The following is a 144,179-nucleotide window of genomic DNA, read 5'->3' on the forward strand; positions in this document are numbered from 1 at the left end:
ACGTCTCACTTTAGCTTGTCGACATAGCACAACTTTTTGGCCGGTAGGGCATGTTGTAAGGAAACACTGGGTAGTGCAAGCTACCGTAATGGGGTCACTAACTTCAGAAGGGCCCTCCATAGGTTCTACAATTTGATGGACCTATGGGGGAGCCCTTTAAGAGCCAATTCACACATAGCTTGGGTTCGCAACTGGTTGCCAACAAGTTGTGAACTTTTGAGATTCCGGTGAAGGGTTACCACTAAAAAGCTCACAACTAGTTGGTAGCCTTGCTCGAAGGGGAGGGTGTGGTCGGGTATGAAACTGCACAAAGACGAGGGCATTTTGCACTTTCCAAGCTTGCCAAGGGAAGACAAAGAGCACGATGTGCGCTATTCCAAGCTCATGCCTATTTTATTAGTGCGAACAATATAAAAATACAGATTTTTGGGGTCTTCACGCGAATGCAAAAGCTGTTGTTGCTTGTTGAGAAAAAGTTTGCAACCTCCTCACCATGTGAACTGACTCTAACATTTCGTTTGCAAATTGCGTTGTCCCTTGCAGCTCCTTTTGGGACTTGGAGGACACTTGGCAAAGAAAGCCACGCGGAAGCTACTCTCTCTCTCTCTCTCTCTCTCTCTCTCTCTCTCGCGCGCGCGCGCGCACACACACACATACATTACCGTGAGCTTGCCGGGCAAGCGATGGTGGCTTCCCAAGAAGCCAAAGTTTCAAGCGGCTTGGACAAGCATATCAACAACGGGTGAGTACATTTGCTACAGAGGTTTTCTATGTTCACGTTTCTATTCATTCAACAACGGGTGAGTACGCCTGCACATGCACCTAATTTTTCTTGCATGCAACGGCATCATCTTCCTGCATGAGTTCTTTAGTATGAGCATACATAGGACATTATGTTTTGAACCAGTTTGGGTCTCTTTTTCTATATTGAATGCTGTCTCTACTGGCTTGTGAATCTAAAGTCTACTTCGGCCACTTTCTTGAAGCCAATGTGGACTGCATCGTAAGGATATTACATAAGTTGTATTATCATTTGCACAAGCTGGGTCAGTGTTTGCTTTCCAAGAAATAGAGAAGTCTAGGAGTGAGCTAAGAATACAGCTAATGAAGAAATAGATGATGCTTACATGAAGATGTCAACCAAAGACTCCCAACTGTTTATCTTGTAGAAACATCCACAGCCTGAGAGGGTGAGAATAACATCAATGCTCTATGCCTTTTGGGCAGTGGGAAAGAGAACGAAAAAGGGCTATAAAGAGAGAACCTAATAACCAAGGTTTAAGGAGCATATATGATGTCCGACAACAAAGCACTATGTACAGGATAATCTCTTTTTCGAATGAACGAGCTTAAGACAACATGAGCATGAGCTTGCTTTCATGGCCATGGACAAGCGCATATCTTTAAGTTGAACCACCACATTTTCGTGGATTAAAGTCATTATTTTTTGGATAAGCTTACCATACCATTGGATTTTGATGAGACATAATTGAAGAGTTAAGATGGGTGAATGGTTCATTTGGCTGAAAAGAAAGCTTCTAGTTGCTCTACTTAGAGAGTTTGCATTCATGCATGAAGAGAAACCTTGTGATTGCATATCTGACACAAATAGAATTTCATAGCACCTCTTATATATGCATGAAAGAAGCATCTTTGCTGATAGCACAGGATATGTCACATGAGAAAGGTTATATCAATGGAGATGCAGCGTCAACAACAAGTTGATGCTTGTGCAAAGTAGATGCTCCAGTTTTCGAAGGATCCCGAGTAGGTGAAATTTTTGACCCAGCACTTGATTGATGAGATGCATTCCCGATGGCATACAACCATCGACTCACCATTAAAGTCAACCCTGAAGAAACCTCCTTATCCACGGATGTTCACCGAAGATGAACTCGGTGACGTTGTCGAAAGACGAGTCAACCAGCTTCTAGGGCCACAAAGCATTCGAGAAGAGGCAGCAAGGGAGAAAACTACCCTGGTTACTTGGGTCGTCAATCTTCTTTTGCGAATGCATGAAAACAAAAGAAGCATGTATGCTTCGAGGGTTTGTCCAGTTCGTCCTCATCTTCTTCTAACAGTTTTGACAACCCTTCCTCTTCTAATTCGAGGGTTGAGGACAGAAAGGGCAAGAAACGAGGAAAGAACCAGAGACATGGAAAGAACAAGAAGAAGGTTAAGAAAAGCAGATCCCGACAACAAAGCTTCGATGTTTTTCATAACAATTGAAATATCAAAACCGTCCCAATCGGCTCGCGCTACTACTGCACGCTCCCCCCCCCCCCCCCCCCTCTGCTGCGCCGTCGCTGTCCCCCCCCCCCCCTCGCCCTCGCGCTTCCTCCAGCCCCCGCACTGCCCCCCCCTCCCCTTTGCGTTGCCTCCTGCCACCCCGCGCTGCCCCCCCGGCCCTCACGCTGCCTCCCTCACCCTCGCGCTGCCTAGCCCAACCCGCCCCCCCCTTGTGCGCTGCTGCCAGCCGCCCTTGCCCCGTGCCGCCCCCCCCCCCCCCCCCCCCCCGGCCGGCCGCTGCCTTCCCTCCAGCCCGTCCGCTGCCCTCCCCCCCTCCCTGGCCGCTTCTCCCCCACCCTGCCTGCAGCCTCTTGTCTCTCGCTCGCCGCTCTCTCCATCCCCCCCCCGTCGTCCTCACTGTTCCCGAAGGTCTTCTACACCTGGCTCTGCAGCATTTCTTCTTCGGACGAGTGCTCGGCGTACTCGGTTGCAGACTTCCTTCATCGTCCGCTTCTTCGACTCAGCAGTAGACACAGATGGAGGCTCCAGCTCCGCCACAGAGGGACTCGCCTGAAGCCCCCTCGCCCAACCCCGCTGAGCCCACCATTCGACTTGCTCTTTCGCTTACAGAGCAAGCGAGCCTTGCCGCAGAGGTAGAGCGCTTGCAGGCGACTTCTGTCATTTGCAAGGTTCTCGGCACCCGTCCTAGCAGAGGAGAGCTGCGAGACCTTCTCGAGGCCCGCCTTCTCGCAGAGGTGGGCAAGATCTTGGATGTCCAGATTCTCGGACGGGGGTACTACCAGATCGAGTTTGAGACTTCAGAGATGGCCTCCAAGGTCATAGCTATGAGTCCACTGGCCATCCGAGCATCACGCGCCCACTTTCGACAGTGGCGACATGGTTTTGACCCGACTTCGGATGTGCTCGTAGAGGAGGCAGACATCCCCATCTCAGTTTGCTTTCCGGGTTTACGGAGGGAGTACCTTCCACTTCTCTCCAGGATTGGCTCCGCCATTGGGACTGTCCTAGAGACACCTCGTACGGCAGCATCAGTAGCTGCCAAGGCGGCTGGCATCCCTTCAGTTCGAGTTTTGGTCAGAGATACCCACACGCTCCCGAAGGTCATCCTTCTGCCTCGGGTGAGTGGGGGTTGGTTTAGACAGAGTGTGGAGTACTCGGGTCCCCCGAACCAATGCTTCATTTGCAGACAGATGGGCCACCTAGCGAAGGCCTGTCCATGGAGGAGGCCACGACCTGCACCTCAGCCTCAGCCCCAGCCTACCAAGGCTGGGCCGCAGCCACAGCCAGTGGCACAGCGCACAAATTTAGAGCCATCCTCCGAGCCTGGGGCTCCAGCGGAGGAGGGGTAGCAGCAGGCCCGTGGCCGTCGACACCAGGGGCCACAGTGACAGCCTGGCACTCAGAGTGGCCCTCAGGTGCCTACTCAGCAGCAGTGGGTTCCCACGGGGAACCGCTTTGGTCCTCTTGAGCAGGAGGAGCCCCCTACGCCAGCCTCCACCTCAACTTCACCCTCGCCAACCGCCCCACCTTCAGATTTCCCCTCCTCCTCCACATCCCCTCCCCTGCCCTCTGCTCCCGCCTACTCCCCTCCTCGCCCTCCTGTCTCTGTCGCCCCACCCCGCTTCTCCCCCCCCCCCCCCCCCCCCCCCCCCCCCCCCCCCCCCCCCCCCCCCCAGCTCCTTCTCCCCCTCCTCCTGCTCCAGTACCACAGTCGACTTAGGAGACTGGTCCCTCGCCGGCGGCTAGGAGATCTCTTGGCAGCGCCTTTGCCACGAGTCGCCTAGCGAGAGAGGGTCAGCCCTTCTTGCGGCCCCCTCTGCATATTCATACATCTTCCCTTGCAGCTATCCCTCGTGGTCTGACGAGCATTGACCTCCGACCCCGCTGGGATTTCTTCGACTACGGGTTCACTCACTTCCTCGGCGATTCCGCAGCAGACCACGAGGCAGCCTACTTCAGGGTCCATGCTTTGTTCCTCGCCGCTAGGGGAACAGAGGCCTTGGACTCAGCAGTTGGTTTCTCCTTCCCCCTCTGTGGGAGGACCGAGACAGAGTGGTCCTTAGACTCAGTGGTGGAATGGTTGCATACACAGGTTCTCGAGTTCTCTCACCACATGGGAGAACTTGGAGTTACAGATTTGCTGCAGACTTTGTGGCCACTGGCCAAGTTTGCGGTGACACCCCCAGACTCAGCAGGATGTAGGCACATTGTGGTGTACTTTTTTGCTGATACGCAGTGTTTGCCTTGCTATGTATACATTCATGAGGACTCCTGGACAGAGGAGGTTGCTTTACGCACGGCTCGCTCTGCTTGGGCTTGGGCCAGGCACTGACTGCAGTCTCGCCTATCTAGAGGACGCTCGGATGCGGATTACTCCCCATCCAAGCCAGCCTCGAAGATAGCCCGTCTTGCTACTGCGGCAGCATCTGTTCTCTCTCGCTCACCATGAGGATCGTCTCGTGGAACGTGTAGGGACTAGGTGGGCCCCAGTTTCAGCGACAGCGGGGCCGATTGCGTCAGGAGCTTCAGCGTTGCCTTGTGGGAGAAGAGATTGATCTCCTTATGCTTCAGGAGCACCATTTGTCTGAGAGCCGCATTCGGTGATGTGGTCAGATTTTGCGTGGACGGTATGATACCTTTTGGTCAGCTGCTTTTGGACCTGGAGGCATCCAGGGTGGGGTATGTATGACTATTGCGGACTCATTGCAGCAGGCCATTGTGGGCAGAGGGATTATTGTCCCAGGCAGGGCTCAGTGGATTACTATGCAGCTTCAGGGTGGCCTTGTGGGCTTCCTGAACATCTATGCGCCCAATGTGGCGAGTGCTCGTGCAGAGTTTTGGTCACAGATTGTCGAGTCTTTGCCACAGGTTGACCATTGGTCTGTAGGAGGGGACTTCAACATGTTGGAGGACCCTTCTGACAGGATCGGAGGTAGCCATGCTACTGTGCATGGAGTCGAGCTAGCAGCTTGGGAGAGGTTGTGTATGACTTTGAGGGTCTCGGATACATGGCAGCATTCTGGCTTTGTGAGGCCTCTAGAGAGTCTTGCCTTCTCTAGATCGGACCGCAGAGTGGGAGGAGTGAATCTATCGCAGATAGATCGCTTCTACACTAGTGACCACTTCAGTGACTTGGGGGGCTCAGTGGGCATCCTGGCAGGGACATCCTTCTCGAACCATGCACCAGTGATCCTCACAGTGGCAGACAGGCAGAGGAGTGGGAGCACGATGCTTCGCATCCCAGAGCGGGTCTTGTTGGACTCAGCACTCAGAGAGAGGGTAGAGGCTCTCTGGACAGAGGGCATGGACAGCCAGGCTCTACCTGCAGACAGAGTGGCCTTAGGCCTAGCTCAGCTTAGCCACTTTTTTCTACAGGAGTCTCTGGCTCGATGGGCTGCAGCGAGAGAGGAGCAACAACGTCTCAGACGAGGCATTGCTTCACTACAGAGGATGCAGGAGCAGCATCCAGACAGTCCATGGTTGGAGGAGCAGTTACAGCAGGCTCGACAGGAGCTTGCTTGCACAGAGGAGAGGCGCCATGAGTTTTCCTTTCACCGACAGGCATCTCAGTGGACTCAGGTGGGTGACAGAGTGAGAGGTGCTTTTTTTGAGATAGTGGGACCTCGGCACTCGCATGCCAAGGTCAATCAGTTGAGGAGACCAGATGGGTCAGTTGTTTGTGAGCCCGAGGATATGCGTGCAGTTGCTACTGACTTTTACCGTGATTTACTGTCGGCTGAGCCCCAGTCAGAGAGACAGGATGCATGCAGGGAGTAGGTTTGGGCACAGATGCCTTGTCTTGTGACAGAGGAGATGCGCCAGAGGCTAGAGATACCTCTTCAGCTTGAGGAGCTGCACACGGCTCCTAGGGCCCTCCCTCGTGGTAGCTGTCCAGGTGAGGATGGGCTGACTCCCAGTTTCTTCTTGGAGTACTGGGACCTACTTGGCCCAGATCTATGTAGTGCCTTTCAGTACATTCTGCTCACAGGAGTGATGCCGGATAGCATGAGTGAGGGCCTGATTTACCTCATTCCAAAGGAGGGTGGCTCCTTGGATGAGATTCGACAGTGGCGCCCCATCACCATCCTAAACTCAGCCTACAAAATTCTTGCCAAGGCTCTGAGTTTGAGGATTCAGCCACTTTTGGAGAGCCTTATACATGGGACTGAGACAGGTTTTGTCAAGGAACGCAGTATCCTTGACAACATCTTCACCTTCTGGGAGGCTTCTGCCCTGGCACGACTCCGTGGGGAGGACCTTGTGATTCTTCTTCTCGATTTTGAGAAGGCATACGACAGAGTTGACTAGGACTTTCTAGAGGGCACGCTACGCAGGATGGGCTTCTCAGATGCTTGGATCAAAGGGGTGTCAACTTTGTACAGACAGGCTCACAGTCAGGTGCTTTTGGCAGGCGGTAGAGGTGAGCGCTTCATGCTCACACGATCGGTCAGACAGGGTTGTCCTCTTGTCCCCTTTCTCTTTCTGTTCTATGCGGAGGCGATGAGCAGATTTTTGGTGTCACAGCAGGTTGGTCTGAGGGGCTTAGCACTCCCTATACGGGGAGATGAGCTTTTAGACGCTGAGTTTGCCGACGACTCGGCCTTGTACTTAGAGGGCCAGGAGGCCAATTTACACAGATGTGAGCAGGCTTTGGAGACCTTCTGCTGTGCATCGGACGCACTGATCAACTGGAGAAAGACAGTGGCTTTCTCGGTTGGCAGTGCTCCTGTGTCAGATTGGATGCCAGGAGAGGGTTTCAAGTGGATTCCTCCAGGGATTGCAGTTCGGTACTTGGGTTGTCAGGTTGGTTTGGACTTGTCCCCCGAGCAGCAGATTGCTCCTCTTCTCCTGTCCATCAGGAGAAAGCTGTTACATTGGGGCTCAGCACGACTTTCGCTGGCTGGTAGAGTAGTAGTTGCCTACCAGGTGTTGTTGGCGACTATGTGGTACATCACTTCTTGCTGGATCTTCTCGAGTTCTTGTATCAGCCAGGTAGAGAGGCTGATCAGGAACTTCCTTTGGTCAGGTCGCGACACTCAGATTGCCCGAGCCAAGGTGGCTTGGTCGGTCATCACACTTCCTTGTTCTCAGGGAGGGCTTGGGATCATTGATCCAGCACAGCACAGCAGAGCCCTTCTTGGGAAGTTCGTCGTCAGAGGACTTCTTCCAGGCGAGGAGCCCTGGAAGGAGTTCTTGCTGCAGAGGCTTCGTGCCAGGGTGCCTCAGTCAGGAGGCCCTTGGCAACCTTCAACCAGATGGATCTTTACAGAGCTACGCCGAGTTGGTTTGAGCAGGAGACTGGCGGACCGATTTGCTGTGAGTTTGCTTCGATCTTGGGAGCTCTTACGGCGTGGCCTAGAGCAGAGACCGCCGACGTGCACGGAGGAGCACCTACGGCAACCCCTCGTCTGGAACCCCATGGTTAGCACTCAGAGAGGCCACTTGGTTGGGAGTCGGCCTCATGTTTCTTGGGGTCCCATGGCAGCTGGTTCAGCGCGCTCTTTAGGTGACTGGCTAGAGTTCACAGGTTTGTCGGAGGAGGTGCAGGCTGTCCAGCTACAGGGCATGAGAGGGGTGCAGAGCATGTGTCAGGACATCTTAGAGTAAGTTCCAGCTGAGTGGCTCACGCCTCTCGAGCCTGTAGCACCCCGGTGGATGGGAGCCTTCACGCGACTGGAGGTTCTCATTTCAGTCAGGGCTTGCTTAGAGACTGTCCCAGCCCTGTTCTTCGAGCTTCAAGGTGGGGGACGCTTACAGCGAGTTGCAGTAGAGGCCCCGCAGGTAGCAGAGTGTTGTTTCCAGAGGATCCGAGTTGTGGGCATCTGTGGGAGGACTTGCGTCTTAGACCCTGACCCAGCAGCTCTTGAGACAGGACACTGGAGGCTATGGGCTTGGGAGTGCTGTCCACTGGCACGAGTACAGTGGGATCCTAGTGAGTGGCTATGGAGGGACCCCTTCTCTTCTGCAGACCGCCCAGGAGTCCCCTTCTTTCAGTACACTGTTCGGCTTGGACGTCATGTACTTGCAGCACAAAGAGAGGCCCGCCCCGCTGCAGCACGTCATTGGCAGGAGGAGGGCCTCACAGTCGAGTTCTTGGCAGCTTTTTGGCAGAGGCTGTGGGACTCCAGACAGCCGAGGCGAGTCACCTTGTTTCAGTGGCTGGTCGCACATAGAGCCACAGCAGTAGGGAGCTGGCTTGTGCATAGTGGTCTCTCGGCCACATGTGTAGCTTGTGACCATTTGGTGGAGAGTCAGCGTCACTGTCTTTGGGACTGTCCCTCGGCCCAGCAGGTGTGGCTACGAGTTCTTCGGCTGATGCCTGCTCTCTCCACGGCTCGACAGTACACTTGGGGGGCAGCGGCTTGGTCCACCCTCACGGGCCCGGCACTTCAGTTTGAGCTATCTTCCACCAGCAAGATGATAGTGATTAAGGGGGGGCGACCTACACTTCAGCCTGCTACAGAGCTTACTCCACTGGAGTGGTGCAGTGAGAGAGAGGAGTGTTGGGAGCTCATCAGTGGCCTGACACTTTGGTTCATTTGGCGGGCCCGTTGTTTCCGCATCTTTGAGGCTCGCCTTGTGCCACCAGCAGAGACTGTTCGTGACTTTTGGCTAGAGCTGATCCATACTCTCAGAGGACAGCTTGAGGGATTACAGGGTAGCTCCAACCGCATGCGGGAGCGCCGCGAGGCTTTCCTTCGACTCTGGCGCCCTGGGCCTTTCTACACCATAGTCCAGGGGGTGCTCAGATGGCACTACTGTCCACCTGTGTGGCTTTTCCCTCCTCCCATCTCTTGATTTAGCCCCATTGTATATATGCTGTTTTTTCATTGGGAGAGTCTCCCCATCATGCTTGTTGTAGCCCTCTCTTGCAGAGGTGGTTGTAGCCCTATGGGCAGTTTTCATTAACTAGTAGAAGGATCTTTTTCTCGGAAAAAAAAAAAAAAAAAAGCAGATCCCTTTGTGACAATGCGCTCATCATTTCTTTGAATGAAAACACTAGAAATATCTGTACTCCGATGTCTCAAACGAGAAAACCCTCTCACTCATAATTCCAGGAGTTCATTTAGAATTACATTTCCTTCAAATACAGCTTAATGTTTGGAAAGAAGCTACAGGAAGGTAAACATTCCAGAACTTCTGATCATAATCTTTAAGGGCATCTTCCTCTTCAAATAGCATTTAGTTCCATGCCGAGAGAGCATATGCTTCAAAGGATGGTGTTAACCACATAGATGCAAAATGTTTCTTGAGTCCACCTTCATGTTTTGGGAACTTGGCCTTGCAACATGTTTGTTGACCATCACTGTTGAGCATTCCTCTTCAAGGAAAAGGAAGCCTTCCTAGTCAAGAGAGGCTTCATGTCCGTCTTTATTATTGTGTTCAACCTTGACATCCGCTCACTTTTCCTCCTGCTTATTGATGTTAATGTCCCTTGAATTCTCCATTACTGCTGAAAATTAGCGTAAATTCTGGAAACCCTGCCACGTCAGCATGCGTTTCACGGAAATCTACAGCCACCGAGAGTGCAATGTATTTAGCTAAATCGCATCTAGATCCACTGGGGACCTCATAGATGCCCGATTGACTAATCCTTATTGCAACCATGTCTATCGAGACCGTTTAGACCGAAATGTTTTAGTCATTTCGTCTATCAGTTCCTGCACTTAAACAAGTCAAGAACAAATCTGTCACGTGACACATCCAACCCTATGTGTCCATGGACAAGCTACAGCATGATGAGGATTTAGTTTAGTCAAGTCAGTATATAATAGGAAGTGATCTGGCACTTTTGTGAGTCTGTTCGCAGACTGTGCATGCCCAAGCACTTAGTGTAGATGCATATCCTCCGGTTGCACACAGCATGGTCATAAGCATTCCCATCAGAATCCTTCAGAGGAATTTTCTAGTGCATTTAGCCTATTTTTCTTATTTTTGACATTTTTCACTTATTATTTTTAAGTGACTTTTGTTGGAAAGGAGGTAGGTCAAATTGAGTAAGTTTGTATATAAGCAAACCTAGACTAGCACTAATTGGCAGAAGAGGCAGTAGGAGCACCATTGCTCAACAGGCAACTTCTCAGCAGAACCCCAAGCCCTAGCGTTTTTGCTCCACAGCAACCACCTAGTGTTTTTGGACCAGATCAGCCAGCGTTTTTGCTCTTGCAGATCCCTGACGGCAGAAGACTCAACAAGAGACCTAGCGTTTTGCAGTTGCAGGCCATCCGGCAACAGCAGAACCATTTTCAGCCCTAGCGTTTTTTATTTGCAGATCAACCCCAGCGTTTTGCAGATTCACTGCGACGGAACATCAAGAACCATCAGCATTTTCAGTTTTCAGGCTTTAGACACCGCAGATCAAGTCCCGAACCTCGCAGATCTCACCTTCCCGCAGCAGTTCCTCGCCGCACAGTCAGTTTCCGCAAGGTTTATAGTTTCAGCTCGGAAAACGCATATTTCAGCATCTGCGTTTTCAGCTCGTCGTCATCATCGACATCGTCACTGACATAGAGTCAAGAATTCAGCAGATAAAGATTTGCAGATTTCAGCCCTTTTTTCAGATTTCAGCCCGTCTCGTCGTCGTCCTCATCGTCGTCAAGTCCAAGCATTGTAGAGATTTGTGCAATCATAAGTAGACTGCTCTCGCCATAGAGAGTGGGGCCTTCGGAGGAGGGTTTTACGTCGTCTCTGGTGTCGTATTCTCTTCTCTCTCTATCTCTCAGTCTCATGTACTTTCACGCACGGTGTCCATCCACTTTGTTTGTGATCATTGCACTCTCTCATTAAGAACGGAAGGCTCTACCTTCCATAAGAACAAAAGGAACCTTGAGCACAGTTCGGAGCACTCATCTTGAGCAAAGTTCAAACATTCATTCCGCTGCACCTTATATTGGTATCAGAGCTTTGGCAGTGTTCTATATAACTCAAGAAAAGAACCACTGATTTTTTTTGCTTGTTGAGGTCGCACGAACCCAAGTTCACTTGGGCGTGTCGATTCCTAATCTTGTTTTTGAAGAGTGACAGGAATCCCAAGAAAGAAGGGCTTGTCCAGCCTCCCCTTGTGCCTCTTTTCTCTCATTGATAGCGGACCGTGCACTTCGCGACCGGCCAATCAACATGAGGTGGAAAAAAGCAACCTTGGTGTGAGCGCAAGGCCGCCAAGGGGTACGCCTGCGGAAAAGAGCAGAACTTGGGTGAAGAGAAGATCCTTCTCTAACACACAGTGCAAGCGAAAGAAGAACCTCAAGAACTCAAGAACCTCAAGACCCGCAAGAACCTTAAGATCTCAAGAACCCCAAGAACCAAGACCCCCAAGAACCCAAGTTCCTCGTGAACTTAAGAACCCAAGACCACAAGAACCCACGACTTCAATGGATAGTCATCACTCGAAGCGGAATGGCTACTTCGCTTGAAGGTGATGAGCATGAGAGAGGCGAAGAAGAATTTTCCTCACCATGAGGTTTTTCCGACCCTCCTTCTTTCCCATCTACGTCAAGGATTGCACTAACTCCTATGGAGGCTTTCATGGACATGAAGTTAGACCGCGAAGCACGAAAAGCACAAAGAGAAGTAGACAGAAAGGCCTACAAAGAAGAAATGGCAGCCATAGAGCGTCAGTACGACTTGGAAGAAAAAGAAAGTCAAGCCAAATTGGATCGCAAGAATAAAGAAAGTCAAGCCAAATTTGATTGCGAGAACAAAGCCATAAAAGAAAAGAGCGGCCAACACATGAAAGAGTTCTTGCAACTCTTTTCTCAAGTGCAGGCACAGATGCAAGAGTTTCGGAAAAAGGAGACTCTCTAAGTCTCTTCTTCTCCAAAGCATGACACACATGATTTGCATGATTATGATAAGCATGATGATTTGAATGACAATGATTTGCATGATGATTTGGACAATAAGGACAAGCATGATGATTAAGATGTGATTTCTCACAAGCATGATGATTTGCATGATCAAGATGTGATTTCTCACAAGCATGATGAGTTGCATGAAGATGACGTGATTGTTCACAAGGATGATGTGTTAGTTGATACTTTCTCTAGTGAAGCTAACCTCATTGCAGAGACGATCAATCACGAAGACCCGATCGTGGCTCTCAAGCCTAGGTCCAAAGAACCCCCTCAGGAAGAACCCTCACATGAAGTATTATGTATTCGCATGATTCATACGCACGCATTGTATGAGTGTTTCATTCGTGATCGTTTCTTGTATTTGCATCGGCGTCTTTATGTGATCCCTTTTTCTAGACATGACATATTATACGTTGAGCACGTTTCACTCATGAATGAGCACGGATGTATGCGGATTGTTCATGAAAAGCTGAAAAGTATGCATTCAAGGAAGTCACATTCATGTCTCTTCCTTGGCATGACACAGTTGTAGAAAGAGCACATGAAAGTATGAGCACCAAGCATGGGCATTTCCGTTGTGAATTGCCACAGTTGATTGCTCTAGATCATAAGAGAAAGATTTGATCTCATTGTTTGCGTGTGTGTGGTGAACCGTGTGGCACTCCGTCTCTTTGTCCATCTACATTGTATGCACAGTCTATTAGGACGGCATGATTTTTTCCAATCACTTCACATGGAATAGGTATGTTCATGGTTTTGTGCTGGAAATGGTTTCGGCAATTTTCAGCCTCGGAGATTCCTGAAGAAGGTGGACCTACGTCCATAGAAGAAGTAGAAGCATTGAAGGAGACTCAGAAGACTTTGTGTCGCTTTTGGCGCGGCCCAAAGAAGCAAGCGTTGCAGACCTTTATGAAGTTCAAGTATCGCACGATCCACGCATCAGAGTGGGCCGACGAGGAGTCCTTTCGAGGATTCCGGATGCTATTGGCGATCTCCCTCGACGCCATACAGTTCGGTACCAGTACCTCACTTTGAAAAGGAGGGGATGTCACGTGACACATCCAACCCTTTGTGTCCGTGGACAAGCTACAGTATGATCAGGGTTCAGTTCAGTCAAGTCAGTCTAGAATAGGAAGTGATCTGGCACTTTTGTGAGTCTGTTCGCAGACCGTGCATGCCCAGGCACTTAGTGTGGATGCATATCCTCCGGTTGCACACAGCATGATCATAAGCATTCCCATGAGAATCCTTCAGAGGAATTTTCTAGTGCATTTAGGCTATTTTCCCTATTTTTGACATTTTTCACTCATTATTTTTAAGTGACTTTTGTTGGAAAGTAGGTAGGGCAAATTGAGTAAGTTTGTATATAAGCAAACCTAGACTAGCACTAATTGGCAAAAGAGGCAGCAGGAGCACCATCGCTCAACAGGCAACTTCTTAGCAGAACCCCAAGCCCTAGCGTTTTTGCTCCACAGCAACCACCTAGCATTTTTGGACCAGATTAGCTAGCGTTTTTGCTCTTGCAGATCCTTGGCGACAGAAGACTCAACAAGAGACCTAGCGTTTTGCAGTTGCAGGCCATCCAGCGACAACAAAACTATTTTCAGCCCTAGCGTTTTTTATTTGCAGATCAGCCCTAGCGTTTTGCAGATTCACCGCGATGGAACATCAAGAACCATCAGCATTTTCAGTTTTCAGCCTTTAGACACCGCAGATCAAGTCCCGAACCTCGCAGATCTCACCTTCCCGCAGCAGTTCCTCGCCGCACGGTCAGTTTCCGCAAGGTTTACAGTTTCAGCCCGAAAAACGCAGATTTCAGCATCTGCGTTTTCAGCGCGTCGTCGTCGTCGTCGTCATTGACATCGTCACCGACATAGAGTCAAGAATTCAGCAGATAAAGATTTGCATATTTCAGCCCGTCTCGTCGTCGTCGACAATGTCGGCAAGTCCAAGCATTGTAGAGATTTGTGCAATCATAAGTAGACCGCTCTCACCATAGAGAGTGGGGCCTTCGGAGGAGGGTTTTACGTCTCTGGTGTCGTATTCTCTTCTCTCTCTATCTCTCAGTCTCATGTACTTTCCCGCACAGTGTCCATTCACTTTGTTTGTGATCATTGCACTCTCTCATTAAGAACGGAAGGCTCTATCTTCCATAAGAGCAAAAGGAACCTTGAGCACAGTTTGGAGCACTCATCTTGAGCAAAGTTCAAACATTCATTCCGTTGCACCTTACAAAATCACTATCATATTATCGGGAATTCCAGTTCATAAAGTCATACAACAGAATACTGTCAGCTCACGGAATCCCTGAAACTCAAAAGAGACATTAGTGACTTTAGTATCAAAAATCGGGGCAATCTGTTGACAAAGCAGTGGAGCGACTCCACTCTAGGTAAACATGACAGTAAAGTAATGTGAGGTAAGGCTGCGAGTCAAGAAGAATTGGTTGCTATTCTTAGCATCCAAAAGAATGACGAGCAGGTAAAGTTTCAAGTAAAGCATTCAAAGTACATGCATACAGATGTCATCCTTGGACATCAATGGTTAGACGAGCACAAGGCCTACAAAGAAGATACAGTGCTATTGCTCTACTTTCCAAAGGGTAGCAAGCAACAATTCTAGGTATCGTTAATGTTGGACAAGAATTAAAGAAAAATCTCGAAAAAAAAGGTATAGCTAAAGTGGACCTTCAACCAACTAGCACAAAAGAAGTGACAACATATGCCTCTACATCAAAGGACCATCATGGATCAGCTTCTTCAAGCAAGTCCAGTTTTCAAAACTTCAAGTCAATTGATGACCCAAACAAAATCTCTAGGGAGACACCAAGAAAAGCAAGGGTATTTCAACCCAAGTACTCAAGAAAACAAAAGAAACTCAAACAAGTATTTGCTCATAGCAGTTTAGTAAAAGTCAGTGATCTAGTGTGGATTGAAGACATTAGATCAACATAGACTCGACAAACACATGGGATGGATAGCATCACAATTGAGCTTTAAAAACAGGAGTACTATAGAGGTACTGGGCACCAATTTCCACCCAGCTGAGCTCGGGGTTCAATTTTGGAATAGACTATGCTAAACCAAATGCTTCAAGGTAAAGGTTCACAATCTGAGGAGTATCTACCAGGTCCTCTTGCTCCATCCACTTCGCATCCAATGCAGGATAGTTCTTGAATTTAACCAAGAACCGCCTTATCATTTTACCTTTTACCTTTCTTTCTTTATGTGCCAAAATCTGTTCTGGAACGAGTATCTCCTCGTTTTCCTCCACTTCGGGTTGCTCATCAAGCTCCCCATCATCGGGTACATCGCCTTTAAAAGGCTTCAAGAGACTCACATGAAAAGCATTGTGAATCCTCCAAGTATTGGGCAGCTTTAGTGGAAAGGAGACATCATTTATCTTTTTGGAAATGTGGAAAGGTCCATAGTATCTCATGCTAAGCTTTGGAAAAAGCCGCTCCTTTTCCTTTTTCTTTCTTCGGCGTGCCTTCTCAAAACGTGAGAGCACCCTATTAGTCTCCCATAATTTCAAATCGTGACGATGTCGATCTGCTACTTTTTTGTGTCTTTCTTGAGATTTCTGCAAAGCCTCCGGGACCTTGGCAAAAGCCGTGTTCAAGTCCCGTGTGTACTCGTTGGCTTCAAAAATCTTATCTTTCGTGCTTAGGAAGAGTGGAACCTTCGTAGCACCTTCAATAATCTCAAATGGTGCCTTCCACGTCGAAGAGTGTATCGTGTTACCATAGGCAAATTCCACCAAAGGTAAATACTTTTCCGTTACATGAAAAGCTTTCAAACTCAAAAGCTTCTAGTCCAAAAAGCAGTTTACATGAAAAACTTTCAAACTCAAAAGCTTCTGGTCCAAAAAGCAATGCCAAAAAGCTGCCAGCGAAAATCACGGAAATCCATACAGCCTACCACGTCATCATGCCAAGTGCAATTTTCGAAAATCAGCCACGCTGTTGCAGTTTTAGGGTTAGGGTTTTCAGAATTAGGGTTTGTAGGTTTTAGGGTTAGAGTTTTCAAAATTAGGGTTTGCAGGTTTTAGGGTTAGGGTTTTCAGAATAAGGGTTTCAACAGTTAGGGTTTTTGGCAGAAATTAGGGTTAGGGTTTTCTGCTCTCGGGCAACCACGTCATCACTTTGTGACACTTCTTCTATTACTTGTTCTTCTTAGGGTTTAGGTTCCCCGGCCACATCTATAAGTTGGCTCCATTCTTTAGGCTTTGGCACGTCAGCAGTTTGTTACATCTCCCTTCTTGAAAGAGAGTAATCGTCCTCGATTATAGCATATCTGCAAAACAACTCAAGTTAGCTCAAAAATTTCCGAGGGTCATTCCGAGGGACAATCAGTTTGCTCTTTTCATTAAGGAGTTAGCTTCTCCTTTTTGCTGTTTTGATCAAGGAGTTAGCTTCTCCTTTCAGCTGTTTTGATCAAGGAGTTAGCTTCTCCTTTCATCCAAATCGGACTCTTGATATTCCGACATAGTAAAATTAGCCATCACACCCAGACCACACTGATCTTCCACGGGTGTCTTGATGCACTAAAATTACATACCCAGGTAATTCCATCCAATTAGGAATATTCAGTAGTTGGCACATCACAATGCAACACAAATGCTCACATATGCATGTTACAAGACATAGAAACATAAAGCTACCGATGAACACTCCTCCCGCATAACCTAACAAGGTCCGGGCCGGGAGATATTCAACGACTCCCTCATCACTCCTCCTGCATAACCTAAAAAGGTTCGGGCCGGGAGATATAGAGGCCTTTTACAACCAAACGCCCCCCAGACCACAGCCTACGTCGTTTGGAGGTGCTGAGAGTAACCACTGCTCAGACTTCTTAATACTCCTCCCGCATAACCATCTAGGTCCGGGCCGGGAGTCACAACAACAATTATTTTACAAGCATACAACCAAACGCTCCCCAGGCATCGGTCTGCGTCGTTCTGAGGTTCAAACAATACCAAAATAGTATTTCTCACTTCTCCACCCGGGAGTAAAATCACCAATCATTGAAACCAGTATCAAACCGGAGTTAAACAATTCAAATCGGCACCAAAACAGGTGCAAAACAGATACCATCCATTTCAAACAAATTCCAAACAGGATCACCAAACAAGATCAAACAGAACTCAAACTTAAAAAGAAATCTCGACATCAGCCAAGCTCGAAAAGTCGACTGACTTTCCATCTTGAAACCTGCACCAAAAATTAGGGTTAGGTTTCTTCCATAAGGTCGTAGCCGATGACAGCATGGTCTATCAGCTCTTGGACAAACAGTGTTTCTTTGGCGGCGATGGTAGTCCCAAGATAGCAATCGCACTGAACCTCCAAGGTTATCTGATCGTGAGGTGTAAGGTGCAGCGGAATGAATGTTGTTTTTTCTCAAGATTAGTGATCTTTATCGCTCAAGGTTCCTTTTAGTTCTTTAGGGAAAGAGAGAGCTTTCCGTCTTGTAGAGTGTTGTGGTCGCGAACAAAGTGAGTGGATATTGTGCGTGCAAGTGAATGAGACTGAGAGGAGAGAGAGATACGACACCCGAGAGGTTGTAAAACCCTCCTCCAAAGGCCCCACTCTCGTCGGCGAGAGTGGTCTATTCTTTGATTGCACAAAAGTGTACAATGCGTATGCAATGGACTGATGCAATGGGACTATGCTGATGACGACGACGACTTGATGGTTGAAATCTGAGATCTTCTAATCGTTGAAGTCGGGGCTGTTTCAGTGGCTGAAATTCTCTGTTTTGGCTGCATTTTTATGGCTGAAAATGGGGGAACGTCTGCAACCATCTTGGGGCTGATCTGCTACTGCGTCATAGGCTGAAAACTGCGAGAATCCAACTGCTGAATTTTGCGTTTTTGCTACTGCTGAGCTGGCGTTTTTGACAAGGCTGAAAAAACGCTGAATCTGCAATGATGTTGGCGTTTTTGTCAAGGGCTGAAAAATGCTGGCTGGGATGTATCTGCTGAGGTTGGAACGTGAGGCAAGAGGACTTGTCGGCGATGGCTTGCTGGGAGGAAACGCCAAAGGGAAGGAGTGGATGGCGAGGGTCTACTGTTGAGGGGGGGTACTGCTGAGAAGTTGCCTGTTGAGCGGGAAGCTCCTGCTGCCTCTTCTGCCAGAAAGTGCTAACTTGGGTTTGCTTATATATTAACTTAGCAAAATTGCCCTACCTACTTTTGTTGGAAAGTCACTTAAAAATAATAAGTGAAAATCCCAATAAATAAGAAAATAGGCTATATGCACTAGAAAATTCCCCTAACTGATGCTAATGGATTCTGATGGGAATTCCAATGATCATGTTGTGTGCAACCGGAGGATATGCATCTATGCTAAGTGACTGGGCATGCACGGTCTACGAATAGACTCACAAAAGTGCCAGATCACTGCTAATCTAAACTTGACTGAACTGACTGGACCCTGCTGTGGTGTAGCTTGTCCACGGACACATAGGGTTGGGATGTGTCACGTGACATCCCCTCCTTTTCAAAGTGAGGTACTGGTACCGAACTGTATAGCGTCGAGGGAGATCGTCAATAGCATCCGGAATCCTGGAAGGGACTCTTCGCCAGCCGACTCTGATGTGTGGGTCGTGCGGTACTTGAACTTCATAAAGGTCTGCAATGCTTGCTTCTTTGGGCCGCGCCGAAAGCGACGCAAAGTCTTTTGAATCTCCTTCCGTGCTTCAACTTCGTTTAGAGATCTGCTTCTTTCGTCTTCAAGAATCTCCATGGCTGAAAATTCCTGAAACAATCTCCAACACAAAACCATGAACATACCCAATCCATGTAAAGTGAAGGAAAACAATCTTGTCTTCTCTAAAGACTGTGTATGCAATGTAGATGAACTAATAGACGGAGTGACAACCCGTTCATCAAACACATGCAAACAATGCGATCGAATCTTTTCTGTTTGATCGAAATCAATCAACTGTGGCAAATCACAATGTAAATGCCCATGCTTGGTGCTCATACTATCATGTGCTCGTTCGGAAACTGTGTCATGCCAAGGAAGAGACATGGAATGCGATTTCCTTACATACAAACTTTTCATGAACAATCCGCATACATTCGTGCTCATCCATGAGAGAAACGTGCTCAACATACAATATGTCATGCCTAGTGAAAGGGATCACATAACGGTGCTGACTAAAATACAGAAAACCTTCACGAATGAAACACTCGAACAATGCATGCGAACACACAATACTTCTTGTGAGGGTTCTTTGGACTAAGGCTCTAGAGCCAAGATCGGTTCGTCCTGAATGATAGAATCGTCCTGTGGGGGTTCTTTGGACCTCGACTCGAAAGCCAAGATCGGATCTTCGTGATTGATCGAATCTGCAACGAGGTTAGCTGTGCTAGAAAAAGCATTCACTAATACCTCATCCTTGTGAACAATCACATCATCTTCATGCAATTCATCATGCTTGTGAGAAATCACGTCTTGATCATGCAAATCATCATGCTTGTCATTGTCATCCAAATCATTATGCAAATCATTGGCATCCAAATCATCATGCTTATCATTGTCATTCAAATCATCATGAAAATCATTATCATTCAATTCATTATGCTTCTCCTCATGCAATTCCTGTGTGTCATGCTGTGGAGAAGAAGAGACTGAGAAAGTCTCCTTTTTCCGATTCTGTTGCATCTGTGCCTGAGCTTGAGAAAAGAGTCGCAATAACTCTTGCATTTGAGCTTTGTTCTCGCGATAAAATTATGCTTCTATGGCTGCCCTTCTTTCTTGGTACTTACGCTCAATGGCTGCCATATCTTCTTTGTAGGCTTTTCTTTCTGCTTCTCTTTCTTGGTCCAACTCCTCCATAGGAGTTAGTGCAATCTTTGTCGTAGATGGAAAAGGGGGAGGGTCGGAAAAACCTCCTGGTGGGGAAAATTCTTCTTCACCTCTCTCATGCTCATCACCTCCAAGCGAAGTATCCATTCTGCTTCGAGTGATGACCATTCTGCAATCATGGGTTCTTGTGGGTTCTTGTGTTCTGAAGTCCACGAGGGACTTGGGTTCTTAAGTTCACGAGAATCTTGGGTTCTTGAGGGTCTTGGTTTCGTAAGTTCACGAGGAACTTGGGTTCTTGAGGATCTTGAGGTTCTTGATTCTTGAGGGTCTTGGGTTCTTGAGATTCTTGAGGTTTTCTTTCGCTTGCAAATCGCGTTGGAGAAGGATCTTCTCTTCACCCGAGTACTACCCTTTTCTGTGGGCGCACCCCTTGGCGGCCTTGCGCTCACACCAAGGTTGCTTTTTCCCACCTCATGTCAATTGGCCGGCCGCTAAGTGCACGGTCCGCTCTCAATGAGTGAAAAGAGACACAACGGGAGGTTGGACAAGCCCTTCTTTCTTGGGATTCCTGTCACTCTTCAACAAAACACGATTAGGAATCGCCACGCCCAAGTAAACTTGGGTTCGTGCGATCGCAACAAGCAAAAAAGTTCTTGTGGTTCTTTCCTTGAGTAATGCAGAACACTTCCAAAGCTCTGATACCAATGTTAGGTGCAGTGGAATGAATGTTGTTTTTTCTCAAGATTAGTGATCTTTATTGCTCAAGGTTCCTTTTAGTTCTTTAGGGAAAGAGAGAGCTTTCCGTCTTGTAGAGTGTTGTGGTCGCGAACAAAGTGAGTGGATATTGTGCGTGCAAGTGAATGAGACTGAGAGAAGGAGAGAGAAGAGATACGACACCCGAGAGGTTGTAAAACCCTCGTCGGCGAGAGTGGTCTATTCTTTGATTGCACAAAAGTGTACAATGCGTATGCAATGGACTGATGCAATGGGACTATGCCGATGAAGACGACGGTGATGACGACGACGACTTGATGGCTGAAATCTGAGATCTTCTGATCGCTGAAGTCGGGGGCTGTTTCGGTGGCTGAAATTCTCTGTTTTGGCTGCGTTTTTATGGCTGAAAAAGGGGGAATATCTACAACCGTCTTGGGGCTGATCTGCTACTGCGTCATAGGCTGAAAACTGCGAGAATCCAACTGCTGAATTCTGCGTTTTTGCTACTGCTGAGCTGGCGTTTTTGACAGGGCTGAAAAACGGTGAATCTGCAATGATGCTGGCATTTTTGTCAAGGGCTGAAAAACGCTGGCTGGGATGTATCTGCTGAGGTTGGAACGTTAGGCAAGAGGACTTGTCGGCGATGGCTTGCTGGGAGGAAACGCCAAAGGGAAGGAGTGGATGGCCAGGGTCTACTACTGAGGGGGGGTACTGCTGAGAAGTTGCCTGTTGAGTGGGAAGCTCCTGCTACCTCTTCTGCCAGAAAGTGCTAACTTGGGTTTGCTTATATATTAACTTAGCAAAATTGCCCTACCTACTTTTGTTGGAAAGTCACTTAAAAATAATAAGTGAAAATCCCAATAAATAGGAAAATAGGCTATATGCACTGGAAAATTCCCCTAACTGATGCTAATGGATTCTTATGGGAATTCTGATGATCATGCTGTGTGCAACCGGAGGATATGCATTTATGCTAAGTGATTGGGCATGCACGGTCTACGAATAGACTCACAAAAGTGTCAGATCACTGCTAATCTAAACTTGACTGAACTGACTGGACCCTGCTGTGGTGTAGCTTGTCTACGGACACATAGGGTTGGGATGTGTCACGTGACATGAGGAGACATCTACTGAGGGATGTCGAGGAATTTCAAGATATAATCTGCTAGGGTTTCCATGGTAAGCATTTCAGGATACCCCACTCTGCCAGAAGTTGAAACCATATAACTCCGGGTAATTTTTATTTTTTTTTCTTAAAAGCTTGCCAAGTACTTGGAGTATGCTGCTTGGTAGTTGTAGACATCAACATCTGCATGGCACTGCCTCTGAGAAAAAGAATGACTCGAAACAAATCCTCGATCCTTCTTTTGCAAGTGATCTTAAAGGCTTATGCCTTGTAAGACACTACGGTGAAGACGGGAGCGCGCCCGATGCGCTATGAAGTAAGGGTGGGCGTCGCTAATAAGTCCGGGTTGGCGGGCGAGATACCTCGAATAAAATCTGTCTGCTCTTTTGTAGGACCGGTATGCTTTCAGAAAAGCACACGCCTGATGCTCTGATACCACTGTCACAAGGCGGACACCAGATGCCAATAGAAAAGAACAGACTGAACAGACTTTTAGCTCTTCAATAACAACTGAACTGAAAGAGAGAGACGACACGCGACATGGAGTGGCGGAATTCCACCCTATAGAGTATTGGCCCCAAACCTTGGCGCCCCTTTCGGTATTTCTTTATATGGCATCATCAAAGTACAAGCCAGTACTCAAGACTCTGCACCTTCTCCAGGAAGCATGCCAGAGAATGAGCCCTAGCCTCATATTTAAAGGCCCTTGGCCTAAAAAGCAGTTTACATTCAAAGCTTTCAAACTCAAAAGCTTCTGGTCCAAAAAGTAGTTTACATGAAAAACTTTCAAACTCAAAAGCTTCTGGTCCAAAAAGCAATGCCAAAAGCTGCCAGCGTAAATCACGGAAATCCGTACAGCTTGCCACGTCATCATGTCAGCGCAATTTTCGGAAATCGGCCACGTTGTTGCAGTTTTAGGGTTAGGGTTTCCAAAATTAGGGTCTGCAGGTTTTAGGGTTAGAGTTTTCAAAATTAGGGTTTGCAGGTTTTAGGGTTAGGGTTTTCAAAATAAGGGTTTCAACAGTTAGGGTTTTTGGCAGAAATTAGGGTTAGGGTTTTCTGCTCTAGGGCAACCACGTCATCACTTTGTGACACTTCTTCTATTACTTGTTCTTCTTAGGGTTTAGGCTCCCCGGCCACATCTGTAAGTTGGCTCCATTCTTTAGGCTTTGACATGTCAGCAGTTTGTTACAAGCTATGCCGTGGTGACCCGTAAAAGGTGGACAGTGGCGTTCGGTTAAAACCTTTTCCCTTAACGGGTGTGTAACGCACATCATTTTCTTCATCAAGTAGCCATCCCGAATGGAATATCCCGCTATTACCTTCCCATTCCGTATCCGAGTGAAAATATCTGCAAAATCTTTATCTGTGGCACACTGATCGACCATATCCTCAAAGCTCTTATGATGAATCGCGGAAATAGCCAAAACCAACGGCTTCCGAGACAAAGCATCTACCACCAAGTTCTTCTGTCCTTGTACATGGACAATCTGGAAGTGAAACTGTGACAAGATGTTCGTCCACTGTCACAAGATGGGCACCGCGTGCCAATAGAACAGAACAGACTGAACAGACTTTTAGCACTTCAATAACAACTGAATTGAAAGAGAAAGATGACACGTGACACGGAGTGGCGGAATTCCACCCATTCGCCCCAAACCTTGGCGCCCCTTTCGGTATTTATTTATATTGCATCAACATAGTACAAGCCGGTACTCCAGACTCTGCACCTTCTCCAGGAAGCATGCTAGAGAATGAGCCCTAACCTCATATTTAAAGGCCCTTTGCCTGAAAAGTAGTTACAGTGAAAAGCCTTCAAAACTCAAAAGCTTCTGGTCCAAAAAGCAATGCCAAAAGCTGTCAGCGTAATGTATGGAAATCCGTACAACTACCACGTCATCAGCCAACGCAAAACGCGAAAATCCATACAGCCTGCCACGGCCCCTCGGCCGGCATCTGTAAGTCGGCTCCCTTCTTCAGGGCTTTGACACGTTAACAATTTGTGACATCTCCCCTTCTCGAAACAGAGTAATCGTCCGCGATTACAGCATATCTACAAAACAGCTCAAGTTAGTTCAAAGATTTTCGAGGGTCATTCCGAGGGACGATCAGTTTGCTCTTTTTGTTAAGGAGTTAGCTTCTTCTTTTGTTCAGGGCAGCTCCGACCGCATACGGCAGCGCCGCGAGGCTTTCCTTCGACTCTGCCGCCCCCCCTGCATCACTATCATCCTACTGATGGAAGATAGCTCAAACTGAAGTGCCGGGCCCGTGAGGGTGGACCAAGCCGCTGCCCCCCAAGTGTACTGTCGAGCCGTGGAGAGAGCAGGCATCAGCCGAAGAACTCGTAGCCACACCTGCTGGGCCGAGGGACAGTCCCAAAGACAGTGACGCTGACTCTCCACCAAATGGTCACAAGCTGCACATGTGGCCGAGAGACCACTATGCACTAGCCAGCTCCCTATTGCTGTGGCTCTATGTGCGACCAGCCACTAAAACAAGGTGACTCGCCTCGGCTGTCTGGAGTCCCACAACCTCTCCCAAAAGACTGCCAAGAACTCGACTGTGAGACCCTCCTCCTGCCAATGACGTGCTGCAACGGGGAGGGCCTCTCTCTGTGCTGCTAGTATATGACGTCCCAGTCGAACAGTGTATTGAAAGAACGGGACTCCTGGGTGGTTTGCAGAAGAGAAGGGGTCCCTCCATAGCCACTCACCAGGATCCCACTGTACTCGTGCCAGCGGACAACACTCCCAAGCCCATAGCCTCCAGTGTCCTGTCTCAAGAACTGCTGGGTCAGGGCCTATGACGCAGGTCCTCCCACAGATGCCCACTACTCGGATCCTCTGAAAACAACACTCTGCTACCTGCGGGGCCTCTACTGCAACTCGCTGTAGTCGTCCCCCACCCTGAAGCTCGAAGAACAGGGCTGAGACAGACTCTGAGCAGGCCCTGACTGAAATGAGAACCTCCAGTCGTGTGAAGGCTCCCATCCACCAGGGTGCTATTGGCTCGAGAGGCGTGAGCCACTCAGCTAGAACTGACTCTATGATGTCCTGACACATGCTCTCCACCCCTCTCATGCCCTGTAGCTGGAAACCTGCACCTCCTCTGACAAACCTGTGAACTCTAGCCAGTCACCTAGAGAGCGCGCTAGACCTGCTGCCATGGGACCCCAAGAAACATGAGGCCGATTACCAACCAAGTGGCCTCTCTGAGTGCTAACCATGGGGTTCCAGACAAGGGGCTGCCGTAGGCGCTCCTCCGTGCACGTCGACTGTCTTTGCTCCAAGCCACGCCGTAAGAGCTCCGCTCCCAAGATCGAAGCAAACTCACAGCGAAGCGGTCCTCCAGTCTCCTGCTCAAACCAACTCGGCGCAACTCTGTAAAGATCCATCTGGTCGAAGGTTGCCAAGCCTCAAGGGCCTCCTGACTAAGGCACCCTGGCACGAAGCCTCTGTAGCAAGAACTCCTTCCAGGGCTCCTCTCATGGAAGAAGTCCTCTAACTACGAACTTCCCAAGAAGGGCTCTGCTCTGCTGTGCTGGATCAATGATCCCAAGCCCTCCTTGAGAACAAGGAAGTGTGATGACCGACCAAGCCACCTTGGCTCGGGCAATCTGAGTGTCACGACCTGACCAAAGGAAGTTCCTGATCATCCTCTCTACCTGGCTGATACAAGAACTCGAGAAGATCCAGCAAGAAGTGATGTACCACATAGTCGCCAACAACACCTGGTTGGCAACTACTACTCTACCAGCCAGCGAAATTCGTGCTGAGCTCCAATATAACATCTTTCTCCTGATGGACAGGAGAAGAGGAGCAACCTGTTGCTCGGGGGACAAGTCCAAACCAACCTGACAACCCAAGTACCGAACTGCAGTCCCTGGGGGAATCCACCTAAAACCCTCTCCTGGCATCCAATCTGGCACAGGGGCACTGCCAACCGAGAAAGCCACTGTCTTTCTCAGTTGATCGGTGCGCCCGATGCACAACAGAAGGTCTCCAAATCCTTCTCACATCTGTGCAGATTGGCCTCCTAGCCCTCTAAGTACAAGGCTGAGTCATCGGCAAACTCGGCGTCCAGTAGCTCATCTCCCCGAATAGGGAGTGCTAAGCCCCGCATACCAACCTACTGTGACACCAAATATCTGCTCATCGCCTCCGCATAGAACAGAAAGAGAAAGGGGGCAAGAGGACAACCCTGTCTGACCAAGCGTGTGAGCATGAAGCGCTCACCTCTACCTCCTGCCAAAAGCACCTGACTGTGAACCTGTCTGTACAAAGCTGACACCCCTCTGGTCCAAGCATCTGAGAAGCCCATCCTGCGTAGAGTGCCCTCTAGAAAGTCCCAATCAACTGTGTCGTATGCCTTCTCAAAGTCGAGAAGAAGAATCAAAAGGTCCTCCCCACGGAGCCGTGCCAGGGCAGAAGCCTCCCAGAAAGTAAAGATGTTGTCAAGGATACTGCGTTCCTTGACAAAACTTGTCTGAGTCCCATGTATAAGGCTCTCCAAAAGTGGCTGAATCCTCAAACTCAGAGCCTTGGCAAGAATTTTGTAGGCTGAGTTGAGGATGGTGATGGGGCGCCACTGTTGAATCTCATCCAAGGAGCCACCCTCCTTTGGAATGAGGTAAATCAGGCCCTCACTCATGCTATCAGGCATCACTGCTGTGTGCAAAATGTACTGAAAGGCACTACAAAGATCTGAGCCAAGCAGGTCCCAATACTCCAAGAAAAAGCTGGGAGTCAACCCATCCTCACCTGGACAGCTACCACGAGGGAGGTCCCTAAGAGCCGTGTGCGGCTCCTTAAGCTGAAGTGGCATCTCTAGCCTCTCGCGCATCTCCTCTGTCACAAGACAAGGCATCTGTGCCCAAACCTGCACCCTGCATGCATCCTGCCGCTCTGATTGGGGCTCAGCCGACAGTAACTCACGGTAAAAGTCAGTAGCAACTGCACGCATATCCTCGGGCTCACAAGCAACTGACCCATCGGGTCTCCTCAACTGATTGACCTTGGCATGCGAGTGTCGAGGTCCCACAGTCTCAAGAAAAACACGTCACTCTGCCACCCACCTGAGTCCACTGAGATGCCTGTCGGTGAAAGGCAAACTCATGACGCCTCTCCTCTGTGCTAGCAAGCTCCTGTCGAGCCTGCTGTAACTGCTCCTCCAACCATGGACTGTCTGGATGCTGCTCCTACATCCTCTGTAGTGGAGCAATGCCTCGTCTGAGACGTTGCTCCTCCTCTCTCTCTGCAACCCGGCGAGCCAGAGACTCCTGGAGAAAAAAGTGGCTAAGCTAAGCTAGGCCTAAGGCCACTCTGTCTGCAGGTGGAACCTGGCTGTCCATGCCCTCTGTCCAGAGAGCCTCTACCCTCTCTCTGAGTGCTGAGTCCAACAAGACCCGCTCTGGGATGCGAAGCATCGTGCTCCCACTCCTCTGCCTGTCTGCCACTGTGAGGATCACTGGTGCATGGTCCGAGAAGGATGTCCCTGCCAGGATGCCCACTGATCCCCCCAAGTCACTGAAGTGGTCACTGGTGTAGAAGCGATCTATCCGCGATAGATTCACTCCTCCCACTCTGCGGTCCGATCTAGAAAAGGCAAGTCTGGCTGGAGGCCTCACAAAGCCAGAGTGCTGCCATGTATCGGAGACCCTCAAAGTCATACACAACCTCTCCCAAGCTGCTAACTCGACTCCATGAACAATAGCATGGCTGCCTCCAATCCTGTCAGAAGGGTCCTCCAACATGTTGAAGTCCCCTCCTACACACCAATGGTCGGCCTGCGGCAAAGACTCAACAATCTGTGACCAAAACTCTGCATGAGCACTCGCCACATTGGGCGCATAGATGTTCAAGAAGCCCACAAGGACACCCTGAACCTGCATAGTAATCCACTGAGCCCTGCCTGGCACAATAATCCCTCTGCCCACAATGGCCTGCTGCAATGAATCCGCAATAGTCATACATACCCCACCCTGGATGCCTCCAGGTCCAAAAGCAACTGACCAAAAGGTATCATATCGTCCACGCAAAATCTGACCACATCGCGAATGCGGCTCTCACACAGATGGTGCTCCTGAAGCATTAGGAGACCTATCTCTCCTCCCACAAGGCAACGCTGAAGCTCCTGACGCAATCGGCCCCGCTGTCGCTGAAACTGGGGCCCACCTAGTCCCTGCACGTTCCATGAGACGACCTCATGGGGAGCGAGAGAGAACAGATGCTGCCGCAGCAGCAAGACGGGCTATCTGCGAGGCTGGCTTGGATGGGGAGTAATCCGCATCCGAGCGTCCTCTAGATAGGCGAGACTGCAATGAGTGCCTAGCCCAAGCCCAAGCAGAGCGAGCCGTGCGTAAAGCAACCTCCTCTATCCAGGAGTCCTCATGAATGTATACATAGCAAGGCAAACACTGCGTATCAGCAAAGAAGTACACCACAATGTGCCTACATCCTGCTGAGTCTGGGGGTGTCACTGCAAACTTGGCCAATGGCCACAAAGTCTGGAGCAAATCTGTAACTCCAATTTCTCCCATGTGATGAGAGAACTCGAGAACCTGTGTATGCAACCATCCCAACACTGAGTCGAGGGACCACTCTGTCTCGGCCCTACCACAGAGGGGGAAGGAGAAACCAATTGTTGAGTCCAAGGCCTCTGTCCCCCTAGCGGCGAGGAACAAAGCATGGACCCTGAAGCAAGCTGCCTCGTGGTCTGCTACGGAATCGCCGAGAAAGCGAGTGAACCCGTAATCGAAGAAGTCCCAGCGGCGTCGGAGGTCAATGCTCGTCAGACCACGAGGGATAGCCGCAAGGGAAGATGTCTGAATCTGCAGAGGGGGCCGCAAGGAGGGCTGTCCCTCTCTCGCTAGGCGACTCGTGGCAAAGGCACTGCCCAGAGATCTCCTAGCCGCTGGAGAGGGACTGGTTTCCTGAGTCGACTGTGGAACTGGAGCAGGAGGGGGGGAAGGAGGAGCTGGGGGGAGCGGAGGAGAAGAGGAGCGGGGTGGGGCGACAGAGGTAGAGGGGCGAGGTGGAGAGGCGACGGGAGCAGAGGGCGGGGGGGGGGGGGGATGAAGAGGAGGAGGGGAACTCTGAAGGGGGAGCGGCTGTCGAGGGTGAAGCGGAGGTGGAGGCTGGCGTAGGGGACTCCTCCTACTCAAGAGGACCAAAGCGGTTCCCCGTGGGAACCCATTGCTGCTATGTAGGCACCTGAGGGCTACTCTGAGTGCCAGGCTAACGATGTGGCCCCTGGCGTCGATGGCCACGGGCCTGCTGCCACCCCTCCTCCGCTGGAGCCCCAAGCTCCGAGGGTGGCTCTGCATCTGTGCGCTGTGCCGCTGACTGTGGCTGCAGCCCAGCCTTGGCAGGCTGGGGCTAAGGCTGAGGTGCAGGTCGTGGTCTCCTCCGTGGACAGGCCTTCGCAAGGTGGCCCATCTGTCGGCAAATGAAGCAGTGGTTCGGGAGGCCCGAGTACTCCACACTCTGTCTAAACCAACCCCCACTCACCCGAGGCAGAAGGATGACCTTCGGGAGCGTGTGGGTATCTCTGACCAAAACTCGAACTGAGGGGATGCCAGCCGCCTTGGCAGCTACTGATGCTGCCGTACGAGGTGTCTCCAGGACAGTCCCGATGGCGGAGCCAATCCTGGAAAGAAGTGGTAGGTACTCCCTCCGGAAAGCAGAACTGAGATGGGGATGTCTGCCTCCTCTACTAGAACATCCGAAGCCGGGTTAAAACCATGTCGCCACTGTCGAAAGTGGGCGCGTGATGCTCGGATGGCCAGTGGACTCATAGCTATGACCTTGGACGCCATCTCTGAGGTCTCGAACTCGATCTGATAGTACCCCTGTCCGAGAATCTGGACATCCAAGATCTTGCCCACCTCTGCGAGAAGGCGGGCCTGGAGAAGGTCTCGCAGCTCTCCTCTGCTAGGTCGGGTGCCGAGAATCTTGCAGATGACCGAAGTCGCCTGCAATCGCTCTACTTCTGCGGCAAGGCTCGCTTGCTCTGTCGGCGAGAGAGCAAGTCGAATGGTGGGCTCAGCGGGGTCAGGCGAGAGGGCTTCTGGTGAGTCCCTCTGTGGCGAAACTGAAGCCTCCATCTGTGTCTACTGCTGTGTCGAAGAAGAGGGCGACGAGTGGACGCTGCAATCAGGCGCTAGAGACACTGTCCCAAAAAAAATGAAGCAGTGCCGAGGAGGCCGCATTGCAGGGGTTGACGGGGAGAAACCGAGGCGAGCGGGAGGGCGGGGCGGGGGAGGGGGGGGGCAGCAGGTTGGGGAGGGTGGAGGTGCTGGCTGCAGCAAGAGGAGGGGGTGACGGGGGCGGCAGCGGGCAGGCTGGCAGGGGGGCGGCTCAGGCAGCAGGCAGTGCGAGGGTGGGCAGGGGGGGGGAGGCAGCGGGCTGAGGTGAGGGAGGGGGGGGGGGGGGGGGGAAAGCGATGGCGTGCGCAGGTGAAGCAGCAGCAGAGAGCGGCAGTTTGAAAGGATTGGTTTTTACCCAACCATCACTTTTCAATCATTTAATACTCCCCCCGCAAATAACCACAAGGGTCCGGGCCATGTGTAACAAACTTGGACACTCCAAGTCAAGAATCAACCGCGACAGCACCAAATAACCACTTCAAAACAATTCACAGATCACAATAGATTTGCACTGGCCCGACGGAGTTCCGTGCCTAGAGATATTGGCCCCAAAGACTGGCGCCCCTTTCGGTATTTCTTTTTGTATTAATCAATCATCAAAGTACAAGAGAGCGGTTAGGGTTTCACTCTCAGACTCTGCGTCCAGATGCTTTGAGAAGTGAGGCCCTCACCACTAATTTAAAGGTTACAAGGGATGCCCAAAAGCAGAGCCCCAAAAGCTTTTAAAATCAAAAGCATCAGTTGTCTCTCTCTCTTAGAGACTCTTTTCTTTTTTTTTTTTTTTTAAAAAGCAAAAGCAAAATTTGCGTCGCTCATCATTTTCCAATATATATATATATATATATATATATATATATATTTTTTTTTTTTTTTTTTATTATTTTTTTTTGAATAATCCGCCTCCGCGATTTCCGGAATTTAGGGTTTTTGGCAAAAATTAGGGTTTGCAGGAATTTTAGGGTTTTTGGCAGAAATTAGGGTTTCTGCTGTCTGCCACGTCATCACTTTGTGACACCATGAGTATGAACAAGCATTCTAAAACATAATTTCTCACTACTCCACCCGGGAGTAAAATCATTAATCATTGAAACCAGTATTAAAAACAAAGTCAAGCAATTCAAATCAGCATCAAGACAGGTTCAAAACAGATACCATCTATTTCAAAAGCAGGATCACCAAACAAGTTTTCAAACAGATTTCAAACTTAAAAAGCAATCTCGACATCAATCGAGCTTGAAAAGTCAGCTAACTTTCCATCCGCCTCCGCGATTTCCGGAATTTAGGGTTTTTGGCAAAAATTAGGGTTTGTAGGAATTTTAGGGTTTTTGGCAGAAATTAGGGTTTCTGCTGTCCGCCACGTCATCACTTTGTGACATACCCCCCTCTTGAAAGCATTGTAATCGACCGCGATTACGCCTGCAAAACCGACAAAAGCCATAAACCGTCTTAGCAGACACTGACTCTTAGTACCTACGTACTAGGAACACACATCTAGCACGTGTACAAAATCGACAGTCACATCACACGACATCACAGGACATCACCAGACATCACAGGACATCACATGACTTTCAACATTCATTCGGATCTTAGACCATGATTTATCGGCAATGTAGCTAGCAATCACATCTAGGTCCAATCGGGACCTCATCGATGTCCGATTGACTAACCCCTATTGCAACCATGTCTATTCGAGATCAATCAGACCAAAATGCTGCAGTCATTTCGGCTATCAGTTCCTGCACTCACAAGAAGTCAAGAACAAATCAGTATCATAATCAGGAATTCCATTTCATAAAGTCATCCAGCAGAATACTGTCAGCTCTCAGTATCCCTGAAGCTCAAAGAGACATCAGTGACTTTAGTATCAAAATCGAGGCATCTGTTGACAAAGGAGTGGAGTGACTCCCCTCTTGTGCATCCCACTGCACCAGATCTCCGGCCAAGCTGAATTCTAGGTTCCGTTTGGAGTAGACTATGCTAAACCAAAACATCGAGGTAAAGTTTCACAATCCGAGGAGTATCTGCTAGGTCCTCCTCCTCCATCCACTTCGCATCAAATGCAGGAAAGTTCTTGAACTTAACCAAGAACCGCCTTCGGACTTTACCCTTATTCTTCGTATCATTATGTGCCAAAATCTGTTCAGGAACAAGGATCTCCTCGTTTTCTTCCACTTTGGGTTGCTCATCAGGCTCCCCATCATCAGGCACATCACCCTTAACAGGGTTCAAGAGACTCACATGCAATGCATTGTGAATCCTCCAAGTATCTGGCAGTTTCAGTCGGAAGGAGACTTCATTTATCTTTTCAGTAATCTGGAAAGGGCCGTAGTATCGCATACTAAGCTTTGGAAAAAGCCTCTCCTTTCCCTTGTTCTTTCGTAGGCGTGCCTTCTCAAAACGTAAGAGCACCCAATCATCCTCCTTCAATTTCATGTCGCGACGATGGCGATCCTCTGCTTTTTTTCTGTCGTTCTTGAGACTTCTGCAAAGTCTCGCGAACCTTGGCAAAAGCCGTATCCAAATCTCGCGAATATTCATCCGCTTCAAATTTCTAATCTTTCGTGCTCAGGAAGGATGGAACCTTCGCAACAGTTTCAACAATCTCACATGGCGTCTTCCCCGTCGAAGAGTGTATCGTGTTATTGTAGGCAAATTCCACCAAAGGTAAGTTCTTTTCCCATTGAGTCTTCTGATGGGAGATACAAGACTTCAATAAATCTAAAATCACTGAATTGGCAATCTCAGATTGCCCGTCAGTCTGCAAGTAGAACGATGACGAGAAGTGCAACCGCGTGCCAATGTTCTCCCAAATTGCCTTCCAAAACAAACTCATAAATCTAGGGTCTCTGTCGGAGACAATCGTCTCAGGCGTGCCATGTAATCGGAAAATCATCGTGATCATTCTGTATTCTCGGGAGATCAAAAAAATGAAATCCATTTCAATATTTTCCCAGGGGCGGGTGGGTATGGGTAAAGGCTGTAACAATCCCTGTGCTTTATGCTTGTCAAACTTGACCTTCTGGCATACCAAGCAACTGCGCACAAACTCTTCCACATCCTTCTTCAGTCTCCACCAAAAGAAATCTCTCTCTACCCCTTTCATGGTGGTAGCAATGCCGCGGTGACCCGTAAAAGGTGGACAGTGGCAATCAGTCATAACCTTTTCCCTCAACGGTTGTGTAACGCACAACATAGTCTTTTTCATCAAGTAGCCTTCCCGAAGGGTGTATCCAGCTACTGTCTCCCCATCCCGTATCCGTGTGAAAATATCTGCAAAATCTGTATCTGTGGCACACTGATCGACCATATCCTCGAAGCTCCTATGATGTATCCCGGAAATAGCCAGAACCAACGGTTTCCGAGACAAAGCATTTGCCACCACATTCTTCTGTCCCTGCACATGGACAATCTGGAAGTGGAACTGTGACAAGATGTTCACCCACCGCATCTGCTTTTCCGAAAGCTGCTTCTGTGACAAGAAGTAGCGCAAACTCTGATGGTTTGTAAAGACAGTAAAATCCGCTCCGAGTAGGTAATGCCGCCACTGAGTAAGAGCATGGATAACCGCCAAAAGCTCTTTCCCATAGATCTGTGTTGTCATCTCCGGCCTAGAGAACAAACGACTCTCGTAAGCTATGACATGGCCTTCTTGCATCAAGACCGCACCTAGACTATGACCACAAGCATCACAAAATACTTCAAATGACTTCTGCAAGTCCGGCAAAGTCAAATCTGGTCCTGTAGTGAATTTCTCTTTCAATGTCCGAAAGGCAGTCACCTCTATGGGTCCCCACGAAAAAAGGTACTCCTTTCTGTGTCAAGGTATGCAAAGGGGAAGAAACCTCTGCAAACTTTCGTATGAACCGCCTGTAGTACGAACACAGTCCCAAGAAGCTTCTAACTTCATGGACATTCCTCAAATCGGGCCAATCACGGATAGTCTCTATCTTGGCCGGGTCCATTCGCACTCCTGCTGCTGACACAATGTGTCCCAAAAAGTGTTATCTCTAGTAGGAAAAATTCACTTTTCTTAGCATTAATCACTAACGTGTGATCTCGTAATTGCCTGAAAGACTTGAAGCAGATGATCTCTGTGTTCTGCCTCATTCTTGGAGAAAACAATGATGTCGTCAAAGAAAGTGCCAACAAATAGTCTGTACTCTCGAAAAATCCTGTCCATCATCCGGTTAAATGTCGCAGGAGCATTGGTTAAGCCAAAAGGCATCACCAAAAACTCAAATAACTCAAAAGTCATCCGAAAAGCTGTCTTGTAGACATCTCCTGGTGCTATCCTGATCTGATGATATCCTGTCTTCAAGTCAATCCTGCTAAAGCACGAGGATCCCTGTAACCTGTCGAGTATATCATCGATCCTAGGAATCGGAAATCTGTTCTTGATGGTGATTTCGTTGAGAGTGCTATAATCGATACACATTCTCCAAGATCCGTCTTTCTTCAAAACCAACAACACTGGAGAGCAATACGGTGAAGTACTAGGCTGGACAAGACCTTTTTCCAAGAGGTCTTTCAATGAGTTCATAATCTTTTGATTCTGTACTCGGCTCACACGATAAGGTGGCCGATTCGGTGGCGTGCTTCCAGATATCAGATCAATGATATGATCTTCAGGCCCTCTCAAAAGCAATCGGCATGAGCGTGGAGAAAAAAATCTTGGCGTTCTTTTCTTCAGGTCAAAACATATTCAACTTTTATCCATCGTTCAGTTCTCCCAAAAGAATGAGTAAGAAAACTGAAGTTCATCAACTACAATCTCTAAGCCCTTCATTTATCAAAGTCGCTTTCTCGGCCCGGTAGTCAACCACGGCGTAGTTCTTGTGGTACCAAGGGATCCCGAGTAGAACGTCACTCACGTGCTCTGAACACCCCTGTCATTGCAAACGAAGTTTGCCAATGCTCGGTGTAATGGCAACATCCCATCCGGGTGTCAGTCGAACTACCTCCGCCTGTGGCGTCAGTCTGTCGGGCGTAGTTCCAAATCGAGCCGCCAATTCCAAGTGAAAAGAAGTTGGCCTTGGCTCCTTCAAAAGAGCTTCCTGATCCTTCGCTTTGCCCCCAAAGCGGCAAAGTTTGTACTTTCATTAGATTCGGTGCAGGTCCCACGCCATGTGGTACCAGTTCTGCTTTTCTATCTGCCTTTTCTGCCACATTCCTCAGCTGCTCTCGAACTCTCAGACCTGTCGTCGTTTTTATCATGTTGTTCTTTCTGTGCCGTATCAGGGCACTTCGTGGAAATATGTCCAGTTTCCCCGCATCCAAAGCACTTCCCCTCCCTGATGTAGCGAGTCCTCTCCTCAGGCGTAAGCTTGGGTCGTGCATCCTTTTTTTTTCTCTGGGTTGCTCTTTTTCATTCTACTTTCATTCCCAGGAGTCTGTTCGGCTCGTTGTGTCATGGTCTCATCTGTGGGGTAGGTCAGACTGCCAGAGTGAATGGCAAAGCTCCGCTTCGCATGACTCATCAACTCCTGAATAGAAGCTGACTTCTGTTCCAAGCAGTGATCTCGGATCTCTATAGGTAGACCCAAGGTAAACCGCTCAATCTGTTCTCTGAATGAGATCTTCTTGAATGAAGAGGCGGGTAGAAAAGAGCTCCAGAATCTTTCACAATAAGAATTCACTGTATCGCTCTTGGTCATCCGGAGATGGTTCCAAGCAGCTCGTATATCTCGCTCAAACTCTTGAGTCAACCAAGAAGAAATAAAAAGCCTCTTGAATTTCAGCCATGTAACTGGCACAGTCTTGCTTAATAGAAGCGTGGACCACCAAGTATGAGCATTCCCCTTAAAGTAAGAGGCAGCTCTCCGAATCTTGGAGTGCTCTGAATAGCGTCCTCCCGCGAAAGCGATGTCAAAGACACAGCCTTCGAAGCATCTGAGTCTCCTGAAAAGTATCAAACTTGATCGAGTGGCCACCTTCCTTAAACTCTCGGACTTTCTTGCTTTTATCTTCGAGAAAGTCATACTGGTTGGCTTTGTAAAAATTCTTCTTGTTCGCATAAAACTTTCCGTCATCGGAATCTGAGTTGTCTGTAGACGAGTCCTCAGTAGAACTGTCAGTCTCTGGGCGAGATGTAGCCTTCTTTACCTTTTTCTTGCCCTTTCCGAAGCTTTGTGTCTTGCTTCGCTTTTTGCTTTTTCTGTCTTCTTCGCTCTAATCCGAGGAGCTAGAAGAACTGTCAGAAGAAGAAGAAGAAGAACTGGGTACTCCTTCAAATCGAACACGCTTCTTCCGTTTCTTTGCCTTGTCAAATGTCAACCGACGACCTAAATATCCCGGGAAGTCAGTGCCTTTCTTCTGCTTTTTGCCGTGCTTTTTGGCTTTCTTTTGCGTGTCAAAAAGCTGAGCAATCCGTGCATCAACCACGTTCTCCAGTTCCTTCTCCGTATATTTCTTGGAGACAGAAGGTTTCTTGAGAGCGGGTTTCGGGAGTGGTGTTGTGGTTCTCTGCCACTCCATTTGTACCTCTTTCAAAGAGGTCTGGTTCATATATTTTGCCATCTTCGGGTCCTTGGCAAAATTGAGCATCATCTTTGTTGCATCGCCGATCAACTGGCGACGCTCTATCTCTCGCCGCTCCGCCTAAGTAGGCCAAGGCGGGCCATATTCTCTGCCTGAATCTTCGTTGTGATCCCAGCCCGCATCTCTAGATGCAGAGGGAGTCGACTGATCATTGCCTGAAGCCATAGGTGCCGCGGAAAAAAAAATTCGGGGATCAGATTTCCCGTAGAAGAGAAATCGGCCGGGCTCTGATACCACTGTAACAAACTTGGACACTCCAAGTCAAGAATCAACCACGACAGCACCAAATAACCACTTCAAAACAATTCACAGATCACAATAGATTTGCACTGGCCCGGCGGAGTTCCGTGGCTAGAGATATTGGCCCCAAAGACTGGCGCCCCTTTCGGTATTTCTTTTTGTATTAATCAATCATCAAAGTACAAGAGAGCGGTTAGGGTTTCACTCTCAGACTCTGCGTCCAGATGCTTTGAGAAGTGAGGCCCTCACCACTAATTTAAAGGTTACAAGGGATGCCCAAAAGCAGAGCCCCAAAAGCTTTTAAAATCAAAAGCATCAGTTCTCTCTCTCTCTTAGAGACTCTTTTCTTTTTTTTTATTAAAAAAAAAGCAAAAGCAAAATTCGCGTCGCTCATCATTTTCCAAAAAAAAATATCTATATATATATATTTTTTTATTTTTATTTTGAATAATCCGCCTCCGCGATTTCCGGAATTTAGGGTTTTTGGCAAAAATTAGGGTTTGTAGGAATTTTAGGGTTTCTGTTGTCCGCCACGTCATCACTTTGTGACACCATGAGTATGAACAAGCATTCTAAAACATAATTTCTCACTACTCCACCCGGGAGTAAAATCATTAATCATTGAAACCAGTATTAAAAACAAAGTCAAGCAATTCAAATCAGCATCAAGACAGGTTCAAAACAGATACCATCTATTTCAAAAGCAGGATCACCAAACAAGTTTTCAAACAGATTTCAAACTTAAAAAGCAATCTCGACATCAATCGAGCTTGAAAAGTCAGCTGACTTTCCATCCTAAAACATGCACCAAAAAATTAGGGTTAGGTTTATTCCATGAGGTTGTAGCCGAGCACAGCATGGTCCATCAGCTTTTGGATAGAGAGTGTTTTCATTGGCGGCGATGGTAGTCCCCAGATAGCAATCGCACTGGATCTCCAAGGTCACCAGCTCGTGAAGAGACATCTACTGAGAGATGTCGAGAAATTCCAAATTATAATCTGCTAGGGTTTCCATGGCAAGCATTTCAAGATACCCCACTCTACCAGAAGTTGCACTCCGAAGGAAGATGTCAAAAACCATATAACTTCGGGCAAAATAATTTTCTTGAAAGCTTGCCAAAAGTCTTTAGAAGTAGGCGGCTTGGTAGCTATAGACATCAACATCTGCATGGCACTGCTTTTGAGAAAAAGAGTGACTTGAAACCAATCTTGGATCCTTCTCTTGCAAGTGATCTTAATGGCTTATGCCCTGTAAAACATGAGCGGTGAAGACGGGAGCGCGCCCGATGCGCGATGAAGTAAGGGTGGGAGTGGCTGCTAGGTCCGGGTTGCAGGGCGAAACTACCTCGAATAAATTCCAGAAGTCTCTATGCCAGCGCAATTTTCGAAAATATGCCACGTCATCAATTTTTCCTGTGTGTGTAAGTCCTGCTTTATTTTAATCCTTTGTTACTTGGGACCCCATCGGACGGGGTCTCGTAAGTTGGTAGGACTTCTTCTTCTGTTACTTGTTCTTCTTAGGGTTTAGGCCCCTCGGCCGGCATCTGCAAGTCGGCTCCCTTCTTCAGGGCTTTGACACGTCAGCAATTTGTGTCATCCACCGCATGTGCTTTTCCGATAGCTGCTTCTATGACAAGTAGTGTAAACTCCATGGTTTGTGAAGAAAAGAAAATTCGCTCCGAGTAGGTAATGTCGCCACTGAGTAAGAGCATGGATAACAGCCAAAAGCTCTTTCTCATAAATCTGTGGTGTCAATTCCGGCCTTGAGAACAATCGGCTCTCGTAGGCAATGACATGGCCTTCTTGCATTAAGACCGCACCCAGACACAAGCATCACAATATACTTCGAATGACTTCTACAAATCCGGCAAAGTCAAAACTGGTCACGTAGTGAAATCCTCTTTCAATGTCCGAAAGGCAGTCACCTCTATGGGTCCCCACGAGAAAGGGACTCCTTTCTGTGTCAAGATATGCAAAGGAGAAGCAGCCTTTGCAAATCGGGCCAATCACGGATAGTCTCTATCTTGGCCGGGTCCATCTGCACTCCTACTGCTGAGACAATGTGTCCCAAAGTGTATCTCGGGTAGGAAAAATTCACTTTTCTTTGCATTAATCACCAACTTGTGATCTCCTAATGCCTAAAAGACCTATAGCAAATGTTCTCTATGTTCTGTCCATCCTTGGAGAAAACAATGATGTCGTCAAAGAAAGTGCCAACAAATAGTCTGTACTCTCGAAAAATCTTGTCCATCATTCGGCTAAATGTCGTTGGAGCATTGGTTAGGCCAAAAGACATCACCAAAAACTCAAATAAACCAAAAGTTGTTCGAAAAGTTGTCTTGTAGACATCTCCCAGCGCGATTCGGATTAGATGATATCTGCTCTTTAAATCGATCCTGCTGAAACAAGAGGATCCCTGTAGTCTGTCTAGAATATCATCGATCATAGGAATCGGAAATCTGTTCTTGATGGTGATTTTGTTGAGAGCTCTATAGTCAATGCACATTCTCCAAGATCCGTCTCTCTTCAAAACTAACAACACCGGAGAGCAGTAAGGTGAAGTACTCGGTTGGATAAGACCCTTTTCCAAGAGTTCTTTCACTTGGTTCATAATTTCTTCATTCTGAGCTCGGCTCACACGGTAAGGTGGCAGGTTCGATGGTGTGCTTCCAGGTATTAGATCAATGGTATGATCCTCAAGACGAGCTGGTGGCAACTCGCCTGGCAGGCCCTCAGAAAAACAATCGGCATGAGTGTGGAGAAAATCTTGGCATTCTTTTTCTAGATCGGACATGTTTGTCCAATGATCATCATTCAACTCTTTCAAAAAGATTGAGTAAACAAACAGACTAGATTTCATTAATTTTGAAACGGCCGAAGCCAATACACTAGGGAAAAACTCGCCCTTAAGTTTCACATCAAGTACAATGATTCAGCCCTTTTCTGTAATTAAAGTCGCTTTTCTCACCCAATAGTCGACCACGATATTGTTCTTATGGTACTAGGGAATTCCCAGGAGGACAACACAACCTTCCAAGGGCATTATGTAGAAGTCCTCGTGCCCCAAATACCCCTAACAATGCAACCGAAGTTTGCAAATGACGAGTGTAATGGCTACGTCCCTACTGGGTGCTGCTAGAACTGCCTCTGCTAGTGGTCCCATCCGATCGAGTGTAATCTCGAGCCGCGTTGCCAATTCAGGTGAAATGAAGTTGGCCTTGGCTCTTCCATCAAAGAAAATCAGGGCTTCTTGATCTTTGACTTTGCCCCAAGCTCGACAAAGTTCTGTACTCTCATCAATCATGCTTGGGTCAATACCCATGCAATCTGGAACCAATCCTGCTTTCATCTTGCCTTTCCGTCCACGTTCCTCAACTGCTTTTGAACTCTCTGGCCTTTCTTCATCTTGATCTTTTTGTGCCTTTTTTATGGCACTTCGCAGAGATGTGTCCGTGTTTCCCGCATCCAAAACACTTACCCTCTTTGATGTAGTTGGCTCTCTCCCGCAGAGTGAGCTGGGGTCGTGCATCCTTATCTTTCTGATCTTGGGGCCTCTTCTTCTTTCTGCTTTCATTTTTAGAAGTCTGTTCTGTTTTTTGTGTCATGATCTCATCTGTGGGGTAAGTCAAACTTCCTGAGTGTATCAAACCCCCGTTTCGCATGACTCATCAATTCTTGAATAGAATTTGACTTTTTCTCTAAGCAGTGATCTTGGATCTTCGTAGGAAGTCCCAAGGTAAACCGCTCAATCTATTCTTTGAACGAGATCTTCTTAAATGAAGAAGCGAGTAGAAAAGAGCTCCAAAATCTCTTGCAACATGCGTCCAAGGTATCTTTCTTGGTCATCCAAAGATGGTTCCAAGCAGTAATGAGATGTAGAGGCCTTTTACAACCACCAAACACCTCCCCAAACCGCAGCCTGCGTTGTTTGGAGGTGCTGAGAATAACCATTGCTCAGACTTCTTAATACTCCCCCCGTAAATAACCACAAGGGTCCGGGCCATGAGTAAAAACGGGACTGTTCAAACATTTCAATACTCCCCCCGCAAATAACCACAAGGGTCCGGGCCATGAGTATGAACAAGCATTCTCAAACATCGTTTCTCAATACTCCACCCGGGAGTAAAATCACCAATCAATGAAACGAGTATTAAAACGAGAGTCAAACAGTTCAAAGTGGCACCAAGACAGGTTTAAAACAGACACCATCCATTTCAAACAAATTCCAAACAGGATCATTAAACAAGTTCTCAAATGGAACTCAAACTTAAAAAGCAACCTCGACATCAGTTGAGCTCGAAAAGTTGACTGACTTTTCATCCTAAAACCTGCACCAAGAATTAGGGTTAGGTTCCTTCCATAAGGTCGTAGCCGACCACACCATGGTCCATCAGCTCTTGGACAGACGATGCTCCTGTGGCGGCGATGGTAGTCCGAAGACATAGCAATCACACCGGACCTCCAAGGTTATCAACAAGAGACGCCTCCTGAGAGATGTCTAAAGGTTGCAAATTGTAATCTGCTAAGGTTTCCATGGCAAGTATTTCTGGATACCCCACTCTGCTAGAAGTTGCACTCCGAAGGAAGATGTCAGAAACCATATAACGTCGGGCAAAAAATTTCTTGAAAGCTTGCCAAGTCCTTGAAGTGTGCGGCTTGGTAGCTATAGGCATCAACATCTGCATGCCATTGCTTTGAGAAAAACAGTGACTCGAAACAAATCTTGGATCCTTCTCTTGTGATTGATCTTTATGGCTTATGCCCTGTAAGACATGAGCGGTGAAGACGGGTGCGCGATGAAGTAAGGGTGGGAGTGACTAATAAGCCCAGGGTCGGCCCGTGGAATTCTTCAAATAAAATTCCAGTAGCCTCCGCTTTGCTTTGTCTCCTCTTTTGTAGGACTAGTATGCTTTCAAAAAAGCACAGGCCTGATGCTCTGATACCACTGTCACAAAACGGGCACCATGTGCCAATAGAAAAGAACATTCTGAAAAGACTTTTAGCGCTTCAATAACAATTGAACTGTGAGAGAGAGAGAGAGAGAGAGCACACGCGACACGGAGTGGCGGAATCCCCCCCCCCCCCAGAGAGTATTGGCCCCAAACCTTGGCGTCCCTTTCGGTATTTCTTTATATTACTTGAACTCAGTACAATGCCGGTATCACCTTCTTACTGAAGCGCACCCGAGAATGAGCCCATGGCCTCATCTTTAAAGGCCCTAGGCCCCAAAGGCAACTAGTTTACATGAAAATCCTTCAAAAGCATCTGGTCCAAAAGCAATGCCCAAAAGCTGCCAGCGTGATTTATGGAATTCCGTACAATTGCCATTGGGAAACCCTAACCCTAATTGTAGGAAACCCTAATTGTAGGAAACCCTAACTGTAGGAAACCCTAACCCTAATTGTAGGAAATCGTAACCCTAATTGCTGACGTGGCAGGGCTGACACGTGGTAGCTGTACGGACCCATCGTGATTTGCGACGGATTTTTTGGAAAGCAGCTTTTGCGGCAGTTTTTGGGCATAGCTTTTTGGCATTGCTTTTCTCCACCGAATTGAGAGAGAGAGAAAGCTCTTTGTTGCTTTTTCTACGCAATTGAGAAAGAGAAAGAGCTTTAATAATAAAAGATGCTTTTTATGGCAAGCCTATGATTAGGGCAGTTTCATGGGAAGCTTTTGAGGCTTTTGATTTCACCTTTTGGGCTCTGCTTTTAGCACCCCTTGTAATCTATAAATAACTGGGTAGGCTACTCACAACTTAGAGCATCTGGACGCAGAGTCCGAGTGTGAGCGCCTGCCCGCACTCTTGTACTTTAAACTGAGATTAATACAAAAAGAAATACCGAAAGGGGCGCCAAGTCTTTTGGGCCAATATCTCTAGGCACGGAACTCCGCCCGGGCCAGTGTCGAATAAAATTGTGAACTATGAACTGTTTTGAAGTGGTTATTTGGTGTCGCGGTAGATTCTTGACTTGGAGTGTCCAAGTTTGTTACAGTGGTATCAGAGCACAGCCGATTTCTCCTCTACGGGAAATCTGATCCCTAAATTTTTTTATGGCTTCAGGCAAGGATCAATCAACTCTCTCTGCATCCGGAGATGCGGGAAGGGATCACAACGAAGATTTCGGCAAGGAGTATGGCCCGCCTCGGCCTACTCAGGCGGAGCATCGAGAGATGGAGCGTCAACGATTGATCGGCGACGCAACAAAGGTGATGCTTAATTTTGCCAAGGACCCGAAAATGGCAAAATATATGAGCAAGACCTCTTTGAACGAGGTGCACGTGCAGTGGCAAAAAACCACACCACCACCCCCAAAACCCACTCTCAAGAAACCCCCTGCTCCCAAGAAGTATACAGAGAAGGAATTGGAAGAGGTGGTTGATGCACGAATTGCTCAGCTTTTTGACACGCAAAACAAAGCGGAAAAGCATGGAAAAAAGCAGAAGAAAGGCACTGACTTCCCGGGCTATTTGGGTCGTCAGTTGATATTTAAAAAAGCAAAGAAACAGAAGAAGCGTGTTCGATTTGAAGGAGTACCCAATTCTTCTTCTTCTGATAGTTCTTCTAGCTCGTCTGACTCGAGCAAAGAAGACTGAAAAGGCAAAAAGCGAAGCAAAAAGCAACGCTTCGGAAAGGGCAAGAAAAAGGCAAAGAAGTCTAAATCTCGCCTTGTGAGAGACAGTTCTACTGAGGACTCATCTACAGACAGTTCGGACTCTGAATGACAGCAATTTTTATGCAAAGAAGAAGAATTTTTACAAAGCCAACCAGTATGACTTTCAGGAAGACAAAAGCAAGAAAGTCCGAGAGTTTTAAGGAAGGTGGACAGTCAATTAAATTTGACACGTTTTCGGGATATAGAGATGCTTCGAAGGCTTTGTCTTTTGTACAGCAGTTTGACATCGCTTTCGCGGGAGGACGTTACTCAGAGCACTCTAAGATTCGGAGAGCTGCCTCTTACTTTAAGGGGAATGCTCGAACTTGGTGGTCCACGCTTCTTTTAAACAAGATTGCGCCAGTTAAATGGCTAAAATTCAAGAGGCTTTTTGTTTCTTCTTGGTTGACTCGAGAGTATGAACGTGAATATGAACTGCTTGGAACCATCTTCAAATGACCAAGAAGGATACAGTGGACGCTTATTGCGAGAGAGTATGGGGCTCTTTTCTACCCGCCTCTTCATTCAAGAAGATCTCGTTCAAGGAACAAACTGAGCGGTTTACCTTGGGTCTACCTACAGAGATCCGAGATCACTGCTTGGAACAAAAGTCAGCTTCTATTCAGGAGTTGATGAGTCATGCGAAAGGGGGTTTTGCCATTCACTCTGGCAATCTGACCTACCCCACCAATGAGATCATGACACAAAGAGCCGAACAGACTTCGACAAATGAAAGTAGAAAGAGGAAGAGAAACCTAGAAAAGCAGGATGCACGACCCAAGCTTACTCCTCAAGAGCGGGCTCGCTTCATCAAGGAAGGGAAGTGCTTTGGATGCGGGGAAACTGGACATATATCTTTGCAAAGTGCCCTAAAAATGCACAGAAAGAACAGAACGACAAGGACGACGAAAGGCCTGAGAGTTCGAGAGCAGCTGAGGAACGTGGAAGAAAAGCAAGATGAAAACATGACTGGTTCTAGATTGCGTGGGTACCGATCCCAGCACGTTGGACGAGAGTACAGAACTTTGCCAAGCTTGGGGCAAAGTGAGAGACCAAGAAGCCCTGATCTTCTTTGATGGAGGAGCCAAGGTCAACTTCATTTCACCGGAATTGGCGGCGCGGCTCGAGATTACTCCCGATCGGATGGGACCACTTGCAAAGGCAGTTCTAGCGGCACTCGGCAGGGACGTAGCTATTACACCTGTCATTAGCAAACTTCGTTTGCATTGTCAGGGGTATTTGGGCATGAGGACTTTTACATAATACCTTTGGAAGGTTGTGATGTTCTCTTGGGAATTCCCTGGTACCACAAGAACAACGCCGTGGTCGACTATCGGGTGAGGAAAGCGACATTGACTACAGAGAAGGGCAGAACCATTGTACTAGACATTAAACTTAAGGGCGAGTATGTCCCTATTGTATCGGCTTCGGACATTTCAAAGTTAATGAAATCAAGTCTGTTTGTTTACTCGATCTTTATGAAAGAGTTAAGTGATGAGGAAAGGACAAATGTGTTTGAACTTGATAAAGAACGCCAAGATTTTCTCCACTCTCATGCCGGTTGCTTCTCAGAGGGCCTGGCAGGTGAGTTACCACCTCCTCATCTTGAGGATCATACCATTGATCTAATACCTGGAAGCACACCACCGAACCGGCCACCTTACCGTTTGAGCCGAGGATAGAACGAAGAGATTATGAACCACGTGAAAGACCTCTTGGAAAAGGGTCTTGTCCAGCCTAGTACTTCACCGTATTGCTCTCCAGTATTGCTGGTTTTGAAGAAAGACGGATCTTGGAGAATGTGCATCAATTATAGAGCTCTCAACAAAATCACCCTCAAGAACAGATTTCCGATTCCTAGGATCAGTGATATACTCGACAGATTACAGGGATCCTCGTGTTTTAGCAGGATTAATCTGAAGAGTGGATATCATCAGATTCGAATCGCGCCGGGAGACATCTACAAGACAGTCCTTGGGACGACTTTTGGATTATTTGAGTTTTTGGTGATGCCTTTTGGCTTAACCAATGCTCCTGCTACATTTAACCTTATGATGGATAGGGATTTTTGAGAGTACGGGCTATTTGTTGGCACTTTCTTTGACGATATCATTGTTTTCTCCAAGAATGAGGCAGAACATAGAGATCATCTGCTTCAGGTCTTTCAAACATTACGAGATCACAAGTTAGTGATTAATGCAAAGAAAAGTGAATTTTTCCTACCAAAGATACACTTTTTGGGACACATTGTGTCAGCAGAAGTAGGAGTGCAGATGGATCTGGCCAAGATAGAGACTATCCGTGATTGGCCCGATTTGAAGAATGTCCATGAAGTTAGAAGCTTCTTGGGATTGTGTTCGTACTACAGGTGGTTCATTTGAAAGTTTGCAGAGGCTGCTTCCCCTTTGCATATCTTGACACAGAAAGGAGTCCCTTTCTCGTGGGGACCCACAGAGGTGACTGCCTTTCAGACATTGAAAGAGAAATTGACTACGGGAACAGGTTTGACTTTGCGGGACTTGTAGAAGTCATTTGAAGTATATTGTGATGCTTGTGGTCGTAGTCTGGGTGCGGTCTTAATGCAAGAAGGCCATGTCATTGCTTACAAGAGCCGATTGTTCTCACGGCCGGAATTGACAGCACAGATTTATGAGAAAGAGCTTTTGGCGGTTATCCATGCTCTTACTCAGTGTCGGCACTACCTACTCGGAGCGGATTTTACTGTCTTTACAGACCATCAAAGTTTACGCTACTACTTGTCACAGAAGCAGCTATCGAAAAAACAGATCCGGTGGGCGAACATCTTGTCACGGTTTCACTTCCAGATTGTCCATGTTTAGGGACAGAAGAATTTGGTGGCAGATGCTTTGTCTCGGAAGCTGTTGGTTCTAGCTATTTCCGCTATACATCATAGGAGCTTCGAGGATATGGTCGATCAGTATGCCACGGATACATATTTTGCAGACATTTTCACACGGATACGGGATGGGGAGACAATAGCGGGATATTCCATTTGGGATGGCTACTTGATGAGGAAAACCATGGTGTGCGTTACACAGCCGTTGAGGGAAAAGGTTATGACTGAATGCCACTATCCGCCTTTTACGGGTCGCCGCGGCTTTGCTACCACCATGAAAGGGGTAGAGAGATACTTCTTTTGGCCGAGACTCATGAAGGATGTGACGAGTTTGTGCGCAGGTGCTTGGTATGTCAGAAGGTCAAGTTTGACGGGCATAAAGCACAGGGATTGTTACAGCCTTTGCCCATACCCACCCGCCCCTGGGAAAGTATTGCACAGGATTTCATTTTTTATCTCCTGAGAACACAAGAGTGGTCGTGATGGTATCTGGACTGTTATTGACAGATTTAGCAAGCAGGCTCATTTCATTCCAGTAAAGAAAACAGTCAAGACGGATCACTTGGCGCAACTGTTTGTGGCCCAGATTTTCAAATTACATGGCATGCCGGAGACGATTGTCTCCGACAAGGGCAATTTGGGAGAACATTGGCATGCGGTTGCAGTTCTCGTCATCTTTCCACCCGCAGACTGACGGGCAATCTGAGATTGCCAATTCAGTGGTTTTAGATTTATTTAAGTCTTATATCTCGGATCAGAAGACTCAATGGGAAAAGTACCTACCTTTGGTGGAATTTGCCTACAACAACACGATACACTCTTCGACGGGGAAGGCGCCACTTGAGATTGTTGAAGGGGCTACGAAGGTTCCACCCTTCCTAAGCACGAAAGATAAGATTTTTGAAGTGGATGAATACACGCGCGACTTAGATACGGCTTTTGTCAAAGTCCGCTAGGCTTTGCTGAAATCTCAAGAACGACAGAAAAAGGCAAGGGATCGCCATCGTCACGATTTGAAATTGAAGGAGGATGATTGGGTGCTCTTACGTTTTGAGAAGGCACGCCTGAGAAAGAAAAAGGAAAAGGAGAGGCTTTTTCCAAAGCTTAGTATGCAATACTACGGACCTTTCGAGATCTCTAAAAAGATAAATGATGTCTCCTTCCGACTGAAACTGCCTGACACTTGGAGGATTCACAATGCATTTCATGTGAGTCTCTTGAAACCTTTTAAAGGTGATGTGCCTGCTGATGGGGAGCCCGATGAGCAACCCGAAGTGGAGGAAAACGAGGTGATCCTTGTTCCTGAACAGATTTTGGCACATAAGGACACAAAGAATAAGGGTAAAGTACGAAGGTGGTTCTTGGTTAAGTTCAAGAACTATCCTGCATTGGATGCAAAGTGGATGGAGGAGGAGGACCTAGCAGATACTCCTCAGATTGTGGAACTTTACCTTGAAGCTTTTGGTTTAGCATAGTCTATTCTAAATGAAACCCAGAATTCAGCTTGGCCGCAGATCTGGTGCAGTGTGATGCACAAGAGGGGAGTTACTCCGTTCCTTTGTCGACAGATGCCTTGATTTTTAGAATACTAGAGTCACTGATGTCTCTTTGAGCTTCAGGGATACTGAGAGCTGACAGTACTCTACTGTATGACTTTATGAAATGGAATTCCGGAATATGAAACTGATTTGTTCTTGACTTGTTTTTTAGTGCAGGAACTGATAGAAGAAATGACTGCAGCATTTTGGTCTAAATGATCTCGAATAGACATGGTTGCAATAGGGGTTGGTCAATCAGGCATCTATGAGGTCCCGATTGGATCTAGATGCGATTGCTAACTACATTGCCGATAAATCATGGTTTAAGATCCGAATGAATGTTGAAATGTGATGTCTAGTGATGTCCTGTGATGTCGTGTGATGTGACTGTCTATTGGTACACGTGCTAGATGTGTGTTCCTAGCGCGTAGGTACTAACAGTGAATGTCTGCTAAGACGGTTTATGGCTTCTGTCTGTTTTGCAGGCGTAATCGAGGGCGATTGCAATGCTTTCAAGGGAGGGGGGTATGTCACAAATTGTGACGTGGCTGGGAAACCCTAACCCTAATTGCAGGAAATCCTAACCCTAATTGCTGACGTGGCAGGGTTGACACATGGTAGCTGTACGGACCCCCCGTGATTTGCGGCGGATTTTTCGGAAAGCAACTTTTGCGGCAGTTTTTGGGCATTGCTTTTCCCCACGGAATTGTGAGAGAGAGAAAGCTCTTTGTTGCTTTTTCTACACAATTGAGAAAAAGAAAGCTTTAATAATAAAAGATGCTTTTTATGGCAAGCCTATGATTAGGGCAGTTTTATGGGAAGCTTTTTGAGGCTTTTGATTTCAGCTTTTGGGCTCTGCTTTTAGCACCCCTTGTAATTTATAAATAAGTGGGTAGGCTACTCACAACACAGAGCATCTGGACGTAGAGTCTGAGTGTGAGCGCCTGCCCACACTCTTGTACTTTGAACTCAGATTAATACAAAAAGAAATACCGAAAGGGGCGCCAGTCTTTGGGGCCAATATCTCTAGGCACGGAACTCAGCCAGGCCAGTGTCAAATAAAATTGTGAACTGTGAACTGTTTTGAAGTGGTTATTTAGTGCTGTCGCGGTAGATTCTTGACTTGGAGTGTCCAAGTTTGTTACAAAGTTCCATCCTCATCTGCACTCTGGACGTTGAGAAAGTATGGCTCGAAACCTCTGTTGCAGTCTCCGTCGATACTGTATAGCTCCTCTCCTCAATTGTGGTCGTCTAGATCTCCCTAGCTCCAATGCTCGGTCTATGCGAGTGCCAGTAGTGGTAGTATGAGAGAGAGAGAGAGAGAGAGAGAGAGAGAGAGAGAGAGAGAGAGAGAGAGAGAGATGAAATGAAATGCTATATTAACGTCTTTAAAAGGCCAAAATGACCTATGAGACCAAACTATTGCAAAATTGTGAATCTGATACCATGTCTGGGTACAAAAAGACTAGAACAAAAATACTATTACTACTAGATTCATCCTCATCTGCACTCTGGATGTCGAGAGAGTATGGCTCAAATCCTCTGATGTAGTCTCCGTCAATGTTGTGTAGCCCCTCTCCTCAATCATGGCCATCTGGATTTCCGTAGCTCCAATGCTCGGTCAATGAGAGTGCTGGTAGTGGTCGAATGAGTTTGGGCCGAGCTCTGCAGTGATGGCTACTCCTCTTGCTGTCCCATATCTAGTGAAAAGAAATCTGTAATCCATCTCTGGGACAGTCTCTCTCTAGCTCTCCCCAATAAAGTGTCTATATATCTGTGTAACTCAAGTACATATAGCCCAAGGCATCTCTGATCCTCATAACTCATGACCCTAGAGAAAGGACCAAAACCTTCTCTGAACTTACAATTGGCTAAATCAGCCCTTTAAATAGAGATATGTACGTGTGTGCATGCGCACCCTTTAACATAGCACAAGTGCCAAGTATGTGCACTTTCTTCTTCTAACTGAGCCTCTATTGGGCTGTTTTAGACAAGTGGCCAGTTCTTCAGCAGCAGGTAGGAGTGTGACTGGCTGCATGTAGGAGAGTGTGTGTGTGGTCGCCTTGGCTGAAAATGGATGCTTTTGAGTCGCCAGCACCTGCTATGCATGAACTGCCCCTCGCTAGGGTCGCCAAGACTTGCCATGCTTGAACTGCAAACCTCTCATGCAAGGACTGCCCCTTGCTAGGGTCGTTTGGTACTTGCCATGCTTGCCATGCTTGAACTGCAAACCTCTCATGCAAGGACTGCCCCTTGCTAGGGTCGTTTGGTACTTGCCATGCTTGCCATGCTTGAACTGCAAACCTCCCGCTTCTTACAAGGGTCGCCTGGTATTTTCCATGCTTGAATTGCAACCCCCCATGCAAGGACTCTAGTTGTTTTGCATTGACTTGCATGGATTGTTATCTACCATGCATGGGCTCTACTTGACTTGCTGCATGGACTCCCACTTGTCATGCATGGACTCCTATGTACCATGAATGGACTCCAATTAACTTGGACAGACCATCCGAGTGTCCCCCTGCCTTGCATGCTCTGCTACTTGCTAGGCGCCAGTAGTCTTTCCCCTTTCTCTGCATTCTTTTGCAAGTCTTGAGGGTCGCCTTGCATGCTTTGCTAGTCCCTTCTCCTAGGCGCCGTGCACAATTCAAGCACCTAAAGCTTCACAAGAAACAGTATCTCCTGCAGCTTCTCAAGCGGTTCCTGCACAAGCAGCAAGCATATCAGGCATTCAACACTCTCAGGAATTCAGCTCGTATATGGCTATGGGCCAAATCAGTGACAGTTGCAGATCATCCCTGCAATGGCCAAAATCTGTGACATGTTTGCTGGTCTTGTTATCAGTATCTCTAGTGGTGTTTAGTATAATTTGAATGCTGGCCCGGATAAGGAAGCTGATTAGTATTGGAAGTTATTTACCATGTACTAAATTATGCCTATCTACATATTATAGCTTACTTTGAACATGATATTCGTGCATTTATATCAATACAATAATTGACCTTGCAAGATTATGCTTACACTAATGTCAGGTCAGTGTGATGGGAGTTTCCTTCACAGTTTTTTCTGTGCTTCAGGCATACAGAATCTCCAATGATGTCTCCTTTTACAACTGGGTAACAGGTGGTTGATGTCCATCCCTTGGTAATTGAAAAGGCAGAGGTATGAAGAGGTTTTCTTCAGATTTCATACACAGTTTCGGACCCTCCTTTTGTTATAAATCAATGCTCCTGCTCTTTCTTGTTGTTTCATTCTCAAAAGTTTTGTAATTTGTTGACTGTCTTGATGGACATATCAGGGGATTTATGTTTATGACAATCAAGGAAGAAAGTTTCTTGATGCATTGGCAGGACTTTGGTGCCTTGCATTAGGTAAGTCCTATAGGGTTGAAGATAATCTTACGAATTACAAATGGGTTTGCATATAATTTTTGTGTTTTCCGATTACAACTCTAGCGACTAATTGGAGCATGATCGGGTGGAACATTTGGTAGGTGGGAGTGAGGAGCGCCTTGTTGAAGCTGCTACACAACAAATGAAAACTCTTCCTTTTTACCACTCTTTCTGGAATCGGACAAATAAACCTGCTTTGGTTAGTCAAATTCCTCATAAACATACCACACCCCCCCCCCCCCCCCCCCAAATGGGATAGCATGGGATGCTTGGAAAGAACAAAAGTGACTAAGAAGCAAGTCGTATAAAATGTACTCTATTAAATTGTATGGAAATCTTGGTAAACACTCAGTCCTTGCTTCCTGTCACCAGTGTGTGACTACTATCTATCCTTTTTGTTGATTTCTTTCTTATTATCTATTTACTTTCACTTTTTGGAAACACCCCTCGGGAAATCTAACTGCCCTGCATTGCATAGCTAGTGTGGAACTGTCGAGAGGGAGTTTCAGGCCTGAGGGCAAGAGAGCACTAAGGTTGGACAAGGACTATGGTTAGCCAAGTGGGGTCATTGACTAGCCAAAGTGGAATCCTTTGCTACAGAGGCTACATTTCAGTTTTGGATGTGGCCGCAGTGTACAAAGAGGGTCGGATGACCTAGAAAGATACAATGGCAGCATCTCCTAAAATTTAGGGAACTGCTATTTTGGGACCTGAAAATGTCTTCGCGTCATTACGTGCAGTTTGACATGGGGATCATTTTGTTACTCTGTGGCCAAGTCAACAGAGGCTACAGGTGAGATATTTTTAGACCCGAGGGTCTAAAGCGGGAAAATGCACAAATGAGTGACACTTGGCACTTTGAGGCCAGTTTACTACTTATAGAGAAGGCAAAAACGTGATTTATAGTTGGGAGGCTCATTTTTGCAACTCTCTGTCACAGGTTAAGAGCTATGGAGTGCTTGCTTTCCCTCTTATGCACAGTGCGGTGCCAGGAGTGATGCCCTGCACGCTACGCACTGCCCTCTCTCTCCCCTTTGGCAGTATGTTATGCCCCTCTAGTGGGCTCTTCATTTGACCAATGTACAGTTGTGTGGGTTCATGCGCGATTGCCGAGGCAAGAGCCTCTTGCACAGGTACTGGATTAGCTAGCGGCTAATCCCCCCGCAGGTACAGGTGAATTCGGAGAGGTTTCACGCCAGAAATCTCGTCCGATTCAAAGGGCAAGTAGCCCTACAGGTGCGGGAGCTCGAGGACTTGCTAGGGATGCGACCGGCATGCGAAACGGAGCCCGAAACAGTGAATTACAGCCTGCTGTGTATTTTTGCAGGTTTAGGGTTTTGGCCCTAAACGGACCCTAATACCCCCAGGAGGTTCGGGGACGCAAGGGGACCGCTGTACAGGTGATCTGGCGCATTTTCAGGGCTGAAAACAGAGAATTCAGCGTGCTGCAGATTCTCGCCAGGTTTTGCAAAGTGCCCGTATGCGTCGGGAAAGTCGGTCAATGCGTGGGAATACTGACCGTGAAGGGTTCTAGTACAGTTATGCTGCCGAAATCAGGCTGGAACAGTGGAAATTCAGCCGAGTTTGTGCGGGGCAGCTTGTAGGAACCACAGCGTTTATTCCCTCTTTTGAACAATAAAGAAATACCGAAAGGGGCGCCTAAGTTAGGGGCCAATCTGGTGTCTGTCTACTCATACAGGTGCAATCTAGCAGCCTGTATCCCTCTCCCCTTTGTTGTGTCTTGAAAGTACAAGTAAAATAGACGACTAATAATGGGTGAAAGCTAAATCAAGGTTTAAAGTAAAGTCTACCGCCCTTTTTGGATTGAACAGGCCGGTTTCATGGTTCCATCGACGGGATTATATCACTTTTTCCCATAGAAGTGAGCCTTGGTCAGTTTTGGGCTTGAAGACACAGGGGATCATAGACCAGACACAGGGAATTGCAATTATGGCTGACAGACCAGATGATGTGACTGAAGAGGTTTCCTCTTCACAGGGTCAACAGACACATGAAGTAGGTGAGTCCTCAAGACCACCACAGACTGATGACGATATATTCAGGACCCAGTTGGCTACTGTTGTGGCTATGTTTACACAAGTAATGCAGAATCCGAGGTTTTTAGCCTTTCTGCAACCTCCTGTTCCGTCTCAGCAAGTTGGGTCACTGGATCATATTCAAAAGCCTGTTAAGGCTCGAGCACAGGTGATTCATACCGCACAGTCAATGGAAACACCTGTACACTTGACGGAGAACATGCAGTCTCCACAACGTATGCCTAAGGTGCAAGAACAGGTGGCTGAGATGCCAGTCTTTCAAGCTGTACCAATTCAGCCCGCCACCTTTCAACCGCCTATAACTGGTTCTCATGGGCAGGGAAGCAACTTACAGGCTATGCAACAAGTCTTCCCACCACCTTCAGTACACCCTGGCTATTTTGGAGGTGGATCGGTATTCCAAAGCATGGCTGGTCATGCACCTGGAAATCAGTTTTATACGCCAGGAACAGTGTTTGGGGGTGCTCAAACGATGATGCCTAACCCCATGTACAGTGTCATGGGTATGCAACCAGGGTTTCAAAGCACTCAGGGACAATTCGGGATGCCACACGCAAATTTTGGTATGGCTGGAATTACAAATCAGCAGCCAAATATGGCATTTCCAGGTCAAGTTAATAGCGGCCAAGGAACACAGATGAACCCTAATAGTGTTCCCATGTTTCAGTCACTTCCATATGACAATTTAACGCCGCTGGAGAGGCCAACTCCGTACAAAGAAGGTGGCAAAGGTGTGTCATTCACGACCTTTACAGGGTTTGATGACAGGAAGAAGGCTCTTTCATTCCTCCAGCAGTTTGATAAGGCCTATGCAGGGGGAAACTTTACAGAGGCTTCAAAGGTCCGCAAGGCAGCCACTTTCTTGACAGGGAATGCGGGACAATGGTGGACAACTTTATTGCTTCAAGGGCAAGCTCCGTCCACATGGATTTACTTCAAGCAGATTTTTGCAGCAGCATGGTTATCTGATGACTTTGAAGCAGATGTCATGACAGAATGGCATCAGCTTAATGCTGCCACTTGCAGAAATCTGGATGATTACAATCGGAAGTTTTGGAAAGCTCTACTTCCAGTAACTTCCTATAGGTTTGTGCCATTGACAGAACAGATTGAAAAATACTGTTGTGGCCTACCCAAAGGATTGAGAAAATACTGCACGAAGACAAAAGTCACTACTTTGACGCAGCTCATCGAGGTAGCAAACACTGGCAATGGTTTGCTCAAGGGAGAAGATTGTGAATTTAACACTGGCGTCAAGGCAGGATCAGGCAAGAAAAATTCAGCCAAGAAGCACGTTCCCAATGAGGCTCCTAAAGGGACTCAGGAGTCAGCCAACGCAGGGAAAGACAAAGCTACGGCTGAATCAGAAAAAGGACCAGCAAAGAAATGGAAAAGACGTTTTCCTCGCAAGTCAGAAGAGCAAAAGAAGGTCCTGAGGACAGAGAACAAATGCTTTATATGTGAGCAGCCTGGCCACATTGCTTACAACTGTCCTACAAAGAAAAGGCCAGCTGATTCTGAAGACAAGGAGGACAGGAAAGGAAAGAAGCCCATGGCTGGTCTAGTGCCAGATATGGTGGGCGACAAGCCAAATTCAGATGCAAGTGAGCTTTGCAGAGCATGGGGAAAGGTTAGGGATCAAACAGTGCTTATCTTCTTTGATCCAGGTGCCAAAGCCAACTTTATTTCCCCAGAATTGGCTTCAAAGTTGGGAATCAGACCTGAAGAGATGGGGTATACAGCAGAGGCAGGTTTGGCATGTCCTGGCCATACAGAGGCTGTGACACCCATCATTGGAAAGTTGCGTCTACATATCCAGTCCTATGTAGATGCTGAAGAATTTTACATCATGCCACTGGACGGATGTGATGTGTTGTTAGGTATTCCTTGGTTGTTTCGTGTACAGGGAATCATGGATGCCTACAACAAAAAGATCACTGTACAGAGCAGGGGAAAGACTCACATTCTGGATGTAAAGCTTAAAGGGGAGTCTATTCCTACTGTATCAGCTTCTGCTATTACTTCTGTAATGAAAAAGCATCTTTCTGCGTACTTGGTTTTTGCACGTGAAGTGTCAGATTGTGATGAATCAAATTTATCTGTGCTAGATAAAGAAAGGTCAATGTTTTTACAACAGTATAGTGACTGTTTTTCCGATTCATTACCGTCTCAATTACCGCCAGAGAGACCCGAGGACCATGCGATAGATTTGGTGCCAGGCTGTAGCCCACCAAATAAGCCTCCGTACAGGGTTAGTGCGGCTCAGCAGAAAGAGATAATGAGCCAAGTACAGGAGTTGTTAGAAAAGGGGCTGATTCAGCCCAGTTCATCTCCATTCTGTTCTCCAGTGTTGTTGGTGCAGAAAAAGGATGGCTCATGGCGTATGTGCATCGACTACCGTGCACTGAACAAGAATACCATCAAGAATAGGTTCCCTATACCTAGAATTGATGATATTATGGACAAATTAGAAGGAGCAGCTATGTTTAGCAGGATAGATCTAAAGAGTGGGTATCATCAGATCCGCATTAGATCAGAGGATGTGCACAAGACTGCTTTTAGAACGACGTTTGGCCTTTACGAATTTTTAGTGATGCCCTTTGGTCTCACAAATGCTCCTGCTACGTTCAATAGGATGATGGACAGAATTTTCCGTCCACACCAGCAGTTTGTTGGTACGTTCTTTGATGACATGATAGTCTATTCAAAGAATGAAGAGGAGCATAGGCATCACTTGGCCATTGTGTTCAAAGAGCTACGCAGTCATAGGTTGCTCATCAATGCAAAGAAAAGTGAGTTTTTTCTGGAAGAGATTCACTTTCTGGGACACATTGTCTCAAAGGACGGTGTCAGAATGGATCCTGCAAAAGTCGAAGCGATCAAGTCATGGCCAAATTTGAAGACGGTGCATGATGTCCGAAGCTTTTTGGGACTATGCTCCTATTACAGAAGGTTTATCCGAAATTTCGCTGAGATTGCTTCACCTTTACATGCTCTTCAAAAGAAGGCAGTCACCTTTAGATGGACACAAAAAGAGATTTCAGCTTTTAATCTCTTAAAGGAAAAGATGACTTCAGATCCAGTCATTGTGTTGCCAGATCTTAGGAAGTCATTTGTGGTCCAGTGTGACGCCTGCGGTAGTAGCATTGGTGCTGTGCTAATGCAAGATGGCAGGGTAGTAGCCTATGAGAGCAGAATTTTGCAAGGGCCAGAGATGACCATGCAAGTCTATGAGAAAGAGTTACTGGCTGTGATTCATGCGCTCTTAAGTTGGAAACACTACCTGCTAGGTGCAGACTTTGTTGTCCAAACGGATCATCAGACCTTGCGATACTTCTTGACACAGACAAAGTTATCTGAGAAGCATATGCGATGGGCAAATATCTTGTCCATGTTCCATTTTCAGATTGTGCATGTGGAAGGCAAGAAGAACGTTGTGGCTGATGCCTTGTCAAGGAAGCCACAAATTTCAGCTGTGTCGATTCCTTATCATCATGAACTTGATGATATGAGAGAACAGTATGCAAATGATGAAGATTTTGCAAGGGTCTTCGAGCAGCTAATGGATGGACAACGTCATGAACACTATCTTCTCAAAGACGGGTTCATGATGATGCATGGCAGATTGTGTGTCACAAAGCCATTGCGATGCAAAGTTATGGAAGAGAGTCATGTCCCACCGTATGCAGGGCATCGTGGTATCGATGCTACAGTTAAAGCGGTAGAGACATTCTTCTATTGGCCTACATTGAGAAGGGATGTGGATGCCTTTGTGCGAGAATGCCTAATATGCCAAAAGGTCAAGTTTGACAGGCAAAAGGCACCAGGGTTATTGCAACCACTACCTATTCCAGATAAACCATAGGAAAGTATTGCTATGGATTTTATCTTTGATCTTCCGAGAACGCAGACAGGAAACGATGGTATTTGGACCATTATTTGCAGATTCAGCAAACAGGCTCATTTTATTCCTGTCAGGAAGAAGATAAAGCCAGATCAGATGGCACGCTTGTTTATGAGCAATATTTTCAAGTATCATGGCATGCCACAGTCGATTGTTAGCGACCGTGATCCACGCATGACAAGTTTGTTCTGGAGAGGCTTGTTTGAGAATATGGGTACCACGCTCAAATTCTCTTCGTCATTTCATCCTCAAACAGATGGGCAGTCAGAAGAGGCAAATTCTACTGTCCTAGATCTGCTGAAGTGCTATGTGTCAGAGCATAAAGGAAAGTGGGAGCAGTATTTGCCATTGGTGGAGTATGCATACAATAATACAGTGCATTCATCAACTGGCAAGGCACCCTTTGAGATCGTTGAAGGTGGCAAGAAAGTTCCTCCCATACTGCATACAAAGGACAAGATATTTGCAGCAGACAAGTATGTTCAAGACATGGATGAAATGTACAAGAAGGTCAAAGTGGCCTTAGAAAGGACTCAGGCAAAGCAAAAGAAAGCAGCCGATCGTCACCGCCGTGAAGTGGTATATTCACTTGGTGATTGGGTGCTTTTACGCTTTGAAAAGGCAAGGTTAAAGAAGATGAAGGGCAAGGAAAGACTGTTTCCAAAGCTCAGCATGCGTTACTATGGGCCTTTTCAAGTGTGCGACATAATCAGTGATGTTGCATATAGGCTGAAATTGCCTGACAGCTGGAAGATTCACAATGCGTTTCATGTGAGTCTTCTCAGACCCTATGTGGGTGATGTGCCAGAAGATATGCCAGCTGAAGATCAGCCGGAAGTCGAGGAACTTGACGAGATCTTGGTCCCTGAACAGATTTTGGCACACAAAGAAAGGAAAGTGAAAGGCAAGGTTGCTAGGCGTTACTTGGTAAAGTTCAGAAACTATCCACCAATGGATGCTAAGTGGATGGAAGAAGGTGAACTTGCAGAGTCACCAACTGTGTTATCACTTTACCTGGAAGCCTTCGATTTGCAACCTACCTTGACCCCTTGAGTTTCAAAGCTACATGGATTGTCAGTGTGACAATGGCTTCTGAAACAAATGATGTACATGGTATTTAAAGTGAGCTCAAATCAAATACCTGTTACATGAATGTTAGAGCTGTACAGATTGTCAGTTTGGCAATTGCTCTTATGGAATGTCCAAAAGTTTGATTAGTGCTATAGAAGTGAGTATTTCTTGTCAGTTTGTCAAGGATACAGTGATTGCTTCTATTGAAGAGTACATGTGTAACTGCATTCTTAAACTGTCGGTTTGGGTATGCTCGAAAGTGTTACGGGATCCAACGTGTACTATAAGACAGTGGCAAAATGTGCAACTACCATTTTGTCATTGGAAAGTTAGTGACTCAAAGCAATGGCAGAGTGCGAAGCTACCACTATGTCATTGGGACACGGTTCACACGCAGGCAATACATGAGTCGACGAGGTGTTGAATACACCAGGGTTGACAATGAGCATGTATGTGTCGTACATGTGTCGACAGGTGTTGAATACATCAATGTTGACTAGGAGCTTGTACGACATAGATGCAAACGAGGACGTTTGAGATTTCAAGAGGGGGGTATGTCACCAGTGTGTGACTACTATCTATCCTTTTTGTTGATTTCTTTCTTATTATCTATTTACTTTCACTTTTTGGAAACACCCCTCGGGAAATCTAACTGCCCTGCATTGCATAGCTAGTGTGGAACTGTCGAGAGGGAGTTTCAGGCCTGAGGGCAAGAGAGCACTAAGGTTGGACAAGGACTATGGTTAGCCAAGTGGGGTCATTGACTAGCCAAAGTGGAATCCTTTGCTACAGAGGCTACATTTCAGTTTTGGATGTGGCCGCAGTGTACAAAGAGGGTCGGATGACCTAGAAAGATACAATGGCAGCATCTCCTAAAATTTAGGAAACTGCTATTTTGGGACCTGAAAATGTCTTCGCGTCATTACGTGCAGTTTGACATGGGGATCATTTTGTTACTCTGTGGCCAAGTCAACAGAGGCTACAGGTGAGATATTTTTAGACCCGAGGGTCTAAAGCGGGAAAATGCACAAATGAGTGACACTTGGCACTTTGAGGCCAGTTTACTACTTATAGAGAAGGCAAAAACGTGATTTATAGTTGGGAGGCTCATTTTTGCAACTCTCTGTCACAGGTTAAGAGCTATGGAGTGCTTGCTTTCCCTCTTATGCACAGTGCGGTGCCAGGAGTGATGCCCTGCACGCTACGCACTGCCCTCTCTCTCCCCTTTGGCAGTATGTTATGCCCCTCTAGTGGGCTCTTCATTTGACCAATGTACAGTTGTGTGGGTTCATGCGCGATTGCCGAGGCAAGAGCCTCTTGCACAGGTACTGGATTAGCTAGCGGCTAATCCCCCCGCAGGTACAGGTGAATTCGGAGAGGTTTCACGCCAGAAATCTCGTCCGATTCAAAGGGCAAGTAGCCCTACAGGTGCGGGAGCTCGAGGACTTGCTAGAGATGCGACCGGCATGCGAAACGGAGCCCGAAACAGTGAATTACAGCCTGCTGTGTATTTTTGCAGGTTTAGGGTTTTGGCCCTAAACGGACCCTAATACCCCCAGGAGGTTCGGGGACGCAAGGGGACCGCTGTACAGGTGATCTGGCGCATTTTCAGGGCTGAAAACAGAGAATTCAGCGTGCTGCAGATTCTCGCCAGGTTTTGCAAAGTGCCCGTATGCGTCGGGAAAGTCGGTCAATGCGTGGGAATACTGACCGTGAAGGGTTCTAGTACAGTTATGCTGCCGAAATCGGGCTGGAACAGTGGAAATTCAGCCGAGTTTGTGCGGGGCAGCTTGTAGGAACCACAGCGTTTATTCCCTCTTTTGAACAATAAAGAAATACCGAAAGGGGCGCCTAAGTTAGGGGCCAATCTGGTGTCTGTCTACTCATACAGGTGCAATCTAGCAGCCTGTATCCCTCTCCCCTTTGTTGTGTCTTGAAAGTACAGGTAAAATAGACGACTAATAATGGGTGAAAGCTAAATCAAGGTTTAAAGTAAAGTCTACCGCCCTTTTTGGATTGAACAGGCCGGTTTCACTTCCACTAAGAAAGAGAGAGATACAATAGTGGTTGTCTATTCTAGCCACATTGATACTTGCTACTGAGATATAATTCTAGTCTCACCACATTGATACATACTATTGAGAGAGTTTCCAATGTAATCTGGTCTATCCACAAAGTTTTGTATCAAGGCTTCATCGTGCTATAGAAAAATTGTGCAAGGTATTGCACCTGTAGCTTGGTAACTGAAACCAGCTGGCCCTTCAAATATAGGCGGTTCGCCCAACGCACGCCTGCAAGAGACGAGAGAGGCGGAGTTTCCTTATGAGATGCATTGGTCCCTTAGGTAGACACCCCTAGTGGTATATGTTTACAATGTAGATGTCAAAGAAAAACTCATTACAATAGCTTTTTGCTCAAAGAGACTACTCTCAAAATTTGGGTTAGAATGTGACGCTGGCCACACTTTTATAGCTGCTGTTGCTAAAAGCAACATATATGCATCAGAAGAAACTTGTGCTATCAATTCCCACGTAGGGAACTGTCAGAAAGCATCTACAATGTGTAGTTACCATGCCCTATGCCCTGGCTCCTTATGTGAACACACCCTTAGTTGAAGGGACGGTTAAGGAATCCTATAAGTATAACCCTGGGCTCATTTGTGAGCTATCTTGTGATCACCACACTTAGTCTATGGATCATTGGCAGTGCTTGCCCGGTCACCCAAGCTAGGGTATAGGATGGTGGTATGGGACGCACTAGGCCAAAATAGCTGTAGGCTCCCAAGCTTGAGAGTGAGGCAGTTCTGTTCTATTTCGGGGAGGCGAGTTAGACATCTATCCCATATGCTGTTTTGTGTGCGCGTTTGGCTTGTGTCGTGTCATCTTTGCATATGGGAAGCACTAACATTGGTATCATAACATCTATCCCATATGCTGTTTTGTGTGTGCGTTTGGCTTGTGTCGTGTCATCTTTGCATATGGGAAGCACTAACATTGGTATCATAGCAACTTCCTGCTCTTCATGTGGCATGGTGACCTGCACAAAACCACTAGAGCTCATGGAACCGATGGTCAAGCTTGACAAGCCCACTGCACGCCCGAATAGGGTGGCATGGGACACTCCTGCAGTAGAAGTTGGCAAGGGGGCACATGCAAGCCAGTGGTGAGAGTCTATGGTATGTCTTAATTTCATAGGTTCTTGTGTGTGGTGGTGATGTTGCAGGAGTCAGATGTCGGTTGGAGCTTCACCTTTGAGGGACCCCTTGGCATAGTTACCCGGAACGCGGAACGGGAACGGCGACGGGATCCCCGCGGAACGGGGGAACGGCTAGGGGTTCGGAACGTGAACGGCGCGGAATGGGAGGTATAAAAAACACCCAAATAGTGCATTTTTTAGCTTCTTGTGTTTAAATACAAGGAGTATTAGAGTGCTTTGACTCTAATACTCACAAAAAACTCGTTTTGAAGACCATTCAATCTTGCTATGACTAGATGATGTGTGTGTGTGTGTGTGTGTGTGTGTGTGTGTGTGTGTGTGTGTGAGAGAGAGAGAGAGAGAGAGAGAGAGAGAGGGAGAGACGAGAGAGAGTGAGAGGGAGAGGGAGAGATTTGAGAGAGTGGGAGGGAGAGGAAGAGAGCTTGAAGGCTTAAAGCCTTGAGCCTTGAGAGAGTGAGTCTTGAGAGGGAGAGATCTTGAGAGTGTGAGAGGGAGAGAGCTTGAGCCTTGAGGATTAGCTTGTGGAGAGAAAGGGGGAGGGGGGTGCATTTTATGAGTCCTTGAGGCCTTGCACACTTCAAAAAGAAGCCCAAACATTTACTTCAATTTTTTCAATTTTTGCCAAATTTGTTTGTAGCCGTTGGCCGTTCCAGGGGCATTCCGGAACGTTTTGGGGGCGTTCGGAACGTTCCGGAACGGCCGTTCCGGTTTGCACTTGCCACCCGGAACGTCAAACGTTTCGGGACGTTTCGGAACGTTCGGGAAGGGAACTGCCCCCCCGGAACGCCGGAACGGGGGCTAGGGGGCGTTCCCCGGTAACTATGCCCCTTGGTCATGTTAACATCCCTCTCTGCTTTGCCAAGATTGGTAATGATAGTTTGATACGAGAGCGTGCCATTGAGTCTCTTTTGCCATAATCTGGACCAAATGGTTATTCACGCATCTAGCCATGGTGCTTGGGTCATTTCATCATCCAGGAGGCCGTGTTCTTGATACAATGACAGACCAAGGGAGGAATCCGGCCATCCAGTAAGTTTTTTTCAGCCCTGGGGGATACTTTCTTTGCTGAAGACAGCCATTTGATGGCTGATTGAGGTAGCACCAGTCTGACCTATGGCCAGCCTTGGGGAGAGCCCTTGTTGGGGCAGATGTACAAAGCCATTAGGGGCAGTGCTACAGCAGCACAAAAGGTGGTCTACGATGTCTAGGGTATGTAGGTTTACGCAGTAGTAGCCAACTCCAATGTAGTGCCCTTTATCAGTATTGAGTAGCATGAGATGGGTGGCTATAGTGAACCATAGGGCAGCTCTTCGCAGCCCCTTGTGTGGCTGAGCATTAGCCAAGATAAGTGATTCTTTGTAGACCTTGCCCACTTGACTTGCAATGCCCTTAGGGCAGTTCCACAACAATTGATAGAATGGTTATGGTGCAACAACGAGCAGCAATGTGGTGTCACAATCTGGTGACATGGCAATCCTTGACAGCCAAGGGGCCTAAACCCTAACAGAAGAAGAATAAGAAGACTTAATCAACATACTGAAGCCGGCCAAGGGGCCTAAAACCCTTTACTCGGGTTAGGATTAAAATTCTAACTTTAAAACAACTTGCAGATCCTGGCCTAGGGGCCTAAACCCTAAATAAAGTAGATTATACTCACACACCCAACTTGCGCAAAAACTGATAACGTGGCAATGCTGTACGGACCTGCCTGCAATTCACAGAAATTCCTACTAATGTGGCAGCATTGTATGGACACCCTCTGGGCACTGCTTTTGAACCTGAAGCTTTTAGAAGTACTGCTTTTCATTTGTAGAGTTTTTGGGAGGCTAAAAGTTTGTTCCAGTCTGTTCTTTCAATTAGCACGCGGTGCCATCCTATTTCAGCACATATGGTGCTGTAGGAAAGCATTTCACACAATCAGCCCATGTATGCATATTGAATTATATTTCAAGATCATGTCATCTTAGTGACTGTAATTTCCTTTTCAACCACACACACTCTAAGGCGTTAGTCCTTTCTATGTGCGAGTTTGACCCCGATATGCAAGAGTTTTCAAGTCACCAGCGCCTTGTAAGGTTATCTAGGTGGAAGTGTGCGCTATCTTTGTTTTTAATTTGCTATGTGGATGGAGTATAACCTATGACACAATCGGTGTGATCGCAATGCACTACTCTAGCTATCTTTAGCTCTAAAAAGAAAATAAGTATATATTTTTTATCAGTAAAATGATACAAGTTCTTTTCTATCGAGTTGTGACAAAATTCTCATTTGTTTGAGAGATTTTAGAGCAGGATCCATCGTCCTTACACTTTCTCGGATGATGTGTCCAAGATACCCTATCTCCTGCAAAAAGAATTCACTCTGTTTTGGGTTGACATAAAGCTTGTGAGTTCGCAAATTTATTTTTTTTGACAAAAAGATCCTTCTATTAGTTAATGAAACTGCCCATAGGGCTACAACCACCTCTACAAGATTGGGCTACAACAATCATGAAGGGAGACTCTCCCAATGAAAAAAACAGCATATGTACAATGAGGCTAAATCAAGAAATGGGAGGAGGAAAAGCCACACAGGTGGACGGTAGTGCCATTTGAGCACACCCTGGACCATGGTGAAGAAAGGCCCAGGGCGCCATAGTAAAAAAAAAAGCCTCTCTACGCTCCCTCATGCGGTCGGAGCTGCCTTGGAGTCTCCCAAACTGTCCTCTGAGAGTATGGTTTAGCTCTAGCCAAAGATCCCGAACTGTCTCTGCCGGTGGTACAGGGCGAGCCTCAAAGATGCGGAAGCAGTGGGCCCGCCAGATGAACCAGAGTGTCAGGCCGCAAATGAGCTCCCAACACTCCTCTCTCTCACTGCACCACTCCTATGGAGTAAGCCCTGTAGCAGGCTGGAGTGTAGAATAACCCCCCTGCATCACTATCATCCTGCTGGTGGAGGATAGCTCAAACTAAAGTGTTGGGCCCGTGAGAGTGGACCAAGCCACTGCCCCACAAATGTACTACCGAGCTGTGGAAAGAGCTAGCATCAGCCAAAGAACACGAAGCCAAATCTGCTAACAGTGGCGCTGACTCTCCACAAGATGGTCGCAAGCTGCATATGCTGTCGAGAGACCACTATGTACAAGCCAGCTCCCAACTGATGTGGCTCGGTGTGCAACCAGCCACCGGAACAAAGTGGCTCGCCTTGGCTATCTGGAGTCCCACAACCTCTCCCAAAAAGCTGACAAGAACTCAGCTGTGAGACCCTCCTCCTGCCAATGAGGTGGTGCAGAAGGACGAGCCTCTCTCTGTGCTGCCAGTATGTGACGTCCCAGCCAAACAGTGTACTGACAGAAAGGGACACCTGGATGGTCGGCTGAGGAGAAAGGGTCCCTCCAAAACCACTCTCCAGGATCCCACTGCACTCATGCCAGTGGGTAGCTCTCCCAAGCCCACAGCCTCCAATGGCCAGTCTCAAGAGCTGTTGGGTCAGGATCTATGATACAAGTCCTCCTGCAAATGCCCACAACTCGGATCCTTTGAGAACAGCACTCTGCCACTTGTCGGGCCTCTACTGAAACTCCGTGTAAGCGTCCCCCACCCTGTAGCTCGAAAAACAGGGAGGGTACAGTCTCTGAGCAAGCCCGAACTGAGATGAGAACCTCCAGTCGCGTGAAGGCCCCCATCCATCTGGGTGCTGCTGACTCGAGAGGTGTGAGCCACGCAGATGGTACTACCTCTGAGATGTCCTGACACATGCTCTGCACCCCTCTCATGCCTGTAGTTGGATGCTCTGAAGCTCCTTTGACAAACCTGAGAATTGTAGCCAGTCACCTAAAGTGCGTGCCTCTGCCATGGGACCCCGGGAAACATGAGGCCTACTACCAACCAACTGGCCTCTCTGAGTGCTGACTATGGGATTCCAAACAAGGGGCTGTCTCAGGCACTCCTCTCTGCAAGTAGGCTGGTGCTGCTCCAAGCCTCTCCGCAGCTACTCCCAAGATCGAAGAAGGCTCACAGAAAAACGGTCTTCTAGTCTCCTACTCAGGCCAACTCTGCGCATCTCTGTGAAAATCCATATGGTGGAAGGTCTCCAAGGGCCTCCAGCCTGAGGCACTCTAGCTCTTAGTCGCTGAAGCAAAACTCCTTCCAGGGCTCCTCCCCTAGAAGCAGTCCTCTGACAACAAACTTCCCAAGAAGGGCTCTGCTCTGTTGTGCTGGGTCTATGATCCCCAACTCCCCCTGAGAACAAGGTAGAGTGATGACCTGCCAGGCCACTTTGGCCCGGGCTATCTGAGTGTCGTGCCCTGACCAAAGGAAGTTCCTATCTACCTGGCGGATGCAGGAACTCGAAAAGATCCAACAAGAAGTGATGTACCACATAGTAGCCAACAACATCTGGTTGGCCACTACAACTCTGTCTGCCAGAGAAAGTCGTGCGGAGCTCCAATATAACAACTTCCTCCTGATGGACAGGAGGAGGGGAGCAATCTGCTGCTCAGGAGACAAGTCCAAGCCAACCTGACAGCCCAAGTATCGAACTGCAATCCCTGGGGGAATCCATCTGAAACCCTCACCTGGCATCCAATCAGGCGTAGAAGCACTACCAACCAAGAAAGCCACTGTCTTTCTCCAATTGATCAGTGCGCCTGATGCACAACAAAAGGTCTCAAGAGCCTGCTCACACCTGTGAAGGTTGGCCTCCTGGCCATCCAAGTACAAGGCTGAGTCGTCTGCAAACTCAGCATCCAGTAGCTCATCTCCCTGAATAGGGAGCGCTAAGCCACGTAAACCAAAAACCTGCTCATCGCCTCATCATAGAACAGAAAGAGGAAGGTCAAGAGGGCAGCCCTGTCTGACCAAACGTGTGAGCATGAAACGATCACCTCTACCTCCTGACAAAAGTACCTGATTGTGTGCCCGTCTGTACAGAGCTGACACACCTCTAATCCAAGCATCTCAGAAACCCATCCTGCGTAGAGTGCCCTCCAAAAAGTCCCAGTCAACTCTATTGTAGGCCTTCTCAAATCGAGAAGCAGTATCACTAGATCCTCACCACGGAGCTGCGCAAGGGCAAAAGCCTTCCACACTACGCTCCTTGACAAAACCTGTCTGTGTCCCATGTATAATGCTCTCTAGAAGTGGCTGAATCCTCAAACTCAGAGCCTTGGCAAGAATTTTGTAGGATGAGTTGAGGATGGTGATGGGCCGCCATTGTCGAATCTCATCCCATGAGCCACCCTCCTTCGGAATGAGGTAAATCAGGCCCTCACTCATGTTGTCAGGCATCTCTCCTGTGTGCAGGATGTACTGAAAAGCGCTGCAGAGATCTGAGCCAAGCAAGTCCTAGTACTCCAAGAAAAAGCTGGGGGTCAAACCATCCTCATCTGAACAGCTACCACGGGGAAGTGCTGTAAGGGCCGCGTGTAGCTCCTCTAGCTGAAGAGGCAACTCAATCCTTTGGCGCATCTCCTCAGTCATAAGACAAGGCATCTGTGCCCGCACCTGCTCTCTGCATGCATCTTGATGCTCTGACTGAGGCTCTGCAGACAGTAAATCACGGTAAAAGTCAGTAGCAACTGCACGCATGTCCTTTGGCTCTGAAACAACTTACCTGTCGAACCTCCTCAACTGGCTGACTTTGGTATGTGTATGTTGGGGTCTCACTGCCTCAAAGAAGGCGCCTGTCAACTGTTACCCACCTGGGTCCACTGAGATGCCTGTCGATGGAAAGCAAACTAATGGCGCCTCTCCTCTATGCTTGCGAGCTCTTGGCGAGCCTACTGCAACTGCTCCTCCAACCAAGGGCTGTCTAGATGCTACTCTTGCATCCTCTGGAACGAAGCAATGCCCCGTTGGAGACGCTGCTGCTCCTCTCTCGCTGCAGCCAGGCGAGCCGAAGACTCTTGAAGAAAGAGTCGACTAAGCTGAGCAAGTCCTGAGGCCACTCTCTCAACAGGAGAATCCTGCATGTCTAAGCTCTCCGTCCAAAGCCACCACTCGCTCTCTGAGCGCAAAGTCCAGCAAGACCCTCTCAAGGATGCGTAGCATCGAGCTCCCCCTCCTCTGCCTATCTGTCATTGTGAGGATCATTCGTCCATGTTCCAAAAAGGAAGTCCCAGCCAGAATGCAAACTGACCACCCAAGTCACAAAAGTGGTCACTGGTGTAGAAGCGATCTATCAGAGATAGATTCACTCCTCCCACTCTGCGGTCCGAACGAGAGAAGGCCAGGCTGTCTGGGGGCCTCACAAAGCTAGAATGCTGCCACACATCTGAAACCCGCAGAGTCATACAAAACCTCTCCCAAGCTGCCAACTCAACTCCATGCACAGTAGCATGACTACCTCCAATCTTGTCAGAGGGGTCCTCCAACATGTTGAATTCACCCCCAATGCACCATTGCTTTGCCTGTGGCAGAGACTCAACAATCTGAGACCAAAACTCTGCACGTACATTCGCCACATTGGGCACATAGATGTTCAAGAAGCTCACGAGGCAACCCTGAACCTGCAAAGTGATCCACTGAGCCCTACTTGGCACAATAATCCCTCTTCCCACAATGGCCTGCTACAAAGAATCCGCAATAGTCATACATACCCCTCCTTGGATGCCTCCAAGTCCAAATGCAGCTGACCAAAAAGTCTCATATCGTCCATACAAAAGCTGTCCACAACGTCTAATGCAGCTCTCACAGAGATGATGCTCCTGTAGCATAAGAAGGTCAATCTCTCCTCCCACAAGGCATCGTTGAAGCTCCTGACGCAGTCGGTGACGCCAAAACTGGGGCCCACCTAATCCCTGCACGTTCCATGAGACGATCTTCATGGGGAGCGAGAGAGAACTGATGCTGCAGCAGCAGCTAACCGTGCTATCTCGAGGCAGGCTTGGATGGGGAGTAATCCGCATCCGAGCGTCCCCGAGATAGGCATGACTGCAAAGTATCTAGCCAAAGCCCAAGTAGAACGAGCCGTGAGCAAAGCAACCTCCTCTGTCCAATAGTCCTCATGTATGTGTACATAACATGGCAGGCTTTGCATGTAAGCAAAGAAGTGAACCACAATGTGTCTACATCCTGCTGAGTCGGGAGGTGTTACAGAAAACTTGGCCAACGGCCACAGTCTGAACCAAGTTTGTAACCCCTAGGTCTCCCATGTGGTGAGAGAACTCTAGAGCCTGTGTCTGCAGCCACTCCAACACTGAGTCTAGAGTCCACTCAGCCTGGTCCCTATCGCATAGGGGAAAAGAGAAGCCAACCGCTGAGCCCAAAGGCCTCTATCCCCTAGCTGCAAGGAACAGTACATGAACTCTGAAGCAGGCTGCCTCAAGGTCTAGTGAGGGGTCGCCAAGAAACCGAGTAAAGTCGTAGGTAAAGAAATAATCCCAACGACGACGAATGTCGAAGCTCATCAGACCACAAGGAACTACCGTCACAAGACGGGCACCACATGCCAATAGAAAAGAACAGATTGAACAGACTTTTAACACTTCAGTAACAACTGAACTGAGAGAAAAGAAAGAAAGAAAGAAAGATTTTTAACGTCTATGTCAGGCCGAAATCGGCCTATGAGACAAATCAAATGTACATTGTGTGTATGTCATCCGTCTATCGGAAAGACAAATGAAACAAAATTGATACAAAACTGAGCTGAATGTAGGTAGTGGAGTATCTGAGGAGGGATGGAGCTCTATCTCTAGGGGTATATGCATGTCTGTATGCTCAAGGTAGTACAATCATGAGAATGCATCAGGCTATCTAGCTCCATCCTGTACTAATGGGGGGGTGTAAGATGTGGTACATGGGTGGGTCTGGTGCCAAGGCTACCCGGATGAAAGCTGTCGGGTCAGCCCTCATCTGAGCCACTCGCTCCTCAGTGGCACGGCGCTCCCGGGCTCGGATCTCCTCGATCTGTCGGTGGTGGGAGCTCGCGCCCCTGTAGCCTGTGACTCGTGGTCGTCGTCTAGCTCGGTTCACCTCCGCCTGTGGGAGTGTCACTCCCCTCTGAGTGTCTGGTGAGGGGGGGGCGGAAATCCTCTGAAAGAAGTCTGTGAGCTGCGACTGTCTCCCCTCTGTCTGTGTAGCTGTGTGTGGCTGTAGTAGTGTGTCCCGATGGCTCTGTATCTCTAGTAAGAAACGTCCGAGCTGTCTCTGATCTTGAGATTCCATGATCTCTCGGAGAGTGGGCTGTCCTCTAAATAGGGCCTCATACCTGCCTCTGATCTCAGTGTATGCTCTGCATCTACATACAAAGTGCTCCTCACTCTCCACCTCCTCTGTGCAGGCTCTGCAGATTCGCTCCCCCCTGGGAACACCAGTATGTCTCCCGATCTCAATCTCTAACCTGTGTGAAGCCACTCTCAGCTGACCAATCGCCACCCGTGAGCTATGTGGCATATATGTGTCCATGTAGCGTGGTCTCTGTATGAACCCCCCAGACAATATGGTGAGAAACTGGTCTCTGTAATCTGACATCCTCGTCCCCAAGCTAGGTGCCTCCCAGACTCTCCTAGTGTATAGCTGCCACAGATCCTGTCTCAATACCAAGTTCCTCTCACCGCGAGAGAGGTGAACATATGGTGAGTGGGGGTCGTACTGGAATGGTGGTAGGCTCTCCATGTCAAGACCGTGTCCCTCAAACCATGCTCTGACCTGTGAGTACCATGCTCTCTCATGCCCACTCTCTGATAGCTGTATAGCTGCCTCAAATGCTCTACGGGTAAGTCTGTCAGGAGGTAGCTCTCTCATCCTCTGGATGAAGCAAACTGTCTGGAATAGTGCCTCTACAACCATAGGTGGTGTGGCGAGCTCGGCTCTAATAATGTCGTGTGGCACTGTCTTCTTGCTGCGGAGCAAGCGTGAGATCATATATACCTGTGGTCTCTCAAGTTGTGTCCACTGGTCAGCTGTCAATCCTGGTGCCCATACTGCCGCCGAGTACATCAAGGCCGGGGTGACTAAGGTGTCGAAAAGCCACCCCTTCGTGCGGGGCTCCTGAAAGTGTGCCTGGTGGCACCTCCGCTCTAGCATGGCCAGAGCTGCATATCCTCGGGTGAGCCTGTCAACAGCAGCCTGCCTCATAGTGAAGGGTCCTGGTAGGCTGGTGAATGTGATGCCAAGGTAGACATAGGAGGTGACTACATCAACCTGTCCTCCTGCTGCTGTGAAGGTGGCGGCGCTCCTCACTGCATTGGATGTGTGAAAGATCATAACCTTGGTTTTGCCAAGGTTCACAGTCAACCCCCTGTGTGTGCTGAATTCGTCCAAGGCCTCAAGATGGCGTTGCAAGCCCTCGGGTGACTCTGAAATCAACACAATATCATCAGCATATAACATGATGTGGACCGGAGTACCTGCCAAGTCGCTCCCCTCTCCCCCTGCTCGCAGTATGTAGTCGGAGATCTCGTCGATGTATAGCCCAAAGAGTGTCGGGGAGAGTGGGCATCCTTGCTTAACACCAATGGTGCTAGCAATGGTCTCTGAAAAACCGCCTGGGCAACGAACCCGACCCGTCACCCTCTCATATAGAGCATATATGGCCCAAATCATCTCTGTTGGTACCCCAATGCTGTGAAGGCGCTGGAAGAGTCTCTCGCGTGGGACTGTGTCAAAGGCCTTGCGGAAGTCCACAAAGCAGCAGTAAAGCCTCTTCTTCCGCGCCTTTGCCCCATCAATGAGGCAGCGCAGAACGAAGATGTGGTCAATGGTGGAGAAAGCTCGTCTGAAACCTGCTTGGCCTGGAGCTCGTAAACCCTCGATCTCTGCGTAGCAGCTGAGCTGTGCCTCAAGTACTGCTCCATATAGCTTGGCCATCGTGTGGCCAATCATGATAGTCCTGTAGTTCCCTGGGTCCAGGGTGTCGCCAGATTTGTGGATAGGCACTATGGTGTGCTGTGTCCACTCCTCTGGGAAGCCCTCCCCTATAGCCCGGTTGAAGACATGTGCAATCAACGGGGCTATAGTGGAGGCCGCATAAATGATGTGCTCACTCTGTAATCCAGTATGGTCAGCTGATCGTCTGTGCTGCATGCGGCGTATGGCCCTCTCTACCATCTCTGCTGTAAAGAAGGAGGAGCACGTGGGGCGAGGCTCGTGTGGTTGTGGAATAGGAGGCTGCCCTGGCACTTCATAAAGTCGCTCTGCATAATCATGACGACACGCGACACGGAGTGGCGGAATTCCACCCCAAAGAGTATTGGCCCCAAACCTTGGCGCCCCTTTTGGTATTTCTTTATATTGCATCAACACAGTACAAGGCGGTACTCGAGACTCTGCACCTTCTTCAGGAAGCATGCCAGAGAATGAGCCCTAACCTCATATTTAAAGGCCCTAGGTTCCAAAAGCAGTTACAGTAAAAAGCCTTCAAACTAAAAAGCATTTGGTTCAAAAGCAAAGCCAAAAAGCTGTCAGCGTAAATCAGGGAAATCCGTACAGCCTGCCACCTCATCAGCAAGCGCAAAACGCGGAAATCCGTAGAGCCTGCCATGTCATCAGCTAGCGTAATTTGCGGACATCGGCCAGCTTTTCCTGTGTGTGTGGGTCCTGCTTTATTTTAATTCTTTTTGTCACTTGGGGCCCATCGGATGGGGTCCCCATAAGTTGGTAGGACTTCTTCTTCTGTTACTTGTTCTTCTTAGGGTTTAGGCCCCTCGGCCGACATCTACAAGTTGGCTCACTTCTTCAGGGCTTTGACACGTCAGCAGTTTGTGACATCTCCCCTTCTTGAAAGAGAGTAATCATCCGCGATTAACAGCATATCTGCAAAACAACTTAAGTTAGCTCAAAAATTTCCGAGGGTCATTCCAAGGGACATTCCGAGGGACAATCAGTTTGCTCTTTTTGTTAAGGAGTTAGCTTCTCCTTTCGTCCAGATCGGAACTCTCGATATTCCGGAGTAGTAAAATTAGCAATCACACCCAGACCGTACTAATCTTCCACAGGTGTCTTGATGCACTAAATTTACATACTTAGGCAATCTCATCCAATTAGGAATATTCAGTGGTTGGCACATCACAATGCAACACAAATGCTCACATATGCATGCTACAAGACATAGAAACATAAAGCCCGCGGATGAACACTCCTCCCACATAACCTAACAAGGTTCCGGCCGGGAGATATTCAACGACTCCCTCATCACTCCTCCCGCATAATCTAAAAAGGTCCGGGTTGGGAGATATAGAGGCCTTTTACAACCAAACGCCCCCCAGACGGCAACTTGCATCGTTTGGAGGTGCTAAGAGTAACCACTGCTCAGACTTCTTAATACTCCTCCCGCATAACCATCCAGGTCCGGCCCGGGAGTCACAACAACAATACTCTCCCCGTAAAATAACCCCAAGGGTCCGGGCCAAGAGTAAAAACAACACTTTTCAATCATCATTTCTCACTACTCCACCCGGGAGTAAAATCACCAATCATTGAAACCAGTATTAAAACCAGAGTCAAACATTTTAAATCATTTTAAATAGGCACCAAAACAAGTTCTAAACAAATACCATCCATTTCAAACAAATTTTCAAACAATACTTTCTAGCTATAAAGAAAAACAAGTAGAGAGAGTTTATCCGAGGTTTTGTTCGGACTACTGAACTTTGAGGACAATTGGCTTGTCCTTTTGCATCACGGTGATGGTTCGGTTCCGAACCTGGAGAGTCGCATCATTCGTGTCGTGCCAAGGCATGCCCAAGAGAACGTCGCAATTGCCCAACTTCATGATGTGGAAATCAGCTTTTCCATGATAATCTTGAATAGTCACTGGAAGAGCACCAATGAGCGGTACTACTTTCTAAGTTTTCCCTGTGGCTAGCTCAGCTTCAATTTCTCCACCTTCTGCATCATAATCGAAGTGCATCTGCTTTAAGAATTCTGGATGGGTGAAGTTCTCTGTAGCTCCGGGGTCAAATAAAGTAAGGGCTTTGAAGCCATTGAATTTTCTATATGCTCGACACAATTCATTTTTACTCTCAAGGCGTATGCCATAAATATCAGGAACTAGTCCAATAGCGGGTCTAGCTCTCTTAGCAGGAGGTGGCGCTGGGGTTCTGTTGATCGTTGGTGTGGGCGTCGGCTCCTCTAGTCTATCAGTGCATTTGGGACAATTAGAATGATTATGCCTTGTTTGAAAGCATCTAAAGCATCGTCCTTGTAGTAAGGTGTCTCGTTGTTGAGGCGTCAAACGAGGCCTTTGAGGTTGATTTTCACGAGACTCTCGAGAATTTGTTCGTTGTTGCCGAGAGTTGTGGTTAGTGGCCGGAGATTCTTTTGTGGTAAACTCTAGCTTTCCCTTCATCGGTTTGTAGCCGACCGCGGCATGGTCCATAAGTTCTTGCATGGTGGAGACCTGCTTGGATAGGCAATATTCTTGCAATGGTGATGGTAGTCCAATGGTGTATCACTCGCATTGGGCCTCCAAGGGAACAGACCTAAAGAAGGACACCGGAAGGTACACGTTAAGAAACCTTTGGTTATATTCGTCCATGGTTTCGGTGGCAAGCATTTTCAAGTTGCCCCACTCTGCCAAAATCCGGACTTCAAACATAGAAGTCATGTAACTACATGCAAAAACTGTCTTGAAAGCTTGCCAGGTCCTTGGAGCATGCGGTTGTGTCACGATTGAACTCCACCATTGCATAGCATTATCTTTAAGAAATCCCGTTGCTCGAGAAATCTTGGATTCTTCTGTATAGTTCCCTAAAGCATAGATGTTGTCGAATTGCTGTAGGAACTGCAATGCTTTCTTGCGATCTTTCACCCCGAAAAAAGTGAAAAATTTGACTGTCGTGCTGCCATCTTTGAAATCTTTGGGTTGGTTAGGCGCATATTCCGGGTATGGATAATAAGGGTATCCATATGGGCTCCAACCATTGTAGCCTGGTGGTGGTGGTGGCGGAGGTGGGGGCAATGGCAGTGGCAAAGGCGGTTGCACTGGATCAGGGTCAGATGGCTGCACCATAATCCTGCAAACTCCCCCGATCAGAAAAGACAACTGAGAAATTTGCCAGTTGGAAGCTCTCGTACTTTCTGATGTCGGAGGTGGAGGTACCACCTCAGGCATCAGAGGGGGTAACGTGTAGTTAAAAAATTGTTGAAAACTTTGCAGCATCGAAAGATTCTGCTGAGGATGCCGCGAAAGAATGTCGTGGAGTTCATTGAGCAAAAACTGTAAATATTCTATTAAATCCATGAATTCCAAGTCTTGGGTTCTTTATGGCTTATGCCCTGTAAGACACAGCGATGAAGACGGGAGCGCGCCCCATGCGCGATGAAGTAAGGGTGGGAGTGCCTGATAAGTCTGAGGTTGGAGGCCGAAGCTTCCTCAAATAAAATTCCAATAGCTCTGTCTCCTCTTTTGTAGGACCGGTATGCTTTCAAAAAAGCACACACTTGATGTTTTGATACCATTGTCACAAGACGGGCACCACGTGCCAATAGAAAAGAACAGATTGAACAGACTTTTAGCACTTCAATAACAACTGAACTGAGAGAGAGAGAGAGAGAGAGAGAGAGAGAGAGAGAGAGAAACGACACGCAACACGGAGTGGCGGAATTACACCCCAGAGAGTATTGGCTCCAAACCTTGGCGCCCCTTTCGGTATTTCTTTATATTGCATCAACACAGTACAAGCCGGTACTCGGGACTCTGCACCGTCTCCAGGGAGCATGCCAGAGAATGAGCCCTAACCTCATATTTAAAGGCCCTAGGCCCCAAAAGCAGTTTACAGTAAAAAGCCTTCAAACTCAAAAGTATCTGGTCCAAAAGCAAAGCCAAAAAGCAGCCAGCGCAAAACGCGGAAATACGTACCTGTCACGTCATCAGCCAGCCAAAACGCGAAAATGATACAATCTGCCACGTCATCAGTTAGCGTAATTTTCGAAAATCTGCTAGCTTTTCTTGTGTGTGGGTCTTGCTTTATTTCAATCCTTTATGTCACTTGGGGCCCCATCAGACGGGGTCCCTGTAAGTTGGTAGGACGTCTTCTTCTGTTACTTGTTCTTCTTAGGGTTTAGGCCCCTCGGCCGGTATCTGCAAGTTGGCTCCCTTCTTCAGGGCTTTGACACGTCAGCAGTTTGTGACATTGCTGCAAAGGGGGACATCTGCACTAGAAAAGGGGGTCGCAAGAAAGACTGTCCCTCTCTCGCCAAGCGACTCGTGGCAAAAGCGCTGCCAAGAGATCTCCTAGCAACCAAGGAAGGCCTTGTCCCCAGGGACGGCTGCGGGGATGGAGCGGGAGGAGATGTGGGAGCAGGGGGGCTTGAGGGAGAAGGGGGAGAGGGGGGGGGCGGCAGAGGGAGGAGGGCGAGAAGGAGAGGCAGATGGAGAGGGTGGAGGGTGGAGGGGGAGGGGCGGAAGAAGAGGGGAACTCGGGGGAGGGGGGGGGCTGTCGAGGGTGAGGCTGAAGAGGCTGGATCAGGGACCTCGTCCTGCTGAAGAGAGTCGAATCGGTTCCCTGTGGGAACCACGGGCTCCTGCGCAGGAGCCTGGGGACCACTCTGAGTGCCAGGTTGGCGCGGTGGTCCCTGCCGACGTTGACCACGAACCTATTGCCAACCCCCTCCGCTTGAACCCCAGGCTCGGAGGGTGGCTCTGCTTGCGTACTCTGGGACTCTGTCTGCTACTGCTGGCCAGCCCTTGAGGGTTGGGGCTGGGCCTGTGGTGTAGGTCGGGGTCTCCTCCGTGGATAGGCCTTCGCAAGATGGCCCATCTGTCGACAAATGAAACACTGATTCGGGAGGCCCGAATGCTCCACGCTTTGTCGGAACCAACCCCCACTCACCCGAGGAAGTAGGATGACCTTTGGGAGAGTGTGAGTGTCCCTAACCAGAACACGAATTGAGGGGATGCCGGCCGCCCCGGCAGCTACAGAGGTTGCCGTGCGAGGTGTCTTCAGGACAGTCCCAATCTCTGAGCCAATCCTCGACAAAAGTTGTAGGTACTCCCTCCTCAAACCAAGAAAGCAGACGGAGATGGGGAGGTCTGCCTCCTCTATCAGAACATCTATAGCTGGATCAAAACCATGCCTCCAATGTCGAAAGTGGACTCAAACTACTCGGATGGCCAAGGGGCTCATCGTGATGACCTTTGATGCCATCTCGAGAGTCACGAACTCTATCTGGCAGTAGCCGCATCCGAAGAACTGAACGTCAAAGATCTCGCCCACCTCTGCAAGAAGGCGGGCCTGGAGAAGATCATGTAGCTCTCCTCTACTAGGCCTGGTGCCGAGAATCTTGTAGATGACGGAAGTCGCCTGAAGGCGTTCCACCTCTGCCGCCAGGCTTGCTTGCTCTGTCGGTGACAAAGCAAGTCGAATGGTGGGCTCATTGGGGTCGGGTGAGGGGACTTCATTGGAGTCCCTCTATGGCGGAGCTTGAGCCTCCATCTGTGTCTGCTGCTGTGAAGAAAGGGCGAAGAGGCATCGGCGACCAGAGACCTCTTGCTGGACCGAGCACGTCGCAAGCGCTATCGAGACCAGTCAAGCAGGAACAAAGAGGGCAAGGCAGAGGACCAAAGGCAATGTGCAGGCGGGCGGGGCAACGGGCAGGCAGGCCAGGCGGGTGGGCAGCGGGCAGGGAAGCAGGCAGGGCAGCGGGCAGGGAGCAGGGGGCCACGGGGCGCAATGGCAAGCAGGGGGGCGGGGGGGGGTGAACAGCAGCAGCGAGCTCAAGAGATGTGAGTTCGCAATTCTTGAAACACTACTGCCAAATGCTCCTTATGCTCCTCTTTATTGGATGAGAAGATGATGATGCCATCAAAGAAAGTTTCACAAAGCCTTCTATGAAATGAAAAATATGATCCATCAATCGGTTAAAAGTAGCTGGCATGTTGATTAGACCAAATGATATTAACTTAACCAAGAACAATAGGAGTACGAAAGGCTATTGTTGCAATATCGTTTGAAGCAATGTGCACTTGATGGTATCCAATCTTCAAACCAATCAGATTGAAAATTGAAGCTCCACTTAAGTGCATCCATTCTTCAATCAGATTGAAAATTGAAGCTAATTGAACACTTAAGTGTATCCGAGATATTATCGATGCTTGGAATTGGGTACCTGTTTTTGATGGTGACTTCATTAAAAGCTTGATAATACACACACATGCGGAAAGAGCCTTCCTTCCAAGGAGAATGGCTACGTCGAACCATGCCTTTCTCTTAGAGTTGATTTACTTGCTTCATGATTTCTTTGTATTGTGAGGCACTTGCATGATAGGCGACATAATTGGGAGTTGAGATTCAGGCCCGCCTTTCTTGTGTGTGTGTGTGTGTGTGTGTGTGTGTGTGTGTGTGTGTGTGTGTGAGAGAGAGAGAGAGAGAGAGAGAGAGAGAGAGAGAGAGAGAGAGAGAGAGAGAGAGAGAGAGAGAGAGAAAGAAAGAAGAAAGAAAGATTTTTAACGTCTATGTCAGGCCGAAATCGGCCTATGAGACAAATCAAATGTACATTGTGTGTATGTCATCCGTCTATCGGAAAGACAAATGAAACAGAATTGATACAAAACTGAACTGATTGTAGGTAGTGGAGTATCTAAGGAGGGATGGAGCTCTATCTCTAGGGGTATATGCATGTCTGTATGCTCAAGGTAGTACAATCATGAGAATGCATCAAGCTATCTAGCTCCATCCTGTACTAATGGGGGGATGTAAGATGTGGTACATGGGTGGGTCTGGTGCCAAGGCTACCCGGATGAAAGCTGTCGGGTCAGCCCTCATCTGAGCCACTCGCTCCTCAGTGGCACGGCGCTCCCGGGCTCGGATCTCCTCGATCTGTCGGTGGTGGGAGCTCGCGCCCCTGTAGCCTGTGACTCGTGGTCGTCGTCTAGCTCGGTTCACCTCCGCCTGTGGGAGTGTCACTCCCCTCTGAGTGTCTGGTGAGGGGGGGGCGGAAATCCTCTGAAAGAAGTCTGTGAGCTGCGACTGTCTCCCCTCTGTCTGTGTAGCTGTGTGTGGCTGTAGTAGTGTGTCCCGATGGCTCTGTATCTCTAGTAAGAAACGTCCGAGCTGTCTCTGATCTCGAGATTCCATGATCTCTCGGAGAGTGGGCTGTCCTCTAAATAGGGCCTCATACCTGCCTCTGATCTCAGTGTATGCTCTGCATCTACATACAAAGTGCTCCTCACTCTCCACCTCCTCTGTGCAGGCTCTGCAGATTCGCTCCCCCTTGGGAACACCAGTATGTCTCCCGATCTCAATCTCTAACCTGTGTGAAGCTACTCTCAGCTGACCAATCGCCACCCGTGAGCTATGTGGCATATATGTGTCCATGTAGCGTGGTCTCTGTATGAACCCCCCATACAATATGGTGAGAAACTGGTCTCTGTAATCTGACATCCTCGTCCCCAAGCTAGGTGCCTCCCAGACTCTCCTAGTGTATAGCTGCCACAGATCCTGTCTCAATACCAAGTTCCTCTCACTGCGAGAGAGGTGAGCATATGGTGAGTGGGGGTCGTACTGGAATGGTGGTAGGCTCTCCATGTCAAGACCGTGTCCCTCAAACCATGCTCTGACCTGTGAGTACCATGCTCTCTCATGCCCACTCTCTGATAGCTGTATAGCTGCCTCAAATGCTCTACGGGTAAGTCTGTCAGGAGGTAGCTCTCTCATCCTCTGGATGAAGCAAACTGTCTGGAATAGTGCCTCTACAACCATAGGTGGTGTGGCGAGCTCGGCTCTAATAATGTCGTGTGGCACTGTCTTCTTGCTGCGGAGCAAGCGTGAGATCATATATACCTGTGGTCTCTCAAGTTGTGTCCACTGGTCAGCTGTCAATCCTGGTGCCCATACTGCCGCCGAGTACATCAAGGCCGGGGTGACTAAGGTGTCGAAGAGCCACCCCTTCGTGCGGGGCTCCTGAAAGTGTGCCTGGTGGCACCTCCGCTCTAGCATGGCCAGAGCTGCATATCCTCGGGTGAGCCTGTCAACAGCAGCCTGCCTCATAGTGAAGGGTCCTGGTAGGTTGGTGAATGTGATGCCAAGGTAGACATAGGAGGTGACTACATCAACCTGTCCTCCTGCTGCTGTGAAGGTGGCGGCGCTCCTCACTGCACTGGATGTGTGAAAGATCATAACCTTGGTTTTGCCAAGGTTCACAGTCAACCCCCTGTGTGTGCTGAATTCGTCCAAGGCCTCAAGATGGCGTTGCAAGCCCTCGGGTGACTCTGAAATCAACACAATATCATCAGCATATAACATGATGTGGACCGGAGTACCTGCCAAGTCGCTCCCCTCTCCCCCTGCTCGCAGTATGTAGTCGGAGATCTCGTCGATGTATAGCCCAAAGAGTGTCGGGGAGAGTGGGCATCCTTGCTTAACACCAATGGTGCTAGCAATGGTCTCTGAAAAACCGCCTGGGCAACGAACCCGACCCGTCACCCTCTCATAAGAGAGCATATATGGCCCAAATCATCTCTGTTGGTACCCCTATGCTGTGAAGGCGCTCGAAGAGTCTCTCGCGTGGGACTGTGTCAAAGGCCTTGCGGAAGTCCACAAAGCAGCAGTAAAGCCTCTTCTTCCGTGCCTTTGCCCCATCAATGAGGCAGCGCAGAACGAAGATGTGGTCAATGGTGGAGAAAGCTCGTCTGAAACCTGCCTGGCCTGGAGCTCGTGAACCCTTGATCTCTGCGTAGCAGCTGAGCTGTGCCTCAAGTACTGCTCCATATAGCTTGGCCATCGTGTGGCCAATCATGATAGTCCTGTAGTTCCCTGGGTCCAGGGTGTCGCCAGATTTGTGGATAGGCACTATGGTGTGCTGTGTCCACTCCTCTGGGAAGCCCTCCCCTATAGCCCGGTTGAAGACATGTGCAATCAACGGGGCTATAGTGGAGGCCGCATAAATGATGTGCTCACTCTGTAATCCAGTATGGTCAGCTGATTGTCTGTGCTGCATGCGACGTATGGCCCTCTCTACCATCTCTGCTGTAAAGAAGGAGGAGCACGTGGGGCGAGGCTCGTGTGGTTGTGGAATAGGAGGCTGCCCTGGCACTTCATAAAGTCGCTCTGCATAATCATGCCATATCTGTGGATCCTCAATAGCTATAGTCGGACGTGGCTCGCGCAGGGTGCGCCATGCCGTCACGCTATCCATGCTCATGAATAGGCGGTATAGCTCAAGCTCATGTGCCTCTTCAATGCTCGCCGCTTTTGGCGTGTCAGCGTCTTCATATGCCGTCTGGCCTCTCTCTCTGTGATCTCTCCTAAGGCTCGCCGTGCATGGAGGCGTCGGTATAGCTCTCTGCACTCATCATCATACCAGCGGTTCTAAGGCATAGCCCCGGGGGGGGGAGTGCGTCCTGTGTGAGTGGTGTGTGGAAAAGAGCTAATAGCTGAAGTGTGGAGAACGGAAGAGATATGTGATGTGAGAACTGAGAGTGGTGTGGATGGGTGGAGGAGACATAGGCCATGTTCGACCTTGGCCGAGTAAATAGAGGCTAGCTCATGTGTGAAATGGATGGTGGTGTGTGGAGTGTGTGTTGTGGAGCTGTGTGTGATGGTATCTCCGGTGATGGAGAAAGAGAGGTATGTGTGGTCGGCTCCGATGGGTATGGGTGGAATGGTGAAGGATGTGATAAGGTGTGTAGCCTCCCTGGGTCCCAGAATATAGTCGACTGTACTCCCCCCTCCTTCTGCAACTCCATGTGGCATACAAGTCAGGCCCCCTGAGGTGGGCCACTGGACCATCCCGTTATAAATAACGAGACGGTGTTGGGAGCCAAGTCGAAGTAGATGTCGTCCGTAAGCTGTGACTGGAGCTCTGTCTGCTGTGTCTCTCATAGTAGCCTCCTCATCTAGAGTGTGTAGTGTCTCTGGGTCCTCATGGTCATATGTCTCACACTGCTCATTGCGTGTACGAGCATTGAAGTCTCCCATAAGGAAGACTTCACCCAGTGTGGAGTACTCCATAATCTCCTCCGTGAGGCATGCGTACGGTGACTCCTGCTCAATAGGGGCAAATCTGGAGCCTGTGGGAGCAAAGTAGCAAAGGGCAATGTAGACGATCCTGTCTCGTGAGAGCTCGAGGCGAATCCACATGTAGCGGGCCTGTGGGAGGGAGAGAGAGAGAGAGAGAGAGAGAGAGAGAGAGAGAGAAATGAAATGAAATGAAATGTAATATTAACGTCTTCAAAAGGCCAAAATGACCTATGAGACCAAAAGGTTACATGTGGTGAATCTAATACCAGGTCTAGGTACAAAAAGTACAGAGAGAAATGAAATGAAATGAAATGATATATTAACGTCTTCAAAAGGCCAAAATGACCTATGAGACCATCAGATACAGAGAGAGAGAGAGAGAGAGAGAGAGATCTGGGAGATTTTTGGAAAATCTTTGTTTGATCAGGAACTTGCCGAAGTTTTAGTAGATTACTTCAAGCCATTCAACATGTCCAAGGTCTTCTTTACAAATAGTGGGTCGGAAGCGAACGATTCTGTGGTAAAGTTATCTTTCTATTTCTTGCTTCATAAAAGAAAATGTTGCATTTCTTTGCTGTATTTTTTACTGTTAATTTTTCTGTCTCATGATAGGTAAAGCTTATATGGTATTATAACAACTCATTGGGGAGATCAAAAAAGAAGAAGTTTATTGCACAGCTCTCTGGGTTAGTCAATCATCTTAATTGTGGGTTTTTTTAAAAGAAAGATGATTGCGTCTTAAGCTTGAAATCCATGGGCTTGACCTATCTAATATCAAGTACATACGGTTTCTTATTTCAGTTATCATGGCTCAACAGGCATTTCGGGAAGTCTATCAGGGTAAAAAATCTCTCTGTTATCTCATCTCCACAAAGTTCTTTTGCATAGCTTCTCATTGGAAATCTACTTACTTATATCGAATGATGTTATGTCACAACAGCATACCTTACATGCATCAAGGTTTTGACCTTCCTTTCCCATTTGTGGTACATTGTGATAGTCCACACTACTACAAAAATCACAAAGAAGGTACACGTTGAGTGCTGCTAATTTGTCAACTCATGCAAGTGCAAAGCTTTGAGATCTTATAAGGGTGTGGTTAATATCCAGGTGAGAGCGAGGAGGAGTTCGCCACTAGATTAGCAGACAATTTGGAGCGCCTTATTGTCAAGGAAGGTCCAGAAAATGTAAGATTTATCCTTATCATAAGGTTTCTCCCAAAGTATGGAACTTGGCATAAGGTGGAGTTTTGCCCTTCGTTTTTTAGATCGCAGCTTTCATTGCTGAGCCTGTAATGGGCTCTGGTGGTGTTATACCTCCGCCTACCACATATTTCGAGAAGGTCGGTTGAGCAAATTACATGCTGTTTCTTTTGTCTTAGGCCTTGAGGTGCAAAAATTGGTAAAAAAGTATTGACACTCTGTTTAAATGTTTTTGGCTTGAGCAATGGCAATTTTTAAGGAACTTTTCTTTTTTTTGTTTGGTGTCCCCCTTTTAGGTGCAAAGATTGTTGAAAAAGTACGACATTCTCTTCATTGCTGATGAGGTGATTAAGTTTTTAATTAGTTCAAGGAAGCCTATTGACATAGGTTTCCTTTTTGTTGCTTAATAGTTTCTATGTACCATTGCCCAGTTTAAATTGGAAAATCCCGTGTTTTCCAGGTTGTCTGTGGCTTTGGAAGATTGGGAACAACTTGTGGTAGTGAAAAATATAAACTTGAGCCAGATTTCATGATTTTGGCCAAGGTTAGATATTGGTTTGATGTGTGTGGCATGTTTCTTCATGGCGAATGTCATGTTCATGTGCAATCTGCTCTTTTTTTTTAATAGGCGCTGTCTTCAGCTTATCTTCCTATCGGTGCACTCTTAACAACTAAGAGAATCGCTGACGTGATTTTGGATGAAAGTAACAAGCATGGTATTGTTAATAATTGTTGGTTTTTATGGATTCACATGAAAGTGAATTTTACTAATGAAGTTCAATATGCTTTCTGTGAATTTGCAATGCTTAGGGCAATTGGGGCATGGATTCACTTATGGTGGCCATCCGGTATCCTGTGCTGTGGCCATTGAGGCTATTAAAATTTACAGGTAGAGCATGAATCTCTGGATCAGTTAATTTAATACGAAGAATTTTAATTATGGCTATGACTGTAATGCAGTATGATTTATCTATAACCATTTGGTCGAAGGTATTTTGTACTCATTATTATTTTGGTTACAGAGAGCGTAATATTGCGGAATATGTTCGAAATGTGAGTCCAGTGTTTCAAGATGGTATGAGAGCTCTCAATGACAGCCCGATTATTGGAGAGGTAGGCCAAAAAGCAGAATCTACAAGATTTGAGCTTAAAAAGGATTACTTCAACAGTATGGAATTTTTTGAATGAAGTGCTGAGGCTTATATTTTTGGAATGCAGATTCGTGGTCTGGGGCTAATTATGGCTGTTGAATTCTCTCCTAGCAAGGATAAATACAAGCCATTCCCACCTGAATGGGGTATTCACTTCCTCCCGATAGAATTTTCCTGTGCTTTGCCCAAGAGTTTCCTTTTTAATTTATTCTTTTAAACAAAAAGCCCATTCATGTCTGATTTTTCCCTTCCAATCATTTCGCCTTTGCATTTTATTAATGATTTTCTCACAGAATTGTGGATTTGCAGGGATTGGTGCTCACTTTAGGGATGAATGTATCAAAGAGGGATTGCTTGTGCGCATTTCGAAGGATATGGTTTTGCTCTCACCAGCTTTGATAATTACAGAAGAAGAAATTAAACTTGTGAGTTATATGTTATGCCCTAAATGTAACCTTTTGCATGTGCATTGATACATTTTATGCATAATAATATAGTCGGTGTTGTGATTGAAGTAGGAGTATGCTTGCCCCTTGCCACTCGTTACCCAATCCGAGCTAATGATTTGCATATTTTTGGTGAGAGAGAGAGAGAGAGAGAGAGAGAGAGAAAGAAAGAAAGAAAGAAAGAAAGATTTTTAACGTCTATGTCAGGCCGAAATCGGCCTATGAGACAAATCAAATGTACATGGCGTGTATGTCATCCGTCTATCGGAAAGACAAATGAAACAAAACTGATACAAAACTGAACTGAATGTAGGTAATGGAGTATCTGAGGAGGGAGGGAGCTCTATCTCTAGGGGTATATGCATGTCTATATGCTCAAGGTAGTACAATCATGAGAATGCATCAAGCTCTCTAGCTCCATCCTGTACAAATGGGGGGATGTAGGATGTGGTACATGGGCGGGGCTGGTGCCAAGGCTACCCGGATGAAAGCTGTCGGGTCAGCCCTCATCTGAGCAACTCGCTCCTCAGTGGCACGGCGCTCCCGGGCTCGGATCTCCTCGATCTGTCGGTGGTGGGAGCTCACTCCCCTGTAGCCTGGGACTCGTGGTCGTCGTCTGGCTCGGTTCACCTCCGCCTGTGGGAGTGTCACTCCTCTCTGAGTATCTGATGAGGTAGGGGTGGCAATCCTCTGAAAGAAGTCTGTGAGCTGCGACTGTCGCCCCTCTGTCTGTGTAGCTGTGCGTGGCTGTAGTAGTGTGTCCCGATGGCTCTGTATCTCTAGTAAGAAACGTCCGAGCTGTCTCTGATCTCGAGAGTCCATGATCTCTCGGAGAGTGGGCTGTCCTCTGAATAAGGCCTCATACCTGCCTCTGATCTCAGTGTATGCTCTGCATCTACATACAAAGTGCTCCTCACTCTCCACCTCCTCTGTGCAGGCTCTGCAGACTCGCTCCTCCCTGGGAACACCAGTGTGTCTCCCGATCTCAATCTCTAACCTGTGTGAAGCCACTCTCAGCTGACCAATCGCCACCCGTGAGCTATGTGGCATATATGTGTCCATATAGCGTGGTCTCTGTATGAACCCCCCAGACAATATGGTGAGAAACTGGTCTCTGTAATCTGACATCCTCGTCCCCAAGCCAGGTGCCTCCCAGACTCTCCTAGTGTATAGCTGCCACAGATCCTGTCTCAATACCAAGTTTCTCTCACTGCGAGAGAGGTGAACAGATGGTGAGTGGGGGTCGTACTGGAATGGTGGTAGGCTCTCCATGTCAAGACCGTGTCCCTCAAACCATGCTCTGACCTGTGAGTACCAAGCTCTCGCATGCCCACTCTCTGATAGCTGTATAGCTGCCTCGAATGCTCTACGAGTAAGTCTGTCAGGAGGTAGCTCTCTCATCCTCTGGATGAAGCAGACTGTCTGGAATAATGCCTCTACAACCATAGGTGGTGTGGCGAGCTCGGCTCTAATAATGTCATGTGGCACTGTCTTCTTGCTGCGGAGCAAGCGTGAGATCATACATACCTGTGGCCTCTCAAGCTGTGTCCACTGGTCATCTGTCAATCCTGGTGCCCATACTGCCGCCGAGTACATCAGGGCCGGGGTGACTAAGGTGTCAAAAAGCCAGCCCTTCGTGCGGGGCTCCTGAAAGTGTGCCTGGTGGCATCTCCGCTCTAGCATGGTCAGAGCTGCATATCCTCGGGTGAGCCTGTCAGCAGCAGCCTGCCTCATAGTGAAGGGTCCTGGTAGGCTGGTGAATGTGATGCCAAGATAGACATAGGAGGTGACTACATCAACCTGTCCTCCTGCTGCTGTGAAGGTGGCAGCGCTCCTCACTGCACTGGATGTGTGAAAGATCATGACCTTGGTTTTGCCAAGGTTCACAGTCAACCCCTTGTGTGTGCTGAATTCGTCCAAGGCCTCAAGATGGCGTTGCAAGCCCTCGGGTGACTCTGAAATCAACACAATATCATCAGCATATAACATGATGTGGACCGGAGTACCTGCCAAGTCGCTCCCCTCTCCCCCTGCTCGTAGTATGTAATCGGAGATCTCGTCGATGTAGAGCCCAAAGAGTGTCGGGGAGAGTGGGCATCCTTGCTTAACACCAATGGTGCTAGCAATGGTCTCTGAAAAGCCGCCTGGGCAACGAACTCGACCCGTCACCCTCTCGTAGAGAGTATATATGGCCCAAATCATCTCTGTCGGTACCCCAATGCTGTGAAGGCGCTGGAAGAGTCTCTCGCGTGGGACTGTGTCAAAGGCCTTGCGGAAATCCACAAAGCAGCAGTAAAGCCTCTTCTTCCGCGCCTTTGCCCCATCAATGAGGTAGCGCAGAACGAAGATGTGGTCAGTGGTGGAGAAAGCTCGTCTGAAACCTGCCTGGCCTGGAGCTCGTAAGCCCTCGGTCTCTGCGTAGCAGCTAAGCTGTGCCTCAAGTACTGCTCCATATAGCTTGGCCATCGTGTGGCCAATCATGATAGTCCTGTAGTTCCCTGGGTCCAGGGTGTCGCCAGATTTGTGGATAGGCACTATGGTGTGCTGTGTCCACTCCTCTGGGAAGCCCTCCCCTATAGCCCGGTTGAAGACATGTGCAATCAACGGGGCTATAGTGGAGGCCGCATAAATGATGTGCTCACTCTGTAATCCAGTGTGGTCAGCTGATCGTCTGTGCTGCATGCGACGTATGGCCCTCTCTACCATCTCTGCTGTAAAGAAGGAGGAGCACGTGGGGCGTGGCTCATGTGGCTGTGGGATAGGAGGCTGCCCTGGCACCTCATAGAGGCGCTCTGCATAATCATGCCATATCTGTGGATCCGCAATAGCTGCGGTCGGACGTGGCTCGCGCAGGGTGCGCCATGCCGTCGCGCTATCTATGCTCATGAATAGGCGGTATAGCTCAAGCTCCTGTGCCTCTTCGAATGCTCGCCGCTTTTGGCGTGTCAGCGTCTTCATATCTCGTCTGGCCTCTCTCTCTGTGATCTCTCCTAAGGCTCGCCGTGCACGGAGGCGTCGGTATAACTCTCTGCACTCATCATCATACCAGCGGTTCTGAGGCATAGTCCCGGGGGGGGGAGTGCGTCCTGTGTGGGTGGTGTGTGGAAAAGAGCTAATAGCTGAAGTGTGGAGAACGGAAGAGATATGTGATGTGAGAACTGAGAGTGGTGTGGATGGGTGGAGGAGGCATAGGCCATGCTCGACCTCGGCTGAGTAAAGAGAGGCTAGCTCATGTGTGAAATGGATGGTGGTGTGTGTAGTGTGTGCTGTGGAGCTATGTGGGATGGTATCTCCGGTGATGGAGAAAGAGAGGTATGTGTGGTCGGCTCCGATGGGTATGGGTGGAATGGTGAAGGATGTGATAAGGTGTGTAGCCTCCCTGGGTCCCAGAATATAGTCGACTGTACTCCCCCCTCCCTCTGTAACTCCATGTGGCATACAAGTCAGGCCCCCTGAGGTGGGCCACTGGGCCATCCCGTTATAAATAACGAGACGGTGCTGGGAGCCAAGTCGAAGTAGGTGTCGTCCGTAGGCTGTGACTGGAGCTCTGTCTGCTGTATCTCTCATAGTGGCCTCCTCATCTAGAGTGTGTAGTGCCTCTGGGTCCTCGTGGTCATATGTCTCACACTGCTCACTGCGCGTACGAGCATTGAAGTCTCCCATAAGGAAGACTTCACCCAGTGTGGAGTACTCCATAATCTCCTCCGTGAGGCATGCGTACGGTGACTCCTGCTCAATAGGGGCGAATCTGGAGTCTGTGGGAGCAAAGTAGCAAAGGGCAATGTAGACGATCCTGTCTCGTGAGAGCTCGAGGCGAATCCACATGTATCGGGCCTGTGTGTCCCGGGCAACAATCTGTAGTCTGCTGTGAAGCCCCTGTCTAAAAAGTATAGCCACTCCTCCTGAACCGCGAGTGGTGTGCTGGCGCATACATCCCCGATGTAGAGACTCCCATTGGAAACCATGTATCCGTGGTAACCCTCTCTCTGGGCTCTCGTGTGTCTCTGTAAGTAGAATGATGTCTCGACCTCTCATCACCTCCTCAAGTCTCTCTGGGTGTGTCCATAGGTCTCCATTGCAATTCCAAACCGTGACATGAATCTCCTCGTGTGTCCCACAGGCCGCGAGTCCCTATGCGATGGTCTTGCCATCAATGATAACCCTACCATCTCGATATACTGCCTTCTTCCCTTCTTTGCGGGCCTGGTGGACTCTAGGCATGCACGTGCGGCGGTGGTCTTGTTGCATCTTTGTGAGGTCATCATCAAGATAAATCGGGGGGCCTTCTAGCCCTCTCAAGATGACCCTCTTTCGGAGGAAAGAAGTTCGAGACTCCTCGGAGGCGAATTGGAGGATGAGAGCTCTCTTCTTTGGATCTTTGCCGGCTCTCCAAACTTTGGAGAAAGGGATCTCTTCTTCCTTGTATCCCACTTTCTTGCATAAGGCTTTCCCATCGCTCTCGGGTGTGGACCCTTCTTCTTCTTTGATGCCGGTCACTCGTACATTGAGACGGCGAGCTTGTCGCATTTTCTCCTCCTCGATGGTTGTGTGTACGATGAGTACCTCATCTTTTTGGGCTTCCTCTCTTGCTACCTTCTTGATATTCTTTTTGACCACTTCGACCCATCCTTCTTTGGTGGCTTCTAATTTGTCCTCAATGCTTGCGGTGAGGGCTTTGGTGATCTCCTCCTTGAGGGCTTCCTTAGCCTCCTCTTTAATCTCTCCTTCCTCGGGGGTGAGGGATGTGATGGAAGCATGAAGGAGGTCGATTTGTGCCTTCATCTCTTCTTGCTCTTGCCTCCATCTCTCCCTCTCCTTCTCGTTCTCCCGTGCCCTTCTCTCCTTCTCCTCTTTGAGGTTTTGGATTTCCGCTCTCATGTCCTCTTTTTCTTCGTTCCATAGCTTGATGAAGGTGGCTTTCTCCTCCCTCCATATCTCTCTCTCCATCCACCATTCTTTCATGTCCTTCTCCAATTGTGCAAGCCTCTTGTTCGTGAGCATGAAGGTTGTCTTCATTGTCGATTTCGGCGACTTGATGATGGGGGAAGACATAGCTGTATTCGGAGCTACCCTCTCTTCATATTGTGAAGAAGAGGGGAGAAGGGGAGTACGTGTATGTATGCGTGTATGTGTGTAGTGTGTGTGTGGGTATGTATCCGTGTGTGTGTGTGTGTGTGTGTGTGTGAGAGAGAGAGAGAGAGAGAGAGAGAGATGGCTGCGGGTACGGCAATAAGCTGGGCTGGAGGTAGCACGCTGGCCTTCTTGGCGTGCAGGGAGCAGCGCACAGAGGGGGGCAGCGCGCAGGAGGGAGCAGCGCACAGGGGTGGGGCAGCGCGCAGGGGAGAGCAGCTCGCAGGAGGGAGCAGCTCGCAGGGGAGGGCAGCGCGCAGGAGGGAGGGCAGCGCGCAGGAGGGAGGGCAGCTCGCAGGGGAGGGCAGCGCGCAGAGAGAGAGAGAGAGAGAGAGAGAGAGAGAGAGAGAGAGAGAGAGAGAGAGTTGGCTGGCTTGTTTCTGCTTCAGCTCTCTGCTTCCTTTTCCCCAACTCCCCTGCTCCTAGCTTTTGTAGTATCACTTATCTTTTGTAACTCTGTATCACCGGTAGTTTTCCCCCTATGGTTTGTGGTTGTTGAATATCCTTGGCTTTTGTTTTCACTATCAGATCTGTTATATTTTGTGTGCCTATGGGCTGATGTAATGCCTTAGGGCCTGTATTTTTTATTACCTAATATAACAGGGTTCTAAGTCCCCCTTCTTTTGCAAAAAAAAAAAGAAAAAGAAAAAAGAGAGTGAGTTGGGTATGGTCATGAGCTTATTCAGTGGAGGATTTTGATTGACTCGTGTCCTTTTTGTGTGGTGTGCTGGTATTTGGCACAGCTGATATCAAAGTTCAAGGTGGCCTTGAAACGGACAGAAAAGCATGTTGCCGAGCTGCAGAAGGCGGGGTAGGTCTTAACTGAGGCAGAAGGCTGTCTAGGGACAGACTACCGACCTCCTGAACACGCAAGGTGCGGCCGAATGAAGAATCTGACTGCCTGGTTCCTAAGGTTATTGTAAACCTTGGCCAAGCCTCATCCCTGCTTTGCAAGCCATAGCTGGTTGAGAGCTAATATCGCATGCTCTTGCCTTCTTCACTCATAGTCAGTGCATTGAAAAAACCTAGGTTTAGTGTAATCCCACCCACAAATTTTGAGATTTACCTCAAAATTTTAGATTTAAAGGTGAGAGAGCCTACATAATTCAGAGACTTTACAATACACCATCAAGAGAATATAACAAAGAAGTGAACATATTAAAAGGTATAGGTTGTACACAGGTGGATAGACATAGCTAGACATAGATTGTCCGCGTCAAAATTCTGGTATGGTTTTTGTTGACTATGTGAGGTGTGATGTACAATAGTAAATTGTGGTTAAGTTTAGGTATATCATGGAGGTTTAATGAACATGAAAATTGCTATAAGGATACTGAGATAGTGTAATGGATTTCAAAGCAATTAAATTGGTGAGCTTTGATGCATAGTTAGTGCTGAAACTTAGTCCAAATGCAACTTATAGGTTGCTTTTTTTTTTCTTAATTCGGTTGGAGACGGCAATTTTATGGTGGTCTTCGACATTGATAAAGTGATTCCATAGGGATGAGAGATTATTGTAACAAGGTTTATCTAATACTCGTGTCAATGAAAGCTTTGCCTTTATCTTATCTAGATAACCATTTGGTCCATGGCATTTGAAATTTGGTGTTGAATTTGATACTTGAGGTTATTTGACCAAAATTCAATTTACCAATAAGGTGCAAGGGTTTCACATTCAATCACATTTTTTTGTGCCAATGGCCTATCATAAACCTTTCTTATTTTGACACCATATCACCTCATCAATACTACTAGGTCAAGCTCTCTGTTTGAATGAACGTATTTTTTGTCTCTTAATATTGTCAGGGAATGCCACATTTGTTGTTGCCACGCTAGCCACAAAGCCCACACCTCTCAAGTCTCATTTACATGTCAGGTTCTTGCCCTTTATTACATGTTACCTTTATTGCCTATGAAACCACATGTCGGGCTTGATGTAATAGATATAAATGTTAGAAAGGAAGAAGCTGGGAGGAATCTTTAGTCTGGTTCTATGTGCACACTACAGATTGGTGAGTTGACCAAGCACCTGTTTTGCATAGTAAAATCTAGGTTGCTCTTTCTACTAGTTGCACTTTTTGTCCTCTACAAACACAAGAAGATTTGGAAATTCTCTCATGTAAGAAAACGGAGCCTTTTTCATTGTTTATACAATGCATAACATCATGCGCTTGTGCTCGAGAGGCACCACATACCTAGCTAGGAACGATTGGGGGTAGGGGACCACCACCCCCCCCCCCCCCCCACCCCCCCCCCACCGGGCTGGCAGTCCTCTGCCCCCAATCATACCTAGCTAGATATGCCGGTGCCTCCCTCACAGAAGCTCATGATGTTGAGGTAAGTCGGAATGTGGGAATTATTGTGAGAATTTGTCCAAAACTTCTTGTGAACATGATTCATGTATAATCCCGCTAGGAACCCATCTTCTCCTACCTTTGAAGCGACTCACATGCACCAAGAGCTCCTTGAAGCAACACACCCCACTTGCTTAGAGCACATATTCTCTACCATATCTTCCATTCTAACGCTTACATCTATTGCGTCAGCCCATCGTCAAGACTTGGTGGTTTCGTAGGCAAGAAAGGTAATGGGTGATAAAGGGAAAGAATTTGACATGCAGAGGAGACTCAAGAAGTGTGGGCTTTGCGGCTAACATGGCAACAGCCAGTGTGGCATTACCTGACAATACAAATTCTCAAGTTTTTATGACAAAAGAAAAAAGAATTGACAACAATGTCCCTTTTGAAAAGGACAAGTAAGATGTGGTCATCAATGGAAGATGTAGTGAATAATTATCTCCAACAAGATGCTAGTTTGCCTTTGTGAACCGTGAGCAAAAATTTACAAAGAGTTGGAATGCTTTTATTTATGGTTGTAAATAGTATCCATGCTTTGACAAGTAGAAAAAGAAAAAATATTAATTTGTGTGAAAGTATCTGTTGTGAGAAAAATGTATTATATACAATAGGAAGCAACATGGTTCTTATATCATCACAAGCGGAGGTCGGAGGACAACTAATCTCAACCGTACAACTCCTTAGGATTCTACACCGGAATTTCATCTCTTAAGATCAAACAAATAACAACTTCATCACAAGTAAATAATGTAATTGTTTGTTTGCTCATTTGCTTACTTAAAAGTTGAAAATTATCAAGTAGGTTTGTTTCTTTTTTGTAGTTTTATTTCCAGCTAGTGATTGTCATTTTATTATTTTCAATGCATATTTTCAAGGATATTTGTTATAAGAAAATGGTAAAAAAATGATAGTACATTGCTCTCATAGTACTTATTTAACATTGTGGGGCTCAGTGTGTTTCCCTGTGCATATATTTTCTAATACGTTACTGTGTAGCACAAAAGAAACCCATCAGTTCAAACTAAAGGATTGTTGCTATAGGATTGCTAGAAGCATGATAGTCAAAATCTTTGTATCCAATGGCAACAAAATATTGTGACGTTTTGTGACAACTATGTATACAAAATCTAAAATATCCATCACATTGTCCATACACATCCTTTTTCAAGGTTTAGATATTTCATTAGTTGAGAATTCTTTATGGATAGTGTTCATCACAAGTTCCCAAAACTTTTCACCAATGAAGAAACCAATTATATTGTAAACAACAATAGGAATAGTCTAGGGAAATTACCAAAATACCCCTCTAATTTGTGCAAATTACCAAAATATCCCTCAAATTTCAAAAATTCCCAAAATATTATTGGATCTATTTTGGTTCGATTGTTCAAGATTTTCTAATCTTTAATTCTTTTTGACAATTGAGTTCCGTTTTTGAGTGCTTAGCATGTGATTTGTCACAAATCACCTCCCAAAAGAGGGAAATTATGTCTAAAAATAATGAAGCGATTTTGAATCTTCATCGCCTACGTAACCAGCTCAAATTCGAATTTCAACATCTTATATTGATAGACAATCGACCTTATTATGAAAAGCTACAAATTGTTTTATCTTTGGAGAAATTTAATCTCATAACCACGGGCATTTTGGGAATTTATGACAAACTATTGGGAGTATTTTGGGAATTAGAGGGGTATTTTGGTAATTTTCCCAATAGTCTATATTAAACCATTCTATTTTTCTTGAATCATCAGAGTATTTGTATGCTCATGTGCTTTGCAAATGATTAGTATAAATATAAACACAAAGAGAAAGTGACAATCATTAAATAGTAGAAAAATTTAGATATATGTGTAATTGCATATATTATCAAATTGAGAACGAGAACTTTACACATGTTTCATCAATTTATCTCTCCGTTAAACTTGGCCTCTGTCACTTTAGTATCATTTGATATTAGCTATCTTGTGTACAACTCACTAAAATGATATCTCACTCTCACTATGATGTACGAAAATGAATCAAAGATTGAGTCGTTTTTTGTGCTAATCCTTGTCCTTTGTCTAAAGCCAGTTGTCTTTGAACTAATATATTATTTTATGTATAAGTATTAGTTTAAAAATAGCAACACACACACACACACACTTTTCGCATGTCGCCCATCATTGGTGGACAGATTTGTTGGTTCTCTATGTAGGGAGCAAGGGGGACTTCTCTAGACACAACAGTTATAGTGTAGCAGGGGGTCGCCCTATTGGGGCAGCCCCAAGGGGTGCAGATCGGCCAGTAGCAATCATGTAGAGGCATCCTTCTCTAGCATTTTTGACTCACTTGGTGGCATTTTCTAGATCTGCCAGAACGTTTTTGGTAGGCAGTAGGAATAGTGTTGGGTGTGTTTCCTTTCTTCCTCAGTGCAACCTCAAATAGGCTTTGTGATCATGCAGTGACTGAGTTTCTCATCCAAAATCTAGATCCAGACAAATCTCGCCAGGAGGAGACGCACCAGATCTATGTTCTTACCCATGTGAAGGCCCTATCAGTGGTCTTGTTTGCAAGAGCAGATGGAAGTAAAAGTGGTAGTAGCAGTGGCAGTTCTGTGTGCCTTGGGTCTATCCATTGAGACATGTCGGACCACCCTTTGTCACTTGTTTGAGTAGTTTGTTATTAGCATGGAGAACCTTTCCCAGATCTCTCTCTCTCTCTCTCTCTCTCTCTCTCTCTCTCTCTCATGCTTAGATGTCCTATCTCTTTCTACCTAAGTGATCTCTATTCTTCATGGTTGCCTTGTTTATGTATGTTACACACTAACATGAAAAAGATTGGCTACCTTTGAGCATGCTTCTATTTTGCATTTCACTTACATATTTTGAAGAATTAAAGCCTTCTATTTGCTTTCCTTTATTTTTAATAATCTTTTCAGATACATATTCAATCTAAATATTCATGTGATCTATTTGGAACAACCCCATATCTCTATCTTTCTTACGTATTTTGAAGAATTAAAGCCTTCTCTTTGCTTTCCTTTATTTTAATTGATCTTTTCAGATACGCATTCAATCTAAATTATTCATGTGAGCTATTTGGAACAACCCCATATCTCTATCTTTCTTACATATTTTGAAGAATGAAAGCCCTCTCTTAGATTTCCTATAGTCTGAATAATATTTTCACATAAACAGTCAATCTAGATATTCATGTGAGCTATTTGGAACAACCCCGTATCTCTATCTCTCTCAATTGAGCCACACACGTGCATGCATACACACACACACACACACACATACACAAAATTAAAATTTGCAATAAGCTACAAAAGTCAATTTGACACAGAAGCTAGAAAAGGAACTTACCATAAGCAAGGTTTCTTTAGAGAGAGAAAACGTGGGATGTAGGAGCTTTCTAGGAGCGGGTGATGACAACATAATGTAGCACACAAGGGGTTAAAATGGTCTTGGGTGGAAACCATGTTTGATGAAACACATGTGCACCAAAAGAGTGTATATGCATGTGTACAAATCAACCAAAAAAATCATTAAAATAATATCATTAGAGAAAATATGAACCCCAAAAGGGTCCTTTAGGATCAAAGATGCTTTTGGAATATACTCTCTACACCAATGGAGAACGGGCTTGTGATCATGGTCCCACCAGTTTTTGCATTTTTTTCGAACGGCCATAACTTGAGCATTTTAACTTCAAATTTTTCGGACAATAGTGCATTTGGATTGCATTGTCGAGCTCTTTCCATAGGTATGTTACATGATATAGTTTTGAGGTACGTAGATATGGGCTATCCATGCCCCCCATTTTATGTCATATTGTTGAGTGAAATCTGATTGGTTGCTCTTACAAGGCACCTTTGGGGTTCATATTTTTCCTAATGTGTGACTTTGTCAAAACTCAAAACAAAGAACAAGGTTTCACTATGCTCTAGAGAAAGAGGGAGAGATTGAATACTTCATTGCACAAAGAAACAAAGAGATTCGATGTAAGAGAGGAATGAGAATACCTCCCTGCACCAAAAATAACCTTCTTGAGAGATAGAGAGGGCTTTTGTTTTTTAAGGTGGAGAGAGAGAGAGAGAGAGAGAGAGAGAGAGAGGGGTGGGCGGTGGGGGGGTTTGTTTCTTTCTATGGTGGAGAGAGAGAAAGAAAGAGAGTAGACCTACATAACCTCTTGGATGTACGTAGAGCACATGGGCCATCAAACAAATAATCTCAAAATAAATGGCGCATCAAAGGAATTATTAAACTGAACTGAGTGTCACCTGCAATTAATGTGTGTATTTCCATTTGCCCCAAGTAATCTAGTTCATTTTGTGTCTATAATATTGTGGTCAATTCCCATTGATCAATTAGTGTTGTGAGTAGTGTTATTCAATTAGTGTTGTGAGTAGCATGTCATTAGTATGAATGCAAAACTCTTTTATCCACTCTAATCTTAGCACCCTCTGTCTCATCCCCTCCCCAAGTTGCCTTTGCGGGTAGCCAATGGGGGGAAAAAACAATCTGAATAATAAAATCCTAAAAATAAAAAACACAACAAATAATTAACTATTAAAATTTTAAATAATAGCAAATAAAAAAAGAAAAAACAAACAACAAAAGGAAAAAAACAAATGCCCAAAAAAAGAGAGAAAAAAGAAAAAAAAAAGAGAGACAAAAATTGAAAAAAAAAATCACACTTCTTTTGATCGCTTCACTGTTTTCTCTCCCTCCTACCCCGACCCCACTATTTTTGCCTAGTTCGAGCGATCACGCATGTTAGGTGGGTTTTTGGGCACGTCAATAGACCACGCATCGAGATGATCCCTTCGACTTTACGGAGCATTTCGACTCTAACTCGTCAACCTAAATTTCTATTAGGTGCAGTTTGTGGTGATTGACACACTAATATGATTCCGATTCTAGGCAAACACGACTTCCGTAGTAATTTAGGGCTACTATACAAACGTTTCGACCATTTTTAGTGTCACATTTGGAGTGCACCATTGGACCATATTCATTTTCTTCAGTGATCATACTTTGATCTTTTGTAGATCTTACCCTAGTGATAGCACCTTCTTGGCATTTACTTTAGCATAGCCTTGACCTTAACAGTGACCATGATGATGTTTAGTATCGATCAACCTCCATCCATGAGTGCTTCATGACCTAGGCCTGCCAGGGCAATGAAAACAAGGTCTCTACGTGTACATTTGAGGAGAGAAGCTTCAAGAGCACATGCCAGAGCCATTACTAGGGATTCTACACACATCCGTATGAAAGACCATTGACGTGAGTGACCATATTGCTTCGAGACCATCCAAGATGGATGTAGGTCAGACTCCCTCATCCACTCATCAATTTGTAGCAGCATAGAAATAGATAGGATGATTTGTAGTGACTTTTCCCTTGCATGAGAGTACATTTTGTACACTTTGAATGATAATAGGCAAGCATGATGACCTACCATGCTATCATGATTTGATGGGAGACCATTATTAGGTCCAACTTCGGCCCATTGATTGCCAGACCCATACATGGTAGATATTACAAGCCCAGGCACATCCCAAGATAGGTACATCACTGATTGATGAGTTAGGCATGACCTATGAATCCCAGTCTCTGAGAGTTAGAGCACACATACTAGCTACAGGTTCTGATGAGTACTGATGGATCCATTGTCATTCTGATAGCATACAATTGTAATGAGCTAGTAAGAGAATTATTTATATTGATGAGCAGAGTTGCATGTATCGATGAGAGTCTATGTATCGATGAGAGTCTATAGCACATACTGAGCCACATTTTGTAGATACAAGTACACCTATTGGACAACACCCATTGAGGGTGTATATAGGTTCTTATGAAAATACCATTTACATTTTTTGGATTTCAATATTCCCCTTGAGTGAGCATTGAGTGTCCTACGTCCATTGATATGTCCATGCCTAGAGAGCAGCCTACACCCATGCTAGAGATAGTGCCTAGATCACCTACATGATTGCCTTCACCAAGGGATACTTTGCTATTGAGCACTCCTATAGAGCTTGATTCTAGAGTGACACATCCACAAAGAGATGCAATGGTAGATCCCTAGGGACACGATCCATGAGATGAGTCACAGATTTGAGCCAGGAGACTGCCAAGAGACCCTTCGCATGTAGATACCATGCAGATGAGTGTTGCCTCATCACACATGAGTGTCGCCTCATCACAGACTACAATGATAGAGAGCATCGATACACATCTTTGTGAGGTTGTAGAAACCACATGAGATACCTTGAGAGAACCATACACACAGCCCATTAGATCACATGTTATAGATGATTGTGCTTCTCATAGACCACCGTCCATAGAGACTTCTTTAAGATCATTTGACGCTAGAGATGCCACGATCAAGACACTTTTTTTTTTAGCGAATGCTATACTTTATTGGCTAGGATAGGAGAGGTTTAGCTTACGGTGTTGATCTATACTAACGTCATTATTTGCGATTAGAACTCCCACATTTGTCTTTGACTCCTATTAGAGAGTTAGTCCGAGTCCATTTTTAACCAAATAATATTGTGCTTGTTGACAAGCTTGGAGATTTTAACAGACCCCATCCTAGTAGCATCTTGAATGATATTATGAGAGCACACCCAAGCGATTGCCTAGATACTCACACGTTTGAGGTTAGTGAAGTTACGAGGACTAGAGCTTACCTTGATATATATTAACAAGTCAGGTCGTAGGATAGACGATCACAATTCAGTGGATCTATGGAGCCACTTGAGACAGTTATGAATTCTTCTATAGGATAACCCCATGACATGATTTATGAGGGTGTTGCCATGCCTTGTATACTTTGGCCATTGATTGCCCTACTCTCCTAGATTTTTGAGTGATCCTGCACCTACTTTGATGACCCTGACTACTCTACAAGTGCTTCTTATTTAGAGTTCCACTAGAGTTAGACCTCCTTCTACTAGATCACCTCTTAGATCCTCATCTCCTAGATAAATTATACCCAACAGCATGCTAGAGAGCCTTAGAGTGATGAAGGACAAGGACATGAACTCACATATTGATACATAGAGAGATACCTTCACAATTGCCATTACCTCCAGATGATTCCATAGAGCCCCTACGATTGATATTCTACGATCACATTTGTTGACCCCTGAGAGGAGGGATACCATGTTTGAAGTTGATAGATGAGGTCCCTAAAAAGACCATAGCGATGACACCGTCAGCATAGAGGTCACACCACCCACTCCTTGAGCATACATAGCCTAGATTGACCTTTAGAGATACCATCCAATGGGACACATGAGCACATACAATGTCTTATTGGAGGCCACAACCACATTTGTAGCCTCTCTAGATGGAAAGAAAGTTCATTTTATACTTTATTTTGGACCAAACGCCTTGCTGGCAGCAGTAAGAGGGGAAACTATTGAAAGAGGTAAACTCAGTAGCTGTAGCAATTTGAAAGGCACAAGTGATAAGGTCAGCCATTAGGGGGCTTAACCCAAATTCACCATAATGAGGGATGCTCCCATAGCATTTTGTAATGTCTATTGAGAACAGGGAAGAGGCTTCTTTTGGAAGGTTAAGAATGCAATCATAAATGGAGTCAACAATCCACCAAGACTGGAGCTTAATGTTATGGCAAATTAGTGCTTTTTGATTAAGCATTCTTGCTCTCTCCTTCAATTGTAGTAAGAGGGGAAACTATTGAAAGAGGTAAACTCAGTAATAGCAATTTGAAAGGGACAAGTCATAAGGTCAGTCACATAAGGGGGCTTAACTCAAATTCACCATAATGAGGGATGCTCCCATAGCATTTTGTAATGTGTATTGAGAACAAGGAAGAGGCTTCTTTTGGAAGGTTAAGAATGCAATCATAAATGGAGTCAACAATCCACCAAGACTGGAGCTTAATGTTATGGCAAATTAGGGCTTTTTGATTAAGCATTCTTGCTCTCTCCTTCAATTTTTGGAGACAAGTACTTAAGATGCAAGCCATAAGCAAGGATAAATCAGAATAAGCATTATTGGCCCCAGAAGTGAGCCATCTAAAACCCTTTTTATGGATTTTGTAAGATGACATTAAGAAGGGAACATTTGAAGATGTGGGTAAGTTCATCCTCTTAATTATAGCATCCACCATGTTTGTGGGATCCTCAGAACATAAGGTGAAATTAGGATTAGACAGTCTTTTTAGTATTTATATTTGAATGAAAGCCTTACAAATTAAAAGCAGGTTGTTAGGGGCTTTATCAACATAGGTAATCAAGTACTTATTCTTGAGAGAATGAAAAATAACATTCATATCTAAGTCAGGAGTATAGCCAAACTTTTGGGCAACCAAATTTGAAAGTATATGCCCGAATGCTATAAATACCAAGCAACAGGGAAAGTATGATAATCTGTTCAAATAAGAGTTTTTCTACCACAGAGAACAATTCTAGACAAGCCTCCTCCATGTTAGGAGCACAAGAGGGAATATGTTCTGCCCATATTGAATAATTACTTTCACCTTAGCAAGAATACTTAGATTTTCTACTTCAGTAAGTACATGTCCCATTTCAGGCACAAAGCCAGGGTTCGCAGGGAGACAAAGACAAGCAAAAGATAAGGGAGAAGCAATGAAAACCTCCTTTTGATTACAGAGAACCAATTTTGAGGAGGCATAAAGTTCCAGGTGAACATACAAGCTTCCCATACTGGTGTCAACACAAAGTTCATAGAAAAATAGATCAAGCCAAAAAAGGATTTGAGACAAGGCATATCCACGAGGGGATTGAGTACTTAATATTGATGAAGATTTGATTTGACCAATCTTCCTTTGCTTTGGAGCAAGAGATAATCTTCTAGTAGCATCTTTTTCCATCTATAGCACTAAGTTATGGTTAGTTGTAGAGGAGGGACTTTGCACTAGGTAGATAGCTGTGATTGATAGCCTGCCTAACATGACCATTGGAATTTGCAAAAGGTTGTCCAAGACGAGCAAGGAAGTTGGGGGTATGAGCAGCAAAAGGGGTCATACAACTGCCAGCAAAGTCAACAGGTGAGGTAGCATTCCAATTTGGGTTAGGGGAATGGGCAGAGTGATTCATCCAAGTGTGCCTTTGGTCTTGTCAGAGATTCCAATGGAAGTGGTCCAAAAAGAGAAGAAAGTGGGTAAACCACAAGGTCCATCTTATAAATTGAAATATGCGTTGAATTGGCTACATGTATCAAGAAAGTATTGGAGGAGAGGATTCTTAATAGGGTGGACTTTACAATAGGTAAAATATTAGACATTGCTAAGCAGCAATTTCATGATAAGATCATAACATTATAAAGAGGAAGTGGCAGATATGCCTAAGATTGATTCAAAGAGGACACAAGATGTACAAAAAAGTATTCAACGAAAAAATGAAGCCAATTTGAACAGTATTTATGAAGAAGAGTTTGGGGACAAGGAATTTGGAAGCATTGTGGATAGTAGTCAGCTAGCTTTCTTCATAGGTAAAGCATGTACAATTCCAAAAGTAAGAACATACATGCACAATACCAACATATCATTTCACAAGGAGTCACTAGGCTAGGGCTACTACTACGAAGACTTTGGTCATGGTAGGAGATTTGGATGAGCCTTTGTTGCTTTAGTTGAAAGATAAATGGCCTATTGATACGGGTCATGGATGGCATACACAGGCAACTAATGCTCTACTAGGGGATCTTTATGGAGCATGCCCAAATGTCAAAGTTATAATAGGGAATGTAAGTGATGCACATAATTTCTTTATGCATGAGCATTCTACTTATCCTCTTATTTTGGGTCAAGCTTTCATTATGGTGGTGTAGATGGAGACCAAGGTTTTAAATGATGGATCTACTTATGCTAGAATTCACAGTAGAGATAGTACGAGAGTTGTTAAATTTGTAATTATTTGTGTATACCATGCAAGGTACAGGGATAGCGTTCGGGATTATCCTTTGCCAAAGGTGACAAAGGAGTTTAGAGGTACGTGATTTTTTCGAAGGGCCATTATAAAGTGGGACTATGATGGTGCTCAAAAGAAAAATATCTCAATAGTCACTGATGAAAAAGAGGGTTTCTCTTTGGGATTCTTAGGGTTAACTTATAAAGGTTCAGTATCTTGCAAGAAATTTAATGTATTATGTAAATGGGAGAAATAATATATTGGCAATGTCCAAGAGACTTTCAAAGATGTGAAGCACTGGATTTGGATGAAGTTCTCCAAGGAATTTTTGAAGAATTCTCTTTCGTGGATACAATGGAAGGATTGGAATCTATTGTTCAATCCAATGATCATGCTTGTATTGGTAGGTCAATACAAAGTACGAAGTAGTTTCAAAGAAGTTCAAGCATGTAGCTATTTTTTTGTCAAAGGAAAGCCATGAGATTATGGAGAAGGCTTCTCAACAAACTATTTTAAGGGATCCGAGGAAGATAGGACACAATTTTACCAAAGAGACACAAGAGAAAATGAAGTCTTCTCAGGAGATGCTACAAAGACATGGGAAGGATTTTGCTTTCCAACTAGGTGAGATTGGTTGTGTTTATCCAAATATTGTGGCTCCAATGGTTATTTTCATTGTTTTGCATATGCTTGGAATTTGCGGCATATTCTAGTTCTAAAGGCTCATCTTCCTAAGTTGATTGATTTGCTTAATGAAAAAATTAAGATGGGGATTTTGGAACCATCTTGTGATCCATATTCCAAAGTGGTTTACAATTCCTAAAAATAATGGGGCATTAAGGTTTATTTGAGATAGGTAATAAGTGATTGAGGTAACAATCATAATGTGGGAATAGGTACAATTGTTGAAGAGTTTGCAGAGGCTTTTGTATGGAAAGCCATCTACTCTATGGGGGATTATATTTAGGTGATGATCAATTCAATTAGTCATGAAGAGCAAGGATTTGACCACCATGCATACTCCTTTGGGTTTGGTAATAATGTGTACTCTATTGTAGGGTGCAACCAACAATATAATGCACATGATGAATGACATAAATAAGGTGCTAAGGAATTTCATTCCTTAATACACCTTGTCTTTTATTGATGACATGCCAATTCACGAGTGTGAAGAGGGTAAAGAGGATATGATGCAATGGATTAGAGGGGGTGCATGATATTTTTTTCTAACCATATTTTTTATTGTGAGAGGATTTTATTTAGGCTTGAAGAGGGTAACCTTAGTCTTTCAAGTCAAAAGTCTATGTTCAAGGTGAAAGAGTTCTAATTGTGGGCCACTGCGTGAACTTGGAAGAAGATCATGTCCCGTTAGAGTTGAATCCGTCCACAAAATGAAAGAGTCGTGCACTTTGGTCATAGAAGTTTGGAGATTCTTAGGTGCATGTGTGTTCTACTTAATTTGGTTACCTCATTTTGCCTATGTATATGCCATCAAAATTTACGTATGGATAGAGGCCTATTATGCCTATATTGAGAGGCAGTGTTAACTTGGAGTATTTTACCTTGGGATATAGGATTGAGCAAAGAGGATCTATCTCCATTAAGGATACACCAATCGGAAAAGAGGATTGAAGGCATTGAAGCAATGAAGGCAAAGCTAAAGAATTCTTGATTGAAGAACAAAGGGGTTTTTGATCAGTGGCATAGGTCGAGTCCAAGTGTGATTTAAAAAGGAGATTGAGCTTTGGTTTATAATAGTAGTTCTGATAATCGATACACAACCATATTAAGATGGTCAAGTAATGGTTTGGTCCTCATGTGGTCAAATATGATTTTATGTTGGGGGTACCACCATAGCATAGCTCCAATGACCAACATTGTCAATATGGAGGGATGAGCTATCCGGCTAGGGCATGGAAACACTCATCGATTAGTGAGCTAATCATTGCAACACAAATGGCAACTCTATGAGGTGAGCTTCTCGACCTATGGAGGAGCTAAGCCACGATGTCTAGCAATCTCCACATCCACTTCTCTTCACCTCAAATCAACCCAATCATACACACTAACGATTGCAAAGACGCACATATCATTAATTCCATCATGCAACCCCAAAGAGTGGTCTCAATAAATGAGGCTGAGAACCCTAATTTCATTTACACGCTGCTTATATACCTAGGGTAAAAATATGCAATGTTCGGGCACCCAAGGCCTTTAGGGCTCCATAAATTACTGAATTTGCAACCTAGGCACACTAATTGACCTATTCTTTACATCTTAGAAATCTCATTGAGCGCATAACCCATAACAAATATTATAATGGCTTGAAATAAACTGGGAAATTACAATACATGGCCATTTTGGGAAATGTAAAAAATGTGTAGCCCAATCTTCATTGTTTCTTCGTATTTATCTTCAACGTGCATTTGCACGGCTTTGGTCTTTAGCACATTTGTTAACTTATGTCATCTCATTTAACATTTCCCCCTTCCAATTTTAGTGCCGGTCCTCGGGCACTGTCAAAAAGTGTTTGTGGAAGGTCGTTGATTGGTTGTTGATGGACTGATTGTCTTCATTTGTCGTTGAATTTTTTATGAGGTCATTCTATTGTTGCATCTTCATTGGTCTGAATTTGTCTTTGATGTGAGAGATAATGTCGCATTCACCTGTTGTAGCAGCATATGATGAAGCTTTTGTTATTATTTATTAAGAGTATGTACAAGAGAAGTAGAATGATGAGGATCTAAATTGGGGACTAATAGCTGGATGAAAAAGGGAAAAAACGTTGTGAGAAAAAAGTGCCTTTGGGATACGCGCATTATTGGAGTACTTATTAGCATGGGAAATATTAATAAAGTACTGAAGGGATTATTTGCTGATGGATATGGAAATAAAAGGGTAGAAAATATGAGAGTAGCATGACGAAAATTTGGGTTTTCTTGTTGTAGTCCGCTCAAGGTGCATAGGTGGAAGCAAAAAAGAGTGTCTAACGTATATGTCCAATGATGGGACATCCTATACATGCATACACAAAAATGCATGGAAAACAATATGTTGTGCAAGAAATGATTGCAAAGACGCACACATCACTAATCCCATCATGCAACACACTAATCAAAAGCGCGCGCACACACATAGATCTATTGAGCATCCGCACTACAATCAAACCTACATGCACAGACAAAGAATAGAGGGCAATCACACAAAATTAGAGTGGGATTAACCATTAATTAGTTCCAATCTATCTAATCAAGACATCATTAGCAACCATAAAAAGTATGAGAGAGGCATAGTGAAAGAGAATTAAGCCTTGATTAGTGTTAATCAAGTCACATAAGCAAGGAGAAGATCAAGGACTCCATAGCCACACACCTCATGAGCTCTCACCAAAGAGTGGTCTCAACAAATGAGACTGAGAACCCTAATTTCATTTACACACTGCCTTATATACCTAGGGTAAAAATATGCAATGTCCGGGCACCCAAGGGCTAGATCCACAACTTACTGAGTTTGCAACCTAGGCACACTAATCTACCTATTCTTTATAGCTTGGAACTCTCATTGTAACCATAACAAATATTACAATGGTCTAAAATAAATCAAAAAATTACAATACATGGCCAAATCGGGAAATGTGAAAAATGTGCAGCCCAATCTTCATTGCTTCTTTGTATTTATCTTCAACGTGCATTTGCACGGCTTCGGTCTTTAACAGCTTTTGTTAACTGACGTTGGCTTAGTTAACATTTGACAATACTACTTGTTCATTATGTGAGTTGGGTGGCATAGAAACAAAGATACCTATTATAGGCAAGTGACTTAAGCTGTTCAAGAAGCAATATTTAGATATATAGGTTGAAGATGAAAGCTTGGAAGTATATAAGGATCAAAAATTGGATGACAAGAATCCTATGTTTGATGGTATTTCTGATTTGGAATAGTTTTAAGGCTGAAGAATACCAGAGGATGGGAAGATTCAAAGGGAATAAATCTCATGCCACTTTGTGCCCACCATGAATTAAATACAAAATAATGATTCCATTTTGGTTTGCTGCTTGGGTTATGGTTTGGCATTAGAGATCGAAGTTGATGGATTTTTTTTGGTATATATGTCAAATATCAAGCTTGGTGGGATTTTGATTGAAGCATGAATGAGAGACTGGTAGATACGTATGCCGAAAGCAGGATCTTTTGAAAACATGGAGGCTTATGAACAATTGTTGGAATGGATGCTATGTATGTCTAAATCAGTGCTTGATGGATATTTTTTGAGGTTGAAGATGACAAAATTTAGGCTAAGCTAGTGGTTCTCAGGGTCCAATTGGGTCAAATGACCAGAAATTTATCAACTTCAGTAGGTTTTCAAGGTTGAATGTCCATAGCGCTAAAGGCCTTAGCCCGCCCTCATCTACAGCCACCATGAACCTTTGCTGCTCTCTTTTTCTTTTAGCAAGATCCATGTAGTATAAAAGCCCTCGTGTTTTGCATATGGTCCATGACATTGAGCAATTTGTTTGTGGAGGAAACACAAAATTATAGCATCATCAGAAGTGCCATGTCTATCATCATTGTCACTAACGACTAAATATTGTGAGCAAGAGGTTGTATTCGCAACAAAAAGTGTGAAAGCTAAAAACAAAAGGCAACTTGTAGCTTTTTTATGTGAAGGCCTTGCATAAGGCCACATGCCTTGAAGGTGCAAGCATAGGTGATTGCAATTAGAGAAAGGACGTCCATTTCCATATGCTTAAAATTGCAATAGACAGAGAGCATAGAGGGCCTACAAAATAAACAAATAGCATGCTACACGCCAAAAAATCATTAGATCTACATACTTGGTGAATCCCACAAGCACATAACCAAATTTATACACAATTTGTGTGTGTGTGTGTGTGTGTGTGTGTGTGTGTGTGTGTGTGTGTGTGTGTGTGTGTGTGAGAGAGAGAGAGAGAGAGAGAGAGAGAGAGAGAGATATAGATAGAGAGCACGTGCAGATGCACATCTTAGAGCGAAGTGATACACCAGTATGGCGAGAAAGGAGAGATGGTAAGAGAGAAGAAAAACACAAACACTAGGTGCAATCTCCCCCGTGCAAGAGTGAGTATTTTCCTTATTTGGTGTTGCCTAAACTGGAAAATCTACACCAAGATGAGCATATATATGGTGCCTAAATTAGCAAATTTGTGTGCAACATGACCAACAGACTAAACAGGCCATAAAAACTGTTGGAATTAGGGTTGCATGGAAACACACACAGCTTGGAGAAGACAAAGGAAGCTCATGGCACACAATATAGAGTGTAGTATTTAGTGTACAAAGGAAAGATAAGATAGCCCTAGAGTGATGGGCGTATATACAATGCACGGTGGGAAAACCTCCTAGTGAGGGAAAAAATGCCCTGGTGGTCCTAAGTGTGTTCACACATATCACTACCACATGTATATGGTAACAAATCCCACCTGGAAGTGATGGGGTGAATGAGAGTTGGCACATAAAGTATAGGGAAGTGCCATGTCGTGAGAACATGATCCATGATCCGTCCACAAAGGGGAGTAAGCCCCAAGATTTTTGGAAAGCTTCGAACTTCTCATGAGACAATGCCTTTGTGAAAAGATTTGCAAGGGTGTCCTGTGTTGGCACATAAGCGAAGCTGATCTCTCCTGTTGAGAGTCTCTCCCAGACATATTGGTAATGCACCTCAATGTGCTTTGTGCGAGCATGAAAAATTGGGTTCCGTGCAACTTCTAATGCGCTCTGATTGTCAATGTAGAGAGCAGAGGAAGTGCTACACCAGTACGATGGGAGAGGATAGATGATAAGAGATAAGAAGGACACAAACATTGGGTGCAATCTCCCCCTGTAAGAACGAGCATTTTCCTCTTGCACATATTTATTTATAGATTTCTTGAATGCTCAAAATGAATACAAAATTTTTTCTTGAATGCTCAAAATGAATACAAATTGTTCGCTCAAACATAAATTGAACATAGCTTAAAGAGCATTTTAACAATGGAATATCCATATACTTGCTATCCTTTTTCATAGTCCATATCTCTTACCACATATTAGCTACAATAAATACATATTTATTCATTTTCATTACAAAAATAGCCCAAAGCTTCCTTGCCATATCCACATTGGGCATATCTTACAAGCAACATCTCTAAGAGACAACATCTCAGAAAGGATGCCCATCAAGAAGCGCCATCAAACATGGCATCTTTCTCCAATAACCCTTATGTCAAGCCAAGGGCCAGGATACACATGCGATACATGGGTCTATATATAGCTTGGGCCAAGGGCCTATATATAGTATGGCTGGGTGGAGAAGAGCATGTGGCAGTCCCAAGTCTCTTACACCGGTGTCAAAGCTCAAAGGAGAGGGGCAGCAAAAGGAGGAGGTCATAGTTTATTCGTGGAGTTTGCATGATCTCTCTCTCTCTCTCTCTCTCTCTCTCTCTCTCTCTCTCTCTCTCTCTCTCGGCTCTGTCGGCTCAACACAAGGTCGACTCTTTCGGCTCTCCCCATCTTCTCAGTCGGTCCCTATTGTTTTAGAGACGCCTATCACCCACGCCAAACCTTGTCGGCCCTGCCCCTACTTCTTCAGTTTGAGTCCTTTAAGCAAGGGATCCCACATGCCACAAAAATTTGTTTTTGTGTGTGGGTACTCAACAAGGAGAAGCTGATGACGACCAAAGAAACTACGCCGAAGTCGAGAACATGACCGAATTTTGCTGTCATTTTAGCAGCTCCGAACAAATCCAAGCGAATCGAGCATCTCCAAGCAGATCTTGATCGGGTCATGGAAGAGAATTGCGACCTCAAAGCTCGCCTTAGCAAGCTTGAAGCACGATTTAATTCCATGGTCAATCTTGCCACCAACAAAGTGAAAGAAGTTGAAACGAAGGCCATCAAAACCCACTCGGCAACACTTGCAAAGGTGAAGACAAGTGTGACAGTAGAGCTTTGAGAGCAACTACTCCAAGAAGAAAATACCCTCAAGATCCACATTGGTGGGCTACCTCAAGCATGGGAAACGACCAAGAATGATTTCTCGGAGCGCATCAACTTCCTGAACAAGACTCCTAAGCCAATTTAGCTCGACTACAATGAAATAGTATGTATCACCTCGAGAGGCCCTAACAAGCCTATACCACATGGGTATGCCATCCTTGAATTTGGAAGCAGGGAAGGTCGGCTCAAGATTCTCCAACAATCACGTCTTCTGAAAGACACCAAGATTTGGATCGTAGAAGAACTCACTCCGCTACAACTCAAACACAAAAGCGAAGAGCTCAAGAAGGTACATGAAGCCCGCAAACAAGGTAAATGGGGAGTTAGGTCTTCGAGCGAGCTCAACGGAGCGAGCTTTGGAGCGAGTTTTTTTTTTTTTTTTGAAGGACCTCCCTCCCTACCTCCCCTTCCTCCTCTTGCCGCCTATGTGTTTCCTTCTCTTCCCTTGCTCCTCCTCCTCAGCTTCCTCCTCTACCTCCTCTCTCCATCTACTCCTCTAGCTGCCCTCCCTCCTCTGGCAATTGCCCTGCTTCCTCAAGATTCTCCTCTTCTTTCTCTCTCTTTCCCTCTCTCTATATAACCTCTCTCTCTCTCTCTCTCTCTCTCTCTCTCTCTCTCTCTCTTCGGCTACCCCGCTCTCCGGCCCCTCTCCTTCCCCTTCTTCCCCCTTCTCTTTGTTGTGTCCAAGGAGGAGGCAAGTCTCTCAAGAAAATAGGGATGCGTGACCTATGAGACCGAGTTACAATTGAAAATATGCTTTTGGAATTGTAATGGATACCCATGGAATGCGGGGGTTGGCATTGATGAACTAACAAGCAAAGCCGATGTTGTACTTCTTGTTGAAACTTGGGAGCATTATACACAAAGGATTAACGGCTTGGAGGATTACAATGTACATTCATTGATGTGGTCAAAGAATCTCAAGCAACGAAGAGGACAAGGAGGGTTAGCATGTATGGTTAAGAAAGGATTGGAAGATTTTGTATCAATTGTGAAAGATGACAAGTACAAACGTTATGTATGGCAGAAAATTATGACACCAAAAAGAGCACCCATTTTTGTAGCCGGTTGCTACATTCCTCATCATGATTCTCCCTTTTATGCATGCATGGATAGAGATCAACCATTTTCTGATTTGGAAGAGGACATTGCTTATTTCAAAGGTGAAGGTGATGTTATTGTATTTGGGGATATGAATGCTCGCACAAAAACATTGCAACATGATACTCAACAATTTGATATGCCATACATTTCAAGGGAGTTGGAGGAAGTTCACTTGTATGATCGTACTTCAATGGATGAGAAAGAGCCGGATCACTATGGAAAGTTACTTTTACACATGTGTAATAGCACGGGTATGCTCATTGCCAATGGTGTATCTTTGTGGGGTGGAACCAATGGATTTACATGTAGGAGACATAATGGGGATAGTGTGATTGACTATATGCTACTCTCTGAAGCCATCATGTATCGCATAAAGAGTTTTATGTTTGGTCAATGGACCCTGGAATCCGACCATCGCACCTTATGTATTGACCTTTCATATGGAGAAGCAACTAAGCATGATAATCTTAGCCAAAGGAAAGAGAAGTTATCACTATGTATGGATTTCAAACGGACACCAATGTACATTGAAATGGTTGAGCAAAAATTATGGATGACAAAGCTTCAATGTGATGCACCATTGGAAACTAAATGGGAAGCTTTCAAGAAAGCTATTTGTTCTTGTGCGGAAGAATGCTTTGCCATAAAGCATCTCCATGGTATCAACAAAGATAGATCACGCAAAAGGTGGTTTGATAAAGAATGTCAAGATGCTCAAAAGTCATTGATAAAGCTTGATGCAACTATGGACAAAGACAACTATCAAAGTCATTTGCATACATACAAGGCATTGATTCAAAAGAAGAGAAGAAGATGGGAAGTAAAGCAACAAGAATTTCAAGTCCAAGAAAAGGCACATGCATGTGGAAGATTTTGGAGAAACTTGAGAGGCAAGCGGGTTGAGAATTTTGGTAACTTGAGTCTAGTGGATATGTACACACATTGTAGGCAATTATATGAGCAAGTAAATACTGAAAAAATGCCATTTTATGGTTCACTCCCATGTATGCCGTCTTTTTTTACTATTGAGGATGTATGCGGTGGGCTTGAAAAGTTGGCCACTCGCAAAGCGGGAGATCTTCGAGGTATCAAGCCGGAGATGATCAAATGGACGGGAGATTTTACCCATGAGTGGATGTGTGATATGTTCAACCTTGCACTTCAACATGGTATGCCTTATGATTGGAGTACTAATTGGGTTAATCCTTTGCATAAAGGAGGGGATGTAAAGAATGTAAGTAACTACCGGACTATAATGATTGGGTCTCTTATGGCAAAGTTGTTTGGGTGCATAATGGAGATGAAATTGAGTGATTGGGCTGAAGAGAATGACAAGCGTGCAAAGGGACAAGCGGGTTTTCGTCGATGCCATAGCACCATTGATCATCTTGTCACTCTTCGTGTTCTCATGGAGGAAAGTCGGTTGAAAGGCAAGCGATTGTATTGTTGTTTTGTGGACTTTAAAAAGGCCTTTGATATGATTCCACGTAACAATTTGTGGAGAAGGATGGAAGAACTCCAAGTGCCAAGTGAGTTTATGCTTGCGGTTTCTCGAATCTATGAGAAGGTGATTTGTCAATTGCGCATGGGAAGAGAAATTCCAGAAATTTTTGTAAGCACTATTGGGGTTAAACAAGGATGTCCATTGTCACCAACTCTCTTTGGTCTATGCATCGATCAATTGGAACAAATGGTACTTGACTTTATGCAAGAAGAAGGCATTGAAGAGGTCACTATTTGCAATGTGGTAATCATGCTTTTGTTGTATGCGGATGATGTAGTGCTTCTAGCACACACTTTAGAAGATGCACAAAAGCTTATGGTTGTCCTTGAGAACTTTTGCTTGCATAGTGGGCTGATTGTAAATGAATCCAAAACAAAGGTTATGCTTGTGAAAACCAACCATAAGGAGAAGCCATGCATTGTGTACAACAACGAGACACTTGAAGTTGTTGAGAGCTTTAAGTACCTTGGCCTTGAGGTTCCATCCAATCACAAGTGGCACACACGTGCTATGCGTCGTTTGGAAGCGGGAAAGAGAGCATATTATGCATTTGAGAACATGTGTAATGTGGGAAACATCAAGTGTTGGGTTCTCAAGAAGTATCTTTTTGATGCATTGGTGACACCGGTTCTTCTTTATGGAGTTGAAGTGTGGGGCGGGAGCATCTCAAAGTCTACTTGGAAAGAGTTTGAGAATGTCCAAAAGCCTTTTCTTACAAACTTTCTCCAAGTTAAGACACAAACACCATATATGCTCCTACTTCTTGAGTCGGGATCTCTTCCAATTGAGGTTATGGGCATGGAAAGGGTTGTGGAGTACATGATAAAGATGCGTCAAAACCCCTCACATCGACTTCCTACAATTGCATGGGAAGCAAGCAAAAAAGTTCAAAAGACGCATAAAAGCAAGATCTTGAGCACGGGATGGATGCAAGACATAAAGAGGTGGTTTGGGAGATGGGATGCATTACACTTGCTACATGATGCTTCAATTGACTCTCAAGTGAATGAAGCTTTTCTACAACGCCAATGTATTACAGCTTGGGAGAAATCCGGTGGGTCACGCTTCATACATTACACCACCTATATTGCCCCCAACTACAAAACCATGTTCTTCGCTGAGAGAGGAAACCGTATTCACACTTACATGCTTGAGCCTATTCCCTTGTCCGCGATACGCACTATCGCAGCAATTCGGCTTAGCTCCCATTTCCTTCGATGCGAGATAGGGCGTTGGGGCAATGGAGAAGAGTCAAATCGATTGTGCACATTATGCTCACTGCAAGTTCGAGAGTCTGAGTACCACACACTACTAGAGTGCTCAGCTTTTGATCACATCCGAACTTGCTTCTCTCACATTTTCAGCCATAACTTAGACCTACACACTTTCCTCTCCCAGCCAAAGTGTGGGCTCTCCATTGCGACTCTCATCACGACAATTTTGGAGCATCGAGAGTCACTCATCAACCATACACATACTACATCACATGTAACTTTGGTCCCAAAGGTCATATTTGACCTCCGAGGACGATAATAAAATCTATCTATCTATCTCTCTCTCTCTCTCTCTCTCTCTCTCTCTCTCCCCGCCCCCAACTCTTGGATAGATCTTTAAGGTCTCTTGGGATAGTTTTCTATAACGTTAAAATTCTCTTTTTCTTCTTCCTCTCTCTTGCTCCCTCCGTTTCTCTCTCTCTCTCTCTCTCTCTCTCTCTCTCTCTCTCTCTCTCTCTCTCTCTCTCTCTCTCTCTCTCTCTCTCTCTCTCTCTCTCTCTCTCTTTCCTATCTCTCCTATTGTAGGACAAAAGGGAAGAAAATGGTGGATAGGAAAGAGAGAGAGAGGGGGGGGGGTGGGTAGAGAGACATAGGGGGCTTAGAGAGAGGAAAGAGAAAGGAGTAATCGAAAGAGAGAGAGAGATAGAGAGAGAGAGAGAGATAGGGATAGCACTAGAGAAATACATTTTTCCTAACTGAAGAAAATAAGGACAAACTTGAAATTCTCTCGATTTTTAGGTCAAAAATTAAAGGTTTTGCCAGTATTTACACTTGTGAATTTCTTAATTTTCTTCAGGGACCTCTCAACATATAATCAAGATTTTACAATTTAGCTGGTTGAAAACACTAAACCTGAGTTTTTTTTAACTCTGATAGGGGGCTTGGGAGGGCGAGCGAGGAGAGAAGGGGGGAGGGATTGTGAGAGGGAAAGAGGGGGGGAGAGCATTGGCTTTTTTTTTTAATACAAAGAGGAAAAAAGGAATGAAAGTAGTTTAAGTCAAAAAAAAAAAAGCTCTCAAAAAAAAGCCAATGCTCTCCCCCTCTCTCTCTCTCACACACAATCCCTCCCCCTCTCTCCCTCTCACAATCCTCTCCCTCTTTTCTTTCCACTGGCCCTTCCCTTCCCTCTCCCTCTCTCTCTCTCTCTCTCTCTCTCTCTCTCTCTCTCTCTCTCTCTCTCTCTCTCCCTCCCCTAGCAAGCACCCTCCTCTCCATCGTGGCTGATGAGTGATACTCAATGCTCCAAAGTTGTGGTCATGAGAGTCACAATGGAGAGCCCATATTGTGGATGGGAGAGGAAAGTGTATAGGTCTACGTCATGGCTAAAAATGTGAGGGAAGCAAGTTTGGATGTGACCAAAAGCTGAGCACTCTAGTAGTGTGTGGTACTCATAGTCTCAAACTTGCAGTGAGCATAAAAAGTGCACAATCAAATTGATTCTTCTTCATTGTCCGAACGTCCTGTTTCACATCGAAGGGAGTAGGAGCTGAACCGAATGGCTATGATAGTGTGTATCACTGACAAGGGGATAGGCTCAAGCATGTGTGTGTGTGTGTGTGTGTGTGTGTGTGTGTGAGAGAGAGAGAGAGAGAGAGAGAGAGAGAGAGAGAGAGAGAGGGAGGGAGGGAGGGTTGCACGAAGAGAAAGATAGGGGGTTGGAGAGGGCGATGGACAGAGGGAGAGAGAGAGAGAGAGAGAGAGAGAGAGAGAGAGAGAGAGAGAGAGAGAGAGAGAGAGAGAGAGAGGGGGGGGGGGGGGGGGGGGGGGGGAAGGGAAGGGAAAGGGCTGGAGAGAGGTGTGAGCATAGAGAGAGAGGTGGGGGATGTGTGTGTGTGTGTGTGTGTGAGAGAGAGAGAGAGAGAGAAGGGGGGGGGGGCGCCAACCAAGGGGGAGGCAGAGAGAGAGAGAGAGAGAGAGAGAGAGAGAGAGAGAGAGAGAGAGAGAGAGAGAGAGAGAGAGGAGAGGGGGGGGGGGGGGGGAGGGGGGAAGAAAGGGAAGGAAAAGGGCTGGAGAGAGGTGTGAGCATAGAGAGAGAGAGAGAGAGAGAGAGAGAGAGAGAGAGAGGGGACATGAGAGGGGATGGGTTGGAGGGATCATGAGAGGGAGAGTTGGTTTGATACAAAGAGACCCAAGGCACTAGCAAAATTGCTAGTGCCTTGGCATTTGAGAGAGAGAGAGAGAGAGAGAGAGAGAGAGAGAGAGAGAGATTCTGCTAGATAGATACAGAGAGAGAGAGAGAGGAGGAAGTCCTTGGCTACTCCAATGGTGGGGAGGGGCAGCAATGGGTGGTGGTGGTAGGATTAGAGGCGGCTCATGGTGGCAGTAACCTAGCACCACTAACCACCAGTGGTAGACTTAGGTGGTGGTGACGATGGGTGCTAAGGGGCAGCAATGGGAGGTAGTGGTGGTGGCCCTCAAAAAAAAAAAAAAAAAAAAACTCGCTCCAAAGTCGCTCCGTTGAGCTCGCTTCATAACCGTCCCCGTAAAGAGTTAATGGGCAATGTACTGAGGTGGTAAAGCTATAATCTAGGAGTTTCAAAACCCCAAACCAACTCTCCCCACTACTCGCCCCTCTTGGTTTTTGTCTTCCCCCCTAATCCCTCATCTGACCTATGGACCCTCAATCCTTAATTGATATATGTATTGTCATTGTCTACTTAAGATGCAACCATTGTAATGTTTGTTTTTGGTCCATGGGTCATATCTGACCTCTGTGGATGATAATACAATCTCTCTCTCTCTCTCTCTCTCTCTCTCTCTCTCATCGAGCATGGTGGTTCTTGCAGGGTGTAGGAAATGCAATATGGAAATTTTGACAAGCCATTGGAAATTACTTTTGCAAGGAAGAAGGGGCCACGAAGACTTTCACCAAATGAGGTGAGAGTAGCACCAAACAGGTTCGTGTTGGCAAGGGGATCTCCTTTCTCTCTTGGAGCACGAATTGAAACGATGTTGAGAGCCTACTGTTGTGAGTGGGATTCTTCTCCCCTCTGTAGCTTCTACACTTCAACGCCATGCCTCAATTTCTTTTCACATAATTTTGGAAGAAAAGCAACAATGGGTACATTATTTTGGGCACCAACCTCTAGTAAGGGTAGGTACCCATGATCGACTATGCTTCCTCATGGGTTGGAGCAAGGTTCGTTATGCTTGGATTTTCCTGCAATGTTGTGGCCAATCCTTATGCAAGTTTAACTTTAGCAAGAAAACAACATGAAATCATCTCGATTTTCTATGTCTTTTGTAATTGAAATTCAACATTCCACTTGCACAAATTGACTATGGTGCCAAGCCACCATGCAAAGGCAAAAATTATATGCAAACAAGATAATCCGAGAGGGGTTTCTAGAGTTGCAAGGTTTATGAGTTGGCTAAAGTAGGGTAACTAAGTTTCTTGCGGTATCCATCTTTAGTATTGGGAACTAAGGTGTGCTTTGTCCGTGCGATTATGATAGGCCTTTTTTGTAGGTAATTTTGTGCTTCCAATACGACGTCCCCTCCTTACCAAGGTCAATTTTATTTTAACTTTGTCTAGTTATGACTTTTGAGCAAGGAATCAAGGTATTATATGAGTATATCGACAATGCAATGGCCATAAGATCGGCCATGGTACATCGGTCATATTTTGACTAAGAAGCAAGGCTCGGTACAAGGATACTCACGAGAAAGACTTATGCAGACAAACTAAAGTGTTAAAGATTTCAAAACCTTTGAAGTTTGTGCCTCCAAGAAGTTGAGAAGTATGGGAAAGCCATGAAAATTCATTGTAAAGCAAGGCTTTCAAGGAGAACGACTCCATATACATTGAGTGTAAGGCAATCCAAAGCATGTAAAGCTTGCAAGATTGCAGACAAAATAAAAAAAATCATGTTGTCATCCACACAACTACGAATTAAATCCAAAGCAAGCAACAAAATTTCCTCTCAATTTGGGCTAGATGGCTCCAAGATCAGGAAGGGGAACAAGACCAAGGCTTACAAGGTCCTGAACAATGCTCTCGAAAAGACTGTCTTGGCAAAAAGATTCACAGGAGCTCTTTCGGAGCTGGGGGATTTCCGTCACAACTAAGTCTACGATCTGGTATATACAGGATGTCACTCAATAGGTACACATGATGTTTTTCATTTTTATACCATCGTTGGTTGTTACCGTAGGGCAAGGCCCTCAAGCAGAATCGTAGATGATTTTAGTTGAGATGTCGCTATTGAAAGCAAAGCTTCCTATTTTTGTACTCTTGCATAGTAGCTTCCAATGTTTGAGATATACTATTTAGCATACAAAATTAGGAGGGTGGTACAGACCAAGCCATGGAGCTTACACGATACATATGATAACTTTCAATCTATCAAAGTCCATGTCTATAAGCCAGATTCAAGAATAACAAAATCAAGCTACTGTAATTCACTCTCAAGCGAGCTTTTACAATTTAAAGCTATTCTTCTTTTTCTATGTTTTAACGTTTAGTTTGGAAAAGAGCTTCTGCTTTGCAAAGCAAAGTGCTTTGAGCTACCCCATACCAAAGTATTTCTCATTGACTTGGGATCAAGGGCAATGCCAAACAAGTTCGGGGCATTGGCAATAAGAGGATATAAAATCACATTTTACATATGGAAATGTTGAATTGTAATGTATCCATGTCGTACAGATTGTGCAAGGCACTTATGGTATCGGCTCAAACTGTTGAGGCCGTCATTGTAGCCAAGGGCTTATCGCTTTATTTTTCTCATTTGCATGCATGTCGTGCCAGTAAGGTGGCACTAATTCCATCCCATTATTGTTTACGCTTTCACTATAACACTAGCTACTTTGTCAAGGACATCATTATCCGCCTACTAATCACGGTGGATTCAACTCGACACAGTCACCACATGCACGCACGATACTTTAAGACAAGGTAAGTTCTTGTTCATTTCCAATGATTTTTATTGATGATTCTCTTGTTGATGTTGTTGCAGGGGTCATCCATAGCTGTAACCTTCTACTCAATAACAATTAAAAGGATGGTATATTTGCTTCTATTCATTTCATATGATTGCAACAATGGGCACTGCATATCATTGGTTATATGCACAAGGTGCATGCACTATAGATGGTGGTTTCCATCTGTAGCAAGCAGGCATGGCCTAGCTATGAAGAAATAATTCATGGGATATCTTGAATCTACGAAGAGATCCTCAAGGCAGGTAATCTCTTGTTTTTAAAAACCAAAGAAAATCTAGTATGACTACCTTAATCTTTTTGGTGTTGGGAAGCTTTCTCTTTTTTTCATGGGGAGATATGATTGTTTCAAGATCCACTTATGAATAAGATTCCACCTTGAGGGGATTTACTACTTTGTTTGATCCAGTTGTGAATAAAATTCCTACTTGAGAGGATTTGATTCTTAGTTTATAGCACTAATTGTGTCTATAGGAGTGGTGTTTTGAGGATATGATCTAGCTAATAAAAAATTCCCTTTCAAAGATGTACTTTCAAGGAAATAAGTTCTCAATCTGCCAAGAGGTAGTAGATAATTTGCTTACATTCACTATTGGTGACACGATAGACTATGCTAGTCACAATTAATTAATAGTTTAAGCAGTTTCTTTGCAGAATCTAACCAAGGGGTTTGGATTGTCGAGGCAACACCCATGGTTATCAATTAAATATTTATTTATCTTTATTAATCTCTACTTTTAGTGTTTGATAGGTCAAAGGAATTTTGGTAATGTATCTTTGAGGTTTCAAAATTGTACTTGACCTCCAGGTAAGTATAAGATATTTTCCACCTCAAAGTAAGCATACGTTTTGGTTTAGTTTCATTTTTTAATATGTTTTGGTTGAGCTCTACAAGTGGGATGCATATGCTGCAATACTTTCATCCACTTAACTCTTCTGACACATGACACGGTCATGTATGAGCAAAGTATTCTAGGAAAGTAGTGTACCAGTAGTTACAAATTTTGCAACCTGTTATTTTATCTCTTAACTATGCATTCTAATACAATCAAGGGTTCACTCCCTATTGAAACAATTATAGATCTGTATGGTAGGGTTTTGTTTGGCACATGTTGTTAGTCACAAGGTGTGCAACATGGTCTAGGAGCTCATGGAGTTCGGTTTAGCTAGTGTGGAGCAAGGTTTATGAGGGTCCCTCTCACTCGTGTTGCTAAGTCTTTGCAGTTACCTCCACACACAAGTACATATCGTACTTGATGCGTGTCATATTTCTTGACATCACTATATGAGACATATTCCAAATGAGGAGAATATGAGTCTCTAGGACTAATATTGGTGCTTGTTATTCCATTTATGTGTCGCGACAGAGTCCCTAAGTGCTGATCAAATCTGTTTATTAGACCATTTTGAGCACGTTGTATCAAGAACAATTTCAATGGCCACAACTTGTTGGATACTAAGTAAGACTTGGTAAGGTTACAAGTAATGTTAAAAAACGTTAGCAAATGGTTGTTTATGAAGGGGATCGAGGAGCACTACAGACAGAGAGTGAGAGGGAGAAGGAGACACACACACGATGTGGATGGGGAGACAGTGAAGTGGCAGCTCCCCCTATACAATATACTCACTATAAGTATAGGGTAACAGTGGGCGGGCACCCATGACCTGGGTGACCGGTCAAGGCACATAGGCCTTAACCCCAACAACCTCCCACTTAAAGGCCAATGTGCCTTTAAGCAAGATCTACTAGTGTACAACTAATAGAAGGTGAGATATTCTCTCAACCTATGCCCACTGACTCTCGATGAGCTAGTGCATCCGGCTCTACTGATAGACAAACATCCCGCTGCGGAAGCCACACAGAGCTAGCTCCAAGCTCTGCAAATAGTCTACAAGAGCTCATGCACTCCTGCAAGTATCGGTCCAATACCTGCAAACCTCCCCTATGCTCTATGCCAAGATTAGTCATCGAACAACTAATCAACCCTGCTGCAAATGCTCCCACTGCAGCTGCTATGTCGGGCCTCGAGATCAGCATCTCGTACATGAGGACACCGAACGTTGATGCAACCCTGGCAACCTCTGCCACCTCCAACTCAAAACTCAACTCATGGCAATCCTGTCCCCTATCATAGAGACCATGGCACTCTGACTCCGAGCTCTGGAGTGACTCCTCGTGCCCACCACATTTCACATGTGTACCAAGAGTATCCATCTGTCCTGAATTTGCATCAAGCTCTGGCATAAGCATATCAAGAAATGACTCCACAATAGCCGACATCTCAGCATCCATGTGAGTCATCTCTGTCATCACCTCTAATGACTCATCATGTTGTGACTCACTAGAGCTATCCCGCTCTACCTGTGCATCCGTAGACGCAACCTGCACAACAAGGTCACTGCTCTGCACTCCATGCAAAGCATCCTGCAACCCACAAGCAAAAGAGACTCGCCTGCTCTCTCGCTCTCTACCTGGCTGCATGATCACAGAGACAACACCGTCTCTCGAGTGATCCACATGCAATGGGTAACCTGTACCACTCCTGGCACCTCTCGCAATCACTAGCGAACCCAAATGCATCACAAAATCTCGCTCTCGTAGCGAAATCTGACATCCACAATCTCTAAGCTGACCAATTGAGATCAAACTCACTGTCAAATCTGGTACATAGCGCACATGTCATAACAAGTAAGATGCACCACTCGGTAATGACAGTCTCACATCTCCTGCACCTGCTATCGCATGCATCGATCCATCGGTCAAACGTACACTGCCAAGCATCCCGCTAGAACAGCTACAAAACCATGCACGATGCGGCGTGACATGAAACATAGCATCTGCTTCTAGCAACCACTGCGAAGGGAGTGCACTATCCACATGTATAGCATCTCGTGCATAGGTCGAGATAAAAGTGACATCCCCGTCACTAGTATACTCCGACACTACATCTGCCTCAACTGTCAAAGCAACTGAGTCCATGGCATCACTACATACATCTCTGAGACTACCATGTCTCCTACGATGTCGCATACGACGAAAACAACACCGTCTAACGTGTCCAAAATGACCACAATACCAACATGTCACCTGTCGGCGTACTCGTGAATGTACATGTCTCACACAAGTCCTTGATGACTCAGATCTATCATACATATCATGTAATCTGCGCCAAAGTGCTCTCGAAGTAGTCTCATACATAACAAGAGCATATACAGATTCCGCAAGGTGCAAAGAGAGCGTAGATAGTGCCATCTCCTCTAGCTCCTGTCACTGATCGTCAGACATGTTTGAAGGTCTACCTGCATCACCACTCAATGGTCGATGCAACCCTCGCTGTGTCAATGCGTCAAGCATACACTCTCTCCATGCCGCAAAGTCTGACCCGTCAAACATGCGCATCTGTGAGAGGTCACAATCTGATCGATCACCTGTCTCTGCCATGAGCACAATGTAGCAAACTAGAAAGAAAAACCACCTCACCAACAACACCTGAAAACTGTCTACCAATATGGCCAGAAACACAATGTAAAACCTGTGAGACACACTCCAAAATAGAGCTCCCGCAATGTAAATACAAGCCTCGCATGCTCTAGTATCACACTGCAATCTGTGAGCTAATCACCAAGCCCACACTGTGCGGTATCGATGCATACACACGCACAAATCTCCCACTTACAGAGAACACCGCACGCAAATGCTGAGTGCAACCCGCAATCTCTACCTAGATCGCATGAATGATACGCATAAAACTCATGGGAAAATTTCGCCAGAGTTTCGTCAGTAAAATGGCCACAAAACCAGTAACCAAACTGACTGCACGCTCAAAACCATGAGCAACCAAAGCGCATCAAACCGCACTCCAAATGCATGCACCAATCTCCACACTTTGCATACATCATTGCAAACACCTGCAAATCTAGTACACAAATATCTGCTCTACCTGTGACTGCCAAAAAACATGCTCGAGGCATACATTGCCGAGCTCAAAATGCAATCCCATTAGTCTCCCTGAGCATCAAACCACATAAGGCATACATCGTATCCTCCCACCTGTGAGGAAACTTGCAGCAAATATCACTCTCACATCTGAGAGCAAACCATGTGTGGAATCCTCGACACACAATAAACAACTGCTGCTGCAGAAAATTCAGCGTTCAGAATTTTAAAATTCTGATATGACGAGCGCGTCCGGAGCGTGCCAAAACCCCAAGGTAGACTACTGGATCACATGTATCTGAGTCCGGCTGTGAAAGCTATGCCAAAAACCTCTGTTTCGACCCAAAAACGCAGCATAAACTGCCAAAAGAGGGCTGAAAATGCAGCTCCTCAACTGTAGCTCGAATGAGGTTTCTGATGGCTCGAATGGCTTCGAAAGGGGTGTAAAATGTCAGGACACCTACTGGAAGCGCTCTCGGAAAGCTGAATTTGCCGATGTCGAAGTCGAAACCCTGTTTGCACTCTTGAAAGTGCGCGCGCGCGGACGCGATTTCGGGAATGAAGCTGGCTCTCCGCTGTCGTCGTGACTATGCACATACGCGCTCCCTCCGCACCTACGCTCTGATACCAATTGAAGGGGATCGGGGAGCACCACAGACAGAGAGTGAGAGGGAGAAGGAGACACACACACAATGTGGGTGGGGAGACAGTGAAGTGGCAGCTCCCCCTATACAGTATACTCACTATAAGTATAGGGTAACAGTGGGCGGGCGCCCATGACCTGGGCGATCGGTCAAGGCACATAGGCCTTAACCCCAACAGTTTATGCATATAGCAAGGCTATGTTCTGTTAATGAAAACATTTCCTTGTTTGTACCTAGATGTGATTTATTTTCATATTCTACTATGGTCCAAATGTTTTAGCAAGGCTTTCAAGTAATTGTAGTGAAAAGTGTTTAATTTCTTTTCATAGAGCTATTTATACATTTTATTCCCTCCTCTTTCATGTATGCTATGAGCATAACATCCGCCATAAGCTTTGGCAAGTATAGTCATGACAATGCATGTTCGGATAAGTTTTTGCTAAATGCATGTGCACTAGGTGTTATGAGCCCTAGTGTTTAGCAAAGGCATATTTGGAATGGCATGCAAAATCATGCATGTGATAGCTTATGAAGTTTTTTGCACCACAAGTGCATTACCTTTATGGGAATTATTATGGGTCTACCAATCACCATATGTGGTCATAGCTCGATATGGATGCTTGTAGATAAGCTGTCTAAACTTTGGAAAGTTTATTCGGTTCAATATTTGATCTCTCAAGTTAACCAAGTTGTTTGTTCATAATTTGTATGGATTAATTATATGTACTACCAGCCATCTAGAGACAAATATGCAGTTTGCAAGCATTACTCTCGTGCTAGAGGATATGTTATGAGCATAACTTAACGAGAAGCAATCCAATTGGAAAGATTACCTCTCTAGTTTAGAGTTTGCTTATCATGATGCAACGCACGTTGTGACTAGGTTTAGTCCCTTCATGTTTATGTGAGGTTTTCAACCTCGATCACCAGTTATAATGGGGTTGCCTATTGATGAGGAATGACAACAAGTCAAGGTATATATCTATGCTCATGAGATTCGTTGGCAAGTCACTTTCTTGGAAAGTTGAGAAGAGGTATTCTTACATATTCTAGCACGTTCAGAAAGTTTGAAAATTGGTCATCCATTTAGTCATCTCTTAGTTGTGGTAACTCATTTAAAATACTCAAGTGAGTTCCAAATCGAGTCTACTCACTATTTTGGATATAAACCGTTTACAACGTTTGCAAAGGGGCAACAATGTAGATAATCAAGACGTTCTTCTTGGTCTCATTGAACCTCCTACTGAACCGTGTATCGGTCAAATGGACAAGTTGACTAGTGAGAGGTGCCGATGTGGAAAACATTAATGTTCCTAAGAGATATCACCACTTTTGTTTTCGAGAATGAAAATGCTTCTCCAAGGGGGGAGTAATGTTTGGCCACGAGCCAAGACACACATGCAATACATGGGTCTATATATAGCAAGGGCCAATGGCCTATATATAGTACCGTTGGGTGGGGAAGAGCATGTGGTAGTCCCCAGTCTCTTACAACTTGACTAGCCATCTCCTTGTGAATTCTCACACCCATGTGAAGGCATTATGTAAGGCCGCACGCCTTCTAGGTGCAAGCATAGGTGAATGCACTTGAAGAAAGTTCTTTCTTTCACATCAAGTTAAAACATCCCAAAGTTTCCTTGTCACAGCCATGCTAGGTATATCTTGCAATCAACACTTCCAAGTCATGAAATTCTGAAGAATAATGCCCTTGGCCTTCCAGGTGCAAGCTTAGGTGACCTAAAGAGAGGCCTTCCCTTAGAATCCAGTGAACAACCCATTGCCTCCTTGCCACATCCACATTGGGCATATCTTGCAATCAACATGTTCAAGTGAGGACATTTGAGATAGAAAGTCCATCAAGAACTACTCGTACATTAGTGCCACATCGATTCCTGCATTGCTTACCAGCTGATTGTGTATGCAACTATTCTATGTTGCTGTGTGAGCTTGATTTATAGGAGAATGACACAACAACACCTATTTTAGTGAGAAAGAGAGGCGCCACGTGGACACTCGAGAGACGAAAAATTCAAAACATGCTAATATGATAACAAAGTAGCAAGCACCAAATATTGCAAAGTTTTTCCCTTTGTATTTTATGGGGCTTACCTCCCTCAAGAGATAGAGTAGCTTGGCAACCAGTTCGCAACCAGGCTTTTGCCTAAATGGGCCCTCATACAGTTCACATGGCATGCTGGTTGCCAACAAGTTTGTAACCACGCACTTTGCCCTGCTGTGTTCACGTGCTGACGGTGGTTTCCTCTGCGACAAGTAAGAAAGAGGAGAGAAAAAGAATAATTTTTAAGTAGAAATGTCCGTTGATTGGATCCACGTCTTGTTGCATTTGCGGTTGCCTTCTTGCTTCACCCCCCTCAGGACTAAGTAACACCTATATTTAATGCGGGGCCAAGTAATGGTATTGATGACGCGGAAGTTCACGCACAGAGATCGAAAAGATCGCAGCCGTAGATGTCTGCTCAAAAACTAAACTTGGACACGCACTAAACCTGGACTGCTCAAAAACTAACCTGGACAGGCGCTAAACCTGGACAACGTGGCTAATGCACCCCGAACTCACAATATTACAGTGTCAAAACAGTTTGGGATACACAATGAGCGCGCGATGAGGTGGTTAGCCCGTTTGACCCTAAATGCGGAACCCCGAGGTCACGGGTTCAAATTGCGCCGGTGCGCCTCATTTTTCGCGCTGGCCAGGTTCAGCGCCCCCCATTTTTCCGACGGCACGCCTCGTTTTTGCACTGGCCAGGTTTAGTGTGCCTCGAGATCCTGCCCCCAACCCCGACCGTTGATCCCATTACTTTGCATAGGTGTCACTTAGTGCTGAGGCTTCACCCCTGGGGGGTTGGAGCAGAAGTGCAACTAGTTTGCAACCAGGAATTCGCAACCTGCAGGAAACCTAATTACGAGAACAAGAAATATTACATGTTGGCAAGCAGGTCTCCACGTGAACTAGCTCATAGGCCCACATCGAAACTTTTTGGGTTTTTGGCGGGAGACCCAAACATTTGATCAGCACGGGGAGAGACACACAAGCTGAGAGAGCCACCACCGTGGCCACACACACACACTCACACACACAGAGAGAGAGAGAGAGAGAGAGAGAGAGAGAGAGAGAGAGAGAGAGAACCACTATGGGGCCAGAAGCTCAGCAACGTATGAGGAAAGCCCAACAGAAATTTCGCCTGCGTGGAGTCACCCTCACAATGGATGCTCTCAAGGCCGTTGTTTCCTTCCTCCACGATTATCCTCTACCTGATGACGACTCATTGGAGCAGATCTCGCAGGAGATCGACAAACTTCCGTGTAATGTAGTTTTTCTGTTCTGGAACTTCAGAGATTAAGGGTGATGTAACTCATCGCTCATGTTGACAGAGAGAATTCAAGACTCGGTGGAAATTTTGGATGGATGGATGCATGGAGAGAGAGAGAGAGAGAGAGAGAGAGAGAGAGAGAGAGAGAGAGAGAGAGAGAGAGAGATCTGGGTAAAGCGGACTAGGAGATTAAGAGACTTCTGATGAAACATGTGACTGCCCAAAATTTTGATTGCTTAGGCAGGTAATGGATTTTAATCGCTCGGCGGTTCATTCTAATCCTGCTCTTGCAAATCAATTCAATCTCTTTAATCTCTTCGCACATTGGTCCGTAGTGAACAAAAGTATGGGGCGATCGTCCCACATATCATTTCTTTAAAAACCATGGTTGGGAAGAGGGGCCTCCACTTTTGTGAAAATCTTTTGATCCAGTCACATGGGGAACAAAAAATCTCAAGTAATCAGTATAAGGCTGAGACATTCTGTAACCGTCAAGTTTTCTGGTATTTCTGGCAGTTAGTCTGCTTGCTAGTAGGCATTATGTCGCATTATAGTTAGAAATCTATATGTTTCTAGCATGTTTCTAGAATGTTTTAGTAAGATTGCATACAATACCAATTGGTTTGCCCCTTCCTTTATGCTGTGCACTGCTAGTAAATCACCTGTTTGCAGTTCAATTCTATCTCCATCCTCTCAAATCTTATAGATTTGCATTATCTAATCGACACTCTTTTGTATTGGCAGTGAAAAGCAATATATTAAGCAAGGAGGCTATTCAGGATGTACTAGCTTCATTAACAGGGAGCTTTTATCACGACCAGAATGTGCTTCACATTATTGATGCATTTGAGATTCCAAGAGTTAGCTATGACCCCATCCGGAAGATCTTTTATAGGTAAAACCCTATCTACTCTCTGCTGAAGAGAATTTGTAGCTACAGCATTGAAGTTTACACAATAAAGCACTTGGAAAAGCTTGGACTTTTGAGTATTTTCTAAAGCATTTAGAAAAGATTGGATTTTCTCATGCTCTTGTAGTCTTCTTTACAAACAATGCCATTGGATAATTTTCACTAGTTGAAAAATCTTGACTCAGATGTGCAGGAAATCCACCTATCCATGGGGATGCACAATCCAAGGCAGCGCTTTACAGAGACCGACTCCAGCTCCTCCATCAAAGACTGATTAGAGACAAACATTTCGCGAAGCCTGCATTCAATTTTGAGAGCAGTAGGGCTGGTAGCTGCGAGGTATATAGCTCTTGCCTATTTTGCGTTTGCATGCTTTAGCGATTTCAGATTTTCTATCTTGACTTATCCGGTGATCCAGATGACACCTTTGCAATCTCTCATAGGCTGCTCGGGAAAAAGATGGGTTATGGGTGTAATCTCACAGCTCGAGGATGGGCGATTTTTCTTAGAGGACCTAACAGCCTCAATTCCTGTTGATTTGTCACAAGCAATATCCTTCGTGAAGAAAGTGCTTGCTTTGTGTATACTTATTGTCTTGGACAGGTTTTTAATGGTCCTTAATGAATGATTTCACAAGATAACGACTGGGTTGTTTGTGGAGAACACCATAATTGTTGCTGAAGGGGAGTTGCAACCAAATGGCACATTCCAGGTCAATTTATTGCTGGGCCTTGAGAAGTAGAGTTTTGAGTTCACATATGTTCTGCTCTGTTGCAAGATGCCTTGAATGTCTTGCTGCCCACGCTATGAGATTTTGTTAATAACAGCAAGTTTGTCTCCGATCTCTTCCCCCTTGATATACTTTGTGGTAGTTGGTTCAGGTGCTGACATGTGGGTTTCCCCCAATGGAAACAAGAGCTGTTTCGCTTACAGTCACAGCAGGACTGGACTTCTTTGGAGGTGGTGCCATAGCCGCTGAAGAGCGTGTATCCTTGCTAAGGTGCTAGATTGAAATTTCTGAAAGAAACACGATCCTTTAAAATATCTTTAACTCAGCCATAGCTACGATTGGAGAGTTTGGAGCGGAGAGCTGTAAATGACATGTTTGTCATTGTGTCGGATATCTGGCTAGACAATGCTGAGGTTTGTCCTGCGATACTTGTAGTTAAAATTATCTTGTCGCATCAACAACAGTCCATTTCTTGAGGTGGTTTGCTTTCCCCTTGTGTGGCAAGGATCATTGAGATTCTTTCATAGTAGTTACTGTAAATTTTGAATGTCAATTAAGGATTGGGCCCTTTGCTAATCCTGTGCAGAGCAGACTTTTGAAAAGCTCACTACCATTTTTGACGGCTATGAAGCAGTTGATGTGGTTCCTTCTCTCTTCATATTCATGGGAAATTTCTGCTCGCATCCATGCAATTTAGCATTTCACGACTTCACAGGCTTGCGGTAAGAGAAGCAGAGATTTCATTTTGACTGGCAGAGCAAGATCTAGGTTTCTCACTTTGGCAGTATCCTGATGGTTATGAAGGTCTCATTTCAACAAGTTGGGTTATATGATTGCTGCTCATCCTCGAATAAAAGAGCTAAGCAAATTTTTGTTTATTCCTGGGCCGGAAGATCTTGGTAAAAGCTTACTTGCTTAAGATGCTTTCTCTTTGTGATATTGTGACAACAAGGGTTTAAAAACTGTTGTCTAATTCTCCTGAAGGACCTGCCAACGTCCTGCCAAGACCAGCGCTTCCAAAAATGTTTTCAAAAGAGCTTCAGCAGCAATTGCCAAATGCAGTTTTCTCCTCAAATCCCTGCAGGTAAGAACTTTCAGCTGAGTGACATGGTCATAACTTTGATTTATTCCTAGAATTTTGCTCTTGAGAACTGCATAGAAAACAATTTCAGGGTAAGATATTACTCTCAAGAGATCGTGCTATTCCGCCAAGATTTACTTTTCCGAATGCGTCGTCTTTGTGTGCTTCCACCATCAGAAGAAGAAACCGGCGACCCTTTTGAGCATGTATATCTTCTAGCCTTGACTCGTGTTTTTGATGGTTCATGGTTTTGAGGTAAAATCCGAGCCGCTTGTTATCGCAGTACTAGCACTTTGCTTCAAAATGGTAGAGATATGAATTGGGTTTTGGCATATGCTCTTAGTATGAAGGGCTTGAGCATGCATATTCTGCATTTAACTTCTATAAATGTTCCTTGTGTAAACAGCTTGTAGCTACAATTGCTCATCAGAGTCATCTTTGTCCGCTGCCCTTAACGACACAACCAATAAGCTGGAATCATGATCATGCTCTGCGCCTTTATCCAACGCCTCATACAGTATGTGGGCTACACTTTTTGAGTGTTTCAATCCTTATGATCTTTCTATCAGCTGAGTAGTTGCGTAGCTTTTTGTTACTCCTCAACTTCTGATCTTAACGGTCATGTGACATTTCCTGCTTTGGTAGGTGGTGCTCGCAGATTCATCGGAGCAAAAGGTCTTCAAGTACACTGGCCTCACTTGCATCAACCCAGGCTCCTTTGCCAATGATGGCACATTTATAGCATACAGGCCTGCAACAAGAGAGGCAGAGCTATCTGCAATTTGAGAAGGGAAAGACTCAAATTGTGAAATGAGCAGCTTTCCTCTGCTTGCAGTTGCCTGTGTGTGTTCATTGTCACTAATTCTAAAACCTTCTGCAAGTAGCAGAGATGGAGACCCAATGCTTTTGGGCTGGATTTTAGGTGCAGGCCTGGCTTTTCAAAATATTCCATGTACCATCAGCAGATCATCCGAAAGATGTTTTGCCCAGATCTTACTAAAGGTGAGGAGTACACGTGTATGCTGAAGAAGATTTTTAATCTCTTCATTAAATTATGGTTTCTCTCCATAGCCGCCGCAAACCCACTCGAGCTGCATGTGTTGCTGTGAACAACGGAAGCCGCATTCAACCCATTATCAGTAACTTGAAACTTTCATGCTGCCATTCTTACATGCCAGTAAATTCCAGAGGCCCTACATGTCAGAAAAATCAGACATGCTTGGATGGCCTTGTCGCAATGGTTTTTGTCTTGAGATTTAGGTCTCATACTAACTGAGTTTTTTCACTGCTGTTTCAACGTTTGTGTTGATTGAGAACAAAAGGGATGCATTTTAGTGGGAATGGGCGAGAGCCGAGTGGTTGGTATTTCCTCCCTTCCTCTCTCGTGCATGGAAACATACACAAGTTTTAACAAGAGTTAAAAATGGCACAAAATCTACGCACTCAAGCTGGCTACTCCTTCGCAATCCGTTTTGTGTTGCACCCATCCAATTGTTGAAAAATGTACACTCCCCACCGACCTTGTCCAAACTCCCATATATAATGCTCTGGTACTTGCTTCCTAGCTGCCTTGCACAAGTTTTGATCCATAGCATTAACTCCCTTATCCTCACTTCCAGTCTTGAGCCTGTGTCATCGCCCCTTCAAGTGTGCCATCTCACCTGTTGTCAGCTCCAATTGTTGAGTAGACTCTCTCTCTCTCTCGCTTACGTAAGAGTGCGAGCAAGGATTCACAAATTCCGGGTCTGCAGGCTTTCGCGCCTGGGCTCATCTGCACCCCTTTGCGGGCTGTCAGCTAGCGCCCTTGTGTGGGCTAGTCGACGCCGCACATTGATCCTGATAGGGAGCTGCGAGCTGCCACTTGGAACTCAGGTTGTGAGAGCAGATTGTATTCAGCAGGGCTCCAGTCCCTTTGACACATTTGCAGTGATTAGCAAGGCTCACAGTGCGTTGTGGTTCCGAACGTTGACATTGGACATTGAGCAGGCGGTTTGGTAGGGAAGCTTATGCGCAGTTGGACAGTACAGCTCTCAACGAGCAGGTTTTGCCGCGACAGGTCGTACAACTTTTCCTAAATACCCGGCCTTGCTCAAATACGCAGGCATTCAGAGAATAGAAAATTAGTAAAAGTACAAGATTCAAAAATTCAAAAAATGAGAATTTTTGGGGAATTTCTAGAACCTTTGGAAACTTTTGGAAATTGCAGGAATGTTGGCTTGATGTGGAGAATACATGTGTATGCATGATGTGGGGAACATATGTATGCATATTGTGGGTTTAGTATGGTTCTCTCTTGATCCCAAGAACCCCTCCCTCCCTCGCTTTTAGCGGCTATCAAGCATGAAGTGGCAGAATGATAAAGCTGAACCTTTAGAGTCAAAAGTGCAAAGAAATGGTCAAGACCATTTATAATATCAATTGCAATCTTTTGGTTACAATAAAAATGCTCGACGAATACTTGTAGGTCCAAGAAGGCAAGATAATCACACTAGAAGATCGTGTGATGGCCCAAGATGAAGAGATTGCTCTACTCAAGAACGAGTTTGTCGAGGTGCGATCTCGAAACACACTTGAAAAGAGGAATTGCAATTCTTAGTAATAGAACTCAATACGATTAAAGAGCAAGTGCGGGCCATCAAAGAAGGGGAAGAGTAGCACAAAGAAATGATGACTTCTTATGTGGATGTTATTACTAAGACGCATCAAAAAGTAGACGAGGTCGAAAAATGGATTGAGGTTGCCAAGAAAGGAAAAGGCAAGAAACAATGCCCACACCTACCACTATTAACCTGACACTACAAGAGGAGCAAAGAAGATGTGCGTGTTTTACATGTGAGAATTTGTTGTCTTTAAGACAGATAATGAGGACGAAGAGGTAAAAAACTCACGACAATGATGGGGATTAATGAGTCGATGCACACGAAAGCTTGGAGAGGACAATAAGAAAAATGGAAGCAGTGGGGAAACTTCGAAAGAAAGGGCACTCACCTTTCGTTTTCTTTCTATGGAAGCGAAGAGCTTTCTGAAGAAGAGACTTAACTTTTAAGAAGACGAGCATCTTTCTTGGGGATGACCTTACCCTCTCACAAATCACTCATATGCAAAGTAATGTCGGAGGTTAGAGTGGCAAGGGAAAAAGGTAAGATTACCTTTTATCGATATGAAAGAGTAGTGATATTAAAGCGATGTCCCATATGACGGTGCGAGACCTATGGGATCACACTCAAAGTTGCTACTTGGAATTGTAATGAATCTATGCGTCTTGATGTGGGTGCTTTTGAGGATAGTTTTATTGGGAGAGACATCATTTTCTACTTTGAGACAAATCAGGTCCTTGGGTAGTCTATGCCTCATGTCAATGAATACAGATGGGAGCCATCTTGCAGACATGAGACACAATCATAGCACAGAGGGTGGGGCTCATGGGGAGTTGCAGTGTTATGCAGGGAGGAGTTGTGGCCATTGATACATATAGCTTGCAAGGATGAGCAGGCTAGATATATGTGGGTGAGATTGAGAGCAGAGATGTACTTATATCTCTACATTGCTATTTGCTACTTTTCCTGAAGTATGTCAGTATATGCACCACCAAGAGGATAATCCCCCTTTTCTATTTTGGATGATGACATATGGGAGTTCTAGGGATGGTGACATTATCATCCTAGGGGACTTCAATGCTAGGATTGTCCACCACGAGACAATATTTTATGATACTTTAGAGGAGATGCAGAGGGAGCTGGATGTTGTAGAGACGGACCTGTCTAGACTATCATAGGATATGGAGCATATTGAGTATGGACGACACTTGATAGACATGGGGATTGCACATGGATTGCCATCTTGAATTGCCTACAAAGATTTCCCATTATGCGAGGTTTTACATGCTTTCCACATAGACACGGAGCCAGAACAATGGATTATGTCATGGCACAATCGAGCTTCATCTCTAGTATTCAGGATCTCACGGTTGGACCCAAACCTGTTGGTGTGGCAGTAGATCATGCCCTTGTGTCGATGACCATCTCTTTCTAATTTAGTGTAGCACACAGGCCATGGGTAGCAGTCCCTACTCGCTACACCTTCACACGAGAGACGGAATTTGTAGGCATAGATGGGATCTACAAACGCCTGTGCATTGAGGAGCTAGGATGACCTCTAGAAGAGCTTACTACTATTTTGACACATACATTCCATATAGAGACATACCTAGACCTAGCCTGAGCAGAGATGATGTTTTGGGAGCATGCCCTAGAACAACTGGTATGATGAGGAATGTCGCAAGACAAGAGCTAGACTTCTAAGGGAGGTGATTATGGGGGACATCACTCATAGATAGTCACGGATCGACTTCTGATGCTTAGTGCAATGGAAGAAGAGTGCATTTTTGGCTCGACTAGAGCAAGATCTATACCAACTATTCTTGAGTCGGACTCATGTGAGGCATGGCGACTCTTTCATGAGCACTCCCCACCCCCTGTCATTACCTCTACAGAGGCATGGGGCCAATACGCATCATCTTTGTACACAGTTCTTAGACAACCGCCCCTTCCGAAACCTCTCGATCCATGCCCACACATGCTTTTTCACCGTTAAGATGGTGAAGAAGGCCATTGATATGATGAGGACTAGGAGAGCATATGATCATGATGGCTTAGTGGTTGATCATTTTATACATTCCATGGATATGCTCGCAGAGCTTCTAGCAGTTATGTTCAACCGTGTCATGTGTGAGGGCTTGCCTGATACTTGGAGCTTATCTACTATGGTACCTATCTTCAAGTCAAAAGATCTTATGGAGCTTGGGAATTATCGCACTATCATGATTGGACACACATTGGCACAGTTGTATGCATCCATTCTTGAGCAACAGTTGAGTAGATGGGCAAAGAGGGAGGCAAGGTTCATGAGAGGTTTTTCTACTCTTGACCACATCATGACACCTAGAGCCATTTTTGAGGAGGGAAGATCACATGGAAGATGGATCTATTGTAGCTTTGTGGACTTTCGCAAAGCATTTGACACAGTATCTAGAGCTAGATTGATGCGTAGACTACAGAAGATGGGAGTACCCACATAGTTGATTTGGGGAATCATGGCATTATATAGGTCAGTAGTGAGGCATGTGTGCACTTCAGAGGGGTATCTACATTAGTTCACTCCACTATTGGAGTGAAGAGGGCTTCCCGCTCTCTCCTACTCTATTTGGTATGTATGTGGATGAAGTTTCTAACTATATTGAGAGAGATGGTGACAGAGGTGCATAGCTGGCAGAGACATGGATTCCACTATTGCTATATTCTAATGATATTGTGTTGATCTCGGACTCTCCGACTCTTCGGAGGGGATGCAACATCACTTGGATGCTTTGCATAGGTTTGCCCATGAAAGTCGTTTGTCTGTCAACCTTGGTAAAACTAAGGTTATGGTGTTTAATACGACTCCACAGTGGATCAGGAGATTAGCACTCGAATTCACATATGGCTAGGAGAGTGGAGTATATAGATGCTTACACTTACCTTCGGGTGGACTTTAATGGACCAACATTTTCATTGAGGAGAGCAGCAGAGACTAGAATGACTAGAGCCTATGTAGCATTGGGTAGATTGGAGAGGATGTGGTCACAGGTTTAGTTTTAGGAGCCTCGGATGAAGCTCTGGCTCTTTGACACTTTGGTTCCACATTGCTCCATGGAGCTGAGATATGGGGACCTTCATTGGACCATCATGGGAGGTTGGGTCGCACTGATGGATGGGGGGACATGGAGAAGCCTATGGTCTCTATGATCTCTGGCTTATTAGAGCCAAGGCTTTAGTACCACATGACATTATCCGAGCAGAGCTAGCTGCCTCCACACTAGTAATTGAGGTGCTCATCAGATCAGCCTCCTTTATACACTGCTTGTGGTACCTTCCCAGAGATGGATATACCCGCCTAGCACTTGAGTCCTCCCACCAGTTAGCCATGCAAGGAGATCCATCATGATGGAATGGGGAGATGACATCATGGCTTTAGGCACATGGGTTCAACTTGGACAGAGCACACTAGACTTGGGTTTTTCGAGAGACTAGCTATCTCATGACATTATCCGAGCAGAGCTAGCTGCCTCCACACTAGTAATTGAGGTGCTCATCAGATCAGCCTCCTTTATACACTGCTTGTGGTACCTTCCCAGAGATGGATATACCCGCCTAGCACTTGAGTCCTCCCACCAGTTAGCCATGCAAGGAGATCCATCATGATGGAATGGGGAGATGACATCATGGCTTTAGGCACATGGGTTCAACTTGGACAGAGCACACTAGACTTGGGTTTTTCGAGAGACTAGCTATCTCATGTAGCTTCCATACACTAGTCGGTTAGCTAACGTGCCATGAATTGACATTTTATGTGTGGTTCTCGCTTTGCTATCATCGATATGGTGAGGCTTGGCAATCGATCGACAAGAAAAGCCGTTAAAAAACTAGTCTTGCTTAGTGGATGTTGCTATAGAGCATCCATAGAACTTGAGAGAGAGAGAGAGAGAGAGAGAGAGAGAGAGAGAGAGAGAGAGAGAGAGAGAGAGAGAGAGAGATATGTGTTGTCATAGTCAGAGGAGCAAGGAATCTTGGCTATTGATCACAGAACCTGGTGTAAAATAGATATGAAGAGGAAAACTATGATATAAGGGTTATTCTCATGATATAGAACGGTTGTGTAGAGGAGAATGTTGGATTGCAATATATAAGATACATTGCCAAACAAGGACATTGTAGATTAATATCAACCACCTAGGAATAAAGTAAACATGTACACAGTGCATTGAGTACTGTAATACATAAAGTGAACTGCCGAGCTGTGAGAAAAGAAGTGCGTGTCTATTTGATATATAGATACGATGATCGAGATTTAGCATGTTCTAGTCAAGAAAACATATAGCTAAACTAAAGTAACCATTGATAAATTAAAAAAAAACAGAAACCATTAACAGACTATAAAAGTTAAATTGCATGACCGACCTAGTAATTGTATATGGGTGTCGTCTAATTGTGCAAGTTGGAGGACAATGTTTGAGTCAAGCTACATAAAAGCAATGTGAATAGTTAAACATTTTATCTTGCAATGAAGCGTCACAAAATGAAAGTGCTAAATATATAGGGCACGTCATGTAGAAGTGCCATACAGAATTATGGTGAGTTGGCACTATGGTCTCTCCAAAAATTATAAGAAACAGAAGTCGTACCTTGCCCTGTAGGTTTTTTGTGTGGACCAAGCAAATGCATAGGCATGGAGAATTGGATGTAGATCACGAACCTTGCAGTGTTGTCAAGCTAGAGTCATTGTTGTGTATTTGAAACGTCCGCTATTATGTATATATATGCTTTCTATGACACACAAAACAAGAGTTAACACAAATACAAAAGATCCTAGAGATAGATTTAACTTAAAGAGAAGTAAGCATTCAAACAAGCGCAATGTTTACAATGTTGTAATGTGTGTAAATATCCTTGTGATGGTGCACAACCCCTCCTCTATCATGTCCTTCTTGTTCCTTTGCAAGAAGTCGCTCCAAATTGTTACCTCCAATGCCTTGAGCATGCGAATGACCTCCTCCAGCCACACCATGCTCAATACCATTTGTTGCTCCCGGCACAACACCACCTGCCCTGTCACCAATGCCGTCAACACCCTCACTCCATGTAGCTTGTCTTTCTTCCTCCACACCATTGTTACCATATACATGTGGTAGTGATGTGTGTGAACACACTAGGACCGCCGGGGCATTTTTTCCCTCTTTAGGAGGTTTTTCCCCCCGTGCAATGTATATACGCCCATCACTCTAGGGCTATCTATCTTTCCATTGCACACTAAGTAAAACACTCTCTATTGTGTGCCTTGAGCTTCCTTCGTCTTCTCCAAGCTGTGTGTGTTTCTCTTCAACCCTAATTCCAACAATTGGTATCAGAGTAGGTCACGTCCTCCCGGGCTTAGTCGCCAGCTGCTCTAGCACACGCCTGCTCACTTTCTCCAATTTTAGTGAGCTTTGGCGAGCTTTCGCAGGTCGACAAAAATTTTGGGAAAGCTCGAAGAGATCGGTCTGCTCAGAATTTTGATTTGGGCTCATTTCGGCATCCGTTTCCACTACAGGCAATACTGCACAGGCTATTTCGTCATTTTGAGCAGAATTTCTGTCAGTGCCGTTTTCTGCATTACAGGTGCCTTATAGTCTTCTACGGTTTGTGCTATATAGCACAGGTTGTTCCCGCTCCGTTTCTCCTATTTTTGGGCAGTTTTCACATCAGGTGCAACATTTACCCTGGTTGACAACAACAACACAGATGTGTTCAAGATGTTTGCTGCTGAGGACAAGTTGGATGGGGACAACTACCCTATGTGGGCTTATATGATGCAACATGTTCTTGTGTCAAAGGGTGTCTGGAATATTGTGCAGGGCATTGATGTACGTCCTGGTTCTAAGGATGTAGGCAATGTTGAGGATGTTGCAGGTCTTGCTGCAAGGATTGCAGCTGTTAGAGTTGTTTTGCCTACGGCAGAACAAGCTCGTTGGGATGTTAAGGATGCGCAGGCTCATGCATTGATTGCGTTGTCTGTGAAGCGCACCATTGTTCCTCACATCCGTTCAACAAAATCTACAAAACAGGCTTGGGATATTTTAGCAGGTCTTTATGCAAGCCGCAATGAGGCTAAAATTGCTTTGCTGCGTAAAGAGCCGGAGTCAAAGATTATGCATGAGGAAGATGATATGGACACTTTCCTTGCTAGTGTCAAGGATATCAATGAGCAACTTATTTCTGCAGGTGAAGTCATTTCAGATAGTTCCCTTGTGCAGATTGTTCTTGATGCCTTACCAGATTCCTACCAGACTTTTGCTAGTACTTGGAGACTTATGACCCAAGGAAATCCTGAAGTTGTCAAGTTTGATGCATTATGCACATTGCTGTTGCAAGAGTCACTTTCCAGAAAAAATAGGACTAGGCAGCGTGCAGTTGAACAGGCTTTTATTGCTTCTCAAAGAAAGGGTGGTAACAGTAATGCAGCCACTTCTTATGGTTCTTCTGCGAGTGGAAAAATTTTTGTTCCTAATGCTTCTGCTGGCAGCACTTTGTATGGCAATTCTGGTGATAAGGGCAAAAAGAAGATACGTTGCCATTATTGTAAAGCCAATGATCACTTGATCAAGTCGTGTCCTAAGTTGAAGGCTAAAGAGGCTAAGAAGAAAGAGGGTGGTTTCACTGCAAATGCTGGTTCCACTACAAATGCAGCCATTGTTGAGTCTTCTGTGAAAGGAGACTGTGTTGCTGATGTTGATGCAGAATGGGCGTTCAGCACAGAGTGCACTTACAATCCTGCTGTCCATGATGCATGCTTGTCGGTTGCTGCAGATTCACATGTGGTATTTCGTCAGTGGTGCTACAAAGCACATTACCTCACATCGTGAATTGTTTACCTCTCTCGAGTCTGTCCCTCATGGGAATTCAGTCACTTGTGCCAACAATGCCTCTTATCCAGTTCAGGGAGTTGGAAAGATTGTGCTCACTGCTGCTAATGGCAGTTCCTTCACACTTGTTGATGCACTTTATGTACCTGGGATCAAGAAGAATCTCTTGTCTGTATCCGCACTTGCTAGACTTGGACTTGTAGTCAAATTTGTGGATGACAGATGTACAGTTCATGATCTCAGTTTTGGTGATGAAATTGTTGCATCTGGCCTTTTGTGCCGTGGGCTGTATAAGCTCACTTTGTATGACAAGTGTGGACAAAACTTTGCAAATGCTGTTGCAGATTCAAGGGCTATTTCAGATGCAAAACTTTGGCATGCACGTTTTGGTCATTTGAATTTTGCCAGTTTGCTGCGTTTGCAGAAATCTGATTGGTTTCTTCTTTGCCGCCTCTTGAAGCACCTATCAAACATGTTTGTGAAGGCTGTATTTTGGGTAAGATGCAGCGTTCTAAGTTTCCAAAGGATGGTTCAGTTCGGGCCACATGCAGGTTGCAACTTGTGCATAGTGATGTTTGTGGGCCCATGCAAACTCCGTCCTTGGGAAATTACCTGTACTTCGTGACTTTCATTGATGATTACTCCAGGCATGCATGGGTATTTCCGCTTAAAGCGAAGTGCGAAGTTTTTATGTGCTTCAAACAATTTTTGGCTATGGCTGAAAATGTCTTGAAATGTACTATGGGCACCCTCCGTTCCGATCAAGGGGGGGAGTATATGTCTCATGAATTTAATGCATTTCTGGCTAGTCGTGGGATAAAACACCAATGTACAGTGCCTTATACAACTCAGCAAAATGGTGTTGCTGAGAGGAAAAATAGGTCACTGACGGAAATGGCACGATGTATGGTCAAAAGTCAAGCTTTACCGCATTCTTTTTGTCTTGAGGCCATCATGTGTGCCACTTATGTACTTAACAGCTGTCCTACGAAAGCTTTGCAGTCTATTACTCCATATGAAGCATGGCATGATAGAAAGCCTTCTATTGAGCACATGCGTGTTTTTGGCTGTTTGGCATATGCTTTGGTGCCACAAGGGCAGCGTAGAAAATTGGATGATAAGGCTGTCAAATGTATTTTTGTTGGTTATAGTGCTGAAAGCAAAGGTTACAGGTTGTATCATCCGCAAACAAAACGTATTCTAGTTTCTCGGGATGTAGTGTTTGTGGAAGATTCTGTTCAGCCCTTGATGTCATGTACTAGAGATAGTAATGTAAGCTCACATGACATTTATGACACTTTGTTGCCTCTTTTCAGTGGTGGAAATACGAATGTAAGTTCCAATGAGGCAAATGTACAGCCTATGGGGGCTTCTGAAAATGTTTTAGAACAGCCTATTACTGATGCAGATGTACATGATGTACTTGATGAGGAAAGGGCTGAAAATGAGCAGGCTAGAGGTATGCCAAAATGGCTGGTGCACAGTTTGCGTGACACTAAATTGGATGCACCTTTGTCTGGTCGTACTCGTTCAGGCTCTCGCCATGCATCTTATGCATAAGATTGTTATGCTTTGGCTGTGTCTAACTTACATGATGTTGAGGAGCCTCTGACTTTTGATGAAGCACAAAATTCAGAAAATTGGATGGCTGCCATGCAATCAGAATATGATGCACTTATAGAAAATGACACATGGACTTTATGTGATTTGCCTCCTGGCAAAAAGGCCATTGATACGAAGTGGGTTTACAAGCTGAAATGCAAGCCGGATGGTGAGATCGATCGCCATAAGGCTCGACTTGTTGCAAAGGGTTATGCACAGCAAAAAGGCATAGATTATGAAGAGACTTTTGCTCCCACTTGTCGTATGACTACTGTGCGTTTTCTATGTGCATTGGAAGCTCATTTTGGTTGGGATGTACATCAATCAGACATTGTTACTGCTTTCTTGAATGGTCACATATTTGAGGAAGTTTATGTAACACAACCTCGCGGTTTTGTCATAAAAGGACAAGAGGACAAAGTGTGCAAATGTAACAAGGCTTTGTATGGGTTGAAGCAATCTCCTCGTGCTTGGTATGAGAAAGCTGACACTCATTTGGTCAAACAAGGCTTTCGTAATAGTCCAACAGAAAGCACATTGTATGTAAAGCGTGAGGGTGATGTACTTCTCATTGTGGTTCTTTATGTTGATGATTTGCTGATCACTGGACCAAATGAGAGACATATTGCTGAATTTAAGGCTGATTTGAATGCTACTTTCAAGATGAAAGATTTGGGGCTGTTGCATCATTATTTGGGTATACAGTTTAAGCAGTGTGATGGTGGTATTGCCTTGTGTCAGAAAAGTTACATAGAGACATTGCTATGTAAGTTTGGACTTGAGGATTGCAAACCTATTGCCACTCCCATGGAAACAGGTTTGAAGTTGAGTCTACATGATGCTGGTGATCCTGCTGATGTCACTCTTTACCAAACTGTTGTTGGCTGCCTCATTTATGTATGCAACACGAGGCCGGATATTCAGTTTGCAGTCTCAGAGGTCAACAGATTTATGCATAGCCCAGGGTCTAAGCATTGGTAGGCTGTCAAGAGGATTTTCCGCTACCTTAGTGGCACTTTACATCTTGGCTTGTTTTATCCCAAGGGGGGATCATTGCCGCTAGACTTACATGCTTTTTCGGACTCAGATTGGGCTGGTTGTTTTGACACGCGAGTGTCCACAAGTGGTTTTTGTTTCATGCTTGGCAGTTCATGTATATCATGGTTGAGCAAGAAGTAACCTACTGTGGCCACTTCGAGCTGTGAGGCTGAGTACAGGGCAGTCTTCACAACTACGGTTGAGTGTGTATGGCTCAGACGCCTTATGGCTGATTTGGGTGTTGGACAGGACACTGCCAACATTATCTACACTGACAGTCAGAGCGCATTGGCAGTTGCGAGGAACCCAGTTTTTCATGCTCGCACAAAGCACATTGAGGTGCATTACCACTATGTCAGGGAGAGGCTCTCAGCAGGAGAGATCAGCTTGGCTTATGTGCCAATACAGGACAACCTTGCAGATCTTTTCACAAAGGAATTGTCTCGTGAGAAGCTTGAAGCTTTCCGCAAAGCTTTGGGCTTACTCCCCTTTGTGGACTGATCCTGTCCTTAGGGCATGGCACTTCCCTTTACTCATGTGCCAGCTCTCGTTCACCGCATCACTCCAGGGGGGATTTGTTACCATATACATGTGGTAGTGATGTGTGTGAACACACTAGGACCTCCGGGGCATTTTTTCCCTCTTTAGGAGGTTTTTTCCCCCGTGCATTGTATATACGCCCGTCACTCTAGGGCTATCTATCTTTCCATTGGACACTAAGTAAAACACTCTCTATTGTGTGCCTTGAGCTTCCTTCGTCTTCTCCAAGCTGTGTGTGTTTCTCTGCAACCCTAATTCCAACAACCATCACCATATCTTCTAGTCGCCACACGTTCATGAAAATGCTAAAATCAGCTACGTAATCCGACACTTTCTTTGCACTTGCAACGGGGTAAGTGTCTTCTTTCACTACGGAATCTAAGATCTGTGCTACCATGTCTCCCACAATGAAGGCGGTCGATGACAAGAACTAATGATATATTTCCTCAACTGGTATTATAGCCAGTTGCACTTGCCTTATAATGGAGTTAAAGCTCTAGACGAAGGCTCTAGCGAGCTCTTTCTTTGATTTTTGGAAGACCTTCAAGAAAACATAAGAGAACTTGGTGAGGGGAACCATGCTACTCCATTAGACGTGGACATGAGCTAGAGGGTGGGAATGTATAGTATGTTGTTGGAGGGAAACAACAGGATTTAAATCAACTGCATGATGGTCTCGTCCTACGGCAAGCAGGAGACACAAGAAGATTTAGAAATTTTCTCATGTAGGGAAAAGGGAGCCTTTTTCAGTGTTTTCATACAATACCCAACATCATGAGTTTCTGTTTGGGAGGCACCGCATACCTAGCTAGGTATGTCGTGCCTCCCTCACAGAAGGTCATGATGTTGAGGTAAGTCATAATGTGGAAATTATTGTGAGAATCTGTCCAAAACTTCTTGTGACAAGAAGAGCAGGAAAGCGGCAATGTAGTCCTATTGGAAGCAACATGTAGGAGTGCAAGGGCCTCGGGCGCTTTGGAATTCGAGCTCTTCAAGGAAGGCACAATAGTGTTTCTCTATTGGAATAGTAGTGGGATTGATCTGATAAGGATCAGGTGCATTGACATTGTGCAATGCTTACTCTAAAGGAGATGGTATGCCGTTGATGCAGCAGATGTAGAGTTGCACTGCCTCGAGGCTCGTGAGCGGCATTGAGATACAAATCCTCGTGAAACAGCGGTTGGCCGTCGACATGACTAAAATCTGGTCGGCCTAATGGAGCACCCACGGCCAGGAGAGCTTGCAATCAAAGAAGGAAGTGGCGTTCATAAGTGCCGCAGGAAGTTTTTCATCGTTGTAGTGAGAGTGAAAAAGCAAGCTTTGTTTTCACTCGTGCAAGGCCTCATGTGAGGCTCTTAGCTATCAATTCAAATCTCCCAAGCTAATGGCCAAGATCATGCCAAGCAGCCAACTCTGGGATGAAGAAACGAAGGAAGCACATTAGGCTTACTAAGTATCCATTAAAAAACAAAATTTACACATAACATCTCTAACTTTAGTACACCAAATCTCCCACATAGACACCTATCTAAGACCTTGTCACTCATTGTGTGTAGTTTTTGTTTTGCGGATCAGACAACTGTTACTGAGCTATGGTGCGAGTGCCTTTCACATGACCATGTTCGATGTGAGGTAGGAGATGGTGTAGATGGCAACATCTGAGGTGGCACGACAGAGAAGTGAGACAAAGGAGAGAGAGAGAGAGAGAGAGAGAGAGAGAGAGAGAGAGACATTGGGAAATTTCGGAGGTCATTTGGAGGGCCTTCTAAGAAAATGTATTTTTTGCACTCTCTCTCTAGAAAAAATGGCAAATAAAAGAGCTGGGTCTTTCATAGTAAAAGTTCAAAAAATGTACTTTAAGTAGATTCCTTACTCTTCTGAACATTCGTTCGTAGTGATTGAGGGATAATCCTCTTTTCAGTTGCATTGAATGAACCTCGTCAATATGGAGGGAATGAGGCTAACATGGAGGGACGAAGGCGCAGCCGCTATTCACTTTCCATTAAACCTGCACATTTGGCTAATGGCGCACTCCTCAAATGGCACAAATGTTACCCAGAAACGAGCCAAATATCACCTTCACATTGATTTGGACAATGAGTACCAACCATTGATTAAGCGCAGTAAAACAAACACACATATACCTCCCGCTTCCATAGACACGCTCAGAGCTCAAGGAGCTAAACACATAGATATCTGGACGAGAGGCTCTCTCTACCCTAAGAATCCAATGACTAATGAGTCTCCACCGTTTGTCAATCCTACAAGCTTATTGACCTTTGCTGGTGATGGAGAAAAGGGCCTTCTGGGTTATTGTAAATCACTTACAAGAGAAGCTGAAACTTACAAGAGCATTCTCCAAGCTCAACAATGTGAGATTGTTCGCCTTTCACATTTACATTCTACAGATCAGGTTACCATTTTGCAACATAAAACAGAGGTACAAGAACTGAAAGGAAAGGTGCGAAGTTGTCAAATGAAGGACACCATCTTGGGTGGTCGTATCCGAAAGAAGAAATTGCGCAATCTTGAAACATTGCAGGTTGCATCAGGAGGTCTCAAGAAAAGAATCCGAGCATTAAGGTGATGCTTCTTGGTTGGCTACATTGTCTTAGTTAAGTAATCTTTTTGTTTTTTCTTGTTATGCATTGTTTTCATGTGCCTAAATAGTGTTAGTGAAGCAAATTTTTTGTTATTTACTTATGCATTGTCTTCATGTAGAGATTCAATCTATCCTGACAAGGAAAACATTGACCCCAAAGCCAATATAGGAAAGAGATTGAAGCCACTTATAAGTAGAAGCCTGGCAGCAGATATAGTACATGACAAGAAGTTTAAGGTCCTACAACGAAATGTAGTGGACCGCTTTATTTCAGAGAACTCAGTGCCTGCAAAAGAGATACAAGGCACACTTGATTCACTTGGTGTAAGCAAAAGAGGATATTCGGCTATCCAAAAGTCTGTCTCATCCGTCTTTGTTAGGAAGGGTATAAAATCCAAACTTCTACCATCAGCCTCAAGTGTTTGGAAAGAGAGGCTTCAGCTTAACGAGGCACAGGGAGACTATCTTGGACAGCCCTTTCATATTAAAGCAACTTACAGTGGCCATGGAGCAAACATGGCATATGATGAGTTCAACAATATTTTTATGGACCTGCGGATATTACAGAAGAGAATGGTGGAGTTTTACAACATCACATTTGAAGAGTCACGTGGGGTATTACATTTTGTGTTAAAACTAAATGAGTGTGAGCTTGTTAAAGAGAAAAATCTAGAGCGTGTTACTATTACTTTAATGAATAGAGCCCTCTCAAAGTGTCCCAGTGATGATCCTTTATATTTTAGTGTTCAATCAGAATCTAACATATGGTGGCTTGGTGCGTTTGAGGTAAGCGAGATTCTCAGGTAAGCTCAAATGTTCACATCTACTTAAGTCTCATTTATTTTGTGTTGCAGGTAAAGAAAGAAGATCATGAGATTCTATATTGGGTGTTCCATCGAACTAATATTCCGGAGGTGATTGATTGACAGACTAACCAAGGAGATGTACTACGTCTAGATGGAAGGGGAGACTTTCAAGTTCAGTGGCATCTTGCAGGTGACCTCAAAACATTAAGTGCATGTATAATTGTGGAATGGGTGCAATGGCAAAGTCACCG

At 45.7% G+C, this 144,179-nt stretch overlaps 3 protein-coding genes across 3 annotated transcripts; 2 read left to right on the forward strand and 1 right to left on the reverse strand.

The window, feature by feature from the left end:
• Nucleotides 1-568: 568 nt before the first annotated feature.
• LOC147453744 (gamma aminobutyrate transaminase 1, mitochondrial-like) lies at nt 569-90,568 on the forward strand. Its single transcript, XM_086515841.1, has 19 exons — nt 569-742; nt 50,808-50,892; nt 51,029-51,101; nt 51,224-51,321; nt 61,377-61,517; nt 81,677-81,769; nt 81,862-81,935; nt 82,051-82,089; nt 82,190-82,278; nt 82,360-82,436; nt 82,517-82,591; nt 82,748-82,795; nt 82,912-82,995; nt 83,080-83,167; nt 83,262-83,340; nt 83,474-83,564; nt 83,670-83,748; nt 83,912-84,027; nt 89,922-90,568. Exons 4-19 carry the CDS (start codon nt 51,265-51,267, stop codon nt 89,991-89,993), a joined length of 1,302 nt encoding a protein of 433 aa, XP_086371967.1. The 5' UTR covers nt 569-742; nt 50,808-50,892; nt 51,029-51,101; nt 51,224-51,264; the 3' UTR covers nt 89,994-90,568.
• LOC147453745 (uncharacterized) lies at nt 84,378-88,083 on the reverse strand. The gene has a single exon (XM_086515840.1). It carries the CDS (start codon nt 88,081-88,083, stop codon nt 84,460-84,462), a length of 3,624 nt encoding a protein of 1,207 aa, XP_086371966.1. The 3' UTR covers nt 84,378-84,459.
• Nucleotides 90,569-124,839: 34,271 nt separating the features above from the next.
• DPB2 (DNA polymerase epsilon subunit B2) lies at nt 124,840-129,299 on the forward strand. The gene is made up of 13 exons (XM_086517187.1): nt 124,840-125,175; nt 125,928-126,078; nt 126,279-126,432; nt 126,512-126,643; nt 126,728-126,805; nt 126,975-127,079; nt 127,156-127,236; nt 127,415-127,545; nt 127,628-127,722; nt 127,808-127,907; nt 127,996-128,110; nt 128,311-128,421; nt 128,550-129,299. Exons 1-13 carry the CDS (start codon nt 125,004-125,006, stop codon nt 128,688-128,690), a joined length of 1,566 nt encoding a protein of 521 aa, XP_086373313.1. The 5' UTR covers nt 124,840-125,003; the 3' UTR covers nt 128,691-129,299.
• The last annotated feature ends 14,880 nt before the right edge of the window (nt 129,300-144,179 follow it).

This window comes from Adiantum capillus-veneris, chromosome 7, assembly GCF_014529385.1.
Source record: "Adiantum capillus-veneris isolate H3 chromosome 7, ASM1452938v2, whole genome shotgun sequence".
Classification (NCBI taxonomy): domain Eukaryota; kingdom Viridiplantae; phylum Streptophyta; class Polypodiopsida; order Polypodiales; family Pteridaceae; genus Adiantum; species Adiantum capillus-veneris.

Coding starts and splice junctions, on each gene's coding strand:
- LOC147453745 (XM_086515840.1), bottom strand. CDS start 88,083: ATGAGAGGTCGAGACATCATTCTACTTACAGAGACACACGAGAGCCCA.
- DPB2 (XM_086517187.1), top strand. CDS start 125,004: ATGGGGCCAGAAGCTCAGCAACGTATGAGGAAAGCCCAACAGAAATTT. Junction 127,080..127,155: donor CCATAGCCGCTGAAGAGCGT/GTATCCTTGCTA, acceptor ACTCAGCCATAG/CTACGATTGGAGAGTTTGGA. Junction 127,908..127,995: donor TTCTCCTCAAATCCCTGCAG/GTAAGAACTTTC, acceptor AAACAATTTCAG/GGTAAGATATTACTCTCAAG.
- LOC147453744 (XM_086515841.1), top strand. CDS start 51,265: ATGAAAACTCTTCCTTTTTACCACTCTTTCTGGAATCGGACAAATAAA. Junction 82,279..82,359: donor CTACAAAAATCACAAAGAAG/GTACACGTTGAG, acceptor GTTAATATCCAG/GTGAGAGCGAGGAGGAGTTC. Junction 82,996..83,079: donor ATTTCATGATTTTGGCCAAG/GTTAGATATTGG, acceptor TTTTTTTAATAG/GCGCTGTCTTCAGCTTATCT.